The following is a 144179-nucleotide window of genomic DNA, read 5'->3' on the forward strand; positions in this document are numbered from 1 at the left end:
TTCAGGCTTTTTCAGTTTCAAAAACATAAATGCCTGAAACATGTTCAATTTTATCTTTCTTGCATTTAGTGATGATTCATGGTAGGATTTTCATCAAGTGTACATGTTATTCTTGCCTTGTGTTTGTACTCCAATTGGCCATTCAGCAATAAATTTTGGGTTCATCTGTTTACATAGGTGTTTACCTTTGGTCCAGAAGTGCTCATCTGAGTATTTGTAAACACTTAATCACAAATTATATTATCATTTATTTTAAGTATCAATGTCAATAATATTATTTTTATATATTAATATAATTATTTTATAATTCAATACATCTGCTGTGTGTTACAACAAATGTACTAAATGGGTCCATCTGGCTGACATTCTGAATTGGGCTTATTTTGAGGGTAGGGTTTATATTATGAGCATTCCCCCAAAGATCATTATTTTGGGGGGGAATATAGTATGTGGCACAGTGTAAAGTGTTGAACTTGGAAACAGAAAGTTCTGAGTTTAAATTTAACCTCAGACACTAGTAGTGTGGCTCTGGGTAAGTCACTTAACCTCTCTGAACTTCAGTTTACTATCATAATAGCACCTACCTCCCAGGATTGTTGTGAGGATAAAAATGAGATATGATTTATAAAGTGCTTTAATTGTTATTTCTATAACTCCTTCAGGAAATATACACTGGAGGACTCCTCTGGTTCTTTTAATATATTCTAGATATCAGTGTAGCACTCTGAATGTTCAACTGTTATTTCTTATTTTTGTTACATAACCAGACCACATCCTTTTATGGTTCTACATGTTCCTTTTCTTTTCAATCCCCTTGTATATTTAAGTGATCATCAATAATATGTTGCAACCTACATATATCCACCAGGTATATTTCCTTAGGTTTGGATCATCTGAAAATTTTTATTTTTCCAGAAATCATGGAGTTTCATAATTTGCAGTCATAAATCATAAGGATAAAACTGATGTTAAAAAGAGAGTTTTTGGTGACAGAGAGCAGCTTGTACTTTTGAGTTCCATATGATGTAAGATATTTATGGGGAGCAACTGTTTTAGTGTACCTTACCCACACTAAGGATATAACTTTTTTAATTGTATTGTTGAATTGAAGTAGCAGAGTTCAGATAGGAACTCAGATTATCTGAGTCCAAATCCAATACTCTTTAATTATTGAAAGCACTGGATTTCCCATTTGAATCCCAATGAGAGTATCTTATTATCAGCCCATAGTACTTGTCCAAGTTATAAATATCCTAATAGAGAGGGAATTGCCACATAGAAAAATCTGTAAAACCTGCTCCTGGGAAGGCATAATGACATTTAATTGAAATGCCCTGCTCTTCAATTTGAGTCATGTACAGATATACTACAACTGATTCAGTTCAGTTAACCATATACTGAAGAGATAGACAACTGATGGATTGAATGATGAAACTGAGATCTGTTCAGTTTTTGCAAATTAGTATTGATTTCTTTCAATCATCAAAAATTTATTTTTCCTTCCTATTGCCTGCTCCTTCCCCTTCCAATGAAAAAAGAAAACAAAACCTTTGAAACAAATATATATATATATATATATATATATGTATATATATAAAATCAAGCAAAACTAATATCCAATTTGATCATGTCTAAAAAATATCTCATTCTAAACCCTGAATGAATCACTCCTCTGTCAAGACATAGCTTGTTTCATCATGTGTTTTTTAGAATTATGTTTTGGTTATTGTGTTGATCAGAGTTCTTAAGTCTTCCAAAGTTCTTTGTCTTTATGATGTTGTTATTGTAAAATTGTTCTTGTTCTACTCAGTTCACTCTGTAGATCATTCAAATATTCACAGGTTTCTCTGAATTAATCATTGCTTATAGCACAATATTATTCCATTACATTCTGTCAAATTCAAAGCCAAAAGCTTCTCTTCTTCAAATCTGAGTGTAAAAGATGCCTGTTTCATCTTTGAAATACAAGAGACTTGCCTGAATTGTCTTTCTGATAGTAACTGTAAATTCCCTATTGAGACTGGATATCATAGACATCCTGGAGAGGAGAATCTCATGTTTATTGAAAAGCATCTATGGTGTCTAAAGCCATAGACAACCTCAATTGAGATAGAAGCATTCTTGCCCCCCAGCGGGTGACCATATGACATGAAACACCCTGAAAATCAGGGAAGGGAACTATAACTGTAACTTCATTGGCTGTTGCTAATCATCCCATGGTCCTTTATCTGCTCACTATAAAAATATGTCCTAAGATTTCATTTTCTGATCACAGAATGAAAGAAAAAAAAATGCATGTTAACTTTCTGTTTGTACTTTCTTAAGACCAAAGTCTGAGGGCTAACACAAGTTGGCCTAATACCAATTGTTCCTTATTAGGGAAAAACTCTGGAAGTTAAATTCACATACCATAATTTATTCAGTCATTCCCCAAATGATAAGCATCCAATGGGATGTATTCAAAGGCAGTAGCTGTAGTATATATCAACTCATTTTTATTTCTTTCTAACTGTGAGGAGGCAAGCCTCAGCTCTTATCTCCCAACCAAAACATGTGGCCCATTAATGCATGATTTTGCTATCAATTCTTTTTTTTTTAAATATTTATTTAAGGCAATGGGGTTGTCACTTGTCCAAGGTCACACAGCTAGACAATTAAGTGTCTGAGGCTGCATTTGAACTCAGGTCCTCCTGACTCCAGGGCCAGTGCTCTAAGGACTGCATCACCTAGCTGCCCCTTGCTATCACTTCTGTCGATGTTGTATCTATTTTTTCCTTTTTCCTGGATGGAGATTAGAGATGAATACAACCTTGTGCTTTTAAAAGGTCAGGAGAATGAAATATAAGCCATCCAGGATTCACTAGAAGTCAGACAGTAAGAAATATAGTATAGATTAACCAGCTGAGTAATAACTGAAACTCAAATTCTTCCAGTAGTTATATTTGGAGGTGAACTCGGTAGAATCAATTCTATATGAAAATTGCATTGTTTGAACTCACTCCCTCCAGTGATAAAGATGAGTTTAGGGGACAGCGTGTCCCCGGGGATTGAGGAAAATGTCTGTACTTCTGTTCTTGATATTTTCCAATTAATATCTATTTGTAAAAGCCAGTCAATTTTAATTGTTTAAATGATTCTAGGAGGTAAACACTAGTAATTAACAACGGAAAGATGTCATCAAAATGGGAACTACAGCTGATAGCTGACCTCTCAAAAGTGTCCCTAAAAACCTAAGAGGATATAACTGGTCTCATTCTGGAAGAGTGAGTCCTGAGTATTGAAATATATAATATAATTATTTGTATATGCAGGTTGGCTAATTCAGGGGGCTACCTGGTCAAATGAATGTCATTTGTTGGCAATATGCATTACTCATCCAATTTATTTTTCCAATATAGCTGACTAGATTGTTCTCTTTTGAGTACATGTGGGTCTCACTGAGAAGATCCTGAATCACTTCATATGTATAATTAGCACAATGACAAAAGTACTTGAAAATATCTGGAGAACCAGAAAATGGATAGGGAATTCTTTTTTTTCCCCCTCTGCACAGGATCTTCATTTTAGAGCTGGGAAAGATTTTGTAACTCTAGTCCAAAATTCTCATTTTCTCAGATGAAGAAACTGAAGACCAAAGGGATTAATTGACCTCTCCAAGTTTAGATAAGTAATAAGTAACACAACTAGGATGCAAACTCAAATCTTTTGAATCAAATATAGAGCTTTCTTCATTATACAATGCTGCACCCACGATACTGACAAACACCTTAAAAGAGAAGATGCTTCTTAATTTTATGCTTTTACTGATTCTAATATCTAGTAATAATCAATAATAATATTTATTCTAATAAATTGCTGTACAAAGTTTTCTCTAATAGCAAAGAATACAGAATTTTGCATGATTTTAACCTTTTCATGGAAGATACCCCTTTAATACAGAGATCTTGATTTTATTCTACCACATCCTATGCTTCTTGTCGTCAGCATAAATAGATATAAGATATGAAGATATTATCTGCTATAAGAAATTATCTTTATAAGATTGCCTATTTTCTTGTTGTGTTTACATCAAGGTTGTCTAGTCTCATTTTTATAAAGATTTGATAAAGATGAAAAAATTAAAATGAAAATCCACAGGTTAATGACTAGGGAAATTTTGGAGAGGGGGCGTTACCTTGCCACTAGATAGTTGGGTAGAAAATGGGTTGTCAGTATTCATAGTACTCAGATGAGTTGTATTGACTATAAGTCTGAACCAAATATAATGCTTTCCTTATTGTATTTTATTTTACTATGCAGTCTCTATGAAGCTGATAAACACCTTAAAGGTGAAATGGAGGACCCACCAAGTCTTATCAACTTGCTTGCCACTGTGTGTTTTTGTTTTTTGTTTTTTTTTGGGGGGGTGCAAGGCAAAGGGGTTAAATGACTTTCCCAAGATCTTGCAGCTAGGTAATTATTAAGTGCCTGAGGTTGCATTTGAACTCAGGTCCTCCTGATTCCAGGACCTATGTTCTATCCACTGTACCACCTATCTGCCTCTCACTGTGTTCATTTTTACAATTTAATTTTTATTCTTAAACTTAACAAACACCAAATAATACAAGCATCTCCACATAAACTGTAGAATGGAGAGGATACTCTATGAAATTGTATCTCAGTTGTTCAGAACTTGTTTTTTTCTTTTTTAAATGTATAATAAATTCTGTACATATCATTTGAGATTCCTTATAGTCTATCTGTTCTGTTCTCTTTTGGGAGAAGGTGGAGAGACAAGGGAACCAGGTCCCTAAGCAGCCCAGTCTATCCCTTCTATCCACCCTCAGCTGAAAAAGAAAAACAAGACTCTTGAAACAAATATGCATTGTCAAGCAAAACAAATTTCCACATTATTTGTCACCGACTTCCAAAGTTTTCTAGGCATTGGCATTTGCCCAGACAGATCCATGGCTACTATCACCTGATCTTCTGGTGTACTCTGAGGATCTCTAGATTATTATCTGCCTTACAACTTAATTCTTTCATTTGTGTTAACTCCTTCTATTACAGGATGATCTCCTTGAAAGGGACATTTCATTTTCTCTGTTTCCTCAGCACAGTATAATCCTTGACACAGTATAATTCTTATTAAGGACTTTTTCATTCTTTCATCCATCTACTATTTATCTTTATCCTTCCTGTTTATACTGATTTTAACTTTTACAACTTTTACAGTAATAATTTTACAATAATTATAATTGTAATGTAAATTATAATAATTTAAAAATTAATTTACAGTAATAAAATAATTTATAATAATTAAACTAATTCACAATAATTACAAATAATTATAATTACAACAATTTATAATAATTACAATAATTGATGATCTGACTGTATGCAGCTGGTTGAGAAATGACTTTTGGTTTCCTGTAGTTTTTATTTTTTGTGATGGTCTATACTTGCCATTACTAGTACTTCTTTTCCTCTTATATGCACTTGTGATGTATTCATGGTTTACAGACAGACATAAGGCCCCCCCTAAGTAAAAAAGCTTTCATTTTCTTAACAAGGATGGTCCTAGGTGACACTTAGACCAGAACTGGTCCCTAAACTGTGAGTGACCAGAGGCCATACAAAATAGCTAGAGACTGGACAGTCAGGACAAAACAGAAGTTTAATTCATTTCAGAGTGAGGAAAATGACACTTGCAGAGAGAAGTCTTCCACCACCCTACCACCCCCAAAAAGAGGACTGGGCACTTACAGTCATGAAAGGATTTGGCCCACAACACCTTCATTCTTAACTCTTGAGACAGTTTTCATGATTGGTATTCCTGACTATACAGGCATTTTTGGGTCCTATGGGAATAGTCTCTAAGCTGTAGTGTGGTGGGAACAGGAGTATAGTACCTGTTGATTCACTTGGCAGTTACATAGGCACAGGTATGATGGATGGCCCTGGGAAATAGAGGGAGCTAAATCTCTCATTGAACGCTTGGTACTGGTCTAAGCAATACGCTTTGTCAGAGGGTGATATCATCCAGAGCACAAAGGATTATTGTGATACCAGGCTCAGGGCATAGTCTGCTTGAAGGACCTTGCTCCAGGAAACGGGCATCTCCAAAATATTCTGGTATACTTGCCTGAAGTTTGAAGGAAATAAAGTTACACTCTTGAAAGGAAACAATATATTCTTAAGCTATTCATTCTCTTATAGTCATAGAAGGATAGAATCTCAAAATTGGGAGATAATTCAGTCCAATCTGGACTGGAATGCCCTCTAATAGTAGACCTTGTAGTCCGTGCCATTCTTCATCAGCTTTGTTAACACCTTATTTCCGGGTAAAACCCACCTTTCTGCAGTTTAAGCCTATACTGTGCTCGGGTATCAAGTAAATCCAGATGATAACATTTCAAATATTTGAAGGAAATGTGATCATCCATCTTATCTTTTCTAAGGTAAACCTCCTCAGTTCCTTCAAAAGAGCCTTACTTGTCAGTTTCCCAAACCACTTCCTTCCCACTCTCACTCCTGTCTTCATTTTTCCTCTCTCTTCATCTTTCAAATATGATGCCTAGAACAGAACAGAATATTTTGGATGTGATCTGGCACATGGGTAACAGTCTTGCGGGTAGTGATAGTTTTGTTTCTGTCTTGGTACCCCTAGAAAAGTTCTTGTAGGATATAGCCTATGAACTCATCCAGTACAATCCAAATACAAAAGTAACTCTATGACAAGCTCAGAAAGTCATCACACAGCTTCTGTTTAAAGATCTCTAAGAAGGAGGAATCTACCATGTTTTGAGGAAACTTATTCCACTTTTATAGTTTCAATTGTTAGGATTTTTTCCCCTGACAACATCTAAAGGGGTTTCTTTGTAGCTTCTATATATTCCTCTTAGTTTTGAACTCTAAGAGCAGAAGTAATTCTACTTCCATATGATAGCCCTTCAAGTCTCTGAACATATGTTGCCTTTGAATAACTTCTCCAGGCTAATCATTTCAAGTTCCTTCAAATAATCAACATATGGGCATGGACCTTCACAATAATTCCTTAATAGCTATTTGTTTAATCAAATTGAATCTGGGATCTCATCCCAGATAAAATCCCATTTTCTATAGGAAGTCTTTCCCAATCCCTCTTAATTCTAATGTCTTTCCTGTTGTTCATCTCTAATTGATTTTGCATATAGTTGTTTTCTGTTGTCTCTCACATTAGACTGTGAGCTTCTTGAGGTCAGGGACTGTCTTTTATTTGTATACCTAGCACCTAGCATGATCCTTGGTAGTAAGTACTTAATAAATGTTATTTGCTACTCTTGTAAGCCAGAATGAAATCTATTCATGCCTTTTCACTATTGTAGTCCTTGTCCATGTCTGCCTGTAAATCCTGCATATGTAGAGTCCATAGAACACATTGTTGGTCTTTCTCTAGGTCTCTTGACATTGTATGAATACCAATAGAGCAGAGATTCTGGTTATATATTTTATTGGCAATATCTTTTTCATTTTCCAATTTGCAAGCTACAAATGCTCACAGTGCATCCCTCTGTTACTCTTTGAATGATTTTAAATTTAATTCTTGAAGAACATGATATTTTACAAGGAAAAGTACAGTAAGGTTAAAACCTTCCTTGCTCTGAACACCATGTTGCTATTAATGCAACATAAGATTGTCTTAATTCTTTTGGCTATCATATCACACTCTTGATTCAAATTGAGCTTTTAATCCACTAAAATCCCCAATTATTTTTTCTATCTGAATTATTTTTTAGCTATAATACCCTCATGACACACTTTTGCTATTGAATTCTGGATTCCATGTATGATTCTAAAGGAGTATGAAAGGTACCCCTTACAGTATTTTATTGAGCTGTAGGTGGCTGGAGAAGTTGCTTGGAGTTCCTAGATCTTGATGGAATAGCTGTTTAGGGTAACAGAACAGTCAAGGCAACCCCTACCTGTGACATCAAACTTAGAAAATCATTCAAATATATTTAACAAAGAGCACATGTCTCTTCCCCCCAAAACCCTGTCCTTCTTCAACTTAGAGAAGTGTTCCAGTTGTGCAGGACAGATTCTAGATATGGGTAATGACAATCTAGACCCCATCAGTTTGCTAAGCTAGTGTTGTCCAAACAGAATGTTAGGGATCTGCCTCTGAGAGAATCATAAAGACTGGAGTATGAGTAGACATTCTGCCATATGTTTGTAGGAGACTTTTCCATTGGCTGTGCATGTTGACATCTTTAAAAGGACTTGAGTTAGGGTGGATCTGTGACTGAGGGAGTAAGGTGACTCCTTCATTAATGGTTTCCTGTGAGAGAATCTTGCTATAAGGGGGGGGAAAAGCTGAGCAGCCTCCCTCCTTTCCTAAGGCCATAGAGCCCAAAACATGGGCCTGAGTTTTGATCTTTCTGTTCATTTGGTTTCTTTCTAGGTGCAGGGAATAATCTCTGATCTGAGCCCAAAGTGTGACCACAGAGTTACAGGAATTCAGGTTGGGTGTAGTGGCCAGTCTATTAGCAATGATGATGTTTGTCCTTTGTTTCTCAAAGACCATGAAATCAGGGGAAGTGATGTCATGACAAGTACATGAATTGGATTTGAGTATGTCTCCTCCAGAACCATCTGGATCCAGTGATCAGATATGAATCAGGATGACTGGAGATGGCCTTGGATGCTAGGCATTCAAGTTTAAGTGACTTGCCCAAGTGCACATAGCTAGTGACAAGTATCTGAGGTTAGGTTCAAATTCCCATTCATCCAAGGTTCACTTCACCACTTCACTGCCCCCAAAATGTTGGAAGCATCAGCAATGCTAAAGGAACAAAGATCCAGTAGTCTAGAGGAAGTCAGGAGGAGCCGGCTTTGGATGTGGATTTGATTTGCCCAAACTCTTTAAGAACTGAGATAAATTGTGAGTTTAAAAACTCTCAACTACAAAAGTGGGGATTATGCCCCCAAGGTTTTGGGGAAAATGTGCATCTGCTTAACTATGAAGTAAATATCCATTTGTAAAAGTCAGTGGGAATTTGAGCCAGAGAGAAAATCCTGTAATCTTTCAGAGAAAGAAACTTAAAGGGTAGATGTTGCCTGCCTGAATCTAAGAGTGAGAACAGAGGATACATGTTTCACATACCAAGGGCTGGAGAGAGCTTGATGTAACATAAGTAATAGATGAGGAGAGACAACTCATAATAGCTATTAAGTAAATTGAGAGTAGGATTATCGAGTCTAACACAGTAGCTGGCAGAGAGTATTTAAAATATTTATTGAATTCTATAACACTCAATTACTCCAAAAAAAAAAAAAAGTGAAAACCTTTGACCCAGCAATACCACTACTGGGTCTATACCCTGAAGAGATGAGGAAAAAGGGTAAAAACATTACTTGTACAAAAATATTTATAGCAGCCCTGTTTGTGGTGGCAAAGAATTGGAAATCCAGTAAATGTCCTTCAATTGGGGAATGGTTTAGCAAACTGTGGTATATGTATGTCATGGAATACTATTGTTCTATTAGAAATCTGGAGGGACGGGATTTCAGGGAAACCTGGAGGCATTTGCATGAACTGATGCTGAGTGAGATGAGCAGAACCAGAAAAACACTGTACACCCTAACAGCAACATGGGAGTGATGTTCAACCTTGAAGGACTTGCTCATTCCATCAGCCCAACAATTGGGAACAATTTTGGGCTGTCTGCAAAGGAGAGTGCCATCTGTATCCAGATAAGGAGCTGTGGAGTTTGAACAAAGTACAAGGAATATTCCCTTTAATTCGGAAAAAAAAAAAACAGATGTCTTATGGTTTGATCTGGTTACCTCTGAGAATTCTGTTCTCTTTAAGGATATGATTTCTCTCTCATCACACCCAATTTGGATCGAGGTACAACATGGAAACAAAGTAAAGACTGACGGAGTGCTGTGGGGTGGGGGTGGGGGGAGGGAAGCAAGATTGGGGGAAAACTGTAAAACTCAAATAATATCTTTAATAAAAATTAAAAAATAAAAATAAAAAAAGTGAAAAGTTCAGTGAACAGTCCTGATACTCCAAGTGACAGGTTTTTTTTCTTTACTGACTCACTGTTTCTGGTTTGAATAATTGTACCCTAAATCCTCTCTACCGCCTTTTTTTTTTAGGTTTTTGCAAGGCAGTGGGGCTCAGTGGCTTGCCCCAGACACACAGCTAGGTCATTACGAAGTGTCCGGGCCGGATCGGAAGGCAGGGCCTCCGGACTCCAGGGCCGGGCCGGGCCGGGCCGGATCGGAAGGCAGGGCCTCCGGACTCCAGGGCCGGGCCGGGCCGGATCGGAAGGCAGGGCCTCCGCACCCCAGGGCCGGGCCGGGCCGGATCGGAAGGCAGGGCCTCCGCACCCCAGGGCCGGGCCGGGCCGGATCGGAAGGCAGGGCCTCCGCACCCCAGGGCCGGGCCGGGCCGGATCGGAAGGCAGGGCCTCCGGACTCCAGGGCCGGGCCGGGCCGGATCGGAAGGCAGGGCCTCCGCACCCCAGGGCCGGGCCGGGCCGGATCGGAAGGCAGGGCCTCCGGACTCCAGGGCCGGGCCGGGCCGGATCGGAAGGCAGGGCCTCCGCACCCCAGGGCCGGGCCGGGCCGGATCGGAAGGCAGGGCCTCCGCACCCCAGGGCCGGGCCGGGCCGGGCCGGATCGGAAGGCAGGGCCTCCGCACCCCAGGGCCGGGCCGGGCCGGATCGGAAGGCAGGGCCTCCGGACTCCAGGGCCGGGCCGGGCCGGATCGGAAGGCAGGGCCTCCGCACCCCAGGGCCGGGCCGGGCCGGATCGGAAGGCAGGGCCTCCGCACCCCAGGGCCGGGCCGGGCCGGGCCGGATCGGAAGGCAGGGCCTCCGCACCCCAGGGCCGGGCCGGGCCGGATCGGAAGGCAGGGCCTCCGGACTCCAGGGCCGGGCCGGGCCGGATCGGAAGGCAGGGCCTCCGCACTCCAGGCCCGGGGCTCTCCGGCCGCCCCCCTCCTCGGCTCCTGGCAGTTTCCAGTACAAGCGGCCCCAGGCTTCTGGGCGCACGGGAGGGCGCGGACGCCCGTGTTTCCACCCGGAACCCATCCAGCACCGTGCATCGGAGCTCGCCGGCTGTCGCGGCCCGGACCCGGCAGTGCGTGGCGGGCTCGGAAGGCTGCTTTTAACCCTTCGCCGCACAAGCCGCGACAGTTCCGAGCTCGCCCCGGGCACATTCTTGTCCCATCAAAGGGCGCTTCAACGCCCTCATTTTACGAGACGAGGCGACGCCGGGGGGGGGGGGGGGGGGGGGAGTGGCGCTATCCTCGCTCTTCCCTTTCCCCGTGGGAAAGGCTGAGCCCCGGCTTCCCCTCGTCTTCTCTTCCACCTTGCGCCCAACCCCGCGTGAAGCTTCCCCTCTCCGTCCACAACTGTGAAATTAGGGGGAAAAACCCAGGAAATTAGAGCCGCGGCGGCACGGCGCGGGGGAGGGCCGCCCCGGGCATCCGGCCGCGCGCCCCGCCCCCTTCCCGGCAGCCTCCGCGCCCCGGCGCCGCGGGCCCCGCCCCCTTCCCGGCAGCCTCCGCGCCCCGGCGCCGCGCGCCCCGCCCCCGGCCCGAGGCAGCGTCCCCAAGATGGCGGCCGACAGTGAGGTGAGGCCTCTGCCCCCCGCCTGCCCCGAGCCCCTGCGGCCGCCGCGCCGCCCCCCGCGCTTAACCTCTTTGTGTTCCCCCCGCAGCCCGAGTCCGAGGTGTTTGAGATCACAGACTTCACCACCGCCTCCGAGTGGGAAAGGTGAGTGAGTGAGTGGCCGCCCCGGCCCGGCCAGGCCAACCCCGCCCCAGGCCGCCCCCCTCCGGCTCCTGCGCCAATGCACCCCCCCGGGGTCCTCCCCGCCCCCTCCTCCCCTCCCCCTCTGGACACTTTAACTTGACTTTGGGGAAGACTTGGAGGGAGCCGGAACTTCCTGCTTGGCATCCTGGCGCTGCCACTTGGCACTCGCAGGGCCTGGGCCAAGCCCTGAACCTCTCGGCGGACGTGGCTGCAAAAAAGGGGCCCCTTCAGGCCCCAGAGCCCTCTGCAGCCCTCAATAGCCCATAGTTCTCCTCTGTTTATTTTTTATTTTTATTTTTTGGCCAGGCAATGCGGTTAATTGGCTTACCCAAGGCCACACAGCTGGGTCATTATGAAGTGTCTGAGACCGGATTTGAACTCGGGCCCTCCTGACTCCCGGGCCTGTGCTCCATCCACTGCGCCACTTAGCCGCCCCAGTTCCCCTCTTTTTAACACCAGCAACTTCATAATTTGCCATGTGGCTATTTCCTTTTTCATTCAAAACTCATTCTATTCGAAGCTGTTAGCCCACATTGCCCTTTCAGGCTGGTGTCAAGAGTGTTGGACTCTTACTGCCTTTCAGTTTCTTCATCTGTAAAATGGGGCTGTTAATTCCCATACTGCTTGCCTCACAGACTTTTTTGTGAAGAAGGTACTTTGTAAATCTTAAATAACTATTATTGTTCTTATTTCCTTTTTGGTGTGCCCTTTGCAGGAGGAGGTGGACTTCCTTCAGATGACTGTTGCGATTTTTCTCTCTTCCCTTAAAGGGGATCAGAAAAATCCTGCAGTCTTGCTTGCTGAATGCTTTCCTTTGATTTCAAGTTGTCTTTCAGCTATGGATAAAATCCCGTTCCTTCCTGTTGCTACTGCTACTGCTGCTGCTGCCGCTGCTCCTTTTGCTTTTGCTCATGTCAAATTCCCAATAAATAGCTGTGGGGATCTAACTTCTATGTTATTGAAATATTTGGAAGGTTGATTTTTTATGAATAGCTTTGATTGAGGTTACAACATTTTTCTTTTCCCTGTTTTATATAAAGTTTTTTTTTCTCCCTACCATATTTTCAGTTTTTATCCAGATGCAGCATTTCAAGAATTGTTGGTTAGGAGAGAAGATGGAAATAAGCAGATAGTCCTGCATCAAAAGATCCCTTCTAGAATGGTTGTTTAGGATACCTCCAAGATGAATTCAAAAAGACATCTCTCATTTATTGAATTCTTATAGTATACCCTTCCCATCCTAAGTAATGTAGAAGAAATAAAGAAGAAGCTCAAAGAATTGATTCTGAGGAATCAAGAGCTTATAATGTATTTGGAGAAATTACAGTAAAACATAAATATTTCACATTTTCCTAATGCAGGTTATAACTCATAATTGGTTTAGCAGATAGCCTTTGAGAATCAGTGTGCTGAAAAATTCATTATCTTTTGAACAATTTGGTGATAAATTTCTGAATTTAGCCAGGATAATCCTCAGGTAACAGACAAATTTAGTGTCATCATTATTGTCTCCTTTCTCCACTCCACTAATTGTTGTCTTTCCAGCTTGTGTGGAATCTGTTGTCCTTTGGGGAGGAAAAATTCCAAAGTCAGTACTACACATGATGTAGACGTTTAAGAAAGGAGAATATATTCAGTTAAAACTATGGTACTCAGTAGAAATGCAAAAAAAAATTATTTGCTGCAGTGATTAGAAAACAAATGAAGATGACTTGAACACTGGATGAGATTTGGGTAGGGAAACTAGTTGGAAGGTGAGATTTGGAGACCTGGGATAATAAAGACAACTGCTCTCATGGAACAAGTTATTGAAGAGAAGTGATCAATAAAATTGGATAGGGTAGAACCAGATGATAAAAGGGTTTTAAAAACCGTGTAAAAAAATTAAAGGCAATTAAAATTCTTAATCTGTACCATTATAGCATAAAAAAGATGTTGTAGGGAGATTATTTTGTATTTACATGAAGGTTACTTTGGAGAAAGAAAAGAACTGGAGAGGGAGGGGCATCAGCTTCAAGAGGTTGTTAGAATCAGGAGCTGTACCAGATTGGTGGCAGGATAAATGCATTAATGTGAAGTGTGTTTCCCTCGTAAATAAATTTCTTGAGTGCTGGGACTTAAATTTTTAATTTTTTTGTCCCGGTTTTTTACACAAACCAGGTACTTCAAATATTTGTGAATTCAGTTGACAGTTTATTTACAAATTGGACATAGAAGTGAGGTCTCAAAGATGAAGCCGAGATTTCATGCCACCACCGATAGAAAAATATGAGAGTTGGAAAAGCAATTTTGTTAAAGGAAAGATTTTGAGTTTGAAATGATGGCATATCCATGCCCTGGAGTTAAAGATTTAGAAATGGAAATCACTGATCATTTAAAAAGAATGAAAACATTTTTCCTCAGATAAATGTACTATTGCCCTTTCATGGTTTAGTTGATAGTTTTGGTAATTATATAGGGAAAAAACTATCTCTCTTAGAGTGTGGACATTAAGTTATGAGCTTATAGTAATAAATTTACATAGGAAAAGTTAACATAAAATTGAAGTTTTAAAATATTAGGAAATACATATATGTGGGAAAAAAGTCTTTTCAATCCTTGGGATTGTTTTGAGTAATTATTTTCGTCTTAATATATTCATATATATGCATATAATCTACATGTACATATATGTAAACACAGACATTTTAATGCTTCTTGATTAATTGTTGACTATATTTTTTTAAAGGTTAACTAAAGGCACATATCTTTCTGGGAAAGAGCTGAGGAAATAATTTTTCTTTTTTTAAGATATTGCAGTTTTTAAAATTTGTAGTCTACATTCTCCAGAAACTAAATACCGCTCGAATTACTACAAATACTGATTTTCACATCAATTAATTCTGATTTTTCACTTTGTTTTTGGTGCTTGTTAGTCATTGTTTTGAAGGAAATCAGTTTGTATTTTTTCAATTACCTGAATCATGAATTTAGAATCAATTAGATTAATCTTGACCAGTAATCTTTTTTTCAAGGAGACAACTACATTCAGATGACAAACTGTAACCCAGAATTTGCCATTCATTACTGCTTTACAACAGAAATGCAGTAACACATATGTATGTACACACATACAGAGTACACTGAAATGGAAAACTTGATGTCTTAAATTATTCTTCATAATCATTGTTTGACTCCAGTTTTATAAAGTAAATTTATTTACCACCACTGATCTTTGGGTATTGAGAGTAATGTCCTATTTGCTAGTATTGCTGATAATTTGCTTCTTTTGGCTAGAAATGTATTCTAACTTTTGAAGATCTGGTTTTTCCATAGATAATTGAGATTATGTTAAGTAAAGTGGTTAAATTTTAGGCATTCAATTTAGATTGAAATTAGCTTTGTGAGGAACTGAGTCAGTGACTGGCTAGTTTGTAGAGTGTGGGAAGATAGGGCTAATTTGAAAAAAAGGTTTTTAGAAACCAAATTGAATTTTATATTTTATCCCAGAGGCAACTGACATTTGTCCTTCATCCTGGAAGAAGATGATGACATCAGGGGAAGTGATTCTTTGACAAGCACATAAATTGGATTTGAGCAAGAGGGTGCCCTGCTAAAGTTGCCAACCAGTCTTACTTTCCTCCAGAGCCATCTGAATCCAATGACCAGATAGGAATCAGGAAACTGGAGAAGGCTCTGGATGTGAAGTGATCAGGGTTAAGTGACCTGCCCAACAGTAATCATCAAGTGTCTGAGGCCAAATTGGAACTCCTGTCTTCCTGATTCCAAGGCTAGTGCTCTATCTACTGGACCACCTATTAGAAATCTTTGAAGCCTGAGTAAGGGAATGAAACAGGAGATTTGGCAACTGATGTGTTAGTAGATACACAAGATTTGGCAAATAACTTTCTTTACATATAACATTTACACAGTAATGCCGAGGTTAATTATGAAGCTAAGAGACTTAAATAAGGATGTTCTCTGTAAATTGATCATTGGTTCTTAAAAAGAAAGATGAATTAACTTTTCATTTATTTTTATTTTTGTTTCTGTGAGTAATGTACTGTCTAAGAATTAGTGATTTAGGGGAATTTGTTTAACCTCTTTATGCCCCATTTTCATTTTTAGTCAGGAAAACAGGATTAGCCTTTCTCTTCAGGTAATTAAATGAAATCTTTATCAAGAATTCTTTCTCTTTAAAGCAGAATAAAGTATTCTGGGTTGACATGTTTGGAAAGTATTTTTTTTCCCTCCTAGGTTTATTTCAAAAGTTGAAGAAGTTTTGAATGACTGGAAACTAATTGGAAACTCATTGGGAAAGCCACTTGAAAAGGTCAGATTTGTTATTTGCTGTATAAAAAAATTTCTAAATTGTTAATTTGCCAAAATAATACTTTGTATCTTTAAAGTTTAAGCTATTTAAAATTATGTGTAATCTCTCTAAACATTAATGAAAATTATAGGCTTATTTAAATCTAGTCAAAAATCCCTGTTAAGTGCTTGTGAAACATTTAAAAAATAAAGTTTTATACAGAATGCAAGAGTTGTGGGTGATTTTTTTTTCTTTCTTAAATCTCAATGTGTGGAGAAAAATAGTAAAAACTTTTTATTTCTCTGCTTTTTCTACTGGATATTAGGGATACATTTTTTAGAGTATTTTTATTAGTTTAATTAAATAAAGGCGCTTAGCAATTTTAGGACAACTTTTTTTTGACTACTCATTGACTGTTGATTCTATTCAGTAACTTTGTAGCTATTCTATGAGGTTGTGAACATAGGCAAGTTAACTTGCTCTCTAAGCTTTAATTTCTTTTGTAAAAGTCTGGATAATAAGAGCATATTACTCACAGTTGTGAGAATCAAATGAAATGAATATGTATAATGTTTCGCAAACTTTAAAATTATATAGTCTAACTACTGCTGCTACTATTATCATCACTACCACCCATTTGAAGATAACACTTGTCTGTCAATTTTTTTTTGTCTTAATAGACAATACTTAGCTTATATGTGTATTTGAGAATATGAGAATTAAAAACTGAGTTGTAAATGGAAAGTCTACTTTAGAGAGGTGAAGGAGAAAATGTAGAACTGAAAATGAAATAATCTTTTAAAATTATTTAACGATCCACACTTAAGAAGATAATAATATGTAAGCACATCTAGGTTTTCTGCATATCAATAATATCTTTTATATCTTTTATCGTGAAATTCTTATATAACAGTAAGTGTAATTTAGAGAAGATATATTTATAGCAGCTACCCCCATTGCCTTGCAAAAAACCCAAAAGAAAATCTAAGAATTGACCCATTTGAAGCACAGTTTAATTGACATGTATAAAGTGGTGTGCAATAATGAATGTCTTTAAATTCTGGCATAAATTGAAAAATTTCCTTAAAACTCTGAAACATAAACCTAATATCAAATTTTAACTATTTAAACACATTCAAAAAGTGTTGAGTGTATACCAATAGAAGAAATTAAATTACATAGGACCATGAGTTATAGAATTATTCATCATTATATTTAAGTTAAAATAAAAAGGAAAGCAGAATAATTGTAAGCTCCAATTATATACGCAATACTATTTAGATGAAACTTTTTTTTTTTAGGTTTTTGCAAGGCAAATGGGGTTAAGTGGCTTGCCCAAGGCCACACAGCTAGGTAATTATTAAGTGTCTGAGACCGGATTTGAACCCAGGTACGCCTGACTCCAAGGCCGGTGCTTTATCTGCTACCGCCACCTAGCCGTCCTTAGATGAAGCATTCTTAACTTACGGTCTATAGGAATCTGTGGATAGAGTTCACGGCATTTGGAACTATAATGAAATCAGTTCATTTTCACTCACCTTTAGCTGAAATTTAGCTGAGATTTTTATACTAAACCATTGAGAAGGGATCTGCCAAAAGAGTCTATGACAAAAAAAAAAAGCTTAAGAATTTAGATACTTAAGCTACTAAGACCAGATCTGGGCTTATGAAATTGAGAGGATAATGGGAGACTCAGCAAGATTTCAGAAGAGTCATAAAATTCATCGATAGATTGAGAAGAAATGTCCATGAAGAAAACCTAGTAGTAAAGTACTTCGGATTCTAAAACTTGAGAGAGACAACAGGATATTAGGTTCTTGTCTCTGAGAATAAATTTAAAAGAAAGTTAACTATAATTTTAATGGATTTAGATTCAAAGTTAAGATTTAGGTTTTAAGTGCTAGTGAAATTCTCTGAGGGAAACTTCCTCTCAAAATTGTTAAAATGGACAGAATCTGTCTAGGATGGTGTAGGTATGATCCTGAGTAAATTGAAACTAACAATTATAGATTCTTATAACCATATCAATATGTATGTGTATAAATATATATGTATATATATACATATATATTTAATTTTAGTTTTTATGAGCTGTTAAATTTGAAGCAAGTAAAGGAGAATCAACTATGGTTGAATGACTGGGGTTTTTTTTTTAAGGTTTTTGCAAGGCAAATGGAGTTAAGTAGCTTGCCCAAGGCCACCCAGCTAGACAATTGTTAAGTGTCTGAGACGGAATTTGAACCCAGGTGCTCCTGACTCCAGGCCCAGTGCTTTATCCACTGCGCCACCTAGCTGCCCCTGAGCGTTTTTGTGTTTTAAATTTATAGGGAGGAAATATTAGGAAGATAATGTGAATAAAAATATCGAAATGGAATGCCTATTTTTATGCCCATTTAATGCATTATGTTGATATTTTAAATCTCATTGAAATGACAAATTTGAATTGTAAGTTTACCTTGATAAAGTCAAAGTCAGGCTGATGATTGGTTATATTACAAAATGCATTTTTATTCCTATAACTGATCTGTAAGGATATTAGATAATTGATTTATTCCTCATTTGATGTGGCTAGTGTTTGGGGGTTTGTTTTTTTAGTATCTCTAAGAAAGGAATTGGAGGATAGAAAATCTTGAAAATTAATCATAAGTACAGATAATAATAAAAAAGCAAAGGGACAGGAGAATTAAATTAGAACTTTTTTAAAGTACCTCTGCTCAGTAAATTAATGTGAATTTTTCATTATTTTTATTTACTCTTAAATAGCAGCTAAAGCTTTAGCAAGATAATTTCAGAGAAGTTTGAGCATGTATGTATTGTTTAGTGACAACTAGGCAACTTATTGACTTGGCACATAGTGCTATATAAATGTTGGCTATTAATATTGTTATCATTATTAGAAATTTCATGGTCATAAATATTAGATATTATATAACAGGACATGATTTAGAGAAACAGCCTCTGTTATCTCAAGTATTTCATTTTACATATTTTAAATGATTTCTTAAATTGGTATATTGACAAATATTATTTAGTGAACTTTAAAAAAATAAATCTGTTTCTTGTTTCTGTGGATATTTTAGCTATTTTAACTTCAGTTAGATTTACTTTTCTATGATGCTTTTTTGTATGTCCAGATCCTTTTTACCTTCCCTCTTCTTGTTCCTCTCAACTTTCAGTTCTTTCATGTTTTGAGGTCATGTTCCTTAAGATGATTCAATCCAACCCCCTCATTTTACCTTTGAGGAAACTGTCACAGGGATGAAGTGACTTGCCCAAGGTCATAGTGCTCTATCCATTGCGCAACCTAGCTGCCCCAAGAAGTAACTTTTTCTAAATCTACAAGATAATAATTGGCCAAGTTAAGATTTGAGTTCTAGATTTCTAAGAGCCGCAGTGGAGACTGAACAGTTAGTAGTAGAGACTAAATATTGTAGTAGCCTGTAGTATAATTTAGTTTGGGAATTGCTACTCTGATGCCTAAAGTAATTAATGTCAGTAAATGAGTAAATTGCTAGGGGACACTATTTAACCCTTTGGAAACTAACTAACTTTGGACATTTGTTTGACCCACTAATTAGGTAGGTTAGGTTCTTCAGTTGTGTCATTAAGCACTTTAATGGATTCTTTCATAAAGATGATGATAAATTAGTGTGATTTCAGTGTCTTTCACCTGTGAAGATTGCAACCCTCTCGTCTTTTATCATCATTTAGATTTTTATCCCTGTATTTGTTCCCTGCAAATTGAATTTTTGAACTCTTATTTTTTGTCTTTTGTTTTTCTGGTAGCACAGTGCCCAACATATAATAGGTATTTAATCCATGCTTTTTGAAATAACAAATGAATGAATTCTGGCCTTTCCATAAAGCTATCAGAGTATATTTGCTTGAAACTTGCCTCCAATTATTTTCATTTCTTAGTATACCACTTGGATTGTCTGATTCTCTCTTAAATGACTGATCTACTACTCCCTTTTGCAGTCATATAGGTTGTCATGTAATAGACTTTTAAATGTTTAATAACATATATAATGGTTTTTCTAAGCAAGGTTTTTCTGAAACATGCCCTAAAAGTGACATCCTGCTTGGTCCAGGTGAATTTTTAAGCCAGCATTTTGTGATGAAAATTTTTGTATTTTAATTTCATTAAAAATATTGGTAGGCAATACTTTATTTCCTTATGACTTTTATTTTCCATTTTTGGCTTTCTTTTTCCATATTTTGTTTGGTAAGAATATTATACTGAATTTTATATTCAGAGCAGTCTCTAACTTATTAATGGTTTATATTCTAGATGGCCACTATAATCCCTTCCAACTTTCAAATTATCTGATTCTATTTTTGAATTAGTTTCTTGGAACTTGGGATAAACTTTTCTATTGTTAAAAATGATGTTTAAGGGGCAGCTAGGTGGTGCATTGCATAGAGCACTGGCCCTGGAGTCAGAAGGACCTGAGTTCAAATTTGACCTCAGACACTTAATAATTACCATTCTGCAAGTCATTTAACCCCATTGCCTTACATAAATTTTTAAAAATGTTTAGACTAGGCTACAAAAATCTGTTTCACCCATAATATAAATGAAATTATAGTATTGGAAATATATAGATAGATAGATCAATAGATAGATATAGATATATAGTCCATAACTTTAAAAAAATCCTTTTTTTTATAAAAGAACAGCTAACAGCTTACATAAGAATTCACCTCCCTGACTGGTATAACTCCCCCCAAAAAAACTTCCTTTCCCTATTTTCTTCTCCTTCCTTCTTGCCAAGGTTAACCCAACTACCCATTAAAGCTATCATCTAGGGGGCAGTTAGGTGGCACAGTGGATGAAGCATCGGCCCTGGAGTCAGGAGTACCTGAGTTCAAATCTGGTCTCAGACACTTTAATAATTACCTAGCTGTGTGGCCTTGGGCAAGCCACTTAACCCCATTTGCCTTGTAAAAATCTTAAAAAAAAAAAAAAAAGAAGCTGTCATCTTTGATTTGCTGTCAGGATTGACTAATATTAATATTATCTTATTTCTCATACTCCTTTTCATTACAACATCTGAAAACCTTTCTCTTACCTTTCTCAATTGCCCAAGTACCTGATCCCTAACTGCCATATCCCACAATCATATATGTTGAATTCTTATTCCTGCTTTTTAATTTAAAATTTTTTAATTGTCAGACATTTATTTTTGGTTCCAACCTCTTTGTATTCCTATTGGGGCAGGGGAAAAACCTTTGTCAAAATGAATTCTCATGTTGACCATGTCCAAAAATATGTATCTTATTTTGCCTAAGTATTCCATCATCTCTGTCATGAGATGGTCATCAGTCTTAAGTCTTATAATATTACTTAATGTTACCGTTTTTTTAAATGGAAATCATTGTCTAGGTTATGGTCACTTTACTCTGCAGTTGTTGCTAAAAACTGTCACCAGATTTCTCTGAACTTGTACAAAATAGGTTTCCTTATAGGTTTGAAATGGGATTCTTCAACATTCATGCAGCAAATTTTTGTCTTAGTTTGGTGAACTCATGGTCACATACTGTCCATGTAGTGGACACTTTCTGGACAAGGACACTGGAATGGTTTGCCTTTTTCTTCAGTTCCAGTTAATGGACATCCCCTTAATTTCCAGGTCTTCTTATGACCCAGAGAGACAGAAAGACACACACACACACACACACACACACACACACACCACCCCCACCCCTACCACCACCACCACCACCAATTTTTTTGTATGTATAGGTCTTTTTCCTCCTATTTTGATCTTTTTGAGGTATATTCCTCCTACTTTATCCATCTATGAAAGAGTAAACACTGGAAGAATCCCAGCTTCAATTTCTGAGGTTATAGCAGAAAGGAAATGTGATTCTGGAATTGAAATTTGGTGTTTTGCTTATCTTATTATACACAGCTTGGCTAAGTTCATAATTTTTAGAATATTAAAATTTTTGACTTTCTAATATAAATCCATCCTGGTCATAGTGTATTATCTTTGTGAAATGTTGTTTTAACCTCTTTAGCTAATTCTTTGAATATGCTATAGAATCCACTTATGAATCCATTTGGTTTGTGGTGGGATGTTGATGTTTGTTTTGGAGGTTCATTTATTGCTTTTTCAGTTTATTCCTCCAAAATTGAGTGGATTGCATTGAATTTCGGGGGGGGGGGGAGATTTGCAAGACAATGGGGATAAATGACTTAGCCAGGGCTACACAGTTAGGTAATTGTTAAGTGTCTGAGGTCAAATTTGAACTCAGGCCTTTCTGATTCCAGGGCCAGTGCACTATCCATTGTGTCACCTAGCTGTCCATTTAAATTTAATTGTCTTATTAATTATGTTTTAGTAATTTATCTCATTCAAGTTGGTTTTGTTGAAATACAGTTGGACATATAATTCCTATAATATCTTTTCTTTCCTCTGCACTTACTGAAAATTCTATTTTCATTTGTGATATTGATAAAAATTTGATTTTCATTTAATCAAATTAACTATTGGTTTGTCTTATTAGTTTTTTCCTTTAAAAAACTAATTTTGTTAACTCAGAGCTCCAAAATTTTTTAATGAAAATTTCAGAACTTTTATTCTGCTATTTTATTGGGTTTTTTAAAAATTGATTTTTCTAGTGTCTTTAGATACAGTACCAACTCATTGATGTGTTTCTCTCTTTTTGTTGAGAAAAGTGCTTAAAGATATACCTTTTTTAGGATTTCTTTGACTGCAAACTCAAATTTTGAGAGTATTGTCTTAATTGTTGCCATCATTTATTCATTCATTCATTTATTTATTTATTTTGATTTTTGCGAGGCATGGGGTTAAGTGGCTTGCCCAAGGCCACGCAGCTAGGTAATTATTAAGTGTCTGAGGCTGGATTTGACCTCAGGTTCTCCTGACTCCAGGGCCGGTGCTCTATTCAATGCGCCACCTAGCTGCCCCTTGTCATTTTCTTTTTTAAATATTCTGTGATTTTTCTTTGACCACTAATTCGTTAGTATTAAATTATTTTGACCAGTTGCTTTTTTTTAAGTTTTTGATGCCGTAAGACATAATCTGTTTTTGTAAAGGTACCATGCATAGTTGAGATATGTATGCTCCTTTCTGTTTCCATTCAGTAATCACTGGAGAGCTGTCATAATTCAATTTCCCTAAGATTCTATTCAAGTCCGTAACTTCTTTCTGTTTTGGTTAAATATATCTAGGGTAATAGTGAAGATAAAGTGAAGTTTTTATTTTAATGTGCTCTCTATTTAACTGTATTTCTCATTGTAATTCACTTAGTTTTTAAATCAATAAGCATCAATCAACTACTATGTGCTTGTCACTGTGCCAAGCATTGAAGATACAAAGGCAAAAGGTAGCAACTATTCTTACGAATCCAGTGAGGAAAACAACTTTATACAAACAAGCTATCTGTAGGAGAGATTCATAACTAACAGGAAAGACACTAGAATTAAGGGGAATGAAGAAGGACTTCCTGTAGAAAATGACATTTTAGCTGGAACTTGATGAAGCAAACCAGGAAAACCAAGAGGCAGAGAGGAGGGTGAATATTCCAGGCACAAGGGACAATCAGTGAAAATGCCTGGAGTTTGGAGATGTAATATTTTATTTTGTAAGAGAAACAGCAAGGAGACCAGTATTTAAGTATTTAGAAGTTATGCCTTTGAGTGCATATACAAGGTGTCCTACAAATCTCAGTGCAATTTTAAGTGATTTAAAACCAAGAGATATCATTTGGAATGGAGATTAGACTAGATGTCCTTCATCATTATTTCTGTTTAGTATAGAAATAGGATTACTGACTATAGTAATAAATTAAACTATTTAAAGACGGTTAAATTTTTAAAGTCTAAATTGATACAAAGACTTTTAGGGACATTAAGTGCTGAAATAAATTTATTTTATATATTATCTTTCATCAGTATGTAGTTTCCTGGGGCAACCAGGTGGCGCAGTGGATAGAGCACTGGCCCTGGAGCACCTGAATTCAAATCTAGCCTCAGGCATTTAATAATTACCTAGCTGTGTGACCTTGGGCAAGTCACTTAATCCCATTGTCCTGCAAAAACAAAAAAAATGTAGTTTCCTTCTTTATCTCTTAATTAAGTCCATTTTTGTAGTTGCCTTGTCTGAAATCATAATTCTTCTCCCTGCTTTTTTTCTGTGTTTGACTGAGGCATAATAGAGTTTTTCTAATCTCATATTTTTTAACTGTGGGTCTTTGTTTCAGATGTGTTAAATATAAATAGTATATGTTGGATTTTGTTTTTCTAATGTATGTATAGATACATACACACTACCTACATACACATATCTATGAAACCAAAAACTGCTATTTTTAATGTTGATAAGCTAGAATCCTTTCCAATAAATTCACAACATGAAATAAGGATGTCCATTGTCACCTCTTCTGTGTGATATAGTACAAGAAATGCTGGCTTTAACAATAAGACAAAATAAGAGGGGGAAAAACCATAGGTAAAGATGATAACAAAATTATCACTTTTGGCAGATAAGATAAGAGTACTTAAAGAATACTAAATGGTCAACTAAAATTAATTGAAATAATTTCCTCAGACCTGCATGATATAATGGAAATCCACACAAATCACCTACATTTTTACATAATAACAATAAAAATAGGAAGAAATAAAAAGAAAAACTTTAAAATTATTGCAGGATATATATAAAATACTGGTTCTACTTTGCAAGGTAAATGCAAGAACTTTATAAATACAAATATAAGCAGCCATTTACGGAATGGCATAAATAGGAAAATATTAATTACTTGTGGGTAGGATGCTTTGCATAATAAAATTGATTGTATTACCTAAGTTAATTTGTTTATTCAATGCCATACCAAACTATCAAAGAGTTATTTCATAGGATTAAGGAAAGTAATAATGCATTTATGTGGATTTAAAAAGACAAGAATATCGAGAGAAATAAGGAAAAGAAATAGAGAGCCTTGTATTGCCAGCTGTCAAAACTACACTATTGTCATTCATTTGTTCAAACCGACTCTGTGATTCCATGGACCATAACACACCAGGCTCTTCTATACTATCTCCCCAAATTCTGTCACACATCAAACTGTACTACAAAGCAGTAATCAAATACTGTAAGTGATTAAAAAATATATTGATGCAAAGGAACATTAAATATATACTTATAGAGGCAAATGTATCTAATGCCTTATATTTAGTTAAATGCAGAGCCCCCAGCTATTAGAATAAAGACTCACTTTTTGACAAAGTCTTGGACAACAATATTAAGATTTAGGCCAACAATATCTCAGACTTATTCTAAGATAAGCTCCAAATAGATACATAAGAGTCTCATCATAAATTACAAAAAAGTTTCTCCCCCCCCCAAAACAAATCTTAATAAAGCCAAGATTGAAAAAGAAATAATTAGGAAAAAAAATCTAGTTTTTCCTGATAAAGTTCTCATTTCCAAGATGACTTAAGGAATGGATTCAAGTATATGAGAGAAAAAGTCATTCCTCAGCTGATCAATGGACTAAAGATACAAACTCAAGCATAGAAATCTAGAAGGTAGCTGTATGAAAAAAAGTAGTTCAAATAACTAATTATTAGAGAAATAAAGATTAAAACAATTTTGAGATTCTACCTCACATCCATCAGAGTTGTAAAGATGGCCAAAAAGAGAAAATTATAAACTTTAGATGTGGCCCTGGGAAAATCCACATTGATGGATTGGTAGAACTGTGAATGAGTATAACCATTCTGAAAAAACAATTTGTAATGATACACAAAAGCTAGCATATGCTCTTGTTTCATCTGTATCACAGCTAGACCAGTACCCAAAAAGATCAAATGAAGAAATTATCCTTTATGTACAAAAATATTTATAATCTTTTTGTAGTGGCAAAAACAAAAACTGGAAACTTTGGATATCCATCAGTTAAGAATGACCAAATAAATAGTGGTATAAATATGATGGTGTACTATTGTACTGTAAGAAATGATAAAAGGTGATTTATAAGATTTAGATTTATGTGAAGTGATAGTAAAGTACACAAAAGACCAATTCCTGTTGATTTTTAAGACTTATAAACTGACAAAAATGAACAGAACCAAGAGGACCTTATACAAGCACTACACCACCAAAATAAACCATGAAAGCTATAACTAGTTAGTACAAAGATCTTTGTTGACTCCATAGGATAAATGCATGATGATACATTGTTAAGAAATTTTTTTTTATTGGAGTAAGAGAGTGGAAGAGAAAATATATTTTGTTCATTAAAAAGTAGAAAGGTTGGGTGGGGGGGTTGCTCTTGATATAAAATGGTGTATTTTAAGATGAGAATACATTATTGCTAGTGTTACTTCTGATAAGTTTTGAGAATTCTGAAAATGTGGTAATCTGTAAATATTTGTAAAGTAGGGTGGCTAGGTGGCACAGTGGATAAAGCATCGGCCCTGGAGTCAGCAGTACCTGAGTTCAAATCTGGTCTCAGACACTTTAATAATTACCTAGCTGTGTGGCCTTGGGCAAGCCACTTAACCCCATTTGCCTTGCAAACCCCCCCCCCAAAAATATATATATATATATATATATATATATATATATTTGTAAAGTAAAATCAAAACATCAATAAAACCTAAAATAATTATATGTTAGAATTCCTCAATTCTTTTGTAAAAGATATAAAAGATATTAGGTTCTACAATAATATTAGTGCTATGTTTAGCTTCATGAGCTAAATAGGATTTTGTAACTTAATCTGGCAGCTTAACTTGGAGAAAGTCCAAATTTCAAGAAGCTGATTTTCTGATCAACTTTCAGGATACAGTATTTTTTTTTTTTTTTTTGCAAAGCAATGGGGTTAAGACCACACAGCTAGGTAAGTATTAAGTGTCTAAGGCTGGATTTGAACCCAGGTACTCCTGACTCCAGGGCCGGTGCTCTACCCACTGCACCAACTAGCTGCCCCCCAGGATAGAGTATTTTTAAAATTAGTTAAAGGGTAGCCATGTGAAATAGAGAAGAAAAGGAAAGAAAAGCTTTCTTCATTTTTCCCAGTAGCAAGGTTCACCTTTATTAAAATTTAATTCAGTGACAACTTCAGTCTTACACTGCTCTAGCTTCTGTAATCTTTTTTCCATTTCAAATTGTTTTGCTTTCCTCTATTCAAAATACCGTTTCCTCAAGACTTCCTGATAAAATTAATTTATACAAAGGTATAATGTGTGATAGCTACTTGACTTTAGGAGAGAATATTTAATAATAGGACCAACTTTTGGTTAATCCTAGTAAATCTGATAGAATTTTTCACATGTAACACAATGAAGTAAAAAGTCAAGACTCAAGAAATTTGGGTACAAAGACTATCAAATAATGTTAGAATGGAGCATAGAGGCAGTCTACTCCAGCCCACGCATTCACAAATATCCTATATATAAGGTGTCTCACAAATTGTCATTCATCCTGAGGATCTATTCAGAGACCTTCCAATCTGAACCATTAATGGCAACTTTGGCTTTAGTCATGTAACCACTTCCAAAGCTTTTTTTTTTTTTTTTAGGTTTTTGCAAGGCAAATGGGGTTAAGTGGCTTGCCCAAGGCCACACAGCTAGGTAATTATTGTCTGAGGCCAGATTTGAACCCAGCTACTCCTGGCTCCAGGGCCGGTGCTTTATCCACTACGTCACCCAGCCGCCCCCCCAAAGTATTTTTATATTATTGTCTAGCAAACGTCTTTTTCTGTAAGAATAGGATGAGAAACTTTCCAGAGCACTATGCTAAAATTGAGTTAGCTGTTACCACTTTGATCTACCAGTTTAAGGACAGAAGAGCTGTCAGTTTTAAATGGAGGTTAAATCGGTATAACTATTTATTAAGCCTTGTTGGCCCTCTGTAATGACTAGATGTTTATTCCTTTTATAATGCTTTCTAGAATTCTGCTAGGAATCAAAAGTCAAGTGCACTGGCTTGTAGTTTGAAGATGAGTTGGAATACAGGTATTTTGAATGCAGACCTAATGTTTCTTCCATTATATTTTACTAACTGACCTTATTTAAGGGATTGATACAAGGGGGGAAACTACCTAGTACATTTTTACAACCCCCTCCTCCAATGTTTTCATTTCTGAACCTGTAGGTTTGCTTGACAATCTTAGTGCTTTCATTACTCATCTTCTGCTTATTGTTTACCTTTCCAGTAGTACCAGTATGTATCTTGGTGACACTGAAGTTAGAAAGAATGGGGGCTTTGGAGATACAGTAACTAGAGTAAGTGACAAGGATGGAGTTGGCAATTCCTCTGTACTGGTAGTTAGTTACTAAGTAAGAACCTGCCTGAAATTTTATTTGTTTAGTTGAACATTGAATATAACTGTTTAGATTAAACTAAGAAGAAAATGTCTAATGCAGGCTTGAAAACAGATATGAATAGGGGCAGCTAGGTAGCACAGTGGATAGAGCATTAACCCTGGAGTCAAGAGGACCTGAGTTTAAATACCACCCCAGAATTGAGGATTTCCAGCATATAATTAATATTTACTAGCTGTGTAGCTTTGGCCAAGTCACTAAACCCCATTGCCTTGCAAAAACCAAAAAGAAAGAAAGAAAATTGATGTGAGTGAATGAATGTATTAAAAAAACCTTATGTGTCAGGCACTGCCAAGCACTGGGGATACAAATATATTAAAACAACTAATATTGTAATAGGAGCGGATAACAAACATAAGGATATGGTGGCCAAGGGAGACAGAAGATAAGTTTGATTATTAATTCTGCTTCTTTTTTTGTTTGTTTTCTTTTGCAAAGCAATGGGGTTTGCCCAAGGTCACACAGCTAGGTAATTTTTAAGTGTCTGAGGTCAGATTTTAACTCAGGTCCTCCTGACTCTAGGGCAAGTGCTCTGTCTACTGTGCTAATTCTGCTTCTTAATAGCAGGGAAAACCTTAGGCAAGTCACTTTCTTTCCTGTAAAAGATGAAAAAGTTGGATTTAGTGGTTCATATAGGGTGGCCCAGGGACTACAAGGGGGGGAAAAACTTGAATCAACTGATGCTGAATGAAGTGAGTAGAACCAGGAAAACATTGTATACTTTAGCAGCAACATTATGGATGGAGCAGTATAGTAATCAGGCAATTCTAAAGGACTTGTGATAGAAAATGCCATCCACATCTTAAGAAAAAAAACAATGGAGTCTGAATGTAGACCAAAACATACTATTTTCACTTTTTTTTCTTTTTTCTCATGGTTTTTTCCCCTTTAGTTCTGATTCTTTCACAGCATGACTATTATGGACTATTATGATTATTGTACATGTATAAAACTGTATTAGATTATTCCGTGTCATGGAAAGGGAAAAAACCCCATAAGAAAAAGAAAAAACGCATTAAACAAGTTTTCAGTATTCATCTTTTTGTAAACTTTTGAGTTCTACATTTTTCTACCTTACTCCCTTCCCATACCCCTCCCTATGACGATTGTGTTGTGAAAGAAGAATTAGAATCAGGGTTGGGAGGGTGGGGGGACCATGAAAAAGAAAGAAAAAAGTATAAAAGAAGTTTTAAAAAAGTAAATATAGATTCTGCATTCAGAACCCATGTTTTTTTTTTCCTCTAGTTGTGGATGATATTTCCTTACCAAGTCTCTCAAGATTGTCCTTGATCACTGGACTGTTGAGAGGAGCTGTATCCATCATAGTTGATCATCTTACAGTATTACTGTAAATGTGTATGTTCTCCTGATTCTACTTATTTCACTCAACATCAGTTTATTACAAATCTTTCCAGGTTTCTCTGAACCTAATCATGATTTCTTACAGAACAGTAATACTCTACATTAATATACCATAATTTATTCATCCATTCCCCAGTTGATGGGCATCCCCTCTTTTTCCAATTCTTTGCCACTACAAAAAGAGTGTGATCCATTTTTTGTAACCAAAAAATAGCAGGTCAGTAAATCTGATCTAACCCATCAGTTCAATCTATCAGTATATGCTAGGGTCCCCATTCTAGTCCCCCACCTCAAAAAAGAGAAAAGGAGGAGCATTTTCTCATATTTTCTATGGGATCATGCTTGGATTTTATTATTACATATCATTTAATTTCTTCTTTCTTGTTCTTTCAATTTCTATCTTCATTGTGTATATTATTTTTCCTGGTTCTGATTCTTAAATTTGTATTTGTTTACATAAGTCCTCCCATTATTCTCATTCATGGTTTCTTATGGCACAGTACTATCATTATATTACTAATTTAGTTATCATTCAATTAATGGACATTTGTATTGTTTCTAACCTTTTGTTACTATGAAAGTTTATGCCTGCACTAAAAGGTCTCTAAACTGGATTTTCCATTTCTATTTTCTTTTCTCTTCATCTAGTTCTAGTATATCACTGTCAGTTTAATTTTCTTGATAACTCTTGTATTCATCTCTTCCCTGCTCAAAAACCTTCAACCTAGATGTCTATCTAATAGGATAAAAATTTAATCTTAGTCTAATCTTGGCTTAATCTAGCCTAGTTTTCACAGTCTACTCTATCTTAAGTATAATTGTCTATTAATTGCCTTCATCAAATTCCTCTGCTCTAGACACGATTCATTGTTCCTGCTGAACATGCCTCCTTTAACCATTTTAAAAAGCCCTCACTTTACCCTTCCATTTTGAAGCGTTATCCTATTTTCCTCTCCCCTTTCACTGCTAGTGCTCAAGAAAAAGTTATCTTTGCTTCCACTTTCTTACCACTTTAAATTCAATTCCTTATTGGCAGATTTCCAACCCCCAGTCTATTGATTGTTAGCATTCTCTCTCTCTCTCTCTCTCTTTTTTTTTTTTTTTTTTTTGAGGATTTTGCAAGGCAAATGGGGTTAAGTGGCTTGGCCAAGGCCACACGGCTAGGTAATTATTAAGTGTCTGAGACCGGATTTGAACCCAGGTACTCCTGACTCCAAGGCCGGTGCTTTATCCACTATGCCACCTAGCCGCCCCTATACGCCACCTAGCCACCCCTGCATTCTCTTAACTACTAATTCCCATAGCCCTTTCTCAGACTTCAATCTGGTATCTTGGTGAGCTACTATATTAGAAATCTTGTTAAAAATTGACAATGATGGCAGCTAGGTGGCGCAGTGGATAAAGCACCGGCTCTGGAGTCAGGAGTACCTGGGTTCAAATCCGGTCTCAGACACTTAATAATTACCTATCCGTGTGGCCTTGGGCAAGCAAGCCACTTAACCCCATTGCCTTGCAAAAACCTAAAAAAAAAAAATAATAATAATAATTAAAATTGGCAATGAAATGAAGTTACATTGTTGTAAACTTGTATCTATACTCCCTATGATTTCTGCTTGTTTTTTTTAAGTACTCAATCTCTTTCATAACCTATTTGTTATTTTACTGGATATATTGTGAGAATCACTAGACCTTCTGAGCTCTTTTTCACCAATTTTTAATATTAGCTCTGTTGATAGAGGTTCATATTATGTGGGGGGAAAAACACGTTTTCAAGTTTTATTTGTTACTTAGTTGTTTTAGGTTCATTTATATGGTAGTGAAACGGAGATAAACTACAACTTTAATGGATCCTTTGTGAAATTTGTATTTTGACCCAAATTTGACATAAAATATTCAGCACTGAGATGAAAGGAAAAAAATGTTTTTTCAGCATCAAAAGAGCGCTTTCACCCTCTTGGGACTTGTTTCATTTTCCATGATTTTTCAAAGTTCACTGATAAATTTTGTAGTTACATGTGTAAGATTTGATAGACTAAGATGATAGCTCTGAATTTAACATCAATTCAGTTGATTAAACCCATATTTATTATGGGCCCACTGTTTGCAACACATTGCTAGGCAGTAGGGGTTACAAGGATTTTAAAATAATAATAATGCATGTTTATAAATATAATATTTTATTTTCCTAATTACATGTAAAAACAATTTTAACATTTTTTTTTAGATTGAGTTCCAAATTCTTTCCCTCCCCAATCTCCCACTGAGAAAGCAAGTAGTTTGACCTAGGTTATACATGTATAGTTATATGAAACACATTTCCATGTGTTATGCTGTGAAAGAAAACACAGGCAACCTCATCCGCCCCCATAAGGAAAGAAAAGGAAAAGAATTTTTACTCTGTATTCAGGTTCCACCAGTTCTTTCTCTTGTGAAGAAATCTACCTTCCACATTATTCCTTCAGAAATGACTTAGATTTTTTTTTTATGTTGGGAATGCTTATGCTATTCACATTAGGTCATTACTTGATATTGCTGTTACTGAGTACAATGTTCTCCTGGTTCTGCTCTTTTCACTTTGCACCAATTTATGAGAGTCTTTCCAGGATTTTCTGAGACCTTCTCACTCCTCCTTTCTTAAAGCATAAAGTGTTCCATCACAGTCATATACAACAGTCAGCCATTTGCCAATTGATGGATATCCTCTCAATTTCCAATTCTTGCCTACCCTTAAAAGAGCTGCTATAAAGATTTTTGTACATATTTTTGTTGTTGTTGTTGTTTTTTATCTCTCTGAGATAATTGCATAGTCATTGGGTAGGCAGTTTTCTAGCCCTTTGGGCATAGTTCCAAATTGCTCTCCAGAATAGTTGAATCAGTATACAACTTCAGCAGCAGTGCATTAGAAATTTTCCCATATCATTTCCAGCATTTATCTTTTTCCTTTTCTGTCATATTAACCAATCTGATAGGTGTAGGGTATCTCAGAGTTGTTTTAATTTGCATTTCTCTAAACACTAGTGCAATTATTGTTAGTTTTGATAACTTTGACTGAAAACTGCCTTTTCAAATCCTTTGAGCATTTATCAATTGAAGAATGGCTCTTATTTCTATAAAATTGACTCTTTTTTTTAATATTTGAGAAATGAGGTCATAATCAGAGAAACTTCCCACAAAATTTTTTCACAGTAATGATTGTTATATATTTACCTCCATTCAATCTCCCCCCATTTATCCTTTCTCTTTTTAGGTTTTTGCAAGGCAAATGGGGTTAAGTGGGCTGCCTAAGACCACACAGCTAGGTAATTATTAAGTGTCTGAGACGGATTTGAACCCAGATACTCCTGACTCCAGGGCCCGTGCTTTATCCACTGCACCGCCTAGCCACCCCTAACCCTGTCCATTCTCAAAAGTGTTTTAGTTCCATCAATCTGTCCTCCCTACTTTCAGCCTCTCACTCTTCCTCAGCCCTCCCTTCCCTTTCTCTTAACTCCTTCACCTCCTACTGTGCATTGTGTGTTAAGAGATTTCTATACCCAACTGAATGTGAATGCTATTTTCTCTTTGAGCCAGTTCTGATGAGAGTATAAGGTTTGCTTGGTCATCTTTTCCTCCTCTCCTGTAAAATCTCTTTCAGTCTTCTTTTATGTCAGATAATTCATCCTTTTCTATCGTTCCTTTCCCCATCTTCCAGTGCATTCTTCTTTCTCACACATTAATTTTATTTTTTTAGATAATCATCCCATTACGTTCTAACTTGTACCCATACCCTCTTTCTGTGTATACTATTTTTAACTGCCCTAATAATGAAAGCATTTTTGGTATCATTTGTCCAGGTAGGATTGTAAATAGTTTACCCTTATTGAATCCCTTATGATTTCTCTTTCCAGTTTACCTATTTATGTTTGTTTTGAGTCTTGTATTTGAAAGTCACATTTTCTATTCAGCTTTGGTCTTTTCATCAGGAATGCTTTAAAGTTCTCTTTTTCATTGACTATCCCATTTTTTCCCCTCCTGAAGGATTATACTCATTTTACTGTTTAGGTGATTCTTGGTCATATTCCTAGATCTTTTGCCCTCTGAAATATCATTCCAAGTTCTTTACATAATAAATTCCTTCAAGGAATTTATGTTTTCTAGGAGAAGAGTAGAAACAGTATACATAATTTGCTGTGTCATTTACAGTAGGTTGCGATTGAGTAAAGGAGAGGGCTCAGCAAAGTGAAAATTTTAGGAAGGAGAGTACTTTTAGCTATAGTGATCAGATTAACAGAATACAAAGAATTTGTTTAAACTTTTTTTTAAGTTTTTGCTAAGCAATGGGGTTAAGTGACTTGCCCAAGGCCACACAGCTAGGTTAATTATTAAGTGTCTGAGGTCAGATTTGAACTCGGGTACTCCTGACCCCAGGGCTGGTGCTCCATCCACTGTGCCACCCAATCGCCCTGTTTTAAACTTGAAAGAAAAATTATGCACTCCTTCTTCAGTTCTGCCATTAAGAATAATGGGGGGGGAAGAATAATGGGGGGACCTGAGTTCAAATCTGGCCTCAGACATGTTATAATTATCTAGCTATGTGGCCTTGGGCAAAACCACTTAACCCCATCGCTTTTCAAAAACCTAAAGAAAAAAAAAGAATAATAAGGGGAAAAGGGCTGGGCTAAATAATGCATTGAAATAGAGACCTCATGACAAGTTTGGAAGTAATTATAAGATGTAAATGAAGGGAAATAAGTAACATAAGACTGGAACAGGATATTGTAAATTGTGAAGTGTCTTAAATGTATAGCTAAAGAGGGCATATTTTATACTAGAACCACTGAAGATTTTTAAAGCAGAAGTGACATAGTTGAACCTGTGCCTTAAGGTGATCATTTTGACAGGTGTGTGAAGGACAGATTAGAAATGAGCCAACTAGGTAATGCTCTATTTCCTTTCTTCTATTGGAGTCTTCCTCCCTCCCTCACCCCCTTCTCTTTCTCTTCCTTCCTTTTATTTCTCTATTTCTTTCCTTTCCTTCTGTCCACATGGGGTATCACACCCTTACCTGGGGGTGCTCTGCTCAAAGGAAATTTTGATCACTGAAACTTGGCAAGATATGTTGTGATTGACCAGTCCCAAATCACTCTGACTCTTACTGATTGATCAATTGTAGGTCTCAGGCCAAATTACACTTGATCTTGTTTGGGTCCTGATTGGGTCAGAGAGAATGCAAATAGAAATTTTTTTCAATTTTGGCCAGAAACCCTGAGGGTCTTCCCCTCCCAAATTGATTTTTTTTGACTAGGTGAAAGAGACCTTTCTTCATTTTTTTTTGAACCTAGCCTAATCAATGAATGGGTGTTGCCTCAGTCAAACTGAGACCTATTAAAGTCTTTACCTTAAAAAGACCAAGGTCTACCACTGTATCCAGGGCCTTTCCTGGTCTTTCTGATCCTTATCTTGCCACTGGACCCAAATGGCTCTGGAGAAGAAAGTGAGACTAGTAATTTTGCATAGCCCTTCCATCCTTAATTCCAATTCACTTGCATTATTATCTGTCTACAGAATTGGTAGAATAATTCAGTGGGTTGTCCATATATTTGAATATCACAATATGGGCAATATGTGCAATTTTTTCCCACTTGTTTTTAGTGTGAGTGATTCTATCTCTTTTAAAATTGTTTTTAGATTAGTTTACTGTAAAGTTAAAAGTTAAATTTTAAAATTATTAGAAGAGCATAAATTTAAAACTTTATAATTAGTAAAAAGTCATGAAATTTTTTTTGCAGATTTTAACTAAGTTTTAATCAACATATATTCTTGTCAGATTCTTAACTTCACATCACTTCATATATCTCCTCATATTTGTATTCATATTTTAAATTTCTTACATTTTAATAATATTCCATCAAATTGATATCAATATTCAGTGAGAGAAAGGTCCGGAGGTAGTCATGTGGCTTGGCAAAGGCCAGAAGATGATAAATGGAGTGTCATGGGAGGAGTACAGAGAATGCTAGTTTGACTGGTTTGCAGAGCATTGGAAGGGGAATAGATAATAAGTGAGATTTAGGGTCAGTCAGGAAAGGTAGATTTTAGGTCAGTCAGGTTGTAAAGCCTTCAAAATTTTATCCTAGATTCAATTGGGAGCTTCTGAAGTTGATTGAACAGAGGAGTGACAAGGTCATATACATACATATCTTTGTGTGTGTGTGTGTGTATGTGTATGTGTGTGTGTGTATTTATGTATATGTGCACCTACACTTAAGAAAAATACTTTGACAGCAGGACATAGGAGAAACTGGAATGGTGAGAGACTTGTCAGGTGGACAAGTCAGGAGGCTGATGCTGTATTGAAGTTGAGAGGTGAGGAAAGTCTGAATTAAGTTGGTTTTAGGCATAGAGAGAAAGGATTGGATGACCAATATGATGTATGACAGTTCTGCCACTCTCCAGTCATTACATATTTTTTCTATATAAAACTGCTATGTATATTTTTAATACAGTAAGTCTTTCTTAAAAATAATTTCTTTAGACTGTAGTTCTAGTAATAGGATCACTAAGACATATCTTTTTTATTGCTGTGAATTTTAAAGAACAGTCATTTGTAGTTTTGTGGGACTTAGTGGAAATTTTATAATAAGAATTTGAAGAATTGCATTGATAATTTTTAGTAACAGTGAATATTTTCTTAACTTTAAGGTAATATGCACTCTATATAAGTAAAACTAGTTTTAGTCTTATTTCTTCATGTCCAATTCTATAAACGTTTACTAAACTTAATATGTGTGATACATCCTGCTAAACTCTAGGAATACAAAGAGGAAAGATGGAAGTGTGTTTGTCTGGGGTAGGGATAGACTTTGTGCACAAAAAATATGATAAGGACACATACTCAAAAAATAGAGTGTGATTAGGGAAAAGAAGAGACTCAACAAAACAGTAGAGGAAAATTTGAAGTTGTAGAGATCATTTTCAATTTGGAAAATCAAGGAATGGTTCATGGAAGCTAGTATTTCAACTGAGCCTTAAAGGAAGAAGATTTAAGACTTACATTAAAGCAGAAGAGACTAGAAGTACAGAATTAGATTTGGGAAAAACTAGTCATCTATTTTGAAATATACAATGAACTGAAAGCAAAGCGTGATTGAAAGGCTGAAAAAGTAGATAAGGTAGATTATAGATATAATTATTCTGATAAAGGTTCTATTATTTCAGTATGAACTTTTAATCTGCATTGGAAAAAAGTATGTAGTGTGGACTTTTCTTGGTTTGAAGGATTTTACTTACAAGGATTTTACTTTACTTTTTATAACATGCATATGCTTGAAACTAGTATAAATTAAATTTTTGTAAATCAGATATTTTAATACAGCAGAGTGTGAATAGAAATAAAAATAACAGTAATAAAAACAAACTGAAACTGACACTCATTCTAATGCCCAAGAAACTTGAACCTGAGTAAGTCTTAAGAAATAGATCTTTCTTTGCAGACCTGGAGGACTGTGGCTATGGAATACTGCATGTATTGCCTGACTCTATTTATATGTAGATTGATTTTACTGAACTGTTTATTTTTAAAATAATTCTTTGTTAGAAGGGTTTATTATGAATCTGATGTGAAAACAAGTTATTTCAACAATTTTAAAAACTAACAATTGATGATACTGAAATAGGATTGCTTGGGTGTTTTTTGGACAACATAATCACATTTTAATTTATTGTTCTTATAAATTTGAATTTTCTTTTTTCTTTCCCTTCTTCCCTTGAGAGAGGCATGCTAAGAGTTTGATGCTTTATAGTTTTGGGTGGAAGAGGAAAAATCCGATGACCAATATATACAAAGAAGATTGAATAATTTTATTTTTAAATACAGGGTATATTTACTAGTGGCATATGGGAGGAAAAATCAGATGAAATTTCCTTTGCTGACTTCAAGTTTTCTATCACTCATCATTTTCTTGTACAAGAATCCAGTGATAAAGAAGGAAAAGAAGAGGTATTAGAAGGTAGGTAAATTTTACTTTATATTTTTTAACTCTTCCCATTTTAAAGTTGGTTCTTAATTATGAAAAAAATAATTTATTTCATTATAAACTTTTTTTTTTTTTTTTTAGTTTTTGCAAGACATTAGGGTTAAGTGATTTGCCCAAGACCACACAGCTAGGTAATTATTTAGTGTCTGAGGCCAGATTTGGACTCCGGTACTCTTGACTCCAGGGCCAGTGCTCTATCCACTGCGTCACCTAGCCGCCCCCTTATAAACTTTTAAAGAATTTTTAATGAAAGTGTTTCTTAGAAGTTTTTAGTAGCTGTGCCATATCTGAAATCTATGTTCTTTATATCAAAACTGTTATCATTAATTTTTAAATGAAATATTTTCTATTGAACATAATTCTCTCAAATTCCAAAGAACTTTAAATTTGTTAAATTTACTTCTAATTTGAATAAGCACTTTATTAAACATATAACAATATCATAACCACAATGTCTTCTTGAGGAAAACAACTCAGAAAAGAGGCAAAAAATTCAAGTGATCTTGAATTCAAACAAAGTTGGGATTTTAGTGTTGAAGTGAATTAATGTAGTGACCTCCTTCCATCTTTCTCTTACTTCCTTCCCCTTTCCCCCATATTGTAATTAATTTCTTATTTCATCACCATCATAAACATTTGCTAAATGCTGAGGTTGCAGTATAGGAAAAATTAGATAGATGATGAGTGACTTCTCAAATTTATGACCTAAGATGGCTATCAGTGCATTTATATGTATGCATGTACACATGTATGTACATATGTATATATGTGGAGGTGTGTATGAACATATCTGCATTTATGCAAATGTATTCATATAGTATGTATGTTTAATATGCATCAAAATGGGACCCACAAAATTTTGTTAAAAGGCAAGATTGAATACAATTAATTTGAGAGCTATAGGCAAAAAGGATTGTAGGTAATTGGAAATAAGAATGTTAGTCTTCTTTGTCTAGATTGTTAAGGAAGTAAAGCTTTACCTGCTTTCTTATGATCAATGCAGAAATACTTTATGGAAGGAGGTATAATTTTCAGAGCTCTTTTTAATGAAAAAAAAAGGCATTGCAGGGAAGTGTGGCATAAGCTGTATCTAAGAAAGTACAAGAAGATTATTTGATAGCAGACATGTTTATGAGACCATCAGGGAAGAAAGGAAAGAAAGCATCAAAGGTGAAGGCAGGGAATAGTTTATGGTATGTTTTTGTAAAATGTTATTTACATAGACATGCTTTACAGTCCCTGGAAGTATCCAGGTCTCCTTGAAGCAGTTAATGCTGGAAGTTGCATGCAAGTCAATAACTCCTAGATATATGTAAAAATATTGTGGACCTGTATCTTCTAAATTCCTTTATCAGAACAGCCTGAGAACCAAATCTTTCCTGTTCAGAGGAGTTGCTGCTCATTTGCAGAATGCCAAATTTTAACTGTCCAACAGCAGATGTATAAAATAGATGAAATAGTCATAAAAGGAGATAGATTTTTATCATTTGCTTTTTGCACTAAGGAAAAGACTTCTGAAGACTACTAATATACGTTAGTCTTTTTTTTAAGCAACAATTATATGGTACTAATGACCAATAGTATCATATTTTTTTAGCATGAAAGGCAAAACTGAATCATTTAACAAAAGGGGATACAAGGAGAGAATTGGAAAGATAGACAGTTGGTTATTAATATTTAAATGGCCAGAGTAAAAAAAAAGAATCTGGCAAAACTTCATGGTATTAGTGAATCTTGAAGTAAAATTTTTAATGTGCAAAAAATCAGTGTTTAACAGAGAAGTATCCTAGGAGAAATGATAATGAGCCCAAGTTTAGGCACAGAGGCAGTAGATTAGAGCAGCAGTTCTCAAGGGTAGTCCATGGACTCCTGTGGACCCAGAGACCCTTTCTGGGGGTCTTTGAGGTCAAAACTATTTTTATAATAATACTAAGGCATTATTTGTCTTTTTAAAATTCTCTTCCCTTTTCCAATTATATGTTTATATGAGCAATTTTTCTTCATCCAAAATAACATTGCAGCAGATTGAATTCAGAAGCATATATGAGAATCTAATGGTCTTCTATTAAACTAGACTTTAAACAGATTAAACAATGCTATATTTAAAATTACTTTTCAAAAGATAGTTAATTTCATTTTTCATATAGTTACAAACTGTTTTCATAGTTTTATTTTTCAATGTTATTTGTGTTCACACATAATGGGTTTATTATTGCTATTTTAAATGACTGCCTAAATATTTTTATAAGTGATCCTTTTTAATTTTTAATGTGATTTTATACACACACACACACACACACACACACACAGGTAAACCAAGTTGTTTTAGGGTCCTTAAGTAATTAATTGTGTAAGGAGTCCTGAGATCAAAAAGTTGGAGAACCAATGGTCTATAAAACATAGGATTAGGGAAAATGTTCCTCTCTTTTTGTATAATCTAGTTTTGTTTATCAATTCAGCAGTTAAGTTCCTATCACGTGACAGACCCTAGGTATTAAAAAAAATCAAAATATTTAAATATGACATAATTTTAAACATGTAAAATTGGATAAATATAATGCATTTTCTCTAAATGTTTAATAAGTTTCTACCTTGCAATGAAAAGATACTGACTTTTAAAAAAATTACATATTCTCACAGATGCTATTCCACAATCTATGCAAGATTTGCTGTGTATGAACAATGACTTTCCTCCTAGAGCTCATTGCCTGGTAAGATGGTATGTGTAAAGTTTATTCAATTTTTGATATTTTGAGGTATACAATTCAATCAGTACATTTATTATGATTATATTTCAGAGATAACAAAATATTTGGTACTTTATCTTTGATATTGTATGTGAAAGAAGTTTTTTAACACTGGAAATACTGCATTTATTTAATGATTACTATGTGCTAGGAACTGTACAAACTATGAGAATACAAGAAGAGGCAAAAAACATCCTCCATTCTCTCTAGGAGTTTATATTCTAATGGGGAGATACTGTATGCCAAAAACTACAAAAATACAAAGCCTATATGGTTTAAATAGAAGGTAATCTCAGAGGGGAGAGTAGTAGGAGCCTGAATCTTTTTTTTAATGATATTTTATTTTTCCAATTACATATTTTGAAAGCATTTCTCCATTCATCCATTTATATATTTATGTTTCACAGTTTTCCTCTGCACTCTCTTCCCACCTCCCTCTCCTCATTGGCAAAAAGTCTAGTGAACATTGTACATAGACATTTGCATTTAACATATTTACGCATTAATCATTTTGTGTATGAGGAATTGGGACTATGAGAAAAAGAAAGAAAACTATGAAATGGGTAGGAAAAACATAAGAGAAATTTTAAAAAATGAACATAATGTTCATCACATTCTGTAGTTTCTGTTTTTGTTTTTTTCATCTGGATGTGGATAGTGTTGTCTGTAACAGATCTTCCAGGGTTATCCTAACTCTCTGAACTGCATCCATCATAGTTGATCAAGTCACAATATTGTTGTTAAAGGGTAGTGTTCTTTTGGTTCTGTTCCCTTTGCTTAGCACCAATTCATGTAATTCTTTCTGTGCTTCTCTAAAGTCTAACCTTCATTGTTTCTTATAGAACAAAAGTAAGCCACAACATTCATAGACCATATCTTGTTTGGGCATTCCCTCAATTTCCAATTCTTTGCCACTACAAAAAGAATTGCTATAAATATTTTGGAACATGTGGGACTTCTCCTGTTTTTTATGATTTCTTTTGAACATAGGCCTAGTATTGATATTGCTGGGTCAAAAGATATGATCAATTTTATTACTCTTTGGGCATAGTTCCATATTGCTCTCCAGAATGGTTGGATTAGTTCACAACTCCATCAACATTACATTAATCTCCCAATTGTCCTACATCCTCTCCAACATTGATTTTTTTCTTTCTTTTTATCTTAGCCAATCTGATAGTTGTGAGGTAGTACCTCATAGTTGTTTTAAGTTGCATTTCTCTAATCAATAAGGCTTTGGAGCATTTTTTTATGTGATTATATATAGTTTTAATTTCTTTGTTTGAATATTGTCTGTTCATATCCTTTGACCATTTTCAATTGGGGAATGACTTGTAACCTTGTAAGTTTAATTCAGTTCTCTGTATATTTTAGAAATGAGATCTTTATCAAAACCCCAGCTGTGAAAATTACTTCCCAGTTTTCTGTTTTCCTTCTAATCTTGGATGCATTGGTTTTATTAGTACAAAACCTTTTTAAATTTAATATAATCAAAACCATCCATTTTGTGATTTATAATGTAGTCTATTTCTTGTTTGGTCATAAATTTCTCCTCTTTCAATAGATCTGACAGAGTATTTCCTTTTTTTTGGACAGAGTATTTCTTGATCTATTAATTGCTCTATGATATTTCCCTTTATGTCTAAATCCTGTACTCATTTTGAAACCTTATTTTGATATAAGATGTGAGATGTGAAATTATGTCTAGTTTGTGCCATACTATTTTTCCAGTTTTACCAGTAGTTTTTTTTTTTTCAAGTAGTGAGTTCTTATCCCAGAAACAAATGTCATTGGGTTTGTCAAAAAGTAGATTACCCTAGTCATTTACTGCTGTTTCTTTTCTACCTATCCTAATCCACTGGTCCATTATTCTATTTCTTAATCAGTACCAGGCAGTTTTGATGACTGCCACTTTATAATATAATTGTAGATCTGGTAGAACAAGGTCACCTTCACATTTTTTTTTATCAGTTACTTGCTTTCTTGACCTTTTGTTGCAGATGAATTTTGTTACTATTTTTCTAACTCTATAAAATAGTTATTTGATAGTTTGATTGGTATGGTATTGTTTAACTTTGGTAGAATTGTCATTTTTATTATATTAGCCCCACCTAACCATGAGCAATTGATGTTTTTCCATATTTGTTCATATATAGAAATGCTGATGATTTATGTGAATATATTTTATATCCTATTTCTTTGCTGGTTAATCGTTTCTAGTAGTTTTTAGATGATTTTCTAGGATTTTTTTTATACCATCATATCATCTGCTAAGAGTGAAAGGTTTTGCTTCCTCATTGCCAATTCTAATTCCTTCAATTTCTTTTTTCTTTTCTTATTACTAAAGCTAACATTTCTAATGCTATTTTCAATAGTAATGGTGATAATGAGCACCCTTTATTGGGTAAATGATCTTACTGGAAATGCTTCTACTTTATCCCCATTATATATAATATTTGCTAAAGACTTTAGATAGATATTACTTATTATTTTAAGGAAAATTCCATATTTGCTAAAGACTTTAGATAGATATTGCTTATTATTTTAAGGAAAATTCCATTTATCACTATATACTTTAATGTTTTTAATAGGAATGGCTGTTGTATTTCATTGGAAGCTTTTTCTGCATCTATTGAGATAATCATATAGTTTCCGTTGCTTTTGTTATGTTCAGTTATGCCTGTCTGGCATAAATCATACATAATCATGGTTTGTTATTCTAGTAATAACTTACTGTAATCTCTTTGCAAAAAATTTTATTTAAGATTTTTGCATCAATGTTCATTAAGAGAGATTGATCTATAATTTTCTTTGTTTTGACTTTTCCTGGTTTAGGTATCAGCACCATATTGGTAGCATAAAAGGAATTTGGCAGAACTCCTATTCTTTAAAATAGTTTATGTAGAATAGGAATTAATTGTTCCTTAAATGTTTGGTAGAATTCATTTGTAAATCTACCTGGACATGAAGATTTTTTCCTTAGTGAATTGATGGTTTCTTCAAATTCTTTGTCTGAAATGGTATTATTTAAGTATTTTATTTCCTCTTCTTTAATCTGGGTAGTTTGTATTTTTGTAAATATTCATACATTTCACTCAGGTTGTCAAATTTATTGGCATATAGTTGTGCAAAGTAGCTCTGAATTATCTCTTTAATTTCCTCCTCATTTGTGGTGGGTTCGCCCTTTTCATTTTTGAGGCTGGTAATTTGGTTTTCTTCTTTCTTTTTTTTTCCAGTCAGATAAACCAAAAGTTTATCTACTTTATTGATTTATTTTTTCATAAAACTAACTTTTAGTTTTATTTATTAGATCAGTTGTTTTCTTGCTTTCAGTTTTATTAATTTTTCCTTTGATTTCTAGAATTTCTAAATTGGTATTCAATTGGAGATCTTTAATTTATTCTCCTTTAGCATTTTTTAGTTGCATAACTCCTCTTTCTCTATTTTATTCACATAAGCATTTAAAAATATAAAATTTCCTCTAAAAACTGCTTTGGTTGCATCCTATAAATTTTGGTATGCTCTCCCACTGTTAACATTTTCTTAGATGAAATGGTTGATTTATGTCTATGATTTGTTGCTTGATCCACTTCTTTAAAATTAAGTTATTTAGTTTCCAATTCATTTTTAGTTTATCTTTCCATGACCCTTTATTACGTGAAGTTTTATTGCATCATGATCTGAAAAGCATGCATCCATTATTTCTGCCTTTCTACATTTGATTGTTAGGTTTTTATGTGCTATTATGGTCATTTTTGGTATAGGTGCCATGTACTGCAGAGGAAAAAAGTATATTCTTTTCTATCCCTGTTCATATCTAAGTTCTAAGTTTCTATTTTTCTTATTATTTAGTTTGTAATTAGATTTATCTAATTCTGAGAGAGGGGAGGTTGAGGACCCTCATTATAAAGTTATTCTTTCTATGTCTCCTTGTAATTCATTCAGCTTCTCCTATAAAAATTTGGACACTATATCACTTGGTGCATATGTTTAATAATGATATAACATTTTTGTTTATGGTGCCTTTCCTTTTAATGAAATCTATTTTTGGTTTTGCTTTGAGGTCAGTTTAGCTAACCCTGATTTTTTTACTTACACTGAAGTGTAATACATTTTGCTCCAGCCTATTACCTTTACTTTGTATGTATCTCTGCTTCAGATGTGTTTCTTGTAAACAACATATTGTAGGATTCTGATTTTTAATCCATTCTGTTGTTTGCTTCCATTTTATAGGAGAGTTCATCCAATTTACATTTAAAGTTAAGATGACTAATTCCTTTTTTTTTTTTGGTTTGTTTTTGCAAGGCAGTGGGTTTAAGTGACTTGCCCAAGGTCACACAATTAGGTAATTATTGATTGTCTGAGGCCAGATTTGAACCCAGGTCCTCCTGACTCCAGGGTGGGTGCTCTATCTATACACCACCTAGCTGCCCCAAGATTACTAATTCTGTATTTTCCTCCACGTTGCATTTCCTTATTTATACTTTACACTTCACTTTCAACTTACTCTTCCTCACCAATATTTTGTTCCCTTTCCCCTTTAACTTTTCTTTTAAACTTTAACTTTAACTTTATTTTTACTTACCTTTTATCAGTCCCTTCTTTCCCTTTCTTTCCATCCCCCTCTTGTCTTCCCTGTAGGGTAGGAGAGATTTTTAAACCCAACTGGGAATGTGGGTTATTCTCTCTCTGGGCCTTTTGAGTAGGATTTACTCAGTGTTCCCATTCTCCCTTCTTTTTTCCTACTATAATAGGTTTTTTGTGTCTTTTCACTTGGTGTTATTTAACCACCAATGCCTAGCCTTTTCCTAGTATAATCCTTTTTATGTTTTTATTGCTTTAACCCTGTTTTATACTTACAGCCCCTACTCAAAATGTATTCCTTTTATCTGTCCTGAGAGTTCTGTTCTCAAGGTTGGTTGATTTATTGATAAGCAACATTGCCTCATAGACATTAATTACACTTCCCTCTTCTGTCTCATTAGAAATACACTTCTCTGGGGCAGCTAGGTAGTGTAGTGGATAAAGCACTGGCTCTGGAGTCAGGAGTACCTGGGTTCAAATCCGTTCTCAGACACTTAATAATTACCTAGCTGTGTGGCCTTGGGCAAGCCACTTTAACCCCGTTTGCCTTGCAAAAACCTAAAAAAAAAAAAAAGAAAGAAATACACTTCTCAAGAATCATAAATCACATCAAATTGTAATCATTTTATAACTTACCCCCTTTTCAAGTACCCTCTATGGATCTACAAACCTCATGAGCCAAAGCATAATGCAAAGTCAAATCATTTCATGAACCATTTATATATACCACCCCACTCTCCCCCCCACACATTTCCTCCAATTGTAGCCAAAGCATCAAGCAAAGCAAAATCTCTTGTTGATGTTTTCATGTCCAGTCCCTGTAAGTACACTCTCTCCCTCCTCTATAGTACTCCAACCATATAACTCTCCCCAGTACTCTCTCCCTTTAGCACCCCAACCATGGTACCAAAATCTTTGTTAACTAAAATATGCATTAAAATAAGTTTTCTAAATCTTTAAGTGCCATAGAAGTGTGAGATAAACATCATGGGATATTTCCATTGCATATGTATTTATAAGTCATCTGATAATTCATCTAGCTGAGGTTTGTTGTTTTTTTTTTGTTTTGTTTTTGTTTTTTAAGATTTTGCAAGGCAATGGGGTTAAGTGGCTTGCCCAAGGCTACACGACTAGGTAATTATTAAGTGTCTTGAGGTCAGATTTGAACCCAGGTACTCCTGACTCCAAGGCCAGTGCTCTATTCACTGCGCCACCTAGCCCTTTTTTATTTTATTTTATTTTTTTTTCTAGCTGAGGTTTTAAAAAACTTTACAAAGTAAAGATTATTTAAGATTACTAGAAAACCAAAACTCTTTATACCATTTTATGAGGCAAACCTTTACATGTGATCAAAATGTGAATATCAATTTAGTTGATTATAGCTATATATCAGAAAATAATTTTCTTTTCTAAAATCTTTGGTTTTATTTTGCTACACAAAATGTAGTATATTATATTACATTTTCTAAATTTTCATGTTATCAAGAACCCATTTAACACTTTATAAACATAGAACATTTGAATGTAAATTTTCACACCATAGCTTAATTTTTTTGAAAATAGAATTTCATGTTTTCACATGAAAGTTAAACTTCATGTTAAATAAGTAAAAGGAAGAAAAAGGGAAGGATTTGGGAAAAAGAGGATTTTGCACATCTATCTTTATTCTCTACTTAGAGTATTATAAATATTCTGTAGTTTTATAGTAGAGAGAAATTGTTTAATATTTTGGGACTCTATAACATTGTTTTAGTTTTTTTAGTTGATTTTATTTCCAAAAAATGAATTTTTTATTGTTTTTTTAAGAATTTGAGAAACATCAACAAACGTGAATGTTTACATATTAAAAATAAGAGGATTGCATATGAACCTTTAATCTCTATTACATATGGTTTAATTTTTTAAAACATATCTAAAATATAGCTAACACTACTCTGCTTGTCTTTGTCTACATCTGAACTTTTTCCTTATCTTTTTTTTCTTTTTGGATTTTTTTTTGCAAGGCAGTGGAGTTAAATGGCTTTCCCAAGGCCACATAGCTAGGTAATTATTAAGTGTCTGAGGCTGGATTTGAACTCAGGTATTCCTGACTCCAGGACCGGTGCTCTATTCACTGCACCACCTAGCTGCCCCTCCTTATCTCTTTTGTGTATTTTTGAAGGTATATTGATGTTGGTGTGCTTTTAATCTTTTTTCTTTGCATCACTATCAGTCTTCCTCAACCTTTGTTAACTTTTTTCCTCAAAAATAAAAACCCTCATTAAAAAAAATAATATTGTTAAGCACAATAAGTGTATGTGTGTGTGTGTGTGTGTGTTGTCCACATTAGAAAACGTCTCATACTGCATTTGCTAGTCCATCCCTCCTCTATCAAGAGGTAGAACGTATATCATCATTCTTCTGTAGTTACTCATTTCGTTGACCAAGATCTTTAAGTCTTTCAAAGTTGTTTTCCTTTACAATCAATATTATACTCATTATAAAATGTTCTAGTTGTGTTCATTTCATTTCCTTTGCATCAATTTATACAAATCTTCCCAGGTTATTCTGAAATTGCCCCTTTTATCCTCACTTTGAGGTATACTAATATTTCTTTGCATTCATTTCACTATGTTGAATCATTCCCCACTTAATGGGTGTCACTTTATTTTCTAGTTCTCCATTACATAAAAATTTTGGAATATATATTTAGTTCTGATATTGCTGTATCTCAAAGGATATATACATTTAAATGTCTTTTAGGATATGGTAAGCTTTATAGAATGACTAGATCAAGTCACAGCCTCACTAGTAGTGCATTATTGTGTTTGTGCTCTTCCAATCCCACCAAAAATAGTTATTTTTCATTTTTGTCATTTTTTTTGCTGATATAATGGATATAAGGTGAAACCTCCCAGTTTTTATTTGCATTTTTTAATAATAGTGATTTCAAAACATCATTGTGTTTTTTATTTCAAGAAATGAGTTTTCATACTTTTTGGACTGACAGGCCTCCCCCCCTCCCTACTATTTCGGGAAGCTTAGTTTCTTATTTTCTTAGTCCTCTCCCTGCTATATTATTAGACTTTTTTTCAATGTGTTCTGATTCAAAACTAACCATATCCTAGTACTTTCTGCATCTCAAAGGGAAGACTATTCCTTAATATTTCCTTTTCCCCTTATTTTGAAAATGTGAAGTCATGAGCAAATAATAGGGATAAGAAGCAAAGGAAATTCAATCTTTTACCTGTTAAATTAACAATAAAAAATTAAGATTTCTAGTTTAATCAATCCCCATCTTTAATTTTTTTTAGTGAAATGTGTATACCTTTTCTTAATTGTTTCTTGCTTGCTAACATCAAGAAACTTTTGTTTTATGAAATTTTCTTCTGATGGAATTTTTGTTCAAATTTCTCTTTTAGGTATGGACTACGTGAATTTGTAGTGATTGCCCCAGCTGCAAATAATGATGCTGTTCTTAGTGAATCAAAGTGCAATCTTCTTCTGAGTTCTGTTTCTATTGCATTGGGGAATACAGGCTGGTAGGTAAAAGTTTCTAAAAATTTTCAATGTAAGTTTTTTTTAAGGTTTTCATTCAGATTTGTGTTTCTGGCATATAAAAAGACTTTAATAAATGCTTGCTTGATTAATCTTTAATTCAATGTAAAGAGACATTCAACTTGATATAAATGAAAAATAATATATCTAGGGTCTGGAAATAGTAAATAATTAAAGAATCTTAGCTAACCACCAAAACATTTTCTTTAGTCAGGTGCCACTCTTCGTGCAGATACATCACAAATGGCGAAGAATGTATGTAGGTGAATGTCAAGGTCCAGGAGTTCGAACTGACTTTGAAATGGTTCATCTTCGCAAAGTGCCAAATCAGTATACTCATTTATCAGGGCTGTTGGATATCTTCAAATCAAAAATAGTAAGTGGAGATTGTGTTTGGGAATCCAGATAAAAGTAAATAATTTCATTTACTATTAAGAAGGCATTTTTTTAAAGTTTTTGGGTTTGGTTTTTTTTGTGGTTTTTTTTTTTTTTTTCGTTTTTTTGCAAGGCAAATGGGGTTAAGTGGCTTGCCCAAGGCCACACAGGTAATCATTAAGTGTCTGAGGCCGGATTTGAACTCAGGTACCCTGACTCCAGGACCGGTGCTCTATCCACTGTGCTACCTAGCCGCCCCAAGAAGGTATTTTTTGTTAAGAGGTTTCTTTCTTGTTATTTTAGAGGGGACACAGGGAGCATTAATGCAGTGCCTGTCTTCTCTCTGCTATCTTGGCAGGAAATGAAGACGGTATTTTTTAACAACAATTCTTGATGTTAGAAATAATTTTGAAAAGCTTGGTAATGTGTGTTCATAATTACTTCTGTACATTTTTATTTAGGAAAAGAAATGTTTTACTGTCCTTTAAAAAAAGATGCTAAGGGGCAGCTAGGTGGCACAGTGGATAGAGCACCGGCCCTGGAGTCAGGAGGACCTGAGTTCAAATCCGGCCTCAGACACTTAATGATTACCTAGCTGTGTGGCCTTGGGCAAGTCACTTTAACCCCATTGCCTTGCAAAAACAAACCAAAAAGGATTTTAGTATAAAGAGAAATGCTAATTACTAATTATTTTTAGTAATCATTCTAGATGAACGATTTCCAGATGGTTTAATGCTATGCTACTGATCTTGATGTCTTTTTTTTGCCTCCTTTGTAACTCAAGACAAGAGGGAGCATAATGAAGTGCTTTGTAAAAAAGAAAATATGCTGGAAAGGCCCTCTGAAAAAGTGAGTCAGAGTTCAATAACGTGTCCCCTGACCACTCTAAGAAGGGGATAGATCCATAGGTTGCTAGACTTGGAGATAACAGGGAATAGGGAATTTGACTGATTTTTAGAAGCCCACTTTGGAGGGAACATTGCCTTAGATTCTAGGCAATATTGTAATTTATCATGCTGTCTGATTACATTGATTTGGATTATAGGAATGTTAAAGTTTCTTAAAAGACTTTATTTTCATAGGACAGCCCTTTTAAGCAATTTTGTTTTTAGGCCTAGAGCTTCATAAAATGCTGCTATTAGATAATGTGAAGCTCTATGTTTTATGGTGATAAAATTAGATTTGTGTGTGTGTGTGTGTGTGTGTGTGTGTGTGTGTGTGTGTATTTATAAAAAGTGATTTTCATCTGAGAAGGAATTTTATTTTCTAGAACCTCTCTTTTTACCTGAAATGACAAGTGCTGCTTATTTTTTACAAGTCAATGCTTTGGGAGAATTTAAAGCTACAATATTTTTAGATGTTTCTACCCTATTATATCCCTTCTTCCTATCAAGGACAATTACATGCAAATCAGTTAAATTAATGCTTACCTGACCTCTTTCTCTCCCCTCTCAATCACAAAAACATTCTCATTGAGGATCCTTTGTCAGTATGACAAAAAATATGTCAATATGACCAAAAGAAATATTTAAGTAAGCCTTTCTGATTCAGCTCTTTCTTCTTCCCAGAGTAGGAACCACTTTTTAGGAGCAAATGGACCCTAAAGTCTGACTTAATCTAAATCTAATCAAATTTTGGCCTTTTGCCAACAAAAGTCCTCCTTCTTTGTATGTTTATAATTCTTTGTTTTTCCCACTTTGCTTCAGTTGTCATAATTTCAGAGAGAGCACTTTCAGTCAATCCTTATGACAGTTGCTATGAGGTAGGTAGTAGCAAATATTATTAACCTCATTTTCAGATTAAGAAATTGAGGTTTAGAGAACATAAGGACTTACCTAAGGTAACACATTAGATAGGTGGTGGAGCCAGGACTTGATGCCAGCCCTTCTGATTCAAAGTGCAATTAAAATTATCTTCCTGTGGCATCTTCATAGACATCTGGAGTAAGGGCCATGTCAATTTATCTTATAGAATTTAAAACTAGACAGGACTATCAAGGAAAAATATTAATAATGTACTCTAAATCATCTAGAAGAACATAAAGTCAAGAATATTAAGGGAATCAATGAAAAAAATGTGAAAGAAGACTTACCTAGTAGTACCAGATTTTAAAGTGTATTACAAAATAATTGTCATCAAAGCAATCTGGTACTGGCTAAGAAATTGAGTGGTGGGTGGATCAGTGGAATATATTAAGTACACATTATGTGGTAGTAAATAATCTAATGTTTGGTAAAACCAAAAATTCAAGCTTCAATATTTAATGAAAATAATGAGAAAACTGGAAAACAGTTTGGCAGAGAGTAGACTTAGGTCAATATCTTGCTGCATAACAAGGTAAGGTCAAGATGAGTACATGATTTAGACATAAAAGGTGATAGCAAATTAGGGGAACCTGGAAATTTTTACCTTTCAGATCTATGAATGAAAGAAGAGATTATGAACAAACAAGAGATAGAAAGGATCATGGGAAGTAAAATGGATAATTTTGATAATATCATTGTAGCCAAGATTAGAAGAAAAGCAGGAAACTTGGTGTGGGGGAGGAAATTACTGCAGGTTTCACTGATAATGGCCTCATTTCTCAAATACAGAAAATGAAATTAAATTTATAAAAAAAATAAGAGCAAATTCCCCAATTGATAAATGGTCGAGGGACATGAATGGGTACTTTTCAGAAGAAAATACTAAAGCTTTAGTCACATGAAAAAACTCTAAATCACCATTGATTAGAGAAAAGCAAATTATAACAACTCTGGGGTACCATCTCATACCTCTCAGATCATGTAATATAAAAAAAATGAAAATTACAAATTTTAAAGGAGATATGGAAAAATAGGTACACTAATGCACTGTTCATGGAGTTTGTACTGATTCAATCATTCTGGCAAACAATTTGAAAGTATAATCAAAATACAAAACTATTTATTGCAAGTCTTTTTATATTGGCAAAGATTTGAAAATTAAGGGGATGCCCATCAACTGGGGAAGACTGAATAGGTTGTGGCGTATTATTGTGATGGAATACTATTATGCTATAAGAAATGATGAAAGATAATGTTTTAGGTAAAAATATGACAAGATCTATAAGAACTGATGTAAAGTGAAGTGAGAAGAATCAAAAGAACACAGTAACAGCAATATTTTAAATTTGATCAACTGAGAATTTAGCAACTTTTTGATCAATATAATGACCCAAGACAATTCCAAAAGACTATTGATGAAAAATGCTGTATACTTCCAGAAAGAGAATAAATTCTGAATGCAGCTTGAAGTATATTTTTTCACTTTTTATTTTTCTTGCTTTTTTCTACATTTTAGATATGTCTGTCAGAAACAATTATATTTAATCCAACATTTCCTAGGAGTTTGTATACTAGAAGAATTGTTTTCCAAACTGACATACTCTTCTCATTCCCAGTGGATATGATTCTCTCCACCAAGATGATTTGAAGTATTTCCCCAGGACCTTAAAGTTCTTCTGTCACTTATTTTATAGTTAAAGACAAAGAGAAGTTAATTGTCTAGGTTAAGATGGTGGGAAATCTGGCTCACTTTTCCTTATTTATGATTTAAAAAAAAGAAAAATAAACATGAATTTCCTATTAATTATCCAGCAATAAACATTGCTTTACTCTTTATTAATATTCCCGATGAGTTATCAGAACAGAATTTTAGGATCTTATCCTCTTTAGACTCTAATATGCTTGCATTTTATAAAAAAAAAATCACAACTGCACCTGCATAGAATTTGAATTCTTAAGATTTTGATTTTGTTCAGTAAACATAGAGGCAGTTTGGTTTGGTTCTCTTTTCTAGACTGGTAACTTTTTTTTTAGAAAGATTTTATTTATTTTGAGTTTTACAATGTTCCCCTATTCTTGATTCCCTCCCCCTACTCCCCCAGAAGTCAGTCTGTTAGTCTTTACATTGTTTCCATGGTATACATTGATCTCAGTTGAATGTGATCAGAGAGAAATCATATCCTTAAGGAAGAAAAATAAAAGTATAAGAGATAGAAAAATTACATAATAACAGGGTTTTTTTTTCTAAATTGAAGGTAATAGTCTTTGGTCTTTGTTCAAAGTCCACAATTCTTTTTCTGGATACAGATGGTATTCTTCATTGCAGATAGCCCAAAATTGCCCCTCATTGTTGTACTGATGGAATGAGCAAGTCCATCAAGGTTGATCATCATCCCCATGTTACTGTTAAGGGTGTACAATGTTTTTCTGGTTCTGCTCATCTCGTTCAGCATCATTTAATGTAAATCCTTCCAGGCTTCCCTGAATTCCCATCCCTCCTGATTTCCAATAGAACAATAGTGTTCCATGACATACATATGCCACAGTTTGCTAAGCCATTCCCCAATTGAAGGGCATTCACTTAATTTTCAACTCTTTGCCAGCTGATGGCTTTTTTTAGTCTTAATTTGGGTTTATGAGATAGCAAACTTGTTTTGATTCTTAAAAATTTTAAATTGTTAAATAAAAACATCCTACTTGTTCTTAAATTTTATAATGGTTTCACTTTATATGGTGAAGCTTACTGAATTTTAAAATGAGTATTTCATTCAGCATCAAATTGACTATGAAGTTAGGAAGTCATAAATGAGCTCTTTGCTATAAATATCTCACAAGAGTACATTGAAAGACCATTATATTTAACAGAATTAAGTGTCTTCTCATTACATATGCCTTTTTTAAAAAAATCGATTTTTAAGATAAGTCCAATTTCTGGTCTTTCTGCTTATTGCCATTCTTCTCCAACACTCCTTTTCCCATCCCCCAGTTAAATGAGATTGATGTAAAATTAATTTGTAGTTGTTATTTTCTCATTAACTTGTTTTTATAAAGTTATAAGACTATCCTGGGGCTAAACTCCCCTATACCTGAAAATTATTGACATGAACAAAGGTTTGTAATGATAACCCCACTGCTGACTGGGTTGGTGCAAAAGAAATATTATGCTCTTGTCCCCTCTTGGTAGTTCACTTTTCATTCTGTCACTGCTGTAATAATCCCTCCTTTGATCTTCCCTTGGTTCTGGTCATGTCTAAAACATAGGAATGTGATTTATGTTTAGGGATCACTCAGCTTTCTGTTCTCTTAGCTTTCAGTTCTGCTTATCCCCCCCCCCCTTTCTGGGTATTTTATATATTTAACAGAGAAGCCTACAATATTAAATAAGGAGCTAACACATTATATGAGAAGCCACCTTGGTATAATAATGGACTTAGAATCAGAAAGACCTGAGTTCACATCCCAGGAATGACCCTGACTAACCTTGTGATCCTGGCCAAGTTACTTTAATCTCTTTGATTCTTAGTTTTGTAAAAATCGATTACTTACCTCATGTGTTATTATGAGGAAAGGACCTTAAAAATCTAAATGTTAAGGATTAGGCCTGAATCTGTGATTTTTCAATCCTGGAGAGAATTCCCAGATGGAAAAATTGTCTTTACCAATGCAGATTAACACCTTTGCAATTTATAGTCTTACAGAACGAGCTAAAACATGCCCAGGGTTTATAAAACCAGTAGGTATTAGAGGTAGGACTTGAACCTGAGTCATCATGGCTTGGAAGTTCATCTTTGTTCACTACACAGCCTTTGTGTTTAAAATGATATGTGCACATGTTGTTATTTACTTACTCCAGTTTGAAAATTCAGATTTTTATGATGAATGAATTATTTCCTGGGGGGGGGTATTCCTTACTGGTGGTGGAGATTATTTTGTTATCATCACCAAATATTTTTATATTTTTCTTTTAAATACTCTAGTGATTGGTAGATATTATGAGGATTATTATTTATTGAGCTGAGTGTTATGTCAGTGATATTTGAAAGATTATGGAGAATAGGCTCTCTAGTGTAGTACTGGAGATGGGCAAATGTTCTAGTTTTCAAAAAAAAAGTAGGGGGAAAGAATGGATTCAGCAGTCAGCATGATTTCATCAAAAACAGGTCATGCCAGACTAGTATGTTTCACTATTTTTAATACTAATTAAATTAGCAGAACAGGGTGTCCCTGTAAATAATTTTCCTAGATTTTAGCAAATGACAATAAAAGCTAGATGATGGCTATATTGAGAGAGGATTCATTTCTGATTTCTTGTTAATTTGAAAGAAGTTTTCCAGTGGAGTGCCTCCCCATGCCCCAATCTGTAGTTTATTCTTTACTGTTATTGAATATTTTCATCAGTATCTTAAATAAAGATTATAAATGGCAGTTCTATCAGAAAAACTTGGAGGTACCTATAACATTCTTGGAAATAGAGCTATGTGAGAGGAAGAGATCTCAGCAGGCTAAAAACTGAACTAAATGTAATAGGAAAATTTAATAGAAATAAATATAAAATATTATATATGGGTATAGTTCATCAACTTTACAGGGATAAGTAATTTACTTCACAATTATTATTTATATGATGTTACTTAGTTTTTACATGATGTCTATTTTTGTATTAATTTTCAGGGTTGTCCTTTAACACCATTGCCTCCAGTTAGCATAGCTATTCGGTTTACTTATGTACTTCAGGACTGGTTACAGTACTTCTGGCCTCAGCAGCCACCAGGTAAGAAAATAAAACCTTTTGTTTGATATGAAACTTTATAAAAATTGTTTTTTGTTTTAAATTCTACATTTTTGATAATCATTTATATATCTTATACCTATTATATATATAATAGGACATTCACTTAATTACTTAATTTAAGTAGATTTTATATACTACAACTTTCTGAACTTTTCAATTTTTTTCAGTAAGTTTTTTAGTTGATTCTCCAGATCATACCTATGTATAAGCTGTGTTCTTTATCACTTTGATTCTTTTTTTTCCCTTAAAAAACTGTTGTTTTTAAATGGGGGTGACATATTTACCATATATTTGACTTGTCATTGGAAGCTTATTTTATGTAGACATCACCTTCCTGCTGTAAACTGGCATGCAGTAAATGATTAAAATTGTATTCTAAAATTAGACATAAGAGAAACCATATTCATAGACTAAGAATAGATTTGTAAATGATTTTATTGGTGGTGTAAAGTTTGAGGAGGTGATAAAATCATACACAGGAAAAAAAGAGAATAAACATTTATCTAGCACTTAAACTATGTGTCTGACTCTGTGTTGTGTTTTACAAATATTATTGAAAGAAAGAAATCATATGTACTTATTGATGATAAAAAAAACTGCATGTAATTTGACTTTAGTAGGTAGTCTTTGAAAGTTTTTTTGGGCCTACAGTTTTATAATCCTTCAGCTAACCTTTGAAAGTAGAGAGTCTAAAAGATGGAGGTAAAGCAGGAATAGAACCATTAAGAGTACCATATGCAAAGACTCAAGAGTGTCATGTGTGAGGAATAGTAAAAAGTTCAGTTTGGCTGTATTGTAGAGTGTTGGAAAGTAATATCTAATAAGGTTGAAAAGGCTGGTTATAGGCAGGTGGTGAAGTACTTATGACAGAGGATTTTGTATTTGATCTAGAGGTAATGTGAAGTTTATTGTTCAGAGGAGTGGCATGGTCATCATTAAGCTGTAGGAAAATCATTTTGACAGCTGTGTAGGGGATGGATTTGAGAGGGAAGAGAAGTGAGACAGGAAGCCCAATTAGGAGATCTCAACTGGGGTGGTGGATGTGTGCATCAAGAGAAGTAGAAGGATGGGAGGTTTGTTACAGAATTAAAAACAAAACATAGGAACCATGTGGTGTTTCAAGGATAGAAGGATAGTTTTTGATAGAAATAGGGAAATTTAGAAGAGAGGGTGAATTTTGGGCAAAAATATATGAATTCTATTTTAGACATTGAATTTAAATACTTACAAGACATCTACAGTAGTTTAAAATGTTCAAGAGGCATATGGTCTAGTGGGACTGAAGATTAAGGAAGACATTTGGGCTAGAGGAATCATTTTTGCAAAGAGTTGATATTTAGATAAGCTCATGTGGTCATGGAAAGAGTATAAAGAGAGACAGGAGAGCCATAAGAGAGTAATGTTATAAAAACTGAGGAAGTAGAAAGTATCCAGAAAGAGAGGATTGCCAACAGTATCTAATGCCATAGAGGAGTAAAAGAAGGTTGAGGTTTTTCACTATTTCTCTTGAGATTCTTGACTTTTTTTTTCCTTCCAAATGAATTTTATTATTTTTCCCTACTACTATGATGTTTGGTTGTTTGATTGGTATAACATTGAACAAGTAAATTAAGTTAGTAGTATTCTCGTTTTTATTATATTGTCAAACACTCCCCTTAAGCATCTGCTATTTTTCCAATTAATTTGATCTGTTTTTATTTGTATTAAACAGGTTTTTATAATTGAATTCTTATAACTTCTATGTGCATTTTGGCAGGTAGACTTTCAAATCTTATACATTCTATAGGCATTTAAAATGGAATTTTGTTATCTCATTCTTGATGCTGAATTATACCGGTAACATGCAAAATTACTAATGATTTATGTCAGTAGATTTTATATACTACAACTTTCTGAACTTTTCAATTTTTTTCAGTAAGTTTTTTAGTTGACTCTCCAGGTTTCTCTAAGTAAACCATCATATCATTTATAAGAAGCAATAATTTTGTTTGTCTATATTTATTATTTTTCTGTGTGTTTCAGAATGTTAGCTAGCTTTTTTAACACTATGTCACATAGCAACCATGGTTATGAAGTTTGTGCTTTACCCTTATTGAAAAAAAAAACCTAGTTTATTCCCTTAAAAATAATACTGCCTTTGGTTTCATTTTATTTTAATTTTTTTTTCAATTAGCAAAAATCTACCCTTTCTCCCTACCTCCTTCCCAACTGAGAATGAATGACAATAAAACTCCTGTTAAAAAGCTATATAATTAAGCAAAATAAATTTCTTTATTGGCTATGTATAATATGTTTGTGTGTGTGTGTGTGTGTGTGTGTGTGTGTGTGTGTGTGTGTGTACACACATTCTTCAGTCTTTCACTTTTCTATCCAGTGGTTGATAGCATGTTACATCAGCAATCCCTTGGAACAGTAGTTGATCCTTATGCCAAATCTGAATCAGTTTTAGTCCTCACATTTCATCAGTAACTCTGCCCCTATGATTAGATTTTCTAACTAAAGGGAAAAACATGGATGCTAGGGCCTATATTTAAGGAGCAGGCCTAGCTCCTTAAATTTTAAATTTCTCCCCCTTTCCCCACTAGCTACCATTGCTTTCAAACATATTTGTACTTCCCCTCATGCTTCCACTTTGCATATATGTACACACACACACACACACACACACACACACACACACACATCCTCCTTATCCATTTCCTCCTTCACATTCACCGCCCTCTACTTGTCAGTTTTCTGTTGTGTGTTATCTTCTCTTATTTATTTGTAAACTCCTTGACAGCATGGATTGTTTTTCTTTTTTGTTATCTCCAGTGCGTTGCCTGGTGGCTGGTACCTAATGGGCACCAATTTAATGATTATTGAAAACTGATCAGAGTTCAGTCAGTTATTTATCTTTATGGTATTGTTTTCATCATATAGATATTCTCCGGATTCTGATCATTTCTCTCTGAATCAGTTTAAACACTTTCTTCCCACATTTTTCTGGAACTGTCTCCTTCATAATTTCTTATTATTCCATCACATTTATGTACCATAATTTGTTAAACCATTCTTCAATTGATGGACACTCCAGTTTTTGCCACCATACTCGTTAAATTTTGTTTTGTTTAGGACTAAATCTTTTGTTAATCTACTCTCCTTTCTCCCCTTTCCTTCCAATTTCCCTGTTGAGTGAAATCTGTTTCTGCATTTAGTTCTTTGTGCGTTTGTGTGTATGTACACACATGTACACATAAATTCTTCCTTCCACCAATTCAGATTAAAGTGAGGTTCAACTCTTAGCTTTTCTCTCTACCTCCTTGTTTGTATACCTACATAGCTCTGTTGGGGTTTTTTTCTCTAGAAGTTTTGGAAGTCCTTTATTTCGTTAAAGGTCATTTTTCCATTGTAGGATTATATTTAATTTTGCTCTGGCAAGTTTTTTGTTTTTGGCTGTAGACCTAAATCTTTTGCCTTCTCTCTGCTATTTTAGTTGTGATTGCTGAATCTTGTACAATGGTGATTGTATTTGCTTGATGCTTGAATTCTTCTTTCTGGCTATTTTTGTAGTATTTTTTACCTTTGACCTGGAAACCTGAAATTTGAATCTAATTTTTCTGGGAGTTTTTTTCCAGAGATTAGTGAATTCTTTCTAGGCCTATGGGTAGTCTTCTTTAAATAGGATTTTTAGACTTTTTTTGTTGGTCTGTTTCTGACTTTTCAGGTAGTTCATTGATTTTTCCTTGATCTATTTTCTAGGTGGTGGTTTTTCTGTTATGAGATACCTTTTATTTTCTTGTATTTTTTTAAAGTCTTTTGACTTCTGGGTTGCATTTCTTCCAGTTTAATTTTCCAGAGATTTTTATTCTTTGAACAGGGTCTTATAGTACACATTCTGAGCCATTCCCTTTCTAATTCTCTCTTCTATAACTTTGATTTTTTCCAAATTTTAAACTCTTCATAATTTCTAGTAATTCTAGTTGAATTTGTACCCAAGCTTTATTTAGTTTGAGATTTGGTTTACAAATGCTTTGGAGACAATCCTTTTCTTCTGTTCTGTGTCTTGAGCATCCTATCACTTATAATCCCCTTCAAGGTGAAATTGTTTTTTTCATTTGATCATTCTTCAGTTTACTTCCTGACTTAAAAAAAACATCAGGGCCAAGCCCTGCTGAAGTTCTTTTGGATTCTACTACTGCTCAGTACTAGTGTATTGAGAATTATGGTATTCTAGGATCTCTGGGACTACTCTCACATTAGGGACCTTCAAGTTTTCAGTATTCTGATCCAGGGCAAATATTAGCACTACCTTACTGGTTTAAGCTTTGCAAGTCTTGACCTGGGTTTTAGTCTGAAGAACACAATTATGGGCCTGGGAGTTCTAGTAGACTACTATTAAAATCAGCCTTAATCAGTTGTTTTGAAGATTCAGAATTACAGAACCATAGACTTCCCTTGGGTCTGGTTTTTTTTTTTAATTTCACTTATCTAAGGCAATGGGATCAAGTGACTTGTCCAAGGTCAAATAACTAGTCATTTATTAAGTGTCTGAGGCCAAATTTGAACTTGGATCCTCCTGACTCCAGAAGGATTAAAAAAAAAAGATGATAGACACATTGTTGCACTGTTGATGGAGCTGTGAATGGATATAACCATTCTGAAAATAATTTGGAATTATACACCAAAACTTGCTAAATTGAGTGCAAGTCTTTTGTATTAGCTATACCACTGCTAGGCCTTTACCCAAGATAGAGCAAAGAAAAAAAGAAAAGATCCTTTACTTAGAAAAATATTTATAGCAACATTTTTTTGGTGGCAAAACTAGAACCTATGGAGATGCCCATCAATTACAAAATGGTCAAATAAATTATGGTTTATGAATGTGATGGAGAACACTGATCCTATAAGAAATGAGAGGGAAGGATTTGGAGGGGTGGCTAAGGTGGCACAGTGGATAGAGCACTGGCCCTGGAGTCAGGAATACCTGAGTTCAAATCTGGCCTCAGACACTTAATAATGACCTAGCTGTGTGGCCTTGGGCAAGCCACTTAACCCCATTGCCTTGCAAAAACCTAAAAAAAAAAAATGAGATAAGAAATTAATGAGGGAAAAATAAAATAATTGACTTTTTCAAATTGCATATGTAGTTCATTGATTTCCTCTTTCTCTAATTTATTCATGTATTTAAAGATATAATATATCCCCCCGACAGCTGCCTTGAGTATATCCCATAGGTTTTGGTATGTTGTTTTGTTATTGTCATTATCTAGGATGAAATAATTCTTTCTATAATTTGTTGTTTGATCCCACTCATTCTTTAAAATGAGGTTATTTAGTTTCCAATAAATTTTGGGTCTATATCTCCCTGGCCAAATATTGCATCAACCATTCTTGCTATTGAACCCTGATTCTGAACTTCATGCCTTTCCCCGTCTCCCTCCCTCACTCAATACTATGAGCCTAACCAGAGCAGGTCCTTTTTGTTGACAATTTCTCCTTCTGACCCCCCCCCCCCATCCAAAAGCCTTTCTCTTCCTTGTTTTCATTATCAAACTGCTGGATTTGCTCTTTTTAACAAATCTCAGGCATTTTAGATTTGGATTATTTTATAGTGCTGAAGCTTAATATACATTAGACTAAGGTTTAATTTTAGGTTGTCATGTACACCTAAATAATCTTAAGATCTTGTAGAAATTGAAAATTTATCCTCTAAAGTTTGAATTTAGATTGTGTATCTCTTCATACTTATTATATCCCATCTCACAGACAATATTTATTTGTTGTTAAAATCAGATATAGATGCTATTGTCGGAGGAGAAGTTGGAGGCTTAGAATTTGGGAAGTTACCATTTGGTGCCTGTGAAGATCCAATTAGGTAAAAATTTATCTTTATCATTTAAGTTACAGTCCAAAACCAAAATTTTTAATCAATTTCTTTAGATTCTCTCTGAGTGACAGTGCCACCTACTGGAATGAATAATATCCTGGGAATAGTGATCTAAGATTCTGGTTATAATGAATTTTCTGTGATTATTGAGACATTATTACTTAATATATTAGAAATCTCTTTAATTATTCAGTGATCATGCTTTATACTACCCATTTTCAGATATGTAAACAGATTTGAAGTTCTTTGAAATATTTCATACTCTTGAATATGATCTTAGAAAAGGGGGACCTGAATGAGTCACTTAACAAAAGAGGTATATATATATATATTATATATATATAATCTTTAGTAATATGCAGAGTGACCATTATTATTTTAGTCATAGTGAAAGTGATTATTTCTGTAAAAAAAATTTTTTAATGTAGCTGTAATGAGATTCTGAAATAACAGTGACAATAGGGAAATAGTGAATAAGCAGAAAGAAGGAGAAAACACAATGGGGAAAGGAAATAGATACTTTATAAGAAGCAAAAGAAAAAAGACATTTTATCCCCTATAAATAAAAGGGAAAAGAAAGGTATAGTAGGTTAATTGAATTTCCTAATCTGCTTTCACTCTAGTTTTCTCAAGATGTTACAGATATCTTATCTGAAGACTAGGATGAGGTCTCCTGAGATAATAAAGAGCTGGATAGGATTAAGGGAAATTTTGAACAAAGGCTGAACTGAAAAGAACAAATTTAATGACTACAGTCTTTCAATAGCTTACAAAGATAAATCTGAAATGTTGTATGACCCCTTGTTGGTTGACTTTTTTGTGTGTATTTTAGTGAGCTCCATTTAGCAACTACCTGGCCTCACCTTACTGAAGGAATCATTGTGGATAATGATGTTTACTCGTAAGTATGTTCATGTTAGTGATTAAGACCAAATGTTTCATATTAAAATTAATTGCCATATAGGTTTACCAGTTCATCTTTTGTACAGTATATTTTAAAATTGATCAAGCCAATGTAGCCCCCAGATAACATTGTATTGGAAACCATTAGATAACATTGTTTAATGATTCTATGACTGTGATTCTCCATTAAGACATAAAAAGCAAGATACGTTTGCAAAAAAGTGTTTTCCGCTGTCATGGAAGATGTCTATTCAGAGTCTGGATGGAAAGGATTCTCAGGTGCTTCTTTTTATGGATTACATTGTGTTTATGGCATTGAAATTACAGTACTCTAGGTCCTTCTCAGTGAGATATATAACCATTCATAAGAGATCAATTTAATAGTTCATAAAGGAAAAGCCAAGTGGATGAAGAATGCATAATACATAAGGTAATGAGAGGCAGTTGGATGAGCAGCCCATTAAACTAGTCCGTAAGTACAAATATCTTGAACTAATACTGAAGATGAATAATACACTGGGCCCAGAATAGCATAAGAGTAGAAGAACAAGCTGGATCGCAGTTGAGGGGCCACAAAATGTTTTTAGTAATGCCAGATTGTTCCCTAACACAAAAGCACTTTAAAAAAAATCTGAATTCTTACTAATACTTTATGCCTGTGAAGCATGATGATCTCTGAAGTATCAAAATCACAGGTGTTATAGAAGCATGACATGGCCATGAGGTTGCAGGGCATTTTGGTAGTGACTGTAGTATAAAAAATAAAATGCAAAAAATGTGTGATCTTAAAGCAGATGATCCTGTCAAAACATAATCACCCCATTTGCTTTGCAAAAACCTTAAAAAAATAAAAACAAAACAAAAGAAAGTAATCACAGGGCAGCTAGGTGGCACAGTGGATAGAGCACCAGCCCTGGAGTCAGGAGTTCTTGAGTTCAAATTCGGCCTCAGACACTTAATATTACCTAGCTGTGTGGCCTTGGGCAAACCACTTAACCCTATTGCCTTGCAAAAACTAAACAAAAACCAAAAAAACCCCAAAAAACCTAATCACCAGAATAAAGAAATGGACAGGTTGAATATTGATTGCTATTCATACACTGTTTTTAAAAAATAACTAAAGGGTAAACTCTAGAAAATAAGGCAAATTATTTAGAAATTGAAATTTTGGAAGATTTATGGGCAGATATATATATTGACAATGATATTTTGATTATTCCCCTTTCTTCCATATTGATTATGTATTGATTATCATCGCTTTATTTTTAAGTGATGAGTTGTGTTTAAGATTTGATGGTATCATCATTGTAAATGATTGGTTTTGTATGAATGGAATTGAGTTGGGGGCTCAAGAAGTAGACCCATATTTGTTAAGAATTCCACACTTAGGCATGTCATGAATCTGTTAAGCATGAAACATTAATTATTTGTGTAAATTGAATTTATTCTTTGGGGGGAAATTGCCATAAAGGAAATCTAAGTTGCTCAAAATGTCATGAAGTGACAATAATTATTAGAATGTTTTGGAATACAATTAAGACATATATGGAGTTCTGTGATAAAACATGTCATATCTAGTCCAATTATTTAGAAAATAGTTGAAAATTATGGGAAGGATTATTTGGAAGAATGTGCTCAAAGAGCAATACAATTTGTTTCAATGACTCTGGTGCCTTTTACAAGGCATGGAGAAGTAGAATACTTTTTTTTTCTTTTGCAGATTTTAACATTCCATTTTTATAGATAACAGTATAAAACTTGGACATCCAAGATGTTCCTGGGTAGACCTAATTGTCTCACTTTGATTTATTTGGTCTTCCTTAAAAATGATAAGTCAGGGGACAGCTAGGTGGCGTAGTGGATAAAGCACCGGCCTTGGAGTCAGGAGTACCTGGGTTCAAATCTGCTCTCAGACACTTAATAATTACCTAGCTGTGTGGCCTTGGACAAGCCACTTAACCCCATTTGCCTTGCAAAAACCTAAAAAAAAAAAAAAATGATAAGTCATCATAGGAAATATAGTTATTTTTAGATTTTTAATTCCGAAGATCTAATTCACATCCTGGCTCTACTACTTACTAATCATGGGAATATGAGAACTCATCTCACCTCACAAAGTCTAATATTCTTTGGCTATATTCATCTCATAAGATTGTTTGGATGAAAATACATTTATAGACTTTAAAAATATGTTAAAATGTGAATTATCCAAATATATAATTGTACATTGACTATTCTAACTATAATGGATTACTTTGTCTTACATCATGACATTAAAGGCCTGTGATTTTATTAGTTTGAGAATTCCAAGTAGATACAGATGCCAATCATCTAAAACTTCATTTCTCAGAGAGTTACTTGAAGTTCAGAAAAATAAGTGATTTTCCTATGATAACTAGTGTTAAAAATGAGATTTGAATCAAAGTCTTTTTAACTTTTCAGCTTTTATCACCTACATTATGATTTCACTACACTTTTTAAGACAATTTTTTAGCCTCTTAACTGTATGCATGTTTGTGTGCCAAGACAATCTTTATCTGTATTTGGATATGTGCCATATTTTTTCTCTTTTCCTTAGCCATATATTGTATTTTATATACTAAATTACTAATGAAGTTAAGATAATTATAAACATGCTTACTAAATTGAATTTGGATATGTTTTTGGAACTTTAAAATGATCATAATTAGTGTATTTGTGTATTTTTAGGGATCTGGATCCTATTCAAGCTCCTCATTGGTCTGTAAGGGTTCGAAAAGCTGACAATCCCCAGTGTTTATTAGGTAAGAAGGGCTGCTTACTTTCTTGAATATTCCCCTTAGTCTTCTCCAATAATCTGAAACCTAAAACCTTGGATTCCCTTTTTTGAACTAGTCAAATTCTGTTGTTTTTTAATCATAGTAATATTAAGTTCTTAAAAACACTTAAATAAACACAAGATAAAAAATACAATCTTATATAATATCCTTAACATAGGAGAACCAAATGAATCCAAAAACAAGAAAGAAAAATTCTTTTGTGTCTGCTACTCTGGTTTTCTTTCCTTTTTGCCTTTTTATATGTGATTGTTGTCAATGTCTGTGAAGTTCTGGTGCAGTTGAACTCTATTTCTGTTGTGTTTTTTTTTCCTCCCCACATTTCCTCATGCTTCTTATCTTTTTTAATTATTGTTACATTAATGTACCAGTATTTCATTAGTTATAGTTTCCAAGCTTTCTTTTTGATATTTTGTGATAAACTCCTAGCAGTGAAATTGTTGAGACAAAAGATTCTCTCTGATTATAGGATAGCCATATTGCTCTCTCTACCAACAGTATAACAGAATGTTTGTTTACCTATAACCCCACCAGCATTGCATTTTATAATTTGCTATTTTTTGGTTTTAGTGAATATAAAGTGTTATCTTAAGATCCCCTTGATTTGCATTTCTTGAATATTTGAGAATTTGATTATATGGTGTATGTGGTGTCCTTTTCCTTTGACCACTGTTACTATGAGAATATGTTATTAGTGTTAGAGACTCTGTGTGTTTGTGTGTGTGTGTGTGTGTGTGTGTGTGTGTGTGTGTGTGTGTGTTTGTTTATCATTTCCATATAGATTCTGGATATAAAACATTTGTCTTAATATTTAATACTCTCATTTGTTCTCAACCATTTCTTTACAGACTTTAGAGATTCTTCTTTTTTCTGTACAGAAATGTTTTTCTTTGTTTAATTAAGCCCATTGATCTTTATCTCCATGATTTCTTCTATTTGATGGACCAAAAAATGCCCTTTTTCCCTCAGAGTTGCAATATGCAGATCCCTTTGTTAGGATTCATCTTTTAAATTTAGAGTTCCCTGTCTTTTCTCTATTCTTTTTTCAACATTTTGGTTACCATTCTGCACCTTTTAGAGTTTTAGAGTTTCTTGGGATACTGAGAGGTTAAGAGATTTGCCCAACCTCAAAAAACCATTTTACTTTAGAGATAGAGCTTGAGCCCAAATCTTTAGATCTGAGGTTTGCTCTCTATCCATTATGCTACATTGCTTCTCTTTTTTCCAAATCCATATAATTGTTGTAATTACTACTGTACAGTACATTTTGACATCTGATGATTCTGGTTCCGTTGAATTGGTTTTTTTGTCTCAAATTTTTTTGCTGACATCCTTGTTTATCTGTTTAATAGAATTTTATGACAAATTCTTTGAAATAATTCAGTGGTATATTTAAAATTTTTTTTGTTTGTTTTTGAAAAGCAATGGGGTTATGTGATTTGCCCAAGGTCACACAGCTAGGTAATTATTTAACTGTCTGAGGCTGGATTTGAACTCAGGTCTTCCTGACTCAGGGCCAGTGCTCTATCCACTCTACCATCTAGCTGCCCCCCATTAATATATTTTATTGTAATGGTGTTAAATCTATTATAAGCAAAGAATCATAAGCAAAGAATGCTTCTCTATTCTTGAATTTCTAAATATCCTTTATTTCTCATATTCTATATCCTCCTTCCTAGGGCAGTTAGGTGGCATAGTGGATATTGCACTGGCCTTGGATTCAAGAAGACAGGCGTTCAAATTCAACCTCAGACACTTGTCCCTTACTAGTTGTGTGACCTTGGGCAAGTCATTTAACCCTGATTGCCTCACATCCAGGACCATTTCTAGTCATCTTGATTCTTTTTCTGGCCATTGGACCCAAATGGCTGCGGAAGAGAAAGTGAGGCTAGTGACTTAGCACAGCACCCCCTCACTCAAATCCAATTCATGTGCTTGTCATGGCATCACCTCCCTGATGTCATGGTCTTCTTCAAAAATGAAGGGACAGATTGGGGGAAAACTGTAAAACTCAAATAATATCTTTAATAAAAATTTAAAAATAAATAAAAATAAAAATAAAAAAATGAAGGGACAAATTATTATCATCATTATTATTATTATTAACAATAATAATATTATCCTCCTTCCTTGATTTATCCTATATGATTTTCTAGGTTAATTCCAAAATATTTGATGTATTTTGTTGTTGTACTAAAGGATATTTCTCCTTTTTCAATTTTTCTTTATTAGCTATAGAAATTCAAGTCGGATTTTATCATCTCTCTGCTCAGCATAGTCCAATGGCCTCTGCTTGCCCCTAGGATCAAATATAAGCTCCTCTTGTTTAAATATTTTATTGTACTTGTTGCCATTCATTCAACTCAGTTGTGTCCAACTCTGTGACCCATTTGAGTTTTTCTTGGCAAAGATACCAGCTCATCTTGCAAATGAGGAAACTGAGGCAAACAAAATTAAGTGACATGCCTGGGGTCACACAGTGATTGAGTATCTGAGGCCATATTTGAACTCTAGTCTTTCTTACTCTAAGTTTGGTGTTCTATCTACTGTACCACCTAACTGTATTTTTAAATAATAAGGTTTAAAATATGCTACTTCAGTATAAACTTCTTTCACAAGCTAACCCAAGTCTACCTTTTCAAACATATTTCACTTATTCCCTTCTATGCCCTCTATGGTCCATCCAAACTGTGCTTCTTGCTTTTCTTTAGAAAATTTGGGTCATCTCCTTTATCCATGCTTCTGCATGGCCCATCCTCCATGACTAGAATGTTTTTCCTCCTATCTGCCTCTTAGTATGCCTTGTTTCTTTTAAAGTTCTCTTGAAACAACTTCTGCATGAAACACCTCTCCTACTTCCCTTTAACTGATTGGCTTTTTTGCTCTGTATTCATTTTGCACATATTTTTACATATACATATATGTGTGTGTGTGTGTGTGTGTGTGTGTGTGTGTGTGTGTGTGTGTGTGTGTGTGTGTGTATGAGATATATATATCTCTTACAGATAATTGTGGATAGTGTATATTATTTCTCCCAATAATGTTCTAATTCCCTAAGGTCAGAGACTTTTTAATTTTATATTTGTGTACCCAGTTCAGTTTTTATAATATATTTTTTAAATTTTCAAATTATATGTTAAAAATAATTTTTAACTTTTGCTTTTTAAAATTTTGAGTTCTACATTATCTCCCCATCTCTCGTTGGTTATAAATTCTTCCCTTGACTATATATCTATCAGGTAAAATATTCTTTGCTCCCCTAATTCTTCCTATTTTTATTTTATGTCACTTGTTTTTGCCAGTTCTTTTTTTTTTTAAATTTTTTGCAAAGCAAATGGGATTAAATGGCTTGCCCGAGGCCACAGATTTTGTCACTTCTAAGAAATTTTATTTTATTTTCTAGGCTATGATACTCAGATTCTTTTGGGGTTCCCCCACTTAAATTTTCTGCTAGGTCAGAAGATAATCACTGCATTTTGATTTTGATTTTTTTCTCTAGGTCTTATCACTTGGAACTATGTGTTTTCAAATAATTTGCACAATTACAATAATTTTGAGTTATTATTTCACTTGTTCTGTATCTCATATAATTCTGTTGTTCATTGAGTCTGCTATTGATTGCTCCAATATATTTTTGAGATTTTCTATTTTTTCCCCAATATTTTAAAAATTTACATTTTTTTCTTCAGTTTCCTCAATTTTTCCTTTTAATTTTAAGACTACTAAAACTTTTTTTAAAATTTATTTTTATTAAAGATATTATTTGAGTTTTACAGTTTCCCCCCCAATCTAACTTCCCTCCTCCCACCACCCCCCCACAGGAAGCAATCTGTCAGTCTTTACTTTGTTTCCATGTTGTACCTTGATCCAAATTGGGTGTGATAAGAGAGAATCATATCCTTAGAGAAGAGACGAGAAGTCTAAGAGGCGACAAGATCAGACAGTAAGATATCTGTTTTTTCTAAATTAAAGGGAATAGTCCTTGAACTTTGTTCAAGCTCCACATCTCCTTATCTGGATACAGATGGCACTCTCCTTTGAAAACAGCCCCAAATTGCTCCCAATTTTTGCACTGATGGAATGAGCAAGTCCTTCAAGGTTGAACATCACTCCCATGTTGCTGTTAGGGTGTACAGTGTTTTTCTGGTTCTGCTCATCTCATTCAGCATCAGTTCATGCAGATCCCTCCAGGCTTCCCTGAATTCTCATCTCTCCTGGTTTCCAATAGAACAATAGTGTTCCCTGACATGCATATACCACAGTTTGCTAAGCCATTCCCCAATTGAAGGACATTTACTTGATTTCCAATTTTTTGCCACCACAAACAGGGCTGCTATAAATATTTTTGTACAAGTGATGTTTTTACCCTTTTTCATCATCTCTTCAGGATATAGACCCAGTAGTGGTATTGCTGGGTCAAAGGGTATGCACATTTTTGTTGCCCTTTGGGCATAATTACAAATTTCTCTCCAGAAAGGTTGAATGAGTTCACAGCTCCACCAACAGTGTAATAGTGTCCCAGATTTCCCACAACCCTTCCAACAATGATCATTATCCTTTCTGGTCATATTGGCCAATCTGAGAGGTGTGAGGTGGTACCTCAGAGAAGCTTTAATTTGCATTTCTCTAATAAGTAATGATTTAGAGTATTTTTTCATATGGCTATGGATTGCTTTGATCTCCTCATCTGTAAATTGCCTTTTCATATCCTTTGACCATTTGTCAATTGGGGAATGGCTTTTTGTTTTAAAACTATGACTCAGTTCTCTGTATATTTTAGAAATGAAGACTACTAAAACTTTATACTGAAGTTCTTTTATTTGACCTTATAATTTTTTCTGTCACTACTTAATCTTATTTAATTATTTTGAATGAGTTGCTTAACAATTTGAGATTGTCCTTGAAGGAATCTTCAGCTGTTCATCTGATTATTTCAGATAATCTGTCTGATCTTATTATATTCTTTTCTTATGGGTCCTGGTACTTGTTTTTATTAATTGAGTTTATTGAATTGAATTTATTAGTGAAAATTATTGAATTTTAATTTCTGCTAAATATGCTAGCAATTCTAAAGGATACTTTTCTCCCCCCCACCCCATTTTAGTGGGGCAGTGAGGATAAATGACTTGCCCAGGGTCACACAGCTAGTAAGTATCTGACTGAATTTGAACTTAGGACCTCCTGACTCTTCCAGGGCCAGTACTCTATTCACTGTGCCACCTAACTTGCCCCTTGAAAGATACTTTTTAAAAGACACATTGAATTTCTCATTTTATGCAATTTGTGTTACAGATAAGCTGGGTTATAAGTAAAATTTTTAATATATTAAATCATACAAAATTACTTGAAGGAATCCTATGAGAAATCTGTTGAAATGCAAATTATATCCACAAACTTGTGTATGTGTATAGTAAATGTGTGGATTTTTGGTTACCAAAATTTTTTAAAATTAGATCACTCCTATATATTGATACAAATATAAATTGCCTCTAAATATAGGCAGACCTTCTAAGTTGAATTCTTTTAAAAAGGAAAAGATATGTACATAGGCATACTTTAAAAGTTAGTACTTAGAAGGGCACAGCCAAGATGGCAACAGGAGAAGAGCCTCTCCTAGATGTTCTCTCCATAATATTTCAAAAATCTTAAAATTATGAATCATAACTAAATTTTCGAGAGACAGAACTCACAGAAAGATCCAGTGAGGCAATTCTCCAGACCAAGGTAACCTGGAAAATAGTGGAAAGGCTCTGCTTCATGGCGGCTCGCCAGAGTGCAGAAACTTCAGCCTCCTGGAGGCAGTCCCAGGGTGTCTAGGAGGGGGCTCACAGCAGCGGGGGCAATTTCCTGACCTACACTACAGGGGAGCACCAGGCACAAATTAGAGGATCAGCTGAGGGGATCTCTGCCAGAGTGAGAGTGAAGCCCAGGCCCTCAGGGTGGTTGCAGCAGTCAGCATGGTCAGCTCAGCAGCAGTGGCCACAGCAGCCCTGTATAGGAAATGGAAGCAAGCCTGGAGACAACAAGCAGGAGCCCCCAGGCAACTGAGCCTTGAATGCTCAGCCCACTGAAGGTAGGGGAGTGGAGAGAGAATTCCAAGGTTTGTCCTCTGTCCCTGGAACAGGACTCTGGGGCTCTGATCACATTCAGATCCTGATTGCAATCTAGGCACCCCATAGAACAAACCCCCCCCCCCCCACCTCAGCCCCATGACAGAGGGGTATACTTGTGGTCATTCACAGATCAGGAGGGAAGTCAGAGCTTCACACACTGAGATCCTTGTGAGGGGGTGTCCCAATAATACTCAAAAGCCCAGGAAGCACCCCAAAACCAGGGACAGGCTGGAGAAATGAGTAAACAGAGAAAAAAGAGGAACACCATTGAGAAATACATTGTCTGTGATCCCATGAAGGATCAAAATACTCAAACAGAATATGAGGAAGTACAAGCTCCTGCATCTAAAGACTGCAAGAAAAATGAAAATTGAACTCAGACTATTACAGAGCTCAAAAAAAGATTTTGAAAATCAAGTAAGGGAGATAGACAAAAAATTGGGAAAAGAAATGAGAGAAATTTGGATCAACATATACCATGGAAACAATGTAAAGACTGGCAAATTGCCTTCTGTGGGGGTGGGGGGTGGGGGGAGGGAAGTAAGATTAGGGGGGAAATTGTAAAACTCAAATAAAATTTTTAAAATTAAAACAAAAAGAATAAAAGAAATGAGAGATGCAGGAAAAACATGAAAAAGAAGTCAGCAGCTTAGTCAAGGAGATCCAAAAAATGCTGGAGAAAATAACATGTTAAAAACTAGCATAGGTCAAATGGATTAAACAGTTCAAAAAATTATTGAGGAGGGGGCAGCTAGGTGGCACAGTGGATAGAGCAACAGCCCTGGAGTCAGGAGTACGTAAGTTCAAATCCAGGTTTAGATACGTAATAATTACCTAGCCGTGTGGCCTTGGGCAAGCCACTTAACCCCATTGCCTTGCAAAAAAACCTAAAAAAAAATTATTGAGGGGAAGAATGCTTTAAAAAGCAGAATTGGCCAGATGGAAAAGGAGATAAAAAAAGCTCTCTGAGGAAAATAAATTCTTCAGATGCAAAATGGAGCTAAAGGAAGCTGATGACTTTACGAGAAGTCAAGACAGAATACTTCAACACCAAAAGAATGAAAAATTAGAAGAAAATGTGAGACATCTCATTGAAAAAACAACTGATCTGGAAAACAAATTAAGGAAAGATAATTTTAAAATATTGTTATACCTGAAAGTCATGATCAGGAAAAGAGCCTTGACCTCATTTTTAAAGAATTCCTACAGGAAAATTGCCCAGATATCCTAGAAGCCAAGGGCAAAATAGAAATTGAGAAAATTCACTGATATCCCCCAGAAAGAGATTCAAAATAAAACAACCCCCAGGAATATTATAGCCAAGTTCCAGAACTCCCAAGTCAAAGAGAAAATATTACAAGCAGCCAGAAGGACACAGTTCAAGTATTGTGGAGCTGCAGTCAGGATCATGCAGGATTTAGCAGCAACTACATTAAGGGCTCACAGGGCTTGGAATATAATATTCCAGAAGGCAAAAGAACTTGGAATGCAACTGAGAATCAACTATCCAGCAAAATTGAACATCCTCTTTCAGGGGGAAAAGGTGAACTTTCTTTTTTTTCTTTCTTTTTTTTTTATTATTTTTTTTGCAAGACAGTGGGGTTAAGTGGCTTGCCCAAGGCAACACGGCTAGGTAATTATTAAGTGAGGCCAGATTTGAACTCAGGTACTCCTGACTCTGAGGCCAGTGCTCTATCCACTGCGCCACCTAGCCACCCCGAAAAGATGAACTTTCAACGAACCAGGGGAATTTCAGTTGTTCCTGTTGAAACAACCAGAGCTGAACAGAAAGTTTGACCTTCAAATACAGGCCTCAGGTGAAGCATAGAGAGCAGAGGAGAAGGGTAAAATGTGAGGGATGTAATGATGATGAACGGCATGTATTCCTGCATAGAAGAATGATATTGATAATACTCATAAAACTTCTGATTTATTAGAGCAGTTAGAAGGAGCTTATGTAGGTGAAGCACAGGAGAGAGTTGACTTTGAAGATATATTGTAAAAATGGAGTCACTGGCTAAAAGGGAAATATACTGGGAGTAAGAGAAAGGAGAGATGGAATAGGCTAAGATATTTTGTATGATAAGATTTTTTTTTATTACAATGAGCTGTTGGAATTATATGAAAGGGGGAATGAGGGAACCTTTGCTCTCATCAGGTGGCTTGGAGAGGAAACAGCATATACACTCAATAGGATATAGACATCTAGAGGAAAACAGAGAGAAGGGAGTCAGGAAGTGGGGGGGATGTGGCTCATGGAGGAGAGGGTTGATCTTGGGGGAGAGTGGTCAGATATCACACATTTTCTTTTTTTACTTCTTGCAAGAGGATGGGATTGGGTGGCCCATCCAGGACCATGGGGCCCGGTGGGTGGTATGTGGGCTCAGGGACTCTTGGCCCCAGGGCTGGTGATCAATCTGCTTCACCACTCAGCCACCCTACAACACATTTCAGAACAAGGACAGAGTGAAAGGAGAGAGAAAATATAGTACATGGTAGTGGGGAGGTATGGATAGAGAGAGTTGTGATCAGCAATGGCAACAGTGGGAAAATATGTAAGTAGATTTTTTGATGAACTTATCATGAAGAATGTGATCCACTCGAGACAGAACTGGAGGTGTCAGAACACAGACTGAAGCACATTTTTTTTCTCTTTCCTTTTCTTTATTTCTCATGAGGGTCTATATTTTTTGGGGGGAGGGGTATTATGTTTACTCTTAAACAAGAATATTTTAGTAATGTATAAAAAAGCCATCATGTGTACAAAAATAAAAATAAATTTTTTTTTAAAAGTTAGTACTTACCATTCTCATTCCATTTTGGAGATAGGAAGTGCTACTTTAGATCTTTAATTTCTGGGGCTTAAAAGAAGCCAATAGATAATAAATCAATGTCACTTTTATGTTTTTATGCCATTCTCCTCCCTGTCCTAAATATACCCACATATTTCTAAAGCATTCTCATTTGTTACACAACTACCTTCTGTTGCAGCAGTCCCGTTATCTACCAGTAGAACTCATGAGACAAAGTACAAATTTAGGGGGAAAGAGGATTTGTGGGAATTCCACTCAACTTTTAACATACTCTTCAATCTCAGTGATGTGAGAAATTAAGGTGACTTGATGGGCTTTGAAAAGAGCTTTGGGATTTTTAGGATAATATATATATGTAATCTCTCCTAGCAATCTGCCTTAATCATGTATTTGTGTGTGCCTGTGTCTGTATGTATGTATTTATGTATTGGTGGGTGAGTTGATTTCCCATTTCTTCCCAGCCAGGAATGTAATCAAGGAAAGTAAATGGCAGATAATGAACTGTTCAACTAAATGTAAAGACCTGTCTATACATATAAGAATGTTTCTTAATTGAACTGCAAGGGCAACTGCCATTTGCTGGCTGAAGATTGGTTTACATCCTCATTGTCCTCAAAAACTAGTTTATTAGTTCTGTAGCCTTTCCAGTCAGGAGAAGCTGTTAAGGAACTCTTGGAGGAAGGAGGGGAATTCTTTCATCTTCCATGAAATCCAATATCCAAACTGTTCACTCAACAGAAGATAGCACATCCATATCAGGGAACAAATTGGAGAATAAAATAACTCGAGGCAGGCATCACACACATTCTCCAGATAGAAATCGATTTAAAAGTAGTAATATTCAGTGCAAGAATCAGCTTTAAAGATGGAGACCTCGGGGCTTCTAGGTGGCGTAGTGGATAAAGCACCGGCCTTGGAGTCAGGAGTACCTGGGTTCAAATCCGGTCTCAGACACTTAATAATTACCTAGCTGTGTGGCCTTGGGCAAGACACTTAACCCCATTGCCTTGCAAAAACCTAAAAAAAAAAAAAAAAAAAAAAAGATGGAGACCTCTAGCAATTGAGAAGAGAACTGACCAAGGATTCAAAAGAAAAGTATTCCCTGGCAGTTGAGAGTTGTGGAGAATTGTGAAGAGAAACAGACTAGGGAACAGATTCATCTTAGTGTATCTAGCCGAGTGACTACTGTCATAGATCCAGTACCTATGAGACAATAACATGAGAACTCCATGAAAAAAAGGAATCTATGGTACCAAAAATAAGAGATGTTTTGACCTACATGTGTGACTCACCACCATTTTAATCTTAAGTTTGAGTCCACTCTTACCATATGTAATGTGTGTATTTGTAGGACATTGCAAGGTTCATGGATATAATATTGTATAGCTAGCATTCTTTCTTTTTAATTAAAGATTTTATTTATTTTGAGTTTTACAATTTTTCCCCTAATCTTACTTCCCTCCCCCCACCCCCACAGAAGGCAATTTGTCAGTCTTTACATTGTTTCCATTGTATACATTGATCCAAATTGAGTGTGATGAGAGAGAAATCATATCCTAAGGAAGAAACATAAACTATAAGAGATTGTAGCTACCATTCTTAACTACATCATGCTAATAAATGCTTTTGAGCTAATTTCGTCCATTGACCAACTTATAAGGTAACTTTTAAAGGGAGGAAAAGATTTATGAACTAAAGTTTTGTGTGTGTGTGTGTGTGTGTGTATATATATATATATATATATACATACATACATACACACACACATACTTATATACTTGTGAAGCATACCTTTAAATCTGTGAGAGTTTTTGGAACTCAAACCATGAGTACAGTTTTAGGAGATAATCCAAATGGGGCACTAATGTGTATTTATGTTATAAACAAATAATTTCCCATATTGAAATGTTATTTTTGGCATCCCTGAAATTTTCATCGCAGATGCAAGTCTTTTGCATTAGATAAAGGTTATATCTGTTTTTTATATTTATATTCTATATTCTTCATCAAAACAAAAAATAAATTATTATTATAAACAATAACCCTTTGGAATCAAACCATCTCATCTCTCTTTCCTACTCATCGCATCTCCTGGCTCTTAACAAGATTGCTGGTTGTCTTTTTGCTCATTCCTGAAGTGCTGTTCCAACCTTGTCACCCTCCTGTTAGTAAACTTCAGGATCAGACATAGAATTCTTTGGTTTCCAAAGCCCTTCATGCCTTGGTCCCACTCTTCACCTGTGACACCGACTTCTTCGTTTTCCACAAATGTAATGCCTGTGTCATGTCCCGTCCCTCGGCCCTGATTGTTCTTCTCATCTCTGCCTGCTGGCTTCTTTGACTGATCCAGCTATACTCCCATCTTCTATGGGAAACCTTTTCCAGTCTTTTTAATCCTAGGACATTGATTCTTTTGATGATTTCCTGTTTATCTTTTAAATAGTTTGCATATATTTGTTTGTCATCTCCCCCCCACCCCAGTGGAAGGTGAGCTCCTGGGGTGGGGGTGGGGGTGGGGGGTGTTTTATACCTATTTTTGTATCCCTAGCGCTTAGCATAGCACTTAGCATAGTAAGTGCTTAATAAACAGTTTATTGATGGTTTGACATTGAGATATTCCTATATTTCCCTCATCACCTTAAAAAAAAGCTTTATCAATGCCTTTTGGGGTTTTTTTGTGTCATTTTCAGATAATGTTGCCCACCTAGTTAGCCAGTCTTGTAACAAAGAAATAGTTAAATAAAACAACTGGTACAATAATGACATAAGTCAGTTTAGGCAATAATCTTGCAACTTTCTCCTGAAAAGAAGAAAAGGCACTATCTCTTCTCTAGAGTCAAAATGAGTCATTACTATTACTCAGCCTTCAGCTTCTTTTTAGTGTTTTTTTTTATTCTTTGGCATTTTATAATATGAATTTCTTAGTTTTATGATTTCTTATTGGACCGTAATATGCCATTATATTCATAAACCACAGTTTTATATGTGTTTTCAAACAAATGTTTTTATCGGGTGTTTTATAAACCTTAAAGCTCTCTGTGAATGTTAGCTGTTATTATTATTACCCATCTTTTAAGTTCTATCTCTGACTCTTCATGTTCTATTATTTGCTTTCTCCTTCCTTTGGGCTGTCTTTACCTTATTCTGTTACTGCTCAAGTATTTTTCCTACTCCTTTTTGTTTGCATATGTACCATTAGATTGCAAATTTTACAAAATTTAATTGTGGAATTACGAAAATTCCTGAAAAGTAGGTAACATTATTTACTCTAGTGCTAAATACCTCCTTTATCGATATTTAATAGTAACATGCTTAGAGAGATTAAATGTTTAATTAAAAGTTTCTTATTCATCTGGTTAATTTCAAGCTATCAGTCATTGCAATTCTGAAAAATCTTGATTTGATGAAGATTAGATATTTGAGGGGCAGTAGGTGGCATAGTGAATAGAGCACCAGCCCTGGAGTCAAGAGGACTTGAGTTCAATGTGGCCGCAAAAACTTAATAATTACCTAGATTTGTGACTTTGAGGAAGTCACTTTAACCCCCTCTCCATTGCCTCATAAAAACAAACAAAAAAAAAGAAATGGATATTTGAGGTAACTGATGATTGAATTAGTAGTTAAATCATATAAAGACACTTATAAAAGACCTATTTTTCAAAAAAAAATTTTAATTCATTTTGTTCATAGATTTAAAAATTGCATCCTTTGCACTTCTGACCCCATAATCTCTCTTAATGTTTTGCTATGGTATAACTGAAAAACATATGTACTTTTCATGTAGAATTCACCTTTATTCTTAAAATGAATGTTTTAAAAATATAAAATTGGTATTTATATATATATGTAGCTGTTATGATTTATTAAAATCAGAATTTTAAAAGATAAATACCTTTTAAAATGTCATGTTCTTAATATTTATGTATGTCTCACCTTTCTTTTCATCCTAGAATGTTTAATTCCAAAGATAAATCTTAAAAACAAGGTGTTTTGGGATAGGACATTGAACATAGAATCATAGCTATAAGGGACTTTAGGGATCATCTTATCCAATCTTTTTATTTTACAGATGAAGAAACTGAGATTCATATTGCTTTAAGTGATATACCCAAAGTTACAGAGATTTGTGGTACTAGGACCACAAATTAGGGCAGTTTCAGTGAAGGTACTTTCTGTGAATTTGAAGAATTTTGAAATGTTTATATATATATATATGTATGTATCATATAATATATGTGTGTGTGTATGTATATATACACAGTAGTTTTTCCTACTTGTTTCAATTCCTTCATCTGGAATAAAGTTTTTCTAAGTGAATGATATGTAATATGGTATATCAGCATCCATCAGTGAGAGAAAAGGGAGAAAACCATTTTTCTTGTGTCCAAATGAGATTTGTTAAATGATGATGTTTACAATTGTTGGAGATGGGAGCAATGCAATGATGAAGTCATTTAAGTCTGTATCCAATTTGACTGGAACAGCAGATAAATTTCATCTCTGTGTGTTAGGGAATCTCCTTTTCTTTGGTTGGGGTTTAGGGGTTGCAATCCAAGATGACTACAGTGGAGAAGAAAAACTTTTATCTGTTACCTTTGTTTCCCAAAGTACGTTTTGGTATTTTTGAGGATTGTAATTGAGAGAATTTCCTTCTGATTAATTTTCTAAAATGAATCAAATTTTTCTTTTTAGGAGATTTTGTTACTGAATTCTTTAAAATTTGTCGGCGAAAAGAATCAACAGATGAAATTCTTGGAAGATCCACATTTGAAGAAGAGGGGAGAGGTAAGTGATTTTAAATTAGTCATTTTCAAACTTCTGTTATTTTTTTCTTTAAGAAATATTGATACCTTGGCATCTATTTATCTAGTTTATTTTTTAATCTGTTTGGAAAAGTAATTTTTAGCAGAATGAAAGCTATCAGTTTTGACAAGATTATGATCCTAGAAGATAAAGGAAATGTCATCACTATACAATATATCTGAATTCTAGCAAAGCCTTTTTCAGTGTCTTTCATGCTAGTCATGTGAACAGTGGAAAGACTGGTTGATTCAGAACTAGTTCAGATCCAGAGAGGTAAATTAATGAATCACTTTCAGTCTTCAACATTCTCTTTTCTAACTGGGAATGCCTGAATAAGTTTTGGTATATGTATATGACCCTACCAAAATATTGAAACTGTGCTTTTCAAGAATAGCAATAATTGGGCAGCTAGGTGGCACAGTTGATAGAGCACCAACCCTGGAGTCAGGAGTATCTGAATGGACCTGAGTTCAAATGTGGTCTCAGGCACTTAATAATTGCCTAGCTGTGTGACACTAGGTAAGTCACTTAACCCCATTTCCTTAAATAAATAAAATAAGTAGCAATAATCTCTGAACTGCAAACCTTCTCTATCTTCTTGCTTGACCTCTAGAGCTTTTGAAACTGTCAGCCACCATCTGGTTTCTACAGTATTGATAAATGGTAAACCTTGGTAATTATATCTATCTGAACATTTCTTCTCAGTTTTCTCTGCTGGTTCATCATCCATCTCCCTCTTACCACACACCTGTCCCTTAAGGCTCTGACTGCCTCTTTGCTTTATACATGTCCTTTCTTGATGGTCTCACCAAATCCTATCATCTCTATGCAAATGTTTATATGTTACTACTTTCCTTGAAGTTTTTTTTTATTTTTTTGAAATCTAATAATTTATTTTTTTCCAAATTCATGTAAAAATAATTTAAACAATTTTTTTTTCAAATTTTGAGTTCCAAATTATCTCTTTTCCTTCCCTCTGCCCCCACATTGAGAAGGTAAACAATTTGACACAGTTATACATATGTAGTCATACAAAATACATTTCTATATAAGTCATTCTGAAAGAAAACACAAACAAAAAATAAAATAAAGTATCTTTAATTTGCATTCAAATTTTACAAATTATTTCTCTGGAGATGGATAGTATTTTTTGTCAGAAGTCCTACAGAATTGTCTTACATCATTATATTGCTGAGAATAACTATTAAATAGTAGATCATCATACAATATTGCTGTTACTGTGTATAGTGTTCTCCTGGTTCTTCTCATTTCATTTTGCATCATTTCATATAAGTCTTTTCATGTTTTTCTTTTTTTTTTCCCCAAGGTAATGGGGTTAAGTTACTTGCCCAAGGTCACACAGCTAGATAATTATTAAATGTCTGAAATCAGATTAGAACTCAGATCCTCTCAACTCCAGGGGTGGTACTCTATCCACTGCACCACCTAGCTGCCCCTCATGTTTTTCTAAGAGCATCATTCATCATTTCTTTTTTTTGTTTGTTTTTTTGCAAGGCAAATGGGGTTAAGTGACTTGCCCAAGGCCACGCAGCTAGGTAATTGTTAAGTGTCTGAGACTGGATTTGAACCCAGGTACTCCTGATTCCAGGGCCAGTGCTTTATCCACTACCCCACCTAGCCACCCCCTTGCTCATCATTTCTTAAAGCACAGTCATATACAACACATCACAATCCCATCAATATACAACTTGTTTAGCCATTCCCCAATTGATGACCCTCATTTTCCTATTCTTTGATGCCATTAAAATAGCTGCTCTAAGTTTTTTGTACCTTTTTGGTTTTTATCTCTGGTAGTGATATTACTTTGCCAAGGGATATGTAAGTTTTCTAGATCCTTTGGACACAGTTACAAATTGTTCTCCAGATTCATTGAATCAATATATATCTTCACCAATAGTGCATACAATGCTTTAATTTTCTCATATCCCCTCCAACATTTGTCATTTTCCTTTTCTGTCAGAGTAACCAAACTGACTGGAATAAGAAAATAGCTCAGAGTTGTTTTAATTTGTATTTCAATAATGATTTCATATTAGTAGTGATTTAGAGCATTTTAAAATATGACTATTAATAGTCTTGATTACTTTGCCTGAAAATTTCCTGTTAATACATATCCTTTGACTATTCATCAATTGAGGAATGACTCTTATTCCTAAATTTGACTTAGTTTTCTATATATTTTATAAATGAAATCTTTATCAGGGAATTTCACTGTAAAAATTTTTTTCACAGTAATGATTTTTTTCCTGTTATCTTATCCATTCACAAAAGTGTTTTGCTTCTGACTTTTTACCTAACACAAATTTACTCCTTCTGTCAGCTCCTCCATTCTGCACACCTTTTTTAAATCCTGTTTTCTTCCTATTTTCTCATGTTTAGATAAATTTCTCCACTCAACTGAGTGTGTATATTATTCCCTTCTTTGAGCCAATTCCAACAAGAGTAAGGTTCATGTGCTCCCCTCCCCACTTCCCCCATTTTCCCCTCCACTATAAAATCTCTTTCAGACCTCTTTTATGTCAGAAAATTTTATCCCATTCTACTCCTCTCTTTCCCTTCTGCCAATGCATTCCTCTTTCTCTTCTCTTAATTTAATTGTTTTAATAATACTATCACATTCAACTCACACCTCTGCTTTCTGTCTATATATATATACATACTTCCTCCTTTACCATTTGGCTTATTCTGCTTTTTTAAGGTGTTATTTTCTTCAGTATTTTTTGCTACCTCATTCACCGAACTGTTAACTCTTTTTTCATGATTTTCTTGCATCACTCTCATTTCTTTTCCCAGTTTTTTCTCTACCTTGCTTACTTGATTGTTAAAATCCTTTTTGAGTTCTTCTATGGCCTGAGACCAATTCATATTTTTTCTTCTGAGGCTTTAGATGCAGGAATTTTGACTTTGTTGTTTTCTTCTAAGAATATTTTGATACTGCTTGTTACTATAGTAACTTTCTTTGGTCAGAAATTTTTTCTTTTTGCTTTTTTTTCCACCATTTTTCTTCTTTTTTCTAATTCTATGCTAGAATGGGTCTTTGCTTCCCAAGAGGAGGGGGCACTGTCCAGAGCTGTTTGTATAACTGTTAACAGAGGTAATTCTGGGACCTCTTAAGTTTTCAGCTCTCCCGAGATGGTACAATCTAGGTATGGTGTTTACTACTCTCCTGAACTATGCGCTAGTTGTGAGAGATCACAAGCACTCTTTTCAACCCTGGAAATATAATTGGGGTCCCTGCCCTCCAGGGACAATAAAGTCCAATGTGCTAGTGATCCTTCTATCACTGGAATTAAGACCCAGGATTAATTTAACAAAGTCCTGCTCCTGGTGCCAGCAGTGAGACCCATTCTCCAATCCTCTTATCATCTGTGGGCTGAGAAGTCTGAAAAAACCACTCTTGCTGCCACTCCTGCTTTGCTGAGATCTGATCTATACTGGCATGGCCTGTACTGGACTATGCTCTCTCACCTCTTCTGTCTTAGGTTTGAAAATCATTTCAGTCTTTTTGTGGGTTCTGCCACTCTAGATTTTTTTTCGATCATTATTTAAAGGTATTTGCAGTGGTTTGGGAGAGAGCTCAGGTATGTTCCCTGCCCCTATTCTATCGTCTTAGGGTCCACTTCTGGTTTTGTCTTTTTTGCTCCCAGCTCCTAACACAATGCCACATACATTGTAATTGTTTAATAAATATTTATTGATTTGAATTGGGAATAGGTTCAGTGCAGTTACAGAACTCTTATCATTATTCTGTTCATTTCAGGAGACAAAGGATAATGATCTAGATGGCAAACACAAAATATGTGAAAAAATGGGGGAAAGCTAGTTAATGCACAGAATAAGAGAATTGGGATCCAAAAAATCCTTGAATAGCTAGAACCAGATTTAATAACAGAAAGTTTTTAGGAATAAATGTACAATTCTATGCTTAGTTTTACAAAATCCACCATACAAATTCAGGATATGGGAGACATGACTTGATAGTTCACATGAAAATTTGGACTGAAACTTGGTACGTATCACCAGTGTGACATGGCAGCCCCAAAAAGCTAATGCTGTTTTGGGTCCCTAATATATTGTCATAAACAAGGAAGGTAAAAAATTTTGTGTTCTGTTCCAGGTACTATATTTTTGGCATGACATTAAATAATGAGCATGTCCAAAAGAGAGTAATCAAGAATGTGAGAAAAATTGCAATCATGTCGTATAGTGATTAGTTGAAAGAACTAGGCCTAAAGGAAAAAAAAAACTGGGTCTGCAAATATTTGAAAGATTGTATTGTGGAAGAATTCTTGTTCCACTTGGAGAACAGCTCTAGGATTATTTAGGGAAGTTCCAAGGAAGCGTTTTGAAATTTAATATAAGTAAAGCCCTAACAAATAGAACTCTCCAAAATTAGAGTGGGTTACCAAAGAATGTTTCAAGTTCTCCACACCTAGGTGTGTTTTAAGTAAATAAGATGACTAGAGATCATGAGAATTTTTAAAGAGAATTCTTCTTTAGGTAAGGGTTGAACTAGATAACTTCCAATACTACTCCAGTTTTTAATGTTCTTTGACTCAACTTTTTCTCTCTTAGCTTTATTCTGTAAAGCCAAGAAACTTGGTTTGGGGGACTATAAGAATATTTAATGATATCTTCTATAAAAAGTTTTAAGATATTTTAAAAATGAAAGTATTGTGAATTTATAATTCTTTGAGATTCCATATGACATGAGCTAAGCAAAATTTTGTGAGACCTTTCACCTGGATGCTAACATAGAAAGTAGTTGATGTGAAGTTTCCTAACTCTTAAAAAATGACTAAAGTACTTTTTATATATCCACATACTTTATTTGGTCTTTTATAATTTGTGTTAATTTTCTTATAGAAACTGTTGATATAACTCATGCACTGTCAAAGCTGACAGAACCAGCACCGGTTCCAATCCATAAGTTATCAGTTACAAATATGGTACACAGTGCAAAGAAGAAGATTCGAAAGCACAGAGGTGTAGAAGAGTCACCACTGAATAATGATGTCCTTAATGCTATTCTCTTGGTAAGTATGTAATGGTTTATCATTTTTATCATTATTATTATTATCATCATCATTATAATTACACTAGCATGAAAATGTTAATAACTTCTTTTACAGTACTTTATGATACTTATACAGTATTTATATTATAGCACATTGTAAAGATTGTATTTTACACTTGAGGATGAGGAAACCATAGAAAAGTGTGTATAACCAAGTAATAGACAAGTAGGATTTAAAAGCTTCTGTGAAAAAAAAAAATTAAAAAAATAAAAGAAAAAGCTTCTGTGGCTTGGGTGAATTTTTCTTTGTCATTGCTTTGTAGTGACTCCCCCCCTTTTTTTTTGGGGGGGGGATGGAACTTTTAACAATAAATTGTGGTTTAGTCCTCTTGCTTGAATAAAAAAAAGTCCAGTTTATCCATCATGGGCACCTTCTTAGCTTAGCTTTGTTTCTTAGTACTTTATTTCTGAGTAGAGGCATTATAAGGATCTAGTCGGTTCAGCCAATCACAGTTAATGTTCTTTTTAAAATAATGATTTCTTATAAGATAGAAATTTAAGTGGAAAGATTTTAGTTCTACTTTCTGTTCAGCTAACAGATCTAAGGGAAATCCTTATATCTGAAAAAGTACCTATTGTTCAGGTGTTTCATAGGCCGGTGAAGAGATATTTTATATATTTAGGGCAGTTAGGCTGTACAGTGGATAGAATATTGGACCTGAACTCAGAAACTGAGTTCAGATTAGGCCTCAGTTGTTTACTAGATTACTTAACATTTCTCTGTCTCAGTTTCCTCTTCTGTAAAATAGGAATAATCATAATATCTCCTTGCTAGGGTTGTTGTGAAGATCAAATGAGATAATATTTCAAAAATGCTATGCAAACCTTAAATCATTATATAATGTGAATTGTTAAAAAAAATTTATTGTCAGAGAAAATTTCTGTAAGAGTAGTTGTAAAAAATGAATTTTTAAATATAACAAGTACCCTCTAACATTTTAACTTCTAATTCAGAAAAAGTGAAATAGCAGAAATCAGTCTGCATGGGTAAAAACTTAAAGAAATCAAAAATGAAATACCAAAAATTGAATCTAAAAGCAAATTGTTTTCTTCCTCCCTTAAAGTTCCTATTCCCTGATGCTGCTTCTGATAAACCATTAGATGGATTTACTTCAACAGGCAACAATAATCCTTCATCAGATAATGAAGAATATGTAAGTCAGTTTTTGGGTCTCATTATTAAAAAGCAATAAACTTAAATAGAATGAATTACAAAATATTTTTGCAACTTAAATTTCTAGCAATACTGACTTAGTAATTCTGAGACAAGCCATTTAAATTCTAGATCTGTAAGTTTCCTCATCTGTAAAAGGAAGAAATAAAAGAACATAGAGTCAATGGCCTCTAGGGTCTCTTCTAGCTTTAAATCAAAGGTCTTACAAACCAGTGAAAATCCCAGGAGAAACCTGGTTAAATTTCTTTTTTTTTTTTTTTTTTTTCAGTTTTTTGCAAGGCAAATGGGGTTAAGTGGCTTGCCCAAGACCACACAGCTAGGTAATTTATTAAGTGTCTGAGACCAGATTTGAACACAGGTACTCCTGACTCCAGGGCTGGTGCTTTATCCACTAAGCCACCTAGCCGCCCCTGCTTAAATTTCTAAAAAGAATTTTTCTATTTTTAATGTTGTCTTGTTATTATACAATTCCATAAGAATATGTTCATGCTGTATTTGAAATAAGCATCCTTTATTACATAAAGTTGGTATCGATGCATTTTTATAGGTGGAGAGAATTCTACCACCAGCAAAAAAAATTACATCTACTACTTGATCAAAACTCAATTTTTTCTTATTTTAAAGTTTTTGCAAGTAAATATTTCTTCAGAATTATTTTTATTCTTAGATGCTAGAAAGTAGAAAACTTCTTAATGAAATAAGAGATAAAACATCCAGTTCTTCGTAGCTAGGCCTTCTTTCTCAAGGATATATTAGTTACATATCTATACATACTAGAAGCATGAGTCTTTATTTCAAATATAAATAAGCTAGGTTATGGTGTATTAGCTGTCTTGTAAATGATGATTTGGGTAAAATTTTAATCTATGAACTTTTAATTCATAATTAGTATACTTTGTATATGCTTTTAAGAAAATTTTTGTTTTCATTTTTCATTTAGAATCTTTACAATCAATTCAAATCTGCACCTTCTGACAGTTTGACATACAAACTGGCTTTATGTCTTTGTATGATCAATTTCTACCATGGTGGGGTGAAAGGCGTGGCACATCTCTGGCAAGAATTTGTCCTTGAAATGCGCTTCAGATGGGAAAACAACTTTCTGATTCCAGGGTAAATATTTCTGTTTACAAATCTATGTTTCTAACCCAGATTTTTTGCTAAATTTCAGTCCAGCGTTGTTAATTCCCTCCATGATAGCTGTACCTAGATGTGTCATTGACTGGTAGTTCAACTTAACATTATCTAGACCAACTAATCATCATCTCTAAACCCAATCCTTCCTTTAGATATAAGCCTATTTCTATTGAGAGCCCAACATGAATGTCATAATTTATTCTTTTCTGTTTTCTACCCCACCCCAAATCAATTTCTGTTTGATAACACTTCCATAAATCTATTTGCCTAGACTTACTGCCATGGCCTCCTGATTGCATTCCGTGTTTCCACAGTATCTCTTCGCCAGTTATCATATAGTGGCTTAATTAATATTTCTTAACACACACAGGTCAGATTATGTCATTTCTCTTAGAAATTTTCAGCGACTCCTTATTACCTCAAAGATAAAATATAAGCTCTTGTACCTGTCATCTGCAGTCCTCCACCGTGTGGCTCTCATTTTTCCAAATTTCTTTTATATCATTCTCCTTCAAATGTCACATCTTAGCCAAACTGACCTCACATTTGTTCCCTGACCTCGACATTTCATCTTCCCCTTCCATGCCTTTACACATTCTGTTTCCTATGCCTTCAGTGCCTGCCTTCCTTACTTGTGGCTCTTAGATTCTTTAGCATCCTTCAGAGTTAATCTTAAGTACCAGTTCTTCCGGGAAGGCCATTCCTGACCCATTCCTTATCCCCCTGTTTTTAGTACTCTCCCCTCCTCAAACAATCATGTGTGTACTTTTTTTTTTACATGTTATGTTCTATCAGGCGTATAAGTTCTTTGAGAATAGGAACTGTTTTGTTTTTCTGATTGCTTATATAGTTGGTGTTCATTAAATGTTTATTGAATTGAATTGTCTCTTACATAAAATTAATTTTTGTTAAAACATTTTTGTGGATTTCATATTTTAACATTTTTGATTTGAACTTTTGTTGAAAAATCCCAACACTTATAATCTTGTATGATGAAAACACAGTTTACTGCTGTAGAGGTGTACAATCTTGTATAGTTGACTGAAATTTTCAAAATTCTTGATAAAAATGAATAGCTATGGCATGGATTATCTAAAATAATGAATAACCCAGAGATATTTAAATAAACATTAAATGCCCAATATATGTTAGGTGCTAATAATGTAAAAATAAAACAAAAAAGCTGCTACTTTCAAGAAACTTTTATTTTACTTGGAGAGAGGGAGTAAAATTTACAAAAATCCATCATGATTTGAGGAGAGAAAGAAACAGACACCAAGAGACAGACCTAAACAAATAGGGGGAGAAGGTGGTTACTGAGCTGAGTCTTGAAGAACAACACAGATTCTGAGATATAAAGCAGATGTAGGGGGGGATATTCCAAGATGTTAAGGGAACCACCTGAGGAGAGAGGCATGGATGTTGAAGATAGAATATAAAGTTTAGAGAGTGATTGGACCAGAGAGTTTATTAAAGAGATTTCATATGGATAAGATTTTTAAGGGCCTTAAATGCCAGTCTAGGAATTTATTTTTTATCTAAATGCTTGTTGCATTCAATTGTTAGCTTCTTTGACTTTTTTTTTTATTAATTGTATCCTCAGCCCTTAGCATAGTACCTGCCACATAGTAGATACACAATAAGTGTTTATTGCATTGGAATGTTAGATTGGACTGGATCTATATGAAGGAGGGAGTTTTAGAATGGGCAGGTAGTGCTTGGAGAAGATTATTTTACCATCTTCATAGAAGAAGGATTAGACAGGGTAAGAATGGAAAACAGGTGAATGTGTGATTTGCATGACATTGCTTGCACAATCACCACCACTCTGCCCTGGACCCTGTCTTACTCTGGGTTCTTTGCTGCTCTGTCTTAAGATCCAGCAAAGAGAGGTAATCCCAAAACCTGTCAGTATAAAGGCAGATAGTCACTTGTCAAGAATGATAGTTGCAAGGGGCAGCTAGGTGGCACAGTGAATAGAGCACCAGCCCTGGAGTCAGGAGTACCTGAGTTCAAATCCAGCCTCAGACACTTAATAATTACCTAGCTGTGTGGCCTTGGGCCACTTAAGTGTGCCACTTAACCCCATTTGTCTTGAAAAAACCTAAAAAAAAAAAAAGAATGATAGTTGTTATGCGCAAAAGGCAACAAAAATGTACATACCCTTTGATCCAGCAATACCACTACTGGGCCTATACCCTGAAGAGATGATGAAAAGGGGTAAAAACATCACTTGTCCAAAAATATTGATAGCAGCTCTGTTTGTGGAGATTGACTTTTTAGATTGAGATGCATCCTTCATATAGATCCAGTCCAATCTAACATTCCAATGCAATAAACACTTATTGTGTATCTACTATGTGGCAGGTACTATGCTAAGGGCTGAGGATACAATTAATAAAAAAAAAAAAAGTCAATTAGATTGACTAATTAGAAATTAAGTGAATGTTCTTCAGTTGGGGAATGGCTTAACAAACTGGTATGTGTGTGTGTACATATATATATATATATATATATGTATATATATATATACATATACATATACATATATATATATATATATACATACATATACATATATATCATGGAACACCGTTGTTCTATTAAAAATCAGGAGGGACAGGAATCAGGGAATCATGGAAGGATGTGCATGACCTGATGCTGAGTGAGATGAGCAGAACCAGAAAAACACTGTACACCCTATCAGCAACATGGGGGCAATGATCAACCTTGATGGACTTGCTCATTCCATCAATGCAACAATCAGGGACAATTTTGGGCTATCTGCAATGGAGAATACCATTTGGATCCAGAGAAAGAACTGAGGAGTTTGAACAAAGAGCAAGGACTATTACCTTTAATTTAGGGGAAAAAACTGCTACCTTATTGTCTGATCTTGCTATCTCTTTTACTTTATGTTTCTTCCTTAAGGATATGATTTCTCTCATCACATTCAATTTGGATCAATGTATATCATGGAAACGATGCAAAGACTGGCAAATTGCCTTCTGTGGGGGGGAGGAAGTAAGATTGGGGGGAAATTGTAAAACTCAAAATAAATAAAATCTTAAAAAAAAATGAATGATAGTTGTGAGCTGGTGTTTTAGGGTCCCTGGGAGTCCTAAGACCTATATGGGTGGTAGAAAGGAGATGGAAGCTTTTTTCCCTTCTGCTGATCTACTCTTTTATAACTGAAAATCAATTATATGCCTGTAGTGATTTGTTCTAGGAGGGTCTGTTGTGGCATGATTTTCCATTAGTGCTAGATTTGGTAACTGAGCTGAGGCTTTTCATTTTCAATTCCAACCTTAAGATTTCTAGTTTACTGGAGAGTACTGAGCTTTGTGTTTGCTTTGATGGTGTGGAGAAAGGGATATAACAAAAGTTGAAAGTATGACTTTTCCTAAGGTTTTAGCCTCTACTACCTCTTGTAGTCCTCTTGTCGCCTAAAATGTTTCTAGTTTTTTTTCTTAAATATGACTAAAAATTTATGGTACCATGAAAAATGCATAATTCAGTAATAGGTTTTAGTAAAATTATATATCTTTTTTTTTTTATCTTTGCTGTCTTTCTTAGATTAGCTAATGGAGTCCCAGATCTGAGATGTTGTTTGCTGCATCAAAAACTTCAGGTAAATATCTTGTAACCAGTGTGCTAATTAGTGACTTTGTTAAAAGAATGTATTCTGGTATGTTTTACTTAAAAGATTAGGTCATTTGTGTTGCTTATTGCCCCATGCTTCCCATCAATATTGATATTATTTTCAGAATATATGGAAGGAGAGAGAGAAAATGTTTTGGAGGATGAGAGCTATACAGGTATATATTTTTAAACAAAATGTAAATGTTGTTTCCATTTTCCCTAGATGTTAAATTGTTGTATTGAAAGGAAGAGAGCCCGTGATGAAGGAAAAAAATCCACTTTTTCTGATTATGCTTCTAGTGCTTCAACAGGGGATTCTGGGAAAGTAGGAGATACCTCTGGGCAGGATCATCTAAAAGATACAGATAAGGAGAAGGGAGAGGTGGGAAAATCTTGGGATTCCTGGAGTGACAGTGAAGAAGAATATTTTGAATGCTTAAGTGATACAGAGGACTTGAAGGGAAATGGACAAGAGAGTGGAAAGAAAGGAGGGGCAAAAGAATTGTCAAGTCTAAAGCCAGAAGGACGCCTACATCAACATGGAAAACTTACATTGCTGAATACAGGTGAACCTCTCTACATTCCAATAACACAGGTGGGTAATGAATCAGTCATTTTTTTACTTTATATTTTGCTTAGTTATCTATTTTACTTCATATAATAGGAAGTAATGATTGTATTAGGTTGGTACAAATTTAGAAAAGTCCATGTTTAATCTCTTAAGACTTGAAAATGTTTTTTAAAAACTTATCTTTTTGAGTAATATGTGTAAACTCTATAAAGGAAAATAAATTTGAAACATATCCAGATTTGGAACAAGAGAGAAATTCCTAAAATACTGCTAAAGATTAAGGTAGCAGGTGAAAGATGATGGGGAGGGTAAAGAAATACTGGAAATTGTTGAGAGGCTTTCAGATCTATGATTAAAGTTTCAGTCTAATTCAGAATGCAAATATGTCTTGTCAGAATTTTAGAAAGAGAAATGTCATGCACCCTTAATAAAAATGATTCTTTTTTTTCTTTTTGTAGTTGGGACAGAAGAAACTAGCATGGAGGCTCAGAATTAGGCAGTTTGGATAATGAAGGCCTTGGGATTGTTGTTGCAATATAGAAAACAGAATCTTAACTAAGATGTCCTCTTTCACTTAATCAGAATTTGAAAAATAATTTTAAAGATTTAACTCTGAACTATGCAGCAGTCCATGTACATGTTTACAATTCTTTGCTACTACAATAAGTACCACTACAGTATATTGATGATCTCTTGAATTATAGCTATACATCACCATACATTTCTTTTGGACATTTCAGATAATATATCCAAAAGAAAATTTATTTTCTTTCCCCGCAAATGCTTCTCTGTTTCTAATTTGACTTATACTCTTAGAGGTCTCTCACCCCACCAGTCACCCATACCAATCAAATATCTCAAGTTCTCATTCTCACCTTACATACTCAGATCATGATATGGATTCTATCATCACAGCATCTCCAGTGTAGGTACGAGGAACAGTCAAAGAGACACAGAGAAGATAGAGATGGAGTATGGAGTTAAGGTGTGAGAAGATTGCAAAACCTTTAGTTCTAATTCTTTCACAACATGACTGATAGGGATATATGTTAAACATGATTGTACATATATTACATATGAAGTTACTGTTGTGGGGAGAGGGAGAGGGTGGTAGAAAAATGTGGAACTCAAAATCTTAGAAAAAGATGAATGTTGAAAATTAGCTTTGTATGTAATTGGAAAAAATAAAATAAATTTTTTTAAAAAAAAGACTAGAAAAGTAGGAGGGGCTAGGTTATGAAGACCTTTGAATTCTTTATACTAATAATAACAAGAAATAACTAGCATTAATCAACATTGAGGTGATCAAAGTACTTTACATATATTAACTCATTTGAAAATAGGATTTTTTATTTGATCCTGGAGGTTAAGAAGCTACTGAAATTTATTGAACAGGAGGGTGGCCTGCATTTTAGGATTATGAACTGAAGTGGAGAGAGACTTGCATCAGGGAGATGACACACATTACAAGAGTCCAGATATGAGGTGATGAGGTCCTGTACTAGAGAGAAATCAGTTTCACAGGAGAAAAGGGAATGTATATGAGAGATGTTACAAAGGTGGAATTGATAGGAGTTGGCAGCAGGATGGATGTGAGGAGAGTGACGAGTTAAGGATGGCATTTGAGTTCTGAGACTGGGTAACTAGGAACATTTGGTGATGCCTTACAAAGTAATAGAATTAGGAAGAGAGGAAAGTTTGAAGGGAATAGGGAGATAAAATGAGTTCATTTGGGGGCATATTGAATGTAAGATGTCTATGGTACATCTGGTTCAGGATGTACAGTAGGCAGAGATGTGAATCTGAAGGTAAAGAGAAAAGCTAGATATGTAGATCTAAGAATCAGGATAGAGATGATAATTGAATCCAGGGGAGCTGATCAGATCACTAAATGAAATAGTATGGATAGAAGATTGTCCAGACCAAAGCCTTTTGGATACTAATGATTAGTAGGAATGAGTGATGTGAATAAAACTCTTTTAAAGGAAACTCAGGAGTGGTCTGACAGATTAGAGAACCAGGATAGCGTAGAAGTGTGCAGAAAGCCTAGAAAGAAGGAAGAAGCAAACTAAAAAGGGTGATCAGTAGTGTCAGAGACTTGCTGAGAGGTCAAGAAGGATAAGGTTTGAGAAAAGGCCAATGAATATATATGTCCAGTAAGAAATCATTGGTACTTTGGAAAGAAGTGATGATATCAGAAGCCAGATTGTGGAGTGTTAAGAAATGTGGAGGGGGCGGGGGTTGAGGGCAACTAGGTGGTACAATGAATAGACTACCTGCCCTGGAGTCTGGAGGACCTGTGACCTCAGACACTTAATACTTAACTATATGACCTTGGGCAAGACACTTAACCCCATTGCCTTGCCAAAAAAAAAATGTGTGAGAAGAAAAGAAAAATGGCACTTATTAGAGATTTCACATAAGAGAGAGTTGAGGTATGGGACAGTAGCTGGCAAGGATAGATGGATCAAGTAAGGGTTTTTTAAGGAGGTAGGGAGTTATGGGCAGGTATATTATCAGTAGGGAGATATAGAAACTTAATGAGAAAGAAGAGATTGTAGAAAGCAATTAGCTATAAAAGATGAGATGGAATGGGCATGTCAAGGGTTTGTGTGAAAGAAAGGATAGATACAGAAGGCAGCAGAGTGATATGAAATGAGTGAGGGAGATGAAATATCTCTGCATTTGGCCTTATTTTTTCAGAGAAATATTAGCTGAGAGACTGGGGGAAGGGAGAGCCATGAGAGGTTTGAAGAGAGATGAAAAAAATCTGGAAAAGACATGTGATAAATGGGATAGTGAAATTAAACTGTTGATAAAGAATTGCCTTTCTACAGTGAAGGCCCAGTTAGAATTATAAAGCATAATTTTTTAGTTGACCCAGTTAGTTTAATATGACCAGGAATAAAGTGAGAAGATTGTAAGAGTAATCTAAGGCTTGGCAGGGAAAGATCATCAATGGAGTAAAGGGGTCCAAGGGACTTGAGATGAATAAGTTGAACTAGTTCACCAAAGACAATTTGGAGCAAGGGGGAAGGAAGGAGATGATTTGGGAAAGAACTAAGGGATGGAGGAATTGTAAATAATATCAAAGAACATTTTTTGAGGTTTTTTGAGAAAAATAGGAAGAATGACAGCATGATCAGATAAAGTATTTTCATATTAAATGAACATGGAAGTTTGGTGGGAAATGGAAATTTGACTTTGATTGAAGAAAGAAGTATTAATATAATTTTTTAATTCTTAAATTTTTGTCTTCTGACAGAAATTTGTGAGTTATAGATTATATCCATCATGTTATTCCTACCTTTCCAGTCTTACTCTTTACTGTAATCCTCACATTGAATGTTCTGTCCACATTGGTTTCTTTGCTATACCATATATTAACCATATCTCTCAGCCCCAGGCTTTGCACAGACAATATCTTATGCCTGGAATACACTTCCTCCTCACCTCTAGTTTTTCTAATATCTGGTTTCAAACCCACCCCCTTGCATCATTCAGCTCTACAAGAACTCTCTTTTCATAATTTTTCCTGATCCCCTCAGCTGCTAGTAGTCCTCTTCCCAAAAACAACTTTGTTTTCATTTTGTGTGCATTATTTTGTATGTACTACTAAAACTCTTTGAGGGAAGGAACTATTTTCCCTTTTGTCTTTGAATCTCCATTACTTCACAATGCTTAACCCTTAAAATGTTTATTGATTTATTCATAATAGAAATTTCAACATTCTTGTGCCTTAAAGGACGAAGCAAATTTAGATTGTAGGTAATTCTTTAGATCTGAGTATCTTGAATCTTTCAGGTCAGAACTGCATGAATTGACTCTCAATGAATCTTCCTAAATGCTTTTGAACAGTTAGCTATAAATTTCTGTTGTCAGGTTGTCTTACTAATGACTGCAGCATTGTTCTTTTTCCCATCAAATTTGTCTTTGTATGTGCTTAGGAAGCACTTAATTTTTCTCTTACCTTAAAAACAAACTAAAATCTTCTCTTGGAAATATTAATTATAATGTTCTTGAAACTGAGCTGAACCAGAGACTCTTCTGGCATCAGATCTTTCTTATTTGGAGGCTTTGGGTTAGGGAAGAACTATTTTACTTTTATGTAGATACATGTATGTAATTATTTTACTCATTTAAAGCACTGATCTTTTAGTTGATCATATTAGTAATTATTTGCAGTAGTCTAATCTCAATTAGTTATGTACAGTAACATTTTACTTTAGCTCTTTCATCTTAACAGTCAGCAAAATGTTTCCTTGTGGACATGACTTTCTGTCTTTTAAATGCCCGTATCCTTAGAGTAGTCCTCAATGATCTTATTTGGAGAGTTAAAGTCACATTTACCCTTGTGCCTAGTTTGTTATTTTTGAAGGCAGTTTAAAAAAGCTTTCATCTTTTTTACTTCTATTAGAATCTTGTTAGAGGTAAAATAATTGTCTTTATTCTATTTTTATGGTCTTCTTCCAGAGAGAGTGCTCTGTAGAGGGAAACTGTTTGCAATTCTGCCCTTTTGTACTTCCCAGGAACCAGCCCCTATGACAGAAGATCTGCTAGAAGAGCAGTCTGAGGTCCTGGCTAAATTGGGGACATCTGCAGAAGGTGCTCACCTTCGGGCCCGCATGCAGAGTGCCTGTTTGCTCTCAGATATGGAGTCTTTTAAGGTACACCCCATGGGTAGCATTCTGTGGACTATTTTCAGCATTTCTAGGATGAAGCTGTAAAAGTCAGCCCCTCCGAAGTAGCCCAAAAGCTCGAATAGTTATTTTATTTTCCTTGGGGACTTTGATTTTATTTGTAGTTCTACCCCCCTCCTCAAAGGACACATTCAAATCTATTTCACAAAGCTTATAAAAAGAACTATACCACACTTCAAATAATTACTTGAAATTTAAAAATGGAAACATTTTCTTATGTGAATCTGGCAGAGTCCTCCCTTTATTGTGCAGAAAAGTACACTGCTTCTAAACATACATGTAGCTCTCTTCAAATTAAATAGATGAAAAGATAAAGCAAGTCATTTCGAACTATATATCTGAAATTTTTTTAAGCATGTTTAAGAAATGAAAGAGGCAATATGATGTACAGAGTTAAGTCCTAAAACAGAGAAATGTTATGGATGGAAACACTGTAGCAAACCCAAACCATTTTACAGATGAAGAAATGGAGGCCCAGAAAGGTAAAAGGCCTTGACTGTGGCCATCTAGACAGAATGTAGCAGAGTCAGGATTGAAGTCCAGGATTCCTGTCTCCACATGGAGTGCTCTGTCCACTGGAAGTGGCCATGTCCTTCACCATCTTAAGCAAGTGATATCTATAAGAGAGGTATGTCATTTCTGTGGATCTTACCACACCCCCTAGAAATCAGTCCCTTTTCTTGGTCCCTAGCGAACATGCTCCCTTTATTCCATACCTTCACAGGAAGGTTAAGTTGAAGGGAAAACTAAACAAAGTACTGATGAGATAAATGTAGATGACCAAAGAAAAGTGAATTATTTTGTATTTTTCTAGGAGCTGACCACTTTCACCTTGTGAGTGTCTATATTTTATTTTTGGTTTTGGTTTTCACCTTCTTGGAACTTTAATGCTTTGAGTGTAAAGCTATTTGCTATTGTTGGCAGTTCAATGTGGCACTTCCAAGCAGGAAGAATGAAACAGAGAATGGGGAAGTGGGGAAATAACAAAAAAAGGTGACATTTGCAACTTTAGTCCTCAAATTAATATATTGATGCAAATTTTAGCAAAAAAAAATGCTTCCATGCTTTAATGTCAACATTTTGTTGTCAGCAGTTTTACAGCATGTAGTTGAAGCAGTATTAACTTATATATAAATAACATGTTATCCTCTCATCATCTTCAAGCTCAAAACTAGAATGACTTTAAGTTACTAGAATGTATAATTAGTAAATCTTTAGATTTATCCAATGACTAAATCTTTTTACTAGTTAATTTGGTTTCCTTCAATTTGAAAATTATAATTTGAGTTCTGTTTTAGTTCCAGAACAATTTATGTGACTGATTATTGGCTATATAAAGTGTCAGACCTTGATGACAGAATAAAAAGCATCCAGACTTTATGTACTGCTAATATTGACTTATGAAGGAAAAAAGCAGGGGAGAAAATACCTACTTTGCATTTTTACTCTGTGATCTTCTATATTTTAAAATTTATATAACAAGTATATTCAGTGTTTTTTTGTATTCAGTAGTAGATAACAAATAGATGAGTTAGGTAATAACATGGATTCTTATTTTTATTTTATGTTAATTTGTGATCTAAGAACTTAGCAAATAGAAATGTTTCCCCATCTGCCTACTTGCCTTCCCCTCCCCCTTCCCTCCTTTCCCCCTCCCCCCTTCCTCCCCCTTCCCTCCCTCTCTCCCTTCCTCCCTCCCTCTCTCCCTTCCTTCCTTCCTTCCTTTCCTTTTAATAATACTGTGACAGCACAAATATAATTTGGTGTTTTAGCACCTGACTTATTCTATGTAAAAAAAAAACCCTAACTTAATTCAGATAATGAAATGGTATAAATAATAAACTGGCTCTTGGTGAATGAGCTTTTTTTTTTCAAAGTCAATAGCAGTGGTTATTGGTTTTAAATTTTTATTTGGTGGATTTAAAAAAAATTTGGGGGGGGGCATTTGTTCTAGGCAGCTAATCCTGGTTGTTTCCTGGAGGATTTTGTGAGGTGGTATTCACCTCGGGATTATGTTGAAGAGGAAGTGATTGATGAAAAAGGCAATGTGATTCTCAAAGGAGAGTTGAGTGCCCGAATGAAAATTCCTAGCAATATGTGGGTGGAAGCCTGGGAAACAGCTAAACCAGTTCCAGCTCGACGGCAGAGGAGATTATTCGATGACACTCGAGAGGCAGAAAAGGTAATTGATGGATGATAGGATCTATTTTTCTAGAATATTAAGGTGATTTTTGCAATATTTGAATCTCAACTTGATAATACTGTCATAAGAACTTGAGAAGCAAAGTGTCAAATTGTAACCAACTCTTTCTTCCAACCTTTCCCCAGCCCTCCAAGTAGGTTTTTTAGGGATATGAAGTGTTTGGGTTTTTCTTATTTTTACCTTAGGAATGTAAGTATTAAAAAATTAATCACAAACTGACCAAGATAAGGGATACTTTTTTTTTTTTAGGTTTTTCCAAGGCAATGGGGCAAAGTGGCTTGCCCAAGGCCACACAGCTAGGTAATTATTAAGTGTCTGAGGCTGGATTTGAACTCAGGTACTCCTGACTCCAGGGCCAGTGCTCTTATCCACTGTTCCACCTAGCCATACCAAGGGATACGTTTGACATAAAGAATGCATGCCAATGATTCCAGATTGATTTCCAGGGTGATTGGTTCAGTTCAGGGTTCCATCAGGTGTGTATTGGTATTTCATTTACCCCTGACATTTTTCTTTCTCACTTCTCTCATTTTGGCCAGTCTGATATCTCAAAGGTTGTTTTAATTTTAGTTTCTTGAATCAATGATGATTTGGAGTATTTTTCCATATGACTATATACTTCATCAAAAAAAACCTACCTATTCATGTTCTTTGACTATCTGTCAATGACAAAATGTCTATGGTTTTTGAGATGTGAGACCTTTATCCGAGAAACTGTCTACATTTTTTTGTCCATTTCATGCCTTCTATTTTTTGGCAACAAAGATTTTATTTGTACATTTTTTAATATTTAATGTAATAAAAATTATATACTTTACATCTTAAGAAAAAAAATAAAAGAATGCATGCCATTTAGCCAAGGTGTGGCTTTATTTATCTTTATGGCTTTATTCTGTGGTTGGAAGTAGCTAGCTACTCATCATCTCACAATTTATGCTAACAGTAAAAAATAGAATGTGAAGATTTTTTTGTTTGTTTTGACCTTTTTTCCATAGGGACTGAATAAATGTCACATTTCTAAGCTGGAAAACTTTTTGGAATATTTGAAAAATTTTTTGCATATTGCATATTTTTACACTTGTAATTAATTTTGGTTTACAGGAAGAATATATCTTAGGCATTTGTGAAATGAATTTATCATTTTTCATATTGTGAGTACAAATAGGGCAAAAGCTGTATACCTGTATCCTGTAGCCATAGCAACAATCCTTGGTATTCACTTTGTGTGTTCTCTACAGGTGCTGCACTATTTAGCCATCCAGAAACCTGCAGATCTTGCAAGGCATCTCTTACCTTGTGTGATCCATGCTGCTGTACTCAAAGTAAAGGAGGAAGGCAAGTTACTTATCTGATTTGTAATCACATATTTTTCAAAATTAAGATATATTTTTAACTTATTTAATAATGGGTGTGTTTTTTTTTTAAACAGAAACTTTGGAAAACATTTCTTCAGTTAAGAAAATCATAAAGCAGATAATATCTCATTCCAGTAAAGTTTTACGATTTCCCAATCCAGAAGACAAAAAATTGGAGGTAATTTCACCATGTAGTCCTATGTCCTTGCCAAGTGCCTTTCTTGCTTTATAATAATTTTTAATAATATTTTTTCCAGTTAATGGAAAGACAAAATTTTACATTCATTTAAAAAAAATTTTGAGTTCCAAATTTTCTCCCTTCCTTAAGAGGTTAAGCAATTTTCTATTTCCATATTAGTCACATTTTGAAAAAAGAAACAGATCTAAAGGGAAAAAAACCACACATACACATATATACACACTCACAAAATGAAAACTAGTATGGTTTGATTTGCAATCAGACTCTATCAGTTCTTTTTCTGGATTTGGATAGCATTTTTCATCATGAGTCCTTTGAGATTGTCTTGGATCATTATATTACTGAGAATAGGGAAGTTATTTTCAGTTTTCCATCATACAGTACTGCTACTGCTGTGTACAATGTTATCCTGCGTCTGATCACTTCACTTTGCATCAGTTTATGTAAGTCTTTACAGGTTTTTCTGAAATAATTTTGTCTTTTCTTAATAGCACAATAATATTCATATACTGCAACATGTTCAGCCATTCTTCAAATGATGGGCCTCCCTTTGATTTCCAATTCTTAGCCACCACAAAAAAAGAGCTGCTAAAAATATTTTTGCACAAGTAGGTCCTTTCTCCCCTCTCCCCTTTTTTAAAATCTCTTTGGGATGCAAATCTAGTATGGTATTGTTGGTTCAAAGGCTGTGCACAGTTTGATTGCCTTTTGGGCATACTTCCAAATTGTTCTCCAGAATGGTTGGATCAGTTCACAATAGAGTAATTTTTAAAGAACGTTTTGCTTCTTGTTTTGTTCCTGTGTATGTATCTCTTCTTTCCATTGTATAGGAAATCATTCATCAGATTACTAATGTGGAGGCTACTATTGCCAGAGCACGTTCATTGAAAGCCAAATTTGGAACTGAGAAATGTGAACAAGAGGAGGAAAGGGAAGATCTAGAAAGGTAAGGACCCCTGTGAGCTATCTGTTATATATGAGTGCTCAGAGAGAAAGCAACAAATGCTGTTTCAGTGAACTCTTCCAAGAACGGAGTAGTGTAGTGGAAATACCGGCTTCTATTTCTAGCTCTAATGCTAACAAGCTTTGTGTCCTTGGGTCAATCACCTCGTGTTTCTGAGCATTGCTTTTTCTATTTGTATAATGAAGGAATTGGATTAGATAATCTCTAGGGTCCTTTCCATCTTTACTATTCTATGAATCTATGCTGTATTTGAAAATATTACAATATTAGCAGACTATTATAGCCAAGAACTAGGAACTCCTTGTGAATATAAGAATTTTATGGGGATTCCTTTTGGGCATAGGTTGAACCAACTGGTCCTGTTTGAAGGTCACCTCAAACTCAAATTCTGTGATTTTGAGCATTTGATAGAGCTTTACATGTTTTGAGTTTGAGTTTATCTTAAGTCTTTTGTGGAATGAAATTCAGCAAACCACCTTGCCCTTGATACCTTCTTTGTCAATTAAAAAGAGTAGGTTCCTGTAGGTTCCTATCAAGTAATTCATCTCCAAGCAGCAGTATGTGAATTAGTGAACAGATGGTGCGTTTCTGGTGGTTCTGTGCCTCTGACTCTTCATTAGTTCCACCATACATTATCTGTGATATATTTTTGGGAGCATAATGACACATGCACATAATGGTGCAGTTTACAATTGAGATTCTGTCCAAGAGATGTAAAAACCCCCACAAAACCACCCTCTCCTGATAAATGAGTGAGAACTGGAGAGATGAAATTTTCTTATTCTAGATATGTAAGCCTAGTTATCATCTTAAAAAGTGAGCTCATATTTTAGTGTATAATTTCCTAAGCCACTATTTTGAAAAAATATGTTGAATATTTCTTCTTGAATTTGAATAAGCTAGTTTTTTCAAGTTTTATGAGTTTCAAAAATGCAATAAAATCATATACATTGATTTCCATTTTAATTTAAAAATTGTCAGTCTCTGATGGTGACAAGATTTCCATTCTCGTGTTGGTGTATTTTGCAAGCACCCATTTGAGATCTTGTTGTCAAGAATATTAATCTAGGAAGATTGATACAACTGTGAACTGAGCTATTTGCCTTCCATACTTTCATGATTTGTTTCATGCAGGTTTGTGAGTTGCCTCCTGGAGCAGCCTGAAGTGTCAGTCATTGGTGCAGGAAGAGGACATGCTGGGAGCATCATTCATAAGCTGTTTGTGAATGCCCAGAGGGTATGCAAGATTGTTTATTTACTGTTGCCTTAGGCCTTTTCAAACCTCTAAATCATTTATTAAAAATTATTACTGCTTCTGAATGATGCAACTTATCTGTTTCTGAATCTTTACATTAGCTATGATTGAGAACAGAGAGGTTTTGTGTGTGTGTGTGTGTGTGTGTGTGTGTGTGTGTATGTATACACATGCACATACAGGTCATAAGAAGGATGCCTACCATTCTGTTAAAAGTCTTCACCTAAATGTTTGCTCTAGGCCATTAGCTCCTATAACAGTTTAACACAGTTGCCTACTATTTTGTAACATGTTTAGGACTTGCTAGATCAACCTAGATAAAAAGTTCATGGGAGTCATCATGGAAGAAACTAATAGTTACTAGATAATCCAGTCCAGACCATAATATAGTTTTTCCTACTACTTTCCTACTAATAAAGCCATCAACAAAAATTTTAGCAAATGAATTAAATAATAACCTTGAATTTTAAACTTAGTCATCAGCTTCTTGAAAAGGAAAGAACTTTTAAGAATGGTAATGGGCTGCATATATAGGTGATATTCATGACTTGATTATCATGTATAAAATATTTATTTTGTTTAATATCTTTCAATATGGTGGTCAGAGGGAGGCCACAGGAGTGGTATAGTGGATAGAGAGCTGTCTTCAGGTTAGAAAGACATAGGTCCAAGTGTAGCCTTTGACCCACATTTGAATGGGACTTAGGGCAAATCACTTTACTTCCTAGCTCCCCAGGCAACCCTGCAAGACTTTAAGATGCAAGGGAGTTGCCATTCTGCATTGGTAGAGGGAATTTGCTCACTGGGGGTTCTCTACACCAATGAAATCACAGATCAGGCCTCACCCCCCCACCCCCACCCCAAAACAAGTAACCCGAAGAAAACCAGATTTTAAAACTGTAGCATTAAACAATAGACACTACCCCTTCATACTCTTTGAAACTACTTGAGTTTTGAATATGTTAATATTGAATTGATGATAATAAAACTTGACACAGGTTTTCTCTTTTTCTCTCTCTCTCTGCTGAGTGCTTGACAGAAAAGATATTTTTATATTTTAATCAGATATTTTTATATTTTAATCAGTTGCCATCATCCCAGTAATAACCCTTTATTTCAGGACCAGCCTTTTGAGTCTTAGTGATACTTAGTACATTTTTTAACCTATGCTTTTTGTAAGTGCATGCTACCTTCCTTGGGATGACTCTTGGTAGCAAAAGACTAAATTTCTGAATCAATTGGAAGAAAACTTATCTTTACATTATGGAAAAATAATTTTTAAATTCTCTTTTTGATTTTAAATAGCCAAGATCATCCATAACGTGCTATTTAGAATGAGTAGGTTAGCAAAAGTTGAGTGACTATGGATGAATTTCCTAAATTTCAAAAATCTAAGAGTAGAAATTGAGGATTTCTTGTATCCTTGTAAATCAGTGTCCTAGAAACAATTCTATTAATTTATTTGTTGTTACACAGCCAAGCACTTTGTTTTTACTCCTACTAGAATTTTCCCAGCCCACTGGCCAAAAGGAAAGTTACTGGCATTTTTTTTAATCCCTCAAGTATTTTGCAGTATAACCTCTTGCTGCTTTGAGCAAATCACTTGCAGTTTTAGGCATTTAAAAAAGTCTATGGATTATATTTCTTTGTGGAAACTGGTATGTATTACATAATGTTAAAAGAAGTTTTTAGTTTGTAGTGAATGCACAGAGAATTATAAATCAGAATCATATCTGGTTAGCACATTTTCAGGTTAAGAGGGAAAAAACTTAACAAAACAGTACTCAAGCTTATTCATTCAACCATTTTTCTTTGAATAATTGATAAACAATTTGTTATTTTAAAGTTGAAACAGACTGTTAGAAATCTGTGTTTTTAAAAAATAGCAATTAAATGAACAGATTTTTGGAAGGGCTTTCACAGATTCACTAATATTTCTTATCGACAGAGTAGTTAGTGGTCATGTATATTTTACCCTTTTTTTCTAAAAATGGTAAAATTTAAATAAAGCTCATTGCATTGTTTCAAATAGAGAGTAATAAATCTGGGAATGTGTTCATATATTCTGGAAATGAATCCCAACAGTTTCATTTTTCTTGAGTTCTGCTAAAGTTCTTTAACAGTAAGTTAAAATAGCTTTTAAAATTCAAGAGATAAATATATTTCCTGAGTCATAGATACTTAATTTATCATCTATGCTCATCCAGAGCAAAAGCTACATTTTTATTGTTTCATTTCCCAGTTAGCCAACATTAATTCCTAACTTTCCCTTCCCTTACCCCAGTTGGGCTGTCAGATGGATGGAATAAATATAAAATAGAATGTTTTCTATTCTATTTGACACCCTTTCTCTAAACTGTATGTATGTGTGGTCTACTCTTGTTTGTCCTAATATTCTTTTACAGGAACATATTCCTGAATACAGTGCATGCTGCCTCTGAAACAATCGTGAAATCTCTCGTTTATCCCTTTATAAACCATCTTGCTTGTTTCTCTTTCATCACTGTCTCTTTTCTCACCCTTTCTCAAGCTGACTGAATCTTCTGATGAGGTAACAAATAGCCTTTGTCCCTCATACTCTTCCTTTCCATCCTTTTAACTACACATGGTCATTAAAACTAATCACTTTTCTTTTTCTCTGGGTTCAGACCTGTGATGTCATTGGTGTGAGAAAACTCCCCCTTTCAGTACAGATTGGTAGCTGTTGTCTGACTTGAGTCTTATAGAGGGCACTGGGAGAGCAAGGTCACACAGCCACATAGAAGTCTCAGATATTTGCTTCTGGGCATCCTTCTACTGTCTTGTGATTTTTTTGTTTTTTTGTTTTTTGTTTTTAATTATTTTTGTCATGATGGTAGATTACTCAAAAATATAAGGGGCTAAGTTCAACACATCCCCTTGATACTGGGAACTTTTCTAGAGTTATTCTTGGAGTGGCTGCCTGCACCTGTGGATCAGGTGAGAAGCCCCTACTACAAGCCGATTTCTTCCTGATGAGTTTGGACCTCAGTAAAAAGAAATTTGAGCTTGAAAGGGACAGGGTTAAATTTCTATGTTCAATATTATCCTTAGGAAATTCTCTTCATCATCATGTTATTGAGGAGTCTGGAGAAACAGACTTGAGTTCTGGGAGAAGTGCTGTTAGAGTGGCTATCCTCAAAGAAATCCAAGGAAGATGCAGTTTTCATGACTCTCAGTTCTTCAGAGAACTGAACCTGCCCATCTCTTCACAGAATCTCCCTGTTTTCCTCCAGTTTATTTATTCTTTTAGGCTGTGTTATATTTCAAGCTTCTGTGTTGTGCTAGTCAGTACCCATAGCATAGCTGAATACATCAGTGACTAATGTGATACATTTCAGTGTCTACTATCATGTCTAATCATCTGCCCTTTAAAAAAATTCTAAGTTCAATCTTTGATTCCCTTCTGAATTTCATATCTGATTCTATTTAAGGTTGCAAGCATGGCTCCAGTGGAGGAGGAACTGAAAAGGGCAAGCTCTTCTGAAGAACGGAGACAGAACTCAGGGTCAGATTTCCCAGCCCCTGCAGGCCGAGAACTCATTTTACGCACCACTGTTCCCAGGCCTGCGCCCTACTCCAAAGCTCTGCCCCAGCGCATGTACAGTGTTCTCACCAAGGAGGACTTCAGACTTGCGGGAGCCTTTTCAGCTGACACCTCATTCTTCTGACTTAATTTTAAAAGAATTATCTTATCGATGTCTTCAGAGGTAATGCTAAATACTTCTTCTTTGAGAGGGAGGGAGATTGTGCCAGCAAGTGACTGACTGCATGGAGAGGACACGGTTTTGTTGAATGATCAAGAATCACCTTTCAGGGAATTAAACCAGCATCTGAAAGATTCACCTGCATCAAGCTGTGGTTATGATGTGTCCTGGTGGGAACAGAGGAGATGTCAAGAGGCAGCCAAGCATTTTAAATGCTGAAATGGATTGAGAGATTTCTGCTCAAAGAGACAGCCCTGATCTAGCTTATTTAAAGAACTGAGATAGCTGTGTACTGTACAGAAACTCAATCTGGAAAGGATATAATATACATTCTGTTCCTTTTCATGACAAGAACAAGCCATTACCCCACACTCATCATAAATGTAAAACACTAGATAATTATATTTATTATTATCAAGTATAAAAAAGAATTTACTCAGATTTCTGGATATCTTGTTGTGTCTTCATTCCACAAAATCTTCATGGATATTTTAAAACTGCTTAATCTCTTGTTCATACAATCACTTAGTGAAAATCTTGATTAAACTAGTTAACTCATGATGTGCTGTTTTGTTGGGATTTTGGTGGGATTTTTAAACCCCGGCATTTCATGTAGTTGATCTATTTTTCCAGAGAACTTTGCCTAAATGGAATCTTTCTGGTAACTATATATTAAACTTCATGCAAATAGCTTCAAATATATCCTTCAATTTTTTGATACTATACTAATGTACTTAAATGTGATCCAGGCCAAAACTTTGTGTAAAATACCTACTTGTAGAAGTGTCCTCACTCCCCTTGCTGTACAGTGTGCCCTTGTTTTCTTGTTGCTGCCTTGGCAGTATGTTTAATGGAGCAAGGATGGAACACATGCTGTGAATGTAACCTGGTATATGGAAAAGATCATGCAGTCAGTAAAATTTAAATGTATATGCTTATGTCACAAATAAAATTATTTTAAAGCAATATTTTCTGAGTATCTGGATAAAAGTGAAAGTGAATGCATATGTGATACTGATATCTTTCTTGTATGTCAGAATCTGTTATATTTCATGGACCTGATATTATTTGTAGCCCTAAAATTCCAAACTTTATCCAAATTCATAATATAAGCCTTTATAGCATAAATATGAACCTTGCCAATATATCTTTGAGAATAGCAGCTCCAATTAATAGGAATTGTGTAAGATATAGAGGTATTTTTGTGGGGTTTTTTTGCTTTTCATTTTAAATTAAGTCAAAAAAGAGCACTAACACCCTACAAAAAATAAATTTACTTTTTTAATCATCACCTTTATTCAATGTGGGAAAGTTCTTCAGTATTTTTTATATATCTCATTCAATTTTTATTTTAATAAAGAATCCTATAAAATAAAAAGAGAATCCAAGTTTTGGGGCATTTTCCTCAATGTAGTCAGGTTTCCTTTCATAAGGTATTTTAAACATTTTTTTTAAAATATTGAGTTCCAAATTCTCTTCCTTCCTCTAATTCCTCCTCATACTCACTGAGAAGGCAAGCAAAATAGTATCAATTATATCAATAATGAAATCATGTAAAATGTATTTCCATATTTCTCCTAAAAGCAAGAAAAAGGGGGGAAATCCTATTTTAATTTTCATTAAGTTTATTAGTTCTCTCTCTCTCTCTGAAGAGAATATTTTCATTAAGCATCCTTTGGAATTATCTCAGATCACTGTATTGATCAGAGTAGCTACACAGTTGATCATCATTATGACATAGTTGTTACTGTGCACAATGGTTTCCCTGTTCTTTCCGCTTCACTTTGCATCAGTTCATTTAGGTTTTGTAGGGTTGCTGTTCTTATTTTTTTCCTTTTTTTAACCCATTTAAAATGTATAAAAATACCAGTTTGACACAGTTGATTATAAGGAATGCTAACTTTCCATCTTCTATATACCCATTGCTGATGGGATTATGTAGGAAGATCCTGTTTTCCAAGGTTGGTAGTGTCCCAAGGTTGGTAATGTTGGTAATGGTCCAACATTAGCTTCATATTTACATACTAACTTCCCTTTATGTAATATTCTCACATTTACTGAGCTCTTTTCTCCTAATAGTCCTGTGTGCTAGTAAACCTCTCTAATCAAGGCTCAAGAATTAAGGGCCTTGCTCAAATTTTCTCAGTTATTAAATGATAGAACTCATCTTACCTTCCTCTTCTATTTACTAGCTCAGTGATTTCTTTCACAGCACTCTGCCTCTTTTTCTTTGCTGTACAGAGCAGTATATAGGTTTTCAACTTCATAACTTGAAAATTGTATAAGGAGAAGAAGTTTCAGAGAAGATATAAAAGATGAACTGAAGAACTGGCTGAAAATGACCAAGTTGAATAATTAATTTTTTTTCAGTGGCATTTGACTAATAATTTCCTCTGAAGTCCCAAAAGAAAGAGAAACTATACAGAAAAGTTGTGAATCTACTTTCAGGTTTTTTAAAATCAGAAAAGATGCATCAGTTTGGGATGGGCAAAATGGTATCTTGCTTCAAGATAGGGGATAGTCAAAATGATTATTCTTAATTTCTTTAAAACTCCTCAGTATTTTTTCTTATACACCACTCCCTGATCTTAATGCCTCAATGTCTTTGTAAATCAATCTCACTACTTCCCTTCCCAACCAACTCAACACATAGATACACAATTTATGCCTATTGAAATCCTTAATAGGTCCAATAGACATAGTTGAAAAGTACTCAGAAGAAGCCAGTGATTTCATTTTACAGATTGAGAGAACTGAGACTCAGGGAGTTTTAAATGAGTTGTCCAAAATGACATTTACAGCCCATGTGTTGAGCCCAAAAAAGTGGCATTTCTTCACCAAGATTTTTCCCCATGCCACCTCCTCATGGTTTTAAATGATCTCCTAAGTTGTCCTTAGAATCTATATATTAACTCTGTTTCTCAAACCCATTATTAGATTTTTTTTTTAGATAAGTTGGTTGAAAGTAAGGACTGTGTCATATTTCATCTTTGTAACAACAGTCTCTACTACACTGAATATAGTAGGCACTTGATGAACTTTCTTCTACTTCAACATAATTATTTGGCAAGGCTATGTAAATCAGTTACAAAATAGACTTAAGTCTGAGTCATTGAACATTAAAAGCCAAAATAAGTACCAGAGAGACTTGAGAAGTAGACTAATTGTATTCCTTCTGCTTAGGACTTTAGGGATTAAAGCAAAAATGTACAAAAAGTAAACTGGACTTAGAAGCAGAGATATTTAATAATATCTGCTAGTATGTCCTTACAAAGCCTTAGCTTTTCCCCTTCTTTGATAGTAATTTCATTTAATCCTGTTATCCTGTTCTGCCTCAGTTTCAGTATATTTGCCAATCCCTCACATTTAAGGAAGTGTTTCACCTCATGACAATTGTTACAAAGTATGTTGAAAAGTCACTGGATATTGGTAATAGTAACTAGATCTGTTCCTGTACATTTTTTGTCAGTTAAAACTCAATATTTTGGGTTTGGACTTTCTTTTAAAGCTCTCAGTATACATGATTCATGTATTTTACATATATATATATATGTATATATATACATATATATATATATATATATATATATATATATATATATATATTTGCATGTGAGGGTAACTAAGAATAGGAGAAAGAAGAAATGGAAACAATTTGAACACTTGGAAGGAAAATACCTGATACTGATGTTACTGCTAGTATTCATAATACTCATCAACAATACTGCTAATAATGTTTGTCCATCATTTTCAAACAAGACCATGACATCAGAGAGGTGATGCCATGACAAGCACGTGAATAGGATTTGATGGAGGGGGCGTAGCTGTCACCAGCCTCATCTTCCTTCTCCAGAGCCATCTGGGTCCAGTGGCCAGATAGGAATCAGGAGGACTGGAGAGGACCCTGGATGCAAGGCAGAGTTAGGTGACTTGCCCAAGGTCATCCAGCTAAAAAGTGTCAAGTGTCTGAGACTATATTTGTACTCTCCTACTCCTGACTGCAAGGACAGTGGCTCTATTCACTGCACCAATGATCAGTTCCTCAGGAACAAAATCTATAAGAGATTATGGTTGTACCATATGATCTTTAATAAACTTGAGGCAATTTAACATAGGAAGGAGTAAAAGTGCCCAATTGAGTGCCCAAGTGAACCTGACCTCAGGAAATCATTTTACTTCTCTGGATCCCAGGATCCTCATCTTTAAAATGAAGATGCTGTAGTAATTACTTCTAGGCTCCCTTTCAGGGATAAATCTATTATCCAAAATCCTTTGATATGCAAAATAAGTGTAAAAAGAAATGGAATTCCTTTCTCCTCCCATTCTTTCTAGAGCTGCAGCCTTTGGACTTTTTATAATGGTGCCTAATGAATTTAAGACAATAATAATAAACATTTATTTAATTTTCCAATATGCTTTAGGACAACTGAGAAATAAGTACTTTTACCTCCATCTTATCAATATGAAGACCCAGACAAATTGAGTGGTTTGCCCAGGGTCACAGAGCTATCAAATGTCTAAAGCTGGATTTGAATTCAGGTCTTCTTGAATTCAGCCACTGTGCCACTTGGCTTCCTTTAAATATTGTAATAAATTATATTGAAATAAGGATCTTCAGAATTGCAAACTGTTTCTCAGTCCTATACTTGGCATTAACCTGGCTTTCCAAGCTTTTCCCTGCTCATCAGTGAGTGCAGCTGTGTTTATTGAGATCTCACAGAAGTCATGCCAAATTGCTGGTAAAGTTCTTGCTGTGAACAAGTAATGATCAAGCCTAAGGGTAATAAATATCTGCTTTTTTAATGCCAACTGGCTGTCAGGAATGAGCTCACAAGCGTCACAAGGTAATGTACTGGGAGGGAAGAGACACAAATGGCTTGGAGGAAGACTACTGAGGAGGAGAAAACAATTTTTTAAATACCCCAAGCCCCACACTGGGTTATTTAGCTTGGTTAAGGACAGGGGAGGACGTAAATAAATATTTTAAGTGCTCATTTACAGACTAGCCAATTCAGGTTTCACATCTCTATGATTGTTTTGCTTCATTTCCATTTAAACTATAGAAGTGATTGATATAGAACAGCTAGGTTGCTCAGTGGCTAGAGCACTGGCTTTGGATTCAGGAGGATGGGAGTTCAAATGTGGCCTCAAGACACTTGCCACTTACTAGCTGTGTGACCTTGGATAAGTCACTGCACTTTCATTACCTCACATCCAGGTCCATCTTCAGTCATCCTGATTCATATCTGGCCACTGGACCCAGATGTCTCAGGAGGAGAAAGTGAGGCTAGTGATAGCCCCCCCTCCCTCAAATCCAATTCACATGTATCATCACCTCCCTGATGAGGTAGTCTTCAAAAATGAAGGACAAACATTATTATCATTATAGAAGTGATTGGGAGCAGCTAGGACAAATTGACCCAAGGAGAGAATCTGGAAGAGGGGGTTTGAGGAATGGGGCTACAAGTATTCCCAAGCTCAAAGTCATCTATGGTTTAATGTAGCCTACAATGCTAATGCATCTCTTTGAGTACAACCTCATTGCTTTCCTAAAATCCTTCCCCAGGCAGGCCACACTGTGATAATCCCTTCCTTCTTGTCCAGTCATGGGAAACAGGGAACTTAGTGCTCAAGTAAAGCCCTGGAGAGATTATTCAGGGAGATTAAAGAAACTCCTTCCTTCATAAGTATCATAAGAATAGAGTAAATTATATGTTAAGAATTGTACCATCTTGAGGAAGATGCTGACATCTGAAATTGCTTCTGACTCAAAGGATTCCACATATTCAACAAGGGAAATCCAAGACTATTTTTCTTTGTAATTTCTCATTGATTCACCCAAAACTAGAATGAGAAGCAGTCTTTCACCAACTAACTATGAATTGGTCTTGATTAAAAAAACAAAAACAAAACAGTGGAGGTCACTTTTCCCCCCCTAGAATCCTGGGTAGTATGTGGGATGTTTGCTCTTAAAAAAAGTTGACAAAGACATCAACAAACATGAAAATTTCCAGTTATAAAGAATAGAAAAAAGGCTTATCTCTGAAACTGTGAAACTATACCAGTGGTGTGAAACACACAGAAATGATAGCCACTAAAGCAATACGTAAGGATCCCTGGGAGCTACAAATTGAAACCAACTGAAAAAAATCATTTGTGCTTGTGTGTGTGTGTGTGTGTGTGTGTGTGTGTGTGTGTGTGTGTGTTTAAATATCAACACATTAAAAAATCAGGAACTACGTTTTATTCTGGTTTGGCCACATTCAGGAGTGGCCACATAGTTAATACCTCTGTTCTTTGACACATAGATTAGGTCTTTAAAAAGTATTAAATTTAAGATAGCCATAGTATATTGCCCTGCGTGTCTGTGTCCCATCCTGAACTTCCTTATGTTTTTTTGAATATTTTAAAAATATTTCATGAAAATATTTTCCCTTTTTTTCTTGAATCACCATCACACACACACACACACGTTCCCCATATTCTCTCATATCTCTGCCTCTGCCATGCCCCCAAAAGCCCTCCCTTGTAAAAAAAGAGCCAAGCAAAATATCCACACTTTGACCAGAATAGTGTTAGTCAACAAGCATTTGTTTTTTTTATTCATTTAAATTATTACAAAATCTTGTTGAAAGAATACTCATAAACTTCCCTCCCCCCCCAAAAAAGATGAGAACCCTCAAGAATAGTGAAAGAGAAAAAAAATATACTTCAGTCTGTGTTCAGATTCTTAATGGCTCTATCTCTGGGGTGAGTTGCCTTCTTTATCTTAAGTCCACCAGAGAAGTTGCTTCAATATTTTCCCCGTAGTTGCTATCATTAGCTGTACTTCCCTCCACTCTCATCTATTCCATTCTCTCTCTCCTTTCATCCTGTACCTGTTCAGAAGTGTGTTGTATCTGAGTACCCTCTCCCACAATCTTCCATCTCTTCTATCACCTATTCCCCCCTTCCCTCCCCCCCCCCATTCTCCCTTATCCCATCCCTTTCTTATTTTTCTTTAGGGTAAGATAAGTTTCTATACCCTATAAGTGTGTATGGTATTTCCTCTCTGAGTCATTTCTGAGAATGAAGGCTCACTCATTCCCCCTAGCCTTCCCCTTTCCACTCCATTGTAGAAGCTTTTTCTTGACTCTTATGTAAACTATCTTAGCCCCTTCTTCCTCTCTCTTCCTTCCAGTATTTTTCTTTATCACCCATTGACTCCATCTTTTTACTATATTATACCATTATATTCCACTCCTTCCTGTGCCTTGTCTATATATGCTCCTTCTAACAGCTCTTATAAATGAGAAAGTTCATATGAGTTATCAATATCTTCTTCCCATACAGGAATACAAACAGTTCAACATCATTAAGTTCCTCATAATTAGTCCTTCTCATCCACCCCCTCTATGGTTCCCCCAAGTCCTGTACTTGGAGATCAGTCTTTCTGTTCAACTCTAGTTATTTCAACAGGAAAGTTTGAAAGTCCCCTGTTTCATTGAAAGTCCATCATTTCCTCTGAAAGAGGATGCTCAGTTTTGCTGGGTAGTTGATTCTCAGTTGTAAACCAAGATCTTTTGCCTTCCAGAATATCATATTCCAATCCCTACAAGCCCTTAATGTAGATGCTGCCAGATCCTGTGTAATCCTGACTATGGAGCCTCGGTAGTTGAATTGTCTGTTTCTGGCAGCTTTTAGAATTTTCTCTTTGATTTGAGAGCTCTGGAGTTTGGTTATGATATTCCTGGAACTTTTTCTTTTGGGATTTTTTTCAGGAGGTGACCGGTGAATTCTCTCAATTTCTACTCTGTTTCTAGGATCTCAGGGCAATTTTGCTGTATTATTTCTTGAAAAATGAAGTCTAGGCTCTTTTCATGACTTTCAGGTAGTCAAATAACTTTTAAATTATATCTTCTGGTTCTGTTTTCAAGGTTAGCTGTTTTTTCCAATGAGATGTTTCACATTTTCTTCTAATTTTTGGCTTTTTTTTTTGGAAATTTTTAAATTTCTTCCTGATTTCTCACAAACTCATCAGCTTCCTTTAGTTACATTCTACATTTGAAGGAGTTATTTTCTTCAGAGAGCTTTTTTATCTCCTTTTTCCAGCTGGCCAGTTCTGCTTTTTAAAGCATTCTTCTTCTCACTTGTCTTTTGTTTTGCTTTTTCCATTTGGTCTAAACTGGTTTTTAACATATTTTCTTCAGTATTTTTTTTTTGTATTTCTTTCACCAAGTTGCTGACTTGGTTTTCATGATTTATCTGCATTGCTCTTATTTCTCCTCCCAATTCCTTAATTGCTTTCAAAGTCTTTTGAGATCATCCATAGACTCAGCCCATTTTCTATTTCTCTTGGGGGTTTGGGGTACAGAAGTTTCGATTTTGTCGTTATCTGAGTATGTATTTTGATTCTCCATGGGACTAAAGTAATTTTCTATGGTCAGATTGTTCTTTTTTCTGTTGTTTGCTCATTTCCTCAGCCTATGACTGATTACCACACTTCCAAGGCTTTCAGGTTTTTTTGGAATAACTCACAGGGATCTTAATTCCTCTAAGGTCTTATGAGAAGCTTCAGGCCCTCCCTCTGCCCTGGTGTCATGAGGTGGTCCCAGTTCAGCTATGATGGTGTGGAAGCCCAAACTGCAACCTGGATCTGAGTGTGGGCAAACAGCTGAGTCCTGCACCAGGGAGAGCAGAGAGATCTCTGCAATCTCCTCTGACCCTCTTACTGTCTGTGGGCTGAGAACTCTGAATGTACTGGGTGGCTCTGCCAACTCCTGCTGCAGGTTCTCACCACAGGGCTGTTCTGAGGTCAGAGATCTGCTCTGCTCTGCACTCACTCTGGTGCAGCAGAGTTCTCTCACCACCCTTCAGGCTCTCCCCTATGATCCCTGGACCAAGAGGTCTGGAAGCCAACCCCCTGCCCACAGACCCAGGCGCCCAGCCCGGCTGGGATGTTCTGCGGCCATGGCTTTTTCCAACCCACAGTCCTGGTGAAACAGACCTTTCCTGAAAAACTCTAAGTTGTCTTAGACTGGGAAATTGTCTTTCTGCAGGTTCTGCCCCTCTAGATTTCAGCTAGAGTCATAATTTAACGACTTTTGGAGTTTTTTGGGGAACAAGTTTCCCGGAATTTCTGCCTTCATGCCTCTGTCTTGGCTCCCATCAACAAGCATTTGTAAAGAACTTAACAGTATGTGAGGCAATGTGTTAATTAGCTAGAGTTATTTTAAAATTTTTTAAATTTTATAATTCTATGATGTGCAATAGAGAAATCGAAGTTCATTCCCCCTAATACTATGTTAAATTTGCTTACCACTTCTATAAACACTTCTATAAATTTATCAACAAATATTGCTGGGCTAGGCACCCTGGGAGCTAATACTCATTGTACAAAATGAGGGTCCTGTCCTTAAGAATTCATAATACCATGCCCTTCCCATTAGTACTCCATCAATCTAAAATCATAAATTTAGAGCTAGGAGGGGTCTTAGAGGTCATCTCTTCTAATACTTCCTCCTTCCCCCCCCCCCACTGGGCTGATGTGGAAACAGCCTCAGAAAGGTTCATTATGAGCCCGAGATCACAGAGCTAAGTTAGAGATTTGAACCAGGGTTTCCCAAGTGGGTCACCCTTCAGAGTAGAAGGGGTTTTCAAATCCTTTAGTCCAATCTTCTCCTGAACATGAGGCGATACAGGACACAACTACAACCATATTTCATATGGTTGCTTCCCTTATTTAAAAGCTTAAGAACAGGGGCAGCTAGGTGGATAGAACACTGGCCCTGGAGTCAGGAGTACCTGAGTTCAAATCTGACCTCAGACTATAATTATCTAGCTGTGTGGCCTTGGGCAAGCTATTTAACCCCATTGCCTTGCCAAAAAAAAAGACCTAAAAAAAAAGTTTAAGAACCGGGCTAGGTTGAGAACCAAAGAGAAGGGGCAGCACACAGGAAACAACTGAGACCTTTTTGGTGAAAATAATTGATGTTTTTTTTTCCTTTTTGGTGTTTCTTGCTCTCTGCTTACCCAGATTTAGGTTAATTGACACAGGATAACTTGAGTCTTTGGGCTGCTTTCCTGATGATTATTTTTTAAGTGAATAATGAGTGGGTTTTATGAAATAAAAATAAAGATGAATCCCTTTTCTTGTCTTTCTTCTTCCTTTGTATTATTTATACTTTTTTGCCTTATAAGAACAGATGAAATGACTTTCAGCACGTATCTCAAGATGGTAGTCAACATAGAAAGGGCCTGCACATACTGGAGAACATGCTGTCAGCCACAACCTGCACAGGCAGAAGACCTTGAAGCAGCAGAGGTGAGCTCCCTGAGGACCAGGACCACCTCTTAAGTCTCAGGGTTCCCACTGTCTAAAGAACACTGAAGACTCTCAATGATGGTTTTTGATAATATTGATTCCAAGGTATTTCAGGGCCTATTCTCTGGCAGGTTTACTTGAATTTGTTTTATTTAGATACATAATGGGACAATAACATGAATTCTTGAAGCAACATCAAATCCCAAGACTGCGAATAAATCCTGAACTCCTTGAATCTGAAGTGACCTGGTAATACCTCTACCTGGCCCAGAACCCACAGGGATCAAAGAAAGAGGAAAATAATTCAAATATGCAACTCTTTATAATAGCAAAGCATAGGAAATTAATCTGTAGATTATTAATTATATAATAATATTGCAAAAGCAACAAACTTTGAAAAACTTAAGAATTGATCAATTGAGTGATCATCTATGACTACAGAAGACAGTTGATAAAACATACTACCTATTTCCTGACTCAGGATGCAGATGAGACATTTATTTTTGAATATGATCAATTGGAAAAATTATTTTACTTGACTGTGAATATTTTGACAAGGTTCCCCCCCCCACTAAAAGGAGGATGGGGCAAGAGATAAAGAAAAATAAATTTCTTTAGTTGGAAATATGAAATTAAAAATATTTGCAGCAACAAAGTTTGTGGAGTTTAAGCTAAGCTTAAAAAAAGAGAGAGGAATCCTTTTCCCTCAAGATTGTGTCAAAGACAAAGACAGAAGTCCAATTCAAAGTCTTGAAGACCAAGAAAGTGGAACTGAAGTGTTTCCATAGTCACAAATGAAGATTCAAATGTTCTCCACCTTCCATTGATTCAAGACACTAAAATTTCAAATACCCTTTAAAAAGTGCCCCTTTAAGATACAAGTTGATCACTTGCCATGATTAAATCTCCCTTGACCACTGAATCTGCTATGAAGGACAGTGAGAACAACTAGACCCTCATCTTCAGTTTGGGGACATTAAGACCAAAAAGCATAAGATCAAACAGAAATATGTCATCCATGAAGCCAAGGTCAACATACTGATCTGGCCTGATGAAGAGAGAAAACCCATGTCCAACTTGCTCTGGACTATCAAGCTTTGGATATTGCCAACAAACCTGGAATCATTTAAAATGCATCCAGTTATCCTATTCCACCTATAATGAAGAAGAAGAAGTAGATTCTTGTGACATGGAGTTCCTGGTCACTCTCCTCTGAAACTGTTTTTTTTTTTTTAGTTTTAAGCATTTATCAAAAAGTGACATAAGAAGCTATTTAGATCTGAATAATAAATGATGTGGTACTGATCTTATTTTTTAGTAAGTTCTTTAGACAACTAAAAGTTTAAGTGAATAACGAGTGGTCAATATTACTTTTCCTTATTCACAATCATCTGTTTTGGCCCTATTTTTGGCCAAGTACACTCTTTATTTTTGTTCAGGTTACATAACGAGGGAACCACATTCTTAGTAACACGCTGTCATTCTTTTGCATTATCTTGCCTGGATGAAGAAAAGAAATATTTTTAGAGTGTGAATTTCCCAAATGTTCTGAACTATTCTGGGACTGAAATAATAATGACATAAGGGGAAAAAAGATAGTATGGAAAGGGCCAAGTTTTCTCCTGCTCATACTGAACGTCTATGGAAAAAGCTTCCCTGTCTACCCAGGGAAGTTATTTAGGTAATTGGGAATGGGATTATTGGTACCTGAATTCTCTCCTAGGGATGATGAAGACGTTAGGCTTTTCAGAGAATGTTTTGAAATCTTAGCAGCTGAGTCAGAATTCTGGGACCACTTTTAATTTCCTTTTTTCCCAAATGCTTTGAGAAGGGCAGTTAGGTGGCACAGTGGATGGAGTGCTAACCTTGATGTCTCAAAGACTCAGCTTCCTTTGTTCAAAATCTGGCCTCAGACATCTACTAGCTGTGTGACCCTGCATAAATCACTAAACCTAGTCTATAAAATGAACTGGAGAAGGAAAGAGCAAACTATTCTAGTATCATTGCCAAGATAACCCCAAATGGGGTCATGGAGAGTTGGACAAGACTGAAATATCTCTTATGCTGTGTTAAAAATACAAATACAAAGATAAACAGTTTTTGCTTTCAGGGATCTTACTTTGTATATACAAGGGCTTCTTGGAAGGCAAGGCCCTAGTAGCCTGTGGGTGGGGAGGAGGTGAAGGACCAGGAAAAGATTTCTTCAGTAGATGGTGCAGACCTAAGTCCTAGAAGAACACTGTAATTTGAGGAAGGCAGTTTTAAAGGAAAGTAACCTTTTCTTAAGCCCTTAGAAGTCATTCTAAAGTGATTGAATGAATGAAACAGCATTTATTAAGGGCTTTCTGTGTATTAGGCAATGAACCTCAGAAGCAGAAATTCCCTCGGCAATATCCTTACAAGTGATCATCCAGATTTTGGTTTCCACTCAACTACTGTAGTGGAGCTGATATTAGAATGAAATGATATATTTGCCTTTTATTTAACAGTTGACAAAAGGTTGACTTAACCATAGTGTAGAAAAAATCCTCAATGAGGATACAGCAAACAGCATACATCCCCTTATGAAAATGTCAACAGAATAGGAATGCGGCTTTGAGACATCAGCGAACTCTAAAAAGCCTTCACTCTTCATGGGAAGCCCCTTTGCATATACTCTTAGGTATATCAGATATAGCTAGACATCTACTCTGAAAACTGAAGAGTAGATGAAATGAATAACTGGTATGATTCATGGAGAAAATTTATTGAGTTTCCAATTTGAAAGGGATTGCAGAGAGAATAGTCAGGAGAAAGTGAGATAGATTAGGAGATTATACCATAGATTTGGTATTGATAGTTGTCCTTTATTTTTGAAGAGAACTAAAATGACATTACTATGTTGAAGTCAAGATATGTTGCTTCCAATAGTGGTTGACCATCAATATGAGCTTGGAAGGTGCTACCACAGGACAGGCATACAAAATTCATGTGAACATCTGGAATGGAAATATCTCTAAATGTGGACATCTCAAGTTTCTTTTGAGTTCTTGCCATTCTGCTTTGCTTAAAGAGAACAATGTGTTCTTTGAAGTGGGTATGCCATGCTGGGCAGTCCTGTGCTAGAGTTTCCCATGTCTCAGAATTAATTCCAAAGTTCTTCAGAGAGACCTTGATGGTGACCTTGTTGTTTCTTCTATCATGGTAGTGCTTGTGCTGTGTGAGTTCTCTGTATAATAGTCTTTTAGGCAAATTACATTTGGCATCCGGGATATGTGGCCAGCCCATCCAAGGTGGACTCTCTGTGGTCAAATCAAATAGCCCTACTAATTCAGGTTGAGAAAGTATCTAATTTTTTCATGTGACTTTCAGAATCCTCCTAAAAATTCAAATAGAAATGATCATTTTAGGGGCAGCTAGGTGGCGCAGTGGATACAGCACTGGCCCTAGAATCAGGAGGACCTGAGTTCAAATGTGACCTCAGACATTTAATAATTACCTAGCTGTGTGACTTTGGGGCAAGTCACTTAACCCCATTGCCTTGTAAAAAAAAACCCTAATAAATTAAAAAAAACCCAGAAATGATTCAGTTTCCTGGCATTGTGCTGGTAGACAGGCACACAACAATAAGGTCAGCACAACAGCTCTGCAGATTTTTCAGTTTGGTAGGCAGCCTAATATCTCTGCTCTCCCACACTTTCCTTCAGAGCCTCCCAAACACTAAGCTAGTTTTGGCAATGCGTGCCCTAATTAGGGTAGTCGGAGGGGAAATGGAAAAGAAATGAAAGAGAATCTATAGGAGTTGGCAAATGATTAGATGTGTGGGATGAGAAGAGGAAGAAGGCAAAGCGAAAAAAATGATTCCAAGGTAACTAGAAGGATGGTGGTGCCAGAAAAAGAGAGGAATTAGGGGCAGAGTATGAAGTTTGTGTTTATGAGTGGAGAAGGGGCTGGTTGTCCATGAGATGTTGAGAATTAACTAGATCTGGCAAAGGATTAGACACCTGGGGTGATGGAGGATGACTCTCTTTCAGTCTATCTATCATTGTCTCTTCATTACTATGCCTTGGTTAGAGAGCCTGCTAGCCAGAAGGCAAGGGGGATGGGGCAACATAGACTTCTTTAAATATTATTGATTTGAAATGAGGGAGCTCAGTTGCCTCATCTTTTTATCTCCTTTACCTTAGCAGTGCTAGCCTTGTAGTAAGGAAAGAACCTGAATTCAAATCCTGCCTTCCAGATCCACTTAGTTCTGATTCTGGGCAAGCCATGTAAACTTTCTTTGAGTCACAATGTTCTTAAATGTAAAATTGGGTATCTACCTCTCAGGGCTATTAAAGGTATCAATTGAGATAATCCATAGAAAGCACTTTATAACATTAAAGCATTAAACATTATAACATTTATAGCATTAAAGCATTATTGTCAGCTTTTATTAGCACATTCATTTCATTCCATCATATACTCTATGTCTGCTTACTTCTGTTGGTCCACTTTATTCATTTACCCCATTCATTTAACCCTGCCAACACTCAAAGAACAGAGCCTGAGTCAGTTTTCCTTGCAGTCTGACTGGTGGAAACTCCACAACACAGCATAGAGATTTTTAAAATATTATATGATGATACTGATTTTTTTGGAATTTCTATGTAAAGCTACCTTAAAAGCTATCATGGATTAGCAGAATAAAGGAATTAATCAGCAACCTCCTCAATGAAAAAAATAATTTATGGATTTCTGTATAAGTCAGAAGACACTCTTGAAAAGGGAAAACATTTCTTTCACAATGAAGGATTTAAGGTAGTCCTTTTGTTAACAAAGAGCTTTGTAAGTCCAAGTGAATATATCAAATTGGGTTTTTAAATAGCAAGGAAAATAAAAACTTCAGGTAGGCAATAAATTATCTTAAATAAAGAGATTTCAGTACTTTCCCCAACCTGCCAAGAACTTTCAATCCTTTTTCTTCTAGACCTTCTGGAAGTCAGTTATAATATGCCCTGGCCTCTAAATGAGGATGGTTCACACTCAGGATTGTCTTAGGCAAAGGAACAGGAATTTTTCCTATTCAGATGATCTCAGTAGCCTCAGTCTGGAATTCTTAAGCTTAGATTTTTACTGACCTTAAAGGAAAGAGGGAACTGACCCTCAGAGTTAATGGAACGTGCTTCACTCAGAAGGGTAGGCAATGTTTATGATTCATTCTGGCTGCTTTAGATTATTTTTATCATGCTTCTGTGAAAAATCACTCTAATAAGAAAACCCAGCAGAGAGCTCAAATTCTAAAGCAATACTGCAAGCCAGCTCAGCCATAGGGTAGTGGTCAACTTGGCTCCAATTTCATAATTTCAGCATGAAGGTAAGATCTTGCAATGGATTTTCATTGGAATCTTCAGCTCAAATAAACTGGCAAAATTCTGTAATCTTTAATTAATTGACAGAGAAAGTTACAAACAATTTTATGACTCGCATTAAAAGGAAGTATGTAAAATAAAGACCTTTTTGGTAGGTCATCTTATAATTTTCTATGTTTATGATATTTTGGGGGGAATGATTAAATCACAGAATTACAGAACTTTGAAGGGGAAGGGTCTTTGGTAGTCATTTAATTCAACCAACAAGCAAAAGGAATAACCATTCCAATATATCAGACAAGGGGTCATCTGGCCCTTGCTTGGTCCTCTAGTAGACACCAGGAGAGTGCCAACACCTTGAAGCAGCCTGGTCTACTCTGGAATGGCTCTAAATGTCTTCTCCCCCACCCTTCTCAGGAAAAGAAACCATCTATATGACTTGGTTCAGTCTTTTTCCAGGACAACTCACACAACCAGAGCCAAGATAATTGTTTGTAATGAAAATAACGTTAAAATGATGGCCAGGGTCGGGGTGTAGGCTGTCTCCTATTTACTCCTTAGCGAGTGATCTCATTGCTTGACTGGCAGCCGCTACCTGTAGCTAAATGGGGCAGCGCAGGCTGCAAACTGGTTGAACACAATGAATAGCACAAGCCACACTTGCAGAGAAATAGCTGAATTGATGGTTTGTTCTTTGTTTTTCTCCCTGGCGCTGTATCAAACACTTTCCTTTTAGCTTCCCCACAGGGGTGAGCCTCTTAACAGTTTAGGTGTCTACAAGCTTCTGTTAGACTCATGGCAATGAAAGCATTACCTTCCAAAGCCAGGGGAGAGCTAGAACAGAGACAAGGGCAATGCTGAATGAAGCAATTAACAAAAAAGAAATAAGTCTCAGCTTCCATTTTCCACAATTTTTGCCTGGAACAAGTCTGAAAGACAGCTGCTTAACTAGAGAAGAGGATTTTCTTGCCTAGCAACAACTTCTGCCAAATGAATATGTGTACATGTGACAAGAGAAAAGGGGATGGGGAAATATAACTGAAGCTTCTTTATAAATTTCCAGGACAGAACATTTCTGTCAGAGAAGGAGGGAAGATGTGTATTTATTTTTCCATTGGTAAGGGAAAAAGTACTTTGCTCTCCTTGCCTTTTGATTTTATAAATATGACATGGGGGGTGGGGATTGCTTCTAATATCATTCCATCATATTCTCTGTGACATTGCATTCACTGAGGTATTTTTGTACCCCGAGACCCCTGTGATCTGATGCTGCCTAGGGGACCCTATTGAGCTAGGCCTGCCCTTCCAAGAAAAGCAGGTGAGAGATATAATAAAGCTTACATTTCTTCTACCTCCTTTCTCACCCAGGTAGACTTATTACAATTTGTCCATAGTCCTCTTCTTTCTTTTTTCAAGGCAATGGGGTTAAGTGGCTTGCCCAAGGACACACAGTTAGGTAATTATTAAGGGTCCGAGACTGGATTTGAAGTCAGGTACTCCTGACTCCAGGGCTGGTGCTTTATCCACTGTGTCACCTGGTCACCCCCATAGTCCTCTTCTTCAAAGACATGAAGTTCCACCTTACTCCTATCAGAACTACTAAGATAACTAAAAGGGAAGATGATCGATGTTGGAGAGGCTGGAAGGATTGAGACATTGATGCATTGCTGGTGGAATTGTGAACAGATCCAACCTTTCTGAAGAGCAATTTGGAACTATGCCCAAAGAGCAATAAACTGTTCATTCCCTTTGACCCAGCAATTCCAATACTGGACTTAATATCCCCCAAAATCTAAAAAATGGAAAAAGACCCACATATTCAAAAAATATTCATAGCAGTTCTTTTTGTAGTGGCAAAGAATTAGAAATCAAGGGGATGTTCATCAGTTGGGGAATGGTTAAAGAAATTATGATACATGAATGTTATGGAGTGCTGTTCTGTAAGAAACAATGAATGGTTGGTCTTTAGAGAAGCACAGAAAGAATTATAGGAACTGATACTAAGTGAAGGGAATAGAGCCAAGAGAACAATGTACACATTAACAACAACATTGTGAGATGATCAATCCTGATGGAAGCAGCTGCTCTCAGCAGGTCAGACAGCTAGGACAACTCTGAGAGTACTGCCATGGACAATGTCATCCACATCCAGAGGGGGAAAAATCATGGAATCTGAATGCATACTATGTTTACTTTTTTAAAAATGTCTATTTTTCCTTTCTATCTCATGGTTTTCTTTCTTTCTCCTTAATTGTAATTCCTCTTACACAAAATAGCTAATATGTAAATATGTTAAATGCAAATGTATAACTCATAAATTTGCAAATAGATAAATGCTGAAAAATAACCCTAGTATGTAACTGAAAAAATAAAATAAAATTTCAATAAAAAGCAAACAAGTAAGCAAAAAGAAAGTGAGGGAGGTATTAGAAACAGGATAGCCTACAGGCCATGAGATAGGTAGTAGCTTATTAATAATAGTATTAATAATTAAAAATAATTAATGCAAAGTAATGTGAGATAATAACTGAATTGATAATTAAAAGATTCTTAAGGGAGACAATATCTTGAAAAAGCTTCTTTAAACAGATATTTATATAGTAGGTACTCAAAACATTGTCAAAAGAATAAAGAAAAACAAAATGAATGTTAAATACATTTTTGATTATTTCTAATAACAAGAATAGACAGCTTAGGTTGTCCACTCCAAAATAGCACAAGGACTTCCTCAATCAGCTATAATAAAAATAGTTTTTCTTTGTGTATCTCCCTTCACACCAGGAATCCCCATCAATGTACCAGTAGTTCTTCAGGGGCTGCAAAATGGGGCCTTGTCAGGCCCATTATTCTCGGTGGAAGCAGCAGGGTCCTCACCAGCAGAGTGGGATAACCCTGCTGGGCCTGGTCTAGGAAAAGGTTCTTCAACTTTGGCCTCTTTTCAAGTATTCCATTTGCCTCTGAGGTTTTTGTCCCGACAATCTAGTCAAACAGGCAAACACTCAAAGTGGCATGCGTTCTTTAGACAGTTATTTCAATCAATTTCTAAATTTTTTGAAACTGCATTCCTGCCTTATGCCTGGACCCAGGGTGGAAGGAAGCCTGGATTGGAATCCTGTAGCTGTCATTTATTGGCAAGATGATCCTCCTCCTGAGCTTCTCTTTCTCTGTAAAAGGGGCATAAATAACAAGAAACAGTAGATAAAAGGTAAGCCTCATTACCCCAAGTAGGTGAGAGAGAAAAACAAAGCCCCATAAATACCAGAATATATAGAGATACATTTTGCATTAGTAAGGAACTGGAAACAATTAAGATGTTCACCAAATGGGCAAGAAAACAACATGTACAATGGCTACTACTATGCTATAAATGTAAAGAATGTTGAGACTATGATGACTAAGCTTGAAGGAGGGAGAGGGGTTTGGGGCATGAAACACTAAAAATGTCAGACTTAAAAAAGGATTGGTTGGATAGAGTATGGTGCTGGAGTCAGAACCACCTGAGTTCACTTTGGCCTCAGACACTTAATTGTCTAGTTATGTGACCTTGGACAAGCCATTTAACTGCATTGCCTTAAATAATTTAAAAAAATAGATTGGTTGGTTTTGCTGAACTGTTTTTCCCCCCTTTATTTCTTCTGTTTTTCTAGGATGGGGCAAGGGAGAAATATATTGGGAGATGAAAGTGATGCAAAAATAAAAGTCATAAATGAAAATTCAGTTAAAAAAGAAAGCAAGTTTTCCAAGGAGCCTAGAATTCCTGGGTCCAAGTCCTGCCTTTGATACACACTGGTGACATGACCCTGGTGTGGCAGCCAGTGTCCTTCCATGCTGGGTCTCAGCCACAGTCTGCCCCTGCAACCTCCCATCCTAGCTCTGGTCCCCCTCCTCCCACTGGCACCAGTCTGCATCGAGGGAGGCAGTTTTTTCACAAGAGTTGCTGATAGCATCCAAATCACAGGGCTGATCCAAAAAAAATGATCTGTCTCAGGATCAAATGTCAAAATGTTTTACAGGTAAGATATTGCAAATGTCAATATGCTTGATGTCAGCTATTATTAATAATAAATGTAAGCTGCTATATTCATTTAAAAATTTTTTATTTTGTTTCAAGAATAAACATATCCCCCCCAAAAAAAAGAAGATGAGAAACTTCAAGAATAGTGAGAGAGAGAAAAAAAATACTTGTCTGTGTTTAGATTCCAACGGCTCTGTCTCTGGGGTGTTGGTTTCTTGATCATAAATCAACCAGAGAAGTTGCTTTGATATTTCTCCCTCAGTTGCTATTACTAGCTGTATTTCCCTCCACTCTATTCCTCCCCACTCTCATTTACTCTCTCTCTTTCCCTCCTTTCATCCTGGCCCTGTCCAAAAGTGTGTTGTATCTGAGTACCCTCTCCTGCAATCTTCCCTCTCTTCTATCACCTATCCCCCCCCCACCATTCCCCTTTATCCCATCCCCTTCTTCTCATTTTTCTCTAGGGAGAGATAGATTTCTATACCCTTTTAAGTATCTATGTTATTTCCTCTGAGCCATTTCTGATGAGAATGAAGGCTCACTCATCCCCCCCTTGCCTTCCCCCATTCCACTTCATTGAAAAAGGCTTTTCTTGACTTTTATGTGAAATATCTTAGCCCCTTCTTTCTCTTTCTCCCAGTACTACCCTTTATCACCCATTGACTCCATCTTTTTACTATACATACCATTTTATTCCGCTCCTTCCTGTGCCCTGTCTATATATGTTCCTTCTAACAGCTCTTATAAATGAGAAAGTTCATATGAGTTATCAATATCTTCTTCCCATGCAGGAATACAAACAGTTCAACATCATTAAGTTCCCCCCAGTTAGTTCTTCTCATCCACCTCCTCTATGGATCACCAGAGTCTTGTACTTGGAGCTCAAACTTTCTGTTCAGCTCTGGTTGTTTCAATAGGAAAGTTTGAAAGTCCCGTTTCATTGAAAGTCCATCTTTTCCCCTGGAAAAGGATGTTCAGTTTTTGCAAGGAAAATGGGGTTAAGTGGCTTGCCCAAGGCCACACAGCTAGGTAATTATTAAATGTCTGAGACCGGATTTGAACCCAGGTACTCCTGACTCCAGGGCTGGTGCTTTATCCATTGCACCACCTAGCCGCCCCTACGAGAATGTTCAGTTTTGCTGGGCAGTTGATTCTCGGTTGTAAACCAAGATCTTTTGCCTTCTGGAATATCATATTCCAATCCCTACGAGCCCTTAATGTAGATGCTGCCAGATCCTGTGTAATCCTGACTATGGAGCCTCAGTAGCTGTGTTCTTTGTTTCTGGCAGCTTTTAGTATTTTCTCTTTGATTTGAGAGTTCTGGAATTTGGCTATGATATTCCTGGAACTTTTTCTTTTGGGATCTCTTTCAGGAGATGACTGGTAAATTCTCTCAATTTCTCTTTTACCCTCAGCTTCTAGGATCTCAGGACAATTTTGCTAATTATTTCTTTTGGTTTTGACCATTTTTTTTAGGTTTTTGCAAGCAATGGGATTAAGTGACTTATCCAAGGTCACACAGGTAATTAGTGTCTGAAGCCAAATTTGAACTCAGGTCCTCCTGATCCCAGGACTGGTGCTCTATTCATTGCGCCACCTAGCTGCCCCTTATTATTCCTTGAAAAATGAAGTTTAGACTCTTTTCCTGGTCATGACTTTCAAGATAGCACAATAATTTTTAAATGATTTCTTCTGTATCTGTTTTTGATGTCAGTTGTTTTTCCAATGAGATATTTCACATTTTCTTCTAATTTTTGACTTTTTTGGAAGTTTTTTTTATTTCTTCCTGATTTCTCACAAACTCATCAGCTTCCTTTAGTTTCATTCTGCATTTACAGGAGTTATTTTCATCAGAGAACTTTTTTATCTCCTTTTCCAGCTGGTCAATTCTGCTTTTAAAGGCATTCTTCTTGTTTGCCTTTTGTTTTACTTTTCCATTTGTTCTAAACTGGTTTTTAACATTATTTTCTTCAGCATTTTTTGTATTTTTTTCACCAAACCGCTGATTTGATTTTCAATCTGCATTGCTCTCATTTCTCCTCTCAATTTTCCTCTATCTCCCTTAATTGCTTTTCAAAGTCTTTTTTGAGCTCATCCATACCCTGAGTCCACTTTCTACTTCTCTTAGAGGCTTTGGATACAGAAGCTTTGATTTTGTCATCTTCTGAATCTTCCATGGGACCAAAGGGCAGATTCTTCTTTTTCTTTTGTTTGCTCATTTCCTCATCCCAAGATTAATTTACAGCACTTCCAAGGCTTGGGGTTTTTTTTGGGACACCCCACTGGGACATTTAACATTTATTCCTCCAAGGTTTTATGCTCTCTTGTCTGCACTTTGATATGTAGATGTCCACAGGTGCTCCCCTCTGCCCTGGAGCTGTGAGGAGGGTCCATGCTTGGCTATGGTAGTATGGAAGCCCAAACTACAACCTAGATCTGATTGCCGGCAAATAACAGTCCTACTCCAGGGAGAGCAGAGAGATTTCTGCTATCTCCTCCTACACCCTTACTGTCTGTGGGCTGCAGGCTGGCTTTCCTGATTCTCACTGCAGGTTCTCACCACAGGGCTGTTCTGAGGCCAGTGCTCCTGCACTCTGGTATAGCAGAGTTCTCTTACCAACCCTTCAGGCTGCTCCTGGTGATCCCTGGGCTGTGCTTTGGCCACAGCTTTTTTCCAACCCTGTCACTCAGTCTTTCTGTGGGTTCTGTTCCTCTAAACTTTGGCTAGTCATAATTTGACAACTTTTGGAGTTTGGGGGGGAAAGAGTTCAAGGGAAATCCTGCCTTCTTGCTATCATCTTGGCTCCCACTTTACCATATTCAATTTTAAGGACACTGAATGCTCTACAAATGACACTGTACCCAGAGAGTAAAAGGTCAAGATGATGACATCAATTTTCACTTGTCAAGAAATTATTTTTTATAATTGCAAATCATTGAATTTTTAGCTGTATTGAATTAAACATAAATGTTTTCCTCTTTTGGTCTTCACCAAATCCATTAGTACTAAAAGAAAGAACCCCTGACTAAAACATGGTCAGATGTAAGGAAAGAAGATGGAATCATGGATGGAGGTTTCATGTTAATTATTTCTGTTATCACAGCACATCTGTCTTAGAGACAAACAGTGATGTCATTTACTGATCTACTTTAGGGTTGCTGATATCTAGTAGACATTAAATAACCAAAGGCACCAATAAAAGTCGGTCAAAATATGACAAACATGTCAAGACCTAGTAGAGAAGAATTACTGAACTCTATCATTAGGAATTACCATTAAACAAAGCAAGGCAAGAAACATTCCTTCATTATTACGTGTCACTACCCTAAGCACCAGGGCTGTGAATACAAAGAAAGGGCAGTGCCTGTCTTCAAGAAGCTTATAGTTTTAAAAAATTTTTTTTCAATTACATGCAAAAATAGTTTTCAATAATCTGTTTTTATAAGGTTTTTGACTTTCATATTTTTCTTCCTCCCTCCCTCCCTCCTTTCCAAAAAAAGGGGGGGGAAGGAAGGTGGGAAAGGGGAATAAAAATGAGGGATGGGGTTATAATGTCATTCTGTAAAGTCAGAAGCACCGTGGGTCACTCCCTGAATGACAACCATGAGAAATTCCCTAGAACACCTGAGGAGAATATCAGCATCTGGAGTAATACTCCAGGTGGAGCAAGACTGCAGAGTGAGATTGAAGCTGAGTTATGGTGTGGAAGTGTATTAGCTACAGGTACTGTACTAAATCTTTATTCAGTCATTTCAGTTGTGTCTGACTCTGTGATCCCATTTGGGCTTTTCTTGGCAAAGATACTGGGGTGATTTGCCATTTCCTTCTCCAGCTCATTTTACAAATGAGGAAATTGAGGCAAACATAGTTAATTGACTTGTCCAGGGTCATACAGTTATTAAGTATCTGAGAACAGATTTGAACTCAGGAAGATGAGTCTTCTGGACTCCAGTACTAGCACATTTATCTTCTCAGTCACCTAGCTGCCTTCTGTCCTTAAATAGTAGGATCTAAAAGTGAATATAATGGATTTTGGATAAGTTTTATCAAAATTAGATAAGTGAGTTCCTTCTCATCAGAAGTGTTCAAGTAGAGCTTAGAGAGTAGGACCTACTGGGGATGTTGCAGAAGACATTCATTCATATATTTCATATATATTTCTCTGAGGAGAAAGTTGGACTAGGTGACAAACTCTGGTTCCTTCTAACTCAGAGACAATCAATCAAAAAACCAGATGACTTCATTTTCCTCCCAACATTTAAGAAAGGCCTTAATTGAGCCTAACATGAAACTGATTCCTATTTCTTTTAAAATACAAATACTGGCATTTGGAGTTTTTGAAAGTCTTATGGTAAAATCTGGTTGCAGAGAAATCAGAGAGAAACTGTGAAGTCCAAATGCAGAATGATTAGTTGTCTTCAAAGTTTTAGAATTTACATTATATTAAAGTGACAGGAACATGGCTACTATATACAAGCAAAAAATCCCATCACAGAGAGAGAGGTTAATAACATGCAAAGGAAAATGAGATTTTTTCCATAGATTCAGATGTCTGCTATCCATGAATTCTATATCCTATTAGTAAACAGGAGTCTAAAATTTTATTTAGAATTGTATAAAAACACTGATTTCTTTGACATTTGATTTAAAAGATTTTAAATTTTTATTTTTAAAGAAATTATTTTTAAAATGGCAATAATGTGAGAACAGCTCTGACACTCAAGGATCTGAGGAAATTCAATTTATTAACATGAAACAAGCACAAAAAAATCCATGCCATCCACATTTATTGGAGGAAAGTGGTAAAAGTTGAATGATATTAATAGAAAGACCTGAGAAATGCACATTTAATTGCAATGATTGTTGAGTCAGTTTAAAAAACAATTCCAAATGAATGTGTCTGCCACAGCATCTTCATTTGTTACCCAAATCTTTTTAGAGAGCTGTGGTACTAAAAATAACATGAACCAGGTTACTTCAAGAAAAGATACACTGATATAGGTTACTTCAAGAAAAGATACACTGATATCTGGTATTCATTTTTCTCATCTGGCCCTGGTTGAGACTCTGTGACATAAACCTCATTCTAAAGTAATAAAAATATTTAAGAGCTCTACCTTCAAGGTTCTATGTGAAAGGAAAGCCTCCATTCAAGGACATAATTATAGTTGGCTACAATATAGCAAATTTTCGATTCATTCCCAGCATGAAAATTCCCAATTCAATCACTAGATTTTCTTTGGGGATGATAATTCAGACTGAATAACCTCCCTGTATCTTTTCAGATTTGGGAAACCATTTTTCTTAGTCATCAATTTCCATTCACTATGGATTTCATATATCATAGCAACTCACTCTGGATTATTATTTTTCTTGGAGTACTACATTGTTTAGATTGGCAACCTTCCTTACTCTTTGGTCCAGACCTCTCATTTTTATCTCCTTAGATGAAAGCTCCATTTAACAAGGGCCCTTGAGAAAGAACTTTAGAGAACTTCAGTCTGACTCTTTTGATAACAGATCTATTTTTCTGACTCAAAAAATTTAACTTCAATATGCTTTAGAAAGGATTACATACATCAACCTGGAAAAGGTACCATTCAAGAGAAGTTGTAAATGACAGGAAGAGTATGGGCTTCTAACTCTTGCAGGGTTGATGCATACTTATGTCATTTAATCTTGTAAAACTTTTTGAATGGTCAACATTTTTGAAACCTGGCATGAAGGAAGATGCTCTTGGCTTATTTCATCTCAATCTGTTCTACTTCCTAAATTCATATGTCTTTCCCTTTATGATTAATGTTTTAGTTTGCAGTCACCGAGCAAGTGACTGCTCAGGTGGGATCTATAGCTACCAAATTCTAACTTGCTTTCATGCTATGAAATATACAGGAAGTAAAGCATGCTGGGTTCTGATTATAGCCTCTTGTGTTTCTGAAATATAAACTATGCCAAATCCTACATTAACCTTGAAGTGAGTTAACTGCGGAGGTAGAAGTCTGCCAACAGCTTGTTCAGAAAAGAGAGGGGGCCTGAAGAAACACAATCTACTTAACTAAACCAGGGAATGAGTTATGAACTACTTGACCAAGTCTATAAAGAAATATTATCCTGTGCTACCTTTTTATCAAGGATATTTATTTTGCAGAGTACAAAAAATGACAACAAAAACTAGGAAATCTTAAATTGGTCCATACAGTTAAATGAATCCTTTTAAGTTGTTCTTTAGGTAGCTCTGATTTCTTAGATGATCCTATTGATTCCTGCTGGACAACTGGTTTAATCACACTTTAAACTAGTAAGACGTATTGAAAAGCTTACCAATGATGCTGAAGAATATTTCCATGATTTTAATTTTGCTTTTAGACATTTCAGAAACCAATCTAATGAAATATTTTTTTTTTAGATTTTTGCAAGGCAAGCAGGGTTAAGTGGCTTGCCCAAGGCCACACAGCTAGGTAATTATTAAGTGTCTGAGACCGGATTTGAACCCAGGTACTCCTGACTCTAGGGCCGGTGCTTTATCCACTAAGCCACCTAGCCGCCCTCTAATGAAATCTTTAAGTATGTGTTCCATTTTAAATGGAAAGTCAATTTTGAAATAGCTTTATTAGTAGCCTTGCCTGGAAACACCAAGTTGTCCATAAAGGTATTTTATATTAGCTTATCTTCAAATTATTGATAAGTCAAGCTAACCAAATTAGAAAACGCATACTGTAAGAAAAAAACAAAAACAAACTGGAGACATTTTGGAAATATGGATCGCTCCCTGAATACTCAGCATAATTTTAATGACTGAGCCAAGATTTTTGAATAAGCATGATATAAGCAAAGAGATATTTTTTGATGGCAAGCTGTTTGATAGCCAGAACTCTCCAAGGCCAACACCAATCCCAGCACCTGTTCAAAAGTAACCAAGTAGATTTTTTTTTAACAAAATCTGAGTAATGTAGTAATTAAGATCTAATAGAAAAAGACAGGTTAAAAAACCTCACTGAAACAAGGAAGCAATTCTGAATGAAACCAAGATCAAAGGAACTTAGGATTCTGTGATAGTGCTGTTTCTGCCATCAGCCCAGAGTCTTAGGGCAGAATAGCTGTAGGAGGGCTCCTTGACATGATGATGTGAACCTTCTGAAACACTAAGGCAGTTCATGATGGCAGAGAAAAGCTTGAAAATTCTTGATTGGACTTTTCCAAGTTTGCATTTTACTTCTTAATGAAAAATCTTGTGATGTCGGATCCATGCTTTGAAGCTAACGATTTCCTTTTCACTTGACTTCTTTCTTTGGCTTGTTTAGCTGTTTTCTAAAAGTTAAAAAACAGATACATATATAAGTATATCAGAGCATGCCCTAACTCTTTTAATAAAGAAGTGACTCAACAAGATCTGAACAGGCTCAAAAACCACTGGGGTTCTGTCATCCATCAGTCTGCAAGAATGCATTGTTGTAGTTTGCAGTCCCTAGTACCTTTCCTACTGTATCCTACAGAAGAAGCTAAATGAGAGACACTGAGAGCAAATTCAGTGAGGTTGGGGGATATGTGGTGTGTGTGTGTGTGTGTGTGTGTGGGTGTGTGTGACAGAGAAAGAAACAGATGTGGCAGGTAACTTATTGTGGGAAAAAAACTCAGTGTTTCCCTCCATCTGGAGAAAAGAGGGGCCATGGATGTCTCCATATAATTCATTTATAAATTACTGTTATCATAGGAGCAGTGTGAATTAACATCCAGGACACAATGGTGGTGGCCCTTGTTGCATCTTCAGAAGTATGGAATCTCTATCAGAGTTCAGGATGAAGGATTTTCTTCTGCTTTACAAAGTAACCAGTAACAGATACAAAATGGGAAGAATTTAGGATATTGTCAAAGAATCATAGAACGTCAATGCCAGAAGGACCCTTTTGAGATGATCTAGTATCTTGTTAACAGCTTGATTGCTTTTATATATGAGGGCTTTAATAGATTATGGTTTTATATATTAAGTACAGAGAGACTGTTGAACCCACATTTGTACAACTAGCTAGTGGCATAACTACAACAGGAAATCAGATTTCCTGATTATCAGTTCAATAGATTGGGTTTGTTTTTTTTTTTGATAAACTGTGCTCAATTCATCACTCCTTCACACATAAAATTTATCATGAAAACTCAATAAAAGAGAAATAATGGAAAGGAGAAGCATCTTCTTCAAACCCACAACCACAAATACTTTTTTCTCTTGCTGGATAGGTTCATGGTTCATGGAATAAATTTATTTTAACAATCTACACAACTGGTTTAAATTCATATTAACTACAGAGAAAAGATTATGGTCCTAATATTAAATGTAGGTAAAAAAAAACAAACTGGTATGCTACTCCAAAAGGTAGTTTAAAAACAATCAAATAAAAGCCTCTGTCCAAATTATTATTCCCTAGTTGTTTTTATAGATGTTTTTATGCACCTAATCCTTCAATTCAGGTTTTCTGAATCCAAGTCTAGGAAGCTTTGTATTATTTTAAACTACAATTCTGATGGATGGGTAGATGATTGAGGATTTTCTTAAAAAGGCATGGCCAAATATCTTACATCATTCTACCTTATTTTGTTCACTGAATTTAACATCCAAAACCCTATTTCTTTAAGGGAGACTAACAATAGCACACACCCACAAAGCCCTGATCCCAGGCCTGTCACATTTTAGCTATATGACTTTGCTAAGGCCAACAATCCCTTTACAGTATTGTGTTCTTGATGCTATCTCCTCTTACCTCCTCCACAGGAATGCAACTTCAATTACTTTCTCTCCCACTCTCCCCTTTATTCTCTAGTTCCTTCAATGGATCCCTTTCCTATTACTTTCAGACACATCTAAAAAAACAAACCAAAAAACCTTCACTGGACCCTACCATCTCCTCCTTCCCTTTCTCAGTAAAATTCCTAAAAACAAAATTGTACCTGCTGCTTCTCCATCTTTGACATCTGGCTTCTGATGGCATTGTTCCACTGAAAGCATTCTCTTTCCAAATTTACCAATGATCTCTTCAGATGGTCTCTCTTCTCTGGGTCTTAGTAACACTGCTCTCTCTCTCAGTTTATCTTTTTTTCTTTTTTGCAAGGCAAATGGGGTTAAGTGGCTTGCCCAAGGCCACAGAGCTAGGTAATTATTAAGTGTCTGAGACCAGATTTGAACTCCTGAGTCCAGGGCCCGTGCTTTATCTACTGTGCCACCTAGTTGCCCCTCTCTCAGTTTACCTTTGACCTGACTGGTGCTTCTCAAATGCCTTTCCTGAGTCATTACCCATAACATGATCCTTTCCCCATAGTTCTGGCCTCATTTATCTTTTCTCCTTTCCTCCATTTTCCTCATTTATCCCATCAGATCTCAAGATTTTAACAATCATCTTTTTGCAGGTGACTCTCATATATATATATATATTTTTTTTTTCCTTCAATTTCTCTTGACCTTCAGTAGTCCCATATCATCGACTGCCCATTGGACATTTCAAATTGGACAACCCAGAGATATTTTTAAACCCAATATGGTTAAAGCTGAACTTGTATCTCCACCATGCTCTTCACCTCTATCCCCCCAATTTGTCCCTATTTCTGTCAAAGGCATCAATATTCATCCAGTATTATAATCTTGGAATTATCCTAGACTCCTCACTCTTTCTCACCTCACAGTACCAAATTATACCAGTTCTACCTTTAATTCTTACTTCAACCCCTTCTTTCTACTCACACACAAACATCAGCTTGGTTCAAGTCCTCATCATGTCTCACTTAGATTGTTGCAATAGTTCCTAATTGGTTTCCCTGCCTTGAGTCTCTACTCTTCATTATACATTTTGTTGATAAAAGCAAAGCTGACCATGTGATTCTTCTACTCCACACTCAACCAACTGCAGAGTGGTTTCCTTTTACCAGTTAGATAAGATACAAATGTCTCTGTTAGCTTTTAAAGTCCTTCACAATCTGACTGCAACCTATCCTTTCAGTCTCACTGGACATTACTCAGGTCTGCAATCCAGCCTGTGCCTCCCTCCGGCACTCCATTCCTGTCTCTTTGTCCACACTGTCCATCCACCATTCTTGTAATGCATTTTCTTTTTATCTCTGTTCACCTAGTCTTACTCTACACTGCTATGGATTCTTTCTCCCAAACTACTTTGCACATATCTGTACTGGTCAACTTTACAATGAGGATATTTGTATTTCCTTATTTTCTCCATTAGAATGTTAGTTCCTTCTGGGTAGGGATTGTTTTATTCTTTAGACTTGTATCCCAGCCCCTTGCACAGGATCTGGAATATAAGAGCTTTAATACAGAGTTAAGTGATTGGTTGAATTTCAGTGGCATTCTCTTCCTTTGGTTATAAAGTTGGAGCAGGGAGGACTGCAAAGAGTTGTTGGAAAGTTAGCAAATGAGTTAATATATATGAAATACTACTATGGGAAGTATAAAATCATAATGTGCTATATAGTGTATTCTATTACTATTTTTTGAACTGAACTTGGCTCTGAAATCTGTACTAATGGAAATATACTATGTGTATATTGATCCTTATAAAAAACTTAAATAATGATAAAAATGACAAGATTCCCAGGATTTTTCTTGGTCTCAGATGTAAGCAGATCTCATTTCCAACTCAAGGGTCTTTGTTTCTCCAATACTACCATATCCGTGAGGCAAATGCACTTTCCCAATAATGGCACCTGAGTATTGTTCCTGGTCAAATCTATTAGGGCTTAGTTCTAAGGAATACTATCTAGTGTAGAAAGCTACAGATGTTTACAAGCCTTGTAATTCCTCCCACCTCAACCTCCCAAGCTAATGCAGGTGCTGTGAAGTTCAGAGAAGTACAAATATAAAACCTTGCTGTTTCTTAGAACTACCAGTGCTCTCAATTTACTAGGAGAGTCTTCTTAGATATCACTGTGAATGTTGACATCTCTCTGGAGAGATTGGCTCAGCTCCATTTAGTGCCTGCCCCTTTCTTTTCCTCTTCTGTTTGGACTACTTGTTGCAGAGCTTGTCATATTTGTGGGAAGACTGGAGAATCTTTGGGGATCTGTTTATTTGTGCACAACTTGGGCTGACCTAGGATGAAGACCGGTCACATGTTAGCTCATCCTCAGGTTGAATGAGTTGATACGGTTCTACTGAGAGCCCATCTGTAACTCAATTAGAGGGAATTACTGAGAAGAGGAGGAGGAATCATCACAAGAGCCAGGAATGAGACCTTGTTCCCCCAAACATACAAAAAAAGGGTGCATTTTCTCTCTCAGGGAGGGCAAGAGTACTGGATGAAGAAGTGGTGAGTGAGCTCCAGCCCCGTGTCTCTCCCTTACATTTTTCTGGGCTTCAGTTTTGAAGGATCTGAACCAGAAAATCGATCTCAAAGTTAGCTTTACTGTTGCATGCATCCTGAGAATGAGCATCAGCTCTTCAACGTCCAGTAGGTATAGCTTTCTGCACTCCGTGACGGATGGAATCAAGCAGTATCATTTCACATCTAGACCAGATCAGTCACCTTCAATACTGATTTTTTTCTTATAAGTTTGCAAAAATATGTCCCAGATGATATTTTAACTTCCTGAGTTAGAGAAATAAAGACATGTGTAAATTATACTGACCTCCTTATGACAAACTGTACAGAGAGTCTGAAGGTTTTCCAGAGAGCACTGCCCTCCTCCACTGTAGACTGGTCGGATGTGATCCACCTGCCAGAATTGCCCTTCTAGGGGGTTTATCATCATCTCATTTAACTGCAATAAAAACATAACACATCAGCACTTTTCAGCTATACACCATACACTAGAGTAATTGTTGGCTTGGCATTGTGCAATCATGTTTATACAGCAAAATCCTAGGGAAAATACATTACTGTGGCTTTTTATAGCTTTTATTGTGCAGAGAGGAAAAAAAAATCTCAGGGTTAGCAATTTGGTTTATTCCTTGTAGGCAATAAGAAATCTGTTGTTGAAAGAAGAATTTTTTTTTCACCTAACTCATTTTGATAGAATTTACAAGCAAGTTTAAAGTATCAGATACTGACAGATTGGAAAAATCACTTGCAACTGCACCTTTGAGTTAGTTTACATACTTATTGAAGCAAAATTCTTAGAAAAGAAAGGAACAGATTGGAAATTAAGTACTTTTGCATATAACTGACCCAAGCATTTTTTAATTGCTGACCTAAATACCTTTGCTTTTTTATCCATGACAGTTTTAAATATTAATAGTTTTCAACAGAAGTAAAAATGGCCTAAATTCTAGTTATCTATAAGACAAATTCAGAGGCATACTATTCATTGGGAAACCAAGAAAGGTCAACTTACAAAGCTATATGGGTTAGAACCTCATTTTTAATACAAATGTCTTAGCATCCTTGTTTGAAATACTGCATTTACCATTTAAAATAGCCTCCATTTAGGCCATGCCATATATGCATACTTTATATTTAACCAACAATGACCTACATTGAAATAGTATGCAATATTAACATCTTGCCTGGGGTTGTAAGTCTAAATCAGAACACAGCAGTGGTGATGTTTAAATATAACTAAGATGACTATTAAAGGTAGTTTTTATTTTCTTCTTCTTGAGCCAGGAAGAAACTAAAATTGGCAAATTCTGCCATTTTGGAAGCCATGAAATTCTTTGGCAGTACTTTAAAGAACTCATAAAAAACTACAGTACAGTTGCTGAATTGGGCAATGACCTGATCAATAATGGTTTGGGCCTAAGGAGCCCAGGTAGTACACTTGAGGGGAATCAGTAAGAGATATTCAGCTGGAATGTTATATAGTCTTCATTACTTGCTACACTAACATTTTCAAAATTGTTCAGAAGACAATACACACACACACACACACACACAGACTTCAGATGCCCACATGAGCCAATCTTTTCTATGTATGTTCATGCATACACACATACTGCCACCATCAAAAACAAATGCAAAGGACAGTAATATGATACTCAGAAAAATGGATTTTTTTCCCCCCGTTAAAAAAAATATCTGTCTGGGCTTTCACTTGTAGTAATTAATTCAAATTTCTTTGCTCAGAGCAGTATCCAATTAGGTAGACCCTTCCAATCTCAAGGTGTTTCCCTTACTGCTCACTGATATCTAATCTCAAGGTGCTCACTTGCTGTTACCCTTTCTTCATACCAGTCATAGGGTCACACACTCTTTGACCCTCAGAGCTGGAAGGATAAACTGCCTTTACTATTTAGTTTACCCCACTTGAAACAGTGGTACTGTCCATGAAGCATTGCTGACAAGGTGTGAAACTCTTTTGCTTAAAAAAGTCCAAGGATCATTAAGGATGCTCTAACTCCAGTGGTATTTCATTCTATTTTTGACAGGTCTAATGAAGTTCCCCTCTCCCAGCCCAGTCTTGAGCTGAAATGTGACTCCTTTTCATTCTTGTCCATTGGGTTTCATTATCTTTTCTGAAGCCAACCAAAACAAATCTAAGTCATCTTTAAAGACAGCCTTTCTAATACTCTGGGACTTCCTGGTAGAGCTGGGAAAGGGAGAGAGGAAGAGTCCAGGAAGATAAAAGGGAAGGATGGCACTGGTACGAAGATTGGGTCTGGGTGGCCTGGAGCAGGGGTGGGGGAAACTAGCATAATTAAATTTGGGGTTTTTTTTGGCTGTCATTTCAAACTTCTGATTCACACTGAGATTGCAGTTCACTGAAGCTACCGGGTCTTTTTTATCTTAATTACTTCCAGGCTATAATTTCCCAATTCTCTACTTTTACAAGACTTCGTATTTGCTCATAAATCTGGAGTGCTGAGTGTTTTTAATGCTTTATCCTGTCACCTAATGTCTTAGCTACCACTCCCAGGTCTGTAGCACCTAAAATTTGATAAGAATGCCATCTGTTGTTCCCTCCAAATACAAAATGAAATGATAATGGCCAGCAAATGCTAGCATTTTCCATGAGCAAAACACTTTGCAAAGATCTCATTTTATCCTCCCAACAACCCTGTCAAGTGGGTGCTATTACTATCACCATCTCATAGATCAAGAAACTGGGGTAGACTTGTCTAGGATCTGAAGTTGGATTTGAACTTTGGTCTTCCTGACTCCAGGTCCAGTGCTCTATCCACTGCGCCACCTAGTTGCCCTGATCAGACTTTTTAACCACTCTTCTGCCAGTCATAACACATTTAAATGACATAATTTTTGCACTTTTGGATATTATTTTGTAATTATTCTTATGTTATTTTTCTTTTGGTTTTGGGAATCTTTTAGACTAAGGCAAGAAAGAAAGAGATTGGCACTTATGGACATCTAACTACACTCCCATGGTAGATCAGGCATGACCTTCCCCTATTAAGTCATGTCTTCCAAACACCTCAGAAATCCCAGCTGAAATATTTTACCAGATCTCAGTGATCATTTTAAACTATCTGTTGAAAAATGCTTATTAACTAACCCAATCATAGCTCAATATTATTAGGTAAATGAAAAATATATATTTTTTAAAACCTGAAAAAATTACCAGCATTTTAGTTAGCAATGGGTACTTTATAAAAGAGTAATTAATCACTGTCTAGCCATATATATAGACACCAGATTGAAATTTCATGTTACTTACTGGTCTAAGAGAACTGGCCAGAAATCTAATTGAAGTATGATGATAATGTATCAAAAATAAGCCACTTTCCTATCATAAGTAATTCAGTTTTATTGCATTTCATAATTGAATAGAAACCTAATCGTGCTCTCAGAATAATGTTCTGTACTTTGAGCTTTCATAGGTTTTTTTGCTCCTACACTTTATATTTCAAAATATTGTCAATGAGAACAATGTTACTTCCCCATCCTACCCCCATTCAGAGGAATATGGCATTTTTATGTTTTACCTGCTCTATGGAGAGTTTTGAGATCCATGTCCTTTGCAGAAGATTCTTCCTCTGATTTTTAGGAGCATCTCTGATAGAAAGGAAGAGTTCCTGGGCATTCAGATTACAGAGCTGACACACGCCATGCTCAATTTCAAAGACTTTAGCACGAAGGTAACTGTTATTTGAGCGAATCCAAAATTCCTCCTGACATTTTAGAGAACAAAACCGTGAATCCCAAGCATTCACTTGTTGGTCAGTGGGTTGTTGACAGTGGAGACAAAGTGGATTTCCTTCAATATCCACAGCTTGCAAAAATCCCTTAGATGTAGAAGATTGTGTGATGAGATCATCTTGGACTAGGCTAGGATGAAGTAGTCAAAGAAACTTTTAGAAATTTATTTCAACTCAACAAATGCTATACAGATAGAAGCCTCATCTTCTCTGAAATGTACTGCTTGGATGATTTTGACTATATTAAATTGAAAAGACTTTACACAAATAAAACTAATGGGCAAGATTAGAAGGAATACAGAAAGCCAGGAAACAATTTTCATAGTTAATGTTTCTGATAAAGGATTAATTTCTCAAATATATAGAGAACTGAATCAAATTTATAAGACTGCAATTCATTCCTGAATTGATAAATGGTCAAAGAATATGAACAGGCAGTTTTCAGATGAAGAAATTAGAGCTATTTATAGTCATATGAAAAAATGCTCCAAATCATTAATTGACTAGAGAAATGCAAGTTAAAACAACTATAAGGTACCACCTCACATCTATTAGATTGACTAATATGACAAAAAAGGAAAACCATCAATGTTGGAGAGGAAGTAGAGAAATTGGCATATTAATGAAACATTAGCGGAGTTGTGAACTGATCCAGCCATTCTGGAGAGCAATCTGGAACTATGCTTAAAGAGCAATAAAACTGTTTATACCTTTTGATACAGCAATTCCAATACTAGGGTCTGTATCCCAAAGAAATCATAAAAAATGGAAAAAGTCTCACATGTTCAAAAATAGCTACAGCAAATCTTTTTTGTAGTGTAAAGAGTTGGAAATTGAGCAGATACCCATCAATTGGGGAATGGCTGAACAACTTATGGCACATGAATGTGATGGAGTACTATTGGTTCTGTGAGAAATCATGAGTAGTTGGACTTTAGAGAAGCATGAAAAGATGTGCATGAATTGATGCTGAATGAAGGGAGCAGAACTAAGAGAACATTGTTCCTGCCAGCTAGCTTATACTTTTACTCAGACTAATATTGAAGATGCAGGAGACAAAGATGGAAAGTTCTCCATTTATTCAACCCCAAGCAAGTGCTTAAATACCCTTTTTGACTCCCAATCCCAAGGCATTCTCTAATTACAAGTCAAACAACACACTGGTTTTTGCAGACAGCAGGTGTTAAAAGTTTACAACCCTCAACAGTCTCTTACTCATTAACAACAACACTGTGAGATGATCAACTATGATGAACACAGCTCTTCTCAGCAGTTCAGAAATCAAGGCCAATCCTAATAGACTTGATGTGGACAATGCCACCCACATCAAGAGAAAAAAAACTATAAAGTCTGAATTAAGAGCAAAGTACACTTTGCTCAATTTTTTTAAAAAACTATTTTTCTTTCTTTCTTTCTCATGGTTTTTTTCTTTCCCTTTAGTTCTAATTCCTTTTTCACAACATGTCTAATATGGAAATATATTAAACATGAATGTACATATACAACATTTACTAGATTGTTTGCCATCATGGAGAGTGGGGAGAGAAGGGAGGGCAGTAGAAAGATGTGTAACTTATAAATTTGCAAATGGTTGAATGTTGAAAAACTACCATTGCATGTAACTGGAAAAATAAAATGAAATTTCAATAGGAAATTTTTTTTTTTAAAAAGTTGAGGGGCGGGGAGGCAGAGTAACAATCTAATAAGTTGTGGAAGGGTAAGAATTTGTATTGCCCTGACCATGTCTCTCCTTTGCCCAAGAAGTATTCCCTCCTGCCTTTAGGATAAAATCCTTCTCCAGCTGGCTCTAAGTTCTCTGTGAATTTATACACATTTCTCCTTCACATACTTGGCATTCCAGCCAAATACTCTACTTACTGATACTGGTACTGAATATCCAGTCAAATACTCTACTTACTGAGACTGGTACTGACTTTCTAGAGGCTTGTCCACCTGTATGGAATGCTCTTTCTCTTTCATCTGTCTCCTGGATCCCCTAACTCCCTTTTCAAAGGTCAGCTCAAATGCCTTCTATAAGATTACTTTCCCAATGCCTCCAATTGTCAATGCCGCCTTGAGGTTTTGAATTTATTTTACATTTATCTTGTCTTTATTGGTATGTGTATGTGTCACATGTTCCTTCCTTGAGGGATGAGGCTACTGTATTTGTGACTTTGTACCCCTAAGCACCTGTCACAGGACACTGAAAATAGAAGGTATTACATAAATGCATGAGTGAATGAATAATCAGAGAAAAGGTGATGAGGATCAAATGAGTCTGATGATAATTGTAAAGTGAACATAGCACAGCAGCTGAAACACAGTAGGCATTATATAAATGTTAACAATAAGAATGTTATTATTGTTGTTTCTGTTACAATACTACATAATTATTTTACCTGCATCTGTGAAATATCATATGTACTGAAATATTATAAACTCTAATTAGCATTCCATCATACAGTATAAGAACAGCTGAATGAATAAATTGATGCTAAATTCAAAGTTCTTGGGCAGAGTTAGGGAATAAGCATTTATAACAAACCTAGAATATGCCAGGTGGGCACTGTGCTAGTTATCCAGTAGTAGGACAATCTAGAGTCATTCTTTCATTATCTGTGCCAAGGAAGCTAAAGCTGTGTGAAATAATTATGATTAAAATTTCATTTTTAGCTTTAGTAGTTACCTCTATTTACATTTGAATATTAAATGTTCTGGGAATTAAAACATTTCAAACCAAATAATGAAACGAATAAAGACAGAAGAAAGCTTCCAGTTTCTATGTCTGTTCCCTTGTTTTTCCTTCTCCATATAGAAAAAAAGACTCTCTAGTAGACTGATGCATAGCACTAGTCAACATTAAAGCCAAGCTCAAATTCTCCCTAAAATTTTTGGTTCAAACTCAATATTCATCAAATTAAAAAAAACTGCATAGATTTTGGAGAAGTGTACACTCCTACATTGCTAGTAAAAGTGCATATGGTTAGAATTTTTCTGGAGGATTCTCTGACAATAGATAAAATTAATCACAAAGATAAACCCTTTAATCTTATAATTATGTGTAATTTCAATGAACTAGAAACAACCTAAATATTCTACAGTTTATGAAAAGGAGTAAACTTTTTTGCATATCAATGTAATAAAATACTATAACACTTTATAAGCAATAAATATGAGGACAGAAAAGAAATTTAGAAACTATACTTTCTGCTTCAAACCTTCCAAAGATAGGGTTTTATATCTTCTTTTAGATTTTAAAAAAGTTTTTTCTTTCAACTCTTAACAAAAGCAAAGTTCCTCTTTAAATCAAAAAAGCAACTGAGTAAAAAAAGTGGAAATATTTATAAAGCTTAAAAAATGTAAAAAAACATCCACCAATGACTATCAGTCTATTTGTAAATGAGTTGATTGTACTCAAGTTGGAAACTGAACATATTTACTCATCTGCTCAGAATAAAAATAGAATAAAAAATAGAATAAAGAAAAATATATTTTCTGATTACTTTTCAAATTACTGAATAGGGGATAAAAACATTTCAGTTTCTCATAATAGGACATAAGATTCAAATGAACTAACAAATATAAAATTACTGTGAAAAATTCTACACAAATGGCAAGGCATGATGATGATGAGGATGAGGATGATTTATCTTATTAGCATTAAAAACCTACTTTATAGTAGTTTCCCATGTTTCTGCAGCAGAAGAGGTTTGGTTTTTAGAGGAAAACCTGGATTGCTTTGTTATCATACGGATGCTACCCCCATCGCTCTGCACTTTGTTCACAGCTGCCACTGCAACATCTTCTTTAGTTATGTATCTAGAACAATGGAAAGTTACTTAATATATTTTCTCTATTCTAAGAGCACAGTTTAAATATATATCTATATATGTGTGTATACACACACACACACACACACACACATACTTTTTCTCATCATGTTTAGATTATCCTTACAATATCAGTGATAGAAAACATAGGGAAGAATATTACCAGTCTGAAATCTGAAAATGAAATTTACTTGGTTAGCAGATCTTCGGGAGTGGTGGGATACATGTACATATGTGTGTATAGACACACATGCATACATATATATGTGTACACATACTACGTATACGCACACACACAGACTTTTTTACCTTCAAATTGTCCTTTGCATGATTTTTCACCTAAGATACATAAACACCATTTATATCTATTTGACAAATGTCAATTAGAAAAACAAAAAGGGTGGGGTAGCTGCCACTCATGGGCATTCAATTTCCTGTGCTTTAGCTTCAGTTCACCTATCTCCTTCTTGACCTTCCTTTTTATTCTTTGCCAAATTTATGTAATCAAATGTAATGGGGGGCATCAATCTGTTATAATACACTATTTAGTTCTTTTTTTAATTTACTGATTTGAATCCTGTTTTCTTAAAACTTGAAAGTCATTTCCATAATTACCA

At 35.5% G+C, this 144179-nt stretch overlaps 2 protein-coding genes across 3 annotated transcripts in view; one reads left to right on the forward strand and one right to left on the reverse strand.

Annotated features, from left to right (window-relative positions):
• The first annotated feature begins 11534 nt into the window (after positions 1-11534).
• RAB3GAP1 (RAB3 GTPase activating protein catalytic subunit 1) lies at positions 11535-106257 on the forward strand. 2 transcript variants are annotated; one of them, XM_074215053.1, is made up of 24 exons: positions 11535-11608; positions 11695-11750; positions 16026-16101; positions 37659-37791; positions 40459-40537; positions 48551-48670; positions 48897-49062; positions 55538-55637; positions 61434-61515; positions 62360-62428; positions 65140-65213; positions 78865-78957; positions 83863-84032; positions 85138-85227; positions 86188-86360; positions 89961-90015; positions 90250-90621; positions 95127-95264; positions 97252-97479; positions 98739-98835; positions 98930-99033; positions 99885-100000; positions 101153-101255; positions 104726-106257. In XM_074215053.1, the coding sequence occupies exons 1-24, from the start codon at positions 11591-11593 to the stop codon at positions 104960-104962; spliced, it is 2949 nt and encodes a 982-aa protein (XP_074071154.1). In that variant the 5' UTR covers positions 11535-11590; the 3' UTR covers positions 104963-106257. The 2 variants fall into 2 exon arrangements, with proteins under 2 accessions (XP_074071154.1, XP_074071155.1); XM_074215054.1 differs by lacking the exons at positions 11535-11608; positions 11695-11750; positions 16026-16101 and having other exon boundaries at positions 37701-37791; positions 40459-40529.
• Positions 106258-129263: 23006 nt separating this feature from the next.
• Positions 129264-144179, reverse strand: part of ZRANB3 (zinc finger RANBP2-type containing 3) — a 238159-nt gene continuing 223243 nt past the window's right edge. Inside the window, exons 17-20 of the mRNA XM_074212007.1 lie at positions 143405-143551; positions 139520-139862; positions 136270-136401; positions 129264-131955 (exon numbers count right to left, since the gene is read on the reverse strand). Coding sequence (XP_074068108.1) covers positions 131857-131955; positions 136270-136401; positions 139520-139862; positions 143405-143551 — 721 coding nt within the window. The 3' untranslated portion in view covers positions 129264-131856. The remainder of the gene's footprint in view (positions 131956-136269; positions 136402-139519; positions 139863-143404; positions 143552-144179) is intronic.

The sequence above is a fragment of the Macrotis lagotis genome, chromosome 1, assembly GCF_037893015.1.
Source record: "Macrotis lagotis isolate mMagLag1 chromosome 1, bilby.v1.9.chrom.fasta, whole genome shotgun sequence".
NCBI classification, from domain to species: Eukaryota; Metazoa; Chordata; class Mammalia; order Peramelemorphia; family Peramelidae; genus Macrotis; species Macrotis lagotis.

Coding starts and splice junctions, on each gene's coding strand:
- RAB3GAP1 (XM_074215053.1), top strand. Junction 40,538..48,550: donor GCTCATTGCCTGGTAAGATG/GTATGTGTAAAG, acceptor TTTCTCTTTTAG/GTATGGACTACGTGAATTTG. Junction 99,034..99,884: donor CAGAAGACAAAAAATTGGAG/GTAATTTCACCA, acceptor TCCATTGTATAG/GAAATCATTCATCAGATTAC.